This window comes from Neolamprologus brichardi, chromosome 12, assembly GCF_056152115.1.
Source record: "Neolamprologus brichardi isolate AB-2024 chromosome 12, ASM5615211v1, whole genome shotgun sequence".
Lineage (NCBI taxonomy): Eukaryota > Metazoa > Chordata > Actinopteri > Cichliformes > Cichlidae > Neolamprologus > Neolamprologus brichardi.
The window spans coordinates 36,375,733-36,488,101 of NC_142115.1; the positions used below are offsets into that span (position 1 = coordinate 36,375,733).

Consider the following 112,369-nt stretch of genomic DNA (forward strand, 5'->3'; position numbering starts at 1 on the left):
TGTTACAGCCAAGTAAGAAGGTCGACTCAGCCAAGCTTGCAATATTTCTTCCAACAGATGGCGCTCTATAGCTGCACAACTAAGCAGTTTCAGCAGGTGTCCTCTTTAGAAGCTGCAGCTATGCTGGACATTACCGGCATCTAATGAAAGCCAGGGCCGTGCAGAGATGTTTGAAGGGGCGGGGGGCTCAGAGGTAAAAAGATTTCATTATCCACAGTTAACAACCTTGCACTTAATCCATAATAAAGTAATGATAGAAAAATGTTATAAAACATTGCAGTTGTGTTTATAATTGTTTTTATACCTGAGTAATAACTTTAAAAAATCTATACACATAAAACACGCACAGACACATGCACACACTGTGACATTTTATAGTATATACTGTACGTACTATGGACAAAGGTTTGCATGATGTTGCTGATCCAGAATCCTTCCCATATTATTATAGTGCTATAATAATAAAGTAATAAGGACAATAAATATATAAAAGAATGCATTTATGAGGATCCAGTTTGTTTGACTATCCACTCTGTGCAAACCCTAAAAAAAAAAAAAAACTTGGGGCACCCATCAGGAAAGGGGCAGGTGCTCTGCTACCCCCCTCTGCAAGTGCCTGATGAAAGCATCCACAGATTGTTATGTGAGCCAAAAGTATGTCCAATAGTAATAAGTTAACCGTGATTTCAGGAAGTACAGATTACAGTACAGATGAGTATCTAATTGAATGATTTAAATCCAATGTCGCTCTTTTTGTGCGTGACTTTAGTTCCTACAGACTTTACTGCGAATATCCGCGTGCGTTCCAACATCGTGTCCGCGCGCTTAAACCGCGCAATGGTCCAGCTGGAGCAAAAACAAAGCTGGGAGAAAAACAGGACGGTGCAGCGGAGGGGCAGTTTGACCTCCCACCGGAGGAGTGGCGTTGAAGGAAGGATGGTCCAGGAGATAGAGGCTGCACGCTGAGCGCAGCTGCTGTCACAATGCCACATTCAAACTTACTCTAAGAAGTGGGAGCAGTACCTCTTATCTGCATGCCAGCGAAGGAGGGACAATAAGAACCAAAGACACAAAGCCAAAGATCAATAACGCAGAGGTAAGTCCGCAGCTCCAGTTTCACTTTGCACAGCGCGACGTGTTCCGGCCTCGTGTACATGCGTAAAAAGACGCCTTGGTACGAAATCACCTTTGTTTTCTTGTCATTTTTCTGCAGGTGTCTTCAGGAGCTTGTAGACTTTTTCTTGCTTTTTGTGACTTTATATGCTCAACTTGGTAAATTATCACAATACTCAAGAGTGGGTTGCGCGTAAAATGCGCAGCTGTTGTTTTGGTCAGGCCGTTTGCTCGTTCAACTTGATTTGATGGTGTTTTCTGGGAGCCAAAGTTGATGAAGTCCGCTTGTTTGATCTTTCGGTGTGAATGTCAGCACCGTATGTTGCATTTTTCCTGCGTTGTGATTTTAAGTCTAACCTTTGCTAAACTTTTACAGCGGCAGCAGCACATGTAGCACATTGCTGTGATTCCTGTGTGTAAGACTCGCCCGTGAAAGCAGAGAAATCACTTCTCTCTGTGTTACTTTGTCAGGTCAAACATCAGCTGCCGCTCGCTCCTCTGATCCGCTCTGCTCAGCATATTCAGCAGGGAGGTTTATCGCACGCTGAAGAGATGAGTGGCACCAAGAAGTAAGTGATCCCGTCTGACGCTTTTTCATAGCAGAGTTAAGACATTTTATATATTAAGATTGATTCGAAAACACCTGTGTGAAAAAAAAGCTGCTGATACTTGTGAACAAATTACGATGTTTTGATTAAAAAAGTAAAAGCGTAAAAACAGGCGTTTAATTTGTTCTTGTAGTCTCTGCCTTTCAGATTCATTTAAAATAGGAAATCTGTCAATTTGAGCGTAGCTCCCATAATAAATATCACATGTGGAGGCAGGACAGTCGTCCATTAACAAAGCCTCAGCCCTTTAAGGTCAGTGTAGGTTTACAGATGTGAAAGTGTAAGCTCTGACACTGAGTCATGTAATTGTTTTACATGGATTCTGTCACCTAACGTGCAATTGTTTGGATGGTGAAGCTACTTTAAACACACCGCCTATATTACTCTGATAAATATTAATCACAGAATATATTGGATGTATTGATCTATTTTTAAAAACACTTGGAAGGTTTTTGAAATAACCGTAGAAACCCAGATCTCGCTGCGGCTTTATGACGGGGTTTTTCAAGGTTGCAATTAGAAACCCAATAAAGAACACAAAGAAGAAAGAAGAACACAGAGACGATAAAAGCAAAGCTTATTACAGTTAATCAATCTGATCAAAAATGAATCAGAAAAAGTGTCTGAATATCTTTTGTTCTGTCACAAAGACTGGAGCCATAATTTCAACATCCATCAGCACCTGCGTTTATTTAGACACCACACTTGAATCTTCAGGTGTGTAGCTACCAAAAAACTATCCTTTTACTGTGCGCACAACCACCCTTTTGGCTTTCAGAGTGATGACTTTTACTTTGCCCTAGTTGTTGTTAGTTGTTGTTAGTTGTTGTCGGGAGATTTTCCTTTACAAATCTGACCCGAGGTCATTGATACTCGAAACATGACCTGCATGCATTTTTTCATATCTCACGTGAGCAGATGCCGTCAGCCACAACACAATGTGGATGCCTTTAGGCTGTTTGATGTTTCCATGGTTTGGAGACACAGACAGAGAGTGCACGCTACATGCAGGTTGTAGTGAAGACAGAGAGACTGATAAGTTATCTGTGAAGGGACAGATTGCACTCATGTAAGTGCAAAGTTACAGCCCTCGAGGTTCTGATTGCTTGTACAGTTTTAATAGGGTTGTTTCAAGGTTTAGTTACTAATCTTTAACATATGCAAAGTGTCAATTATTGATTAATGAAACTTTAGGTGCATTTATTCTCCATTTGTTCTAACTGGAGAGCTAGCATAGCATTATTAGCAGAACTTCCATTAAAAGCAAAGGTAGTGGAAAGCTTTCTATGTTACAAGCAGATCAGGTTCAAGGTCAAGTCCTGAACTTTTGTTCTATGAAAGAAGGAACTTCTTAAAAGTTATGTAAAGGTGGACGAAGTGTGTCGTCTTCTGCACTTTTTGGTAATATTGTTTCCCCCCTTTTGGTCTCATAAGCCGCCACACATTCTTTTTACAAAGATGATTTCTTACTATAACTTTGACTGGAGTCAGACTCTGCCTGTCACTTTTGGTTTAAACGAGTTCATTATGAACTATAAGTCACTCACTTGTAACTTGTTAAACACAATAAGACTCGTGTTTCTAAATAGCAAAGCATATGACAGAAGATGCAAAGAATGTACCTTTATGAACTCGTGAGATCACATGACAGGAGACTGATCTTTAAGTCAACTTAGAGAAGTCTGATAAGTTAAGACTGTGCAGAAAAAAAACTCCACATCCTTTCAGCAGAGGAATCAGTGAATGTTTGGATTGCTTAGTTTTCATTATGCACTTTAAATCTGTCAGATTATGTTTAACCCAGTACTAAAAGGTGAGGCTCAAAGGTTTTGGTTTCATATCACACACACAAAATATGAAGGCAGATATCTATTAAACCTTTACCTCTTAAAACTCTAGAGTTAGTGTAGAAGCAGATACAAGACAGAGTTTTTAGTGTTTTATAACACGAGGTTGTTTCTTCTTCTCTTATGTTAAATTTAGTGCAGGCATGTGTGGGCGGTCAGCCGAGGCCTGTCATGTCCTTGGTTGTTCCATAGGTGGCAATGAAGGAAGTGGGAACGGCAGCATTAGCAGGAAAACCAGTGAAGTGCAGAGATACAAAACCACAGCTGTGACTGAAACTTAGTGTTATTTTAAAGCTCTTAAGAAGTCGACTCACATCAAAACTCGAGTTTGTTCTTTAATCGGTGAAACCACAAACAGGCTGCATGGCAAAGTGCACCAATTAAGAAACAGTTTATGCTAAATTAAAGAAATATAGGAAGTTAAATCAACCAGTGTGTGTGTGTAGTTAGTGCAGTCAGGAGCAAGCAAACGCTGAAGCAGCGTCTCAGGGAAGAGAGCCGCACAGGAACTGAAGTCTGAGGGCTGCTGTGAGGCAGGTGCGCTGGGCACAGGTGTGCTGGCGTCTTGATTGAGAACAAATAACAACTTTTCTGCAATACCTGTGGCAACACACACAGACAGGCAGAACAGGATGGAGAAGGAGCCCATCACACAGCCTTTATCTGAATATTAGGTAATATCACCAAATCCTGGGTGAGAGACTCTGTAACTCAGATCATTTGGTGGATTGTTGCAAACACACACTTCTTCCTGCACTGGCTTTATAACTTACAAGAGAAAAAGTAAACATGTTATTTTATATGTATGATAATTACACAGCACAACACATTAATGAGTCCCCTGACAGTTCTGTAGCTGACCTTTAACCTCTGAGCCCTCTCATCCCCAAACTGTCAAACCATCTGTGACCTAAACGCCTCAAAATGTTGAAGACGTCCTTATAGGTGCTGTTGTTATTCATCTGACATTGCCTAAATACACAGAATAACCAAATGTAGATCATTAATTTATTTCCTGTCTTGGGGGCTTGAACTTCTGTTACCTGAGGCTCTGCTGATCATTTTTTAAGATTACCGTTACAGAAAAAAGTGCTTTCATTTCCAGTAGATCAAAATGACGTCTACAGAGCGCCTGTTTTATGTACAACATTTTACAACACCTCAAACGTTCGATCTGAAAGACAGCCCCGCTGAAACAATGCTGCTAACTTAAAGAAAATGAGCTTGTTAGTGTTTTCTCATCTTTTAGCGTGTTTGTTCTTTTGGTTAGAAACTGAGTGGAAATAGATTTCTCAAAGAACGCCTCGTAATCTTTTCAAATGTCACTCTGACCTTTCGACAACGGAAGACAACGTTTCGTTGATGTGCAGAAAATGCAAGAAATCCTATTTGAAAAGATGCAAGAAGAGATTTCAGACATTTTCTTTTTTCTTTATAATCAATTAATTAGTGGAAGAAACGGATGTTAAACGAATTCAATATTTTATTGCTTTGCAGGAAACAGTTGGAGGCTTTTAAATTCTGCAGACAGATTTTTTCTTTTTTCTGTTTTCTTTGCAAAACACATCAAACAGTCTGTGACTGCATTAAAACCTCTACAATGACTGGTGTTGTTTTCACAGCAGCAGCAGATGTTTTATTTGAACTTGAAGCTTTTTAAGGGCTTAAAAAGATTCAGAATCTGACTGAACTGGTGAGCAAAAATTTGTGTTTACGGAAAGCATTATCATGGTTTTATCATCTGTTTATCATGCAAACTAAATGCATGGAACAAAGGCACCAATTCCCAACAATCACAACAAGATGTGTCACATAGTCCGATGTCAGACAGAGACTTTCCCTTTTGAGCAGCACAAACAACGGCAAAGAAAAAGCTGTTATAACAGGAAGTGGCCTCCACCTGAAGCAGGTTAAGGGCGGGGCATCCAAAAACTTTTTATTAATTGACAGAATATTTAATTTTTACACGATTTTACTGACAGTTCTACAGTAGGCAGTGCACTTTCTGGTATTTAATTGTTATCCAACTTTTTTGCTTTGGTATTGGACGGGGAGTTCTTCACCAGCAAGAAAAACTAAAACTTGAAAATACAGGTTTAACATTCATGTCCTCCTTCATGTTTTCCTAAACTGCTCAGTGACCCAGGCTGGAAGCTTTGGTGGGCCAATTCTGGCCCCTGCACCTGATGTTTGGCACAGGCTTTTTGTCACTTTTCAACTGAAAAAATCATTAAGTGAACCTTGAAGATCTTGGTCTTGGCAGCCGGGGATCAGTCCGCCAGGACCTCCGCTCCTGGCCGCCACCCGGCACACAATGCACCCGACCCCTCTCGGCTGGCCTGGGAACGCCTTGGTGTTCCCCCGGATAAGCTGGAGGAGGTGGCTGGGGAGAGGGAGGTCTGGGCCTCTCTGCTTAGGCTGCTGCCCCCGCGACCCGGCCTCGGATAAAGCGGATGAAGATGGATGGATGGATGGATGAAGATCTTGGTGGTGAAAAGCGGAAAGCATTTTAATAGACTGTTAAAACGACCGAATTCTGAACCCCTACTTAATTTTATCAGTTCAAAAGTCTTCGATCGGTGACATGCACACAAAAGAATTGTTCTGGAAAAAAATACTCATAAATCTTTTGATTAAAACAAACGATATCAACGTTTTTACCAGGAAGAATCGCACACTGTAGGACAAAAGAGGGTGTGAGGACGCTTGACGATCTGGAACTTATAACTGTGAATGTTTTTGTGTGTGTGTAAATAAAACAAAACAAACAAAAGACAGAGATTTGAGGTTAAAGACAGCAAAGTTTTTATTCCTGCTGTTGCTCGTCTTGCATAACTGGCAGTACACACTGTAAAGTATAAAATCTAGAAGGCAAAACCTGTTGTTACCTTCAAGGCAAGTCAGCCTGTAGAGACATTTGAATCCTTTTTTAATGTCAATGTTTGTTGGGAAACAGTTCGGCCCATTTGAGTCAACGTTACGTTTGTGCGGTTCTTGGAGAGCGGCGGAGGCGCCGGCACGCCAGCCTCTTACGGGCTTGTGTGAGTGTGATGTCACTTAAGTAAAGCTGGTGTAATCCTGTAAGGGAGGATGAGTATACAGACATGTGATGGCCCACTTGTTTCTTGGGTGGAGGGTGACGGAGGGGGGGCTGGGAGGCATTACCAAACAGATGGAGAGGCTTTGTGATGCGTGTGGGGGCGTGTAACTGATTAGATACAACATTTATTGACGCTCCCTTTGATGGTTTTTACCTTGATTCTGTTTCTAATCAAAGTGAAGTGAAGCCAAAGTCACATCCAGATTTTACTGGGTTTACGTCTCGGTCAGTCGGACATTTTTTTGCGCATGTCCAGCGCGGACACTCTGGTCATCATACTCAATTAGAGGACTTCCTGTCCTCCCCTCACCCCCCTCTTCTAGATTAAATCCATTACACCACACTTACCGGCTGCACACTTTGTCCTCCGGAAGGACGACGCGTGTTCTCTAAGTTAGGATAGTTTGCGTGCTGAAAATTACATCTCAAGGCGCTGTGACTCTGGAGTCTTTGATGGGTGGAGATGAGCGCCACCAGCAGCACCAGACTGAACCCCAGTCCGAACTTACTGCAAGTGAACGAGCCCAAGCGCTATGGCTCCACGCTGTCGCTGGAGGAAAAGTGTGAACAGTCTTTCTTCCTTTTTTACTACTACAGGATGGAGGATGAGGCGGTGCTGGACCGTGGGGCGTCCTTACTCAAACACCTTTGTGATGAAGAGGAAGTAGAAGGTAAGTTTTACCTGTTGCTCTTTAGTTCTTCTATGTAGCTGCCTAAAAAAATAAAGAAATAAAATAGATTTTTCCCAGTTTTTAAAACTTCTGAGAGGTTCCTCAGGTTCTGAAGTCTCTCTTTTATTAAAAAAATCCAGATTTGCCTAGAAACAATAGTTAACCATGAAAACAGAATTATATATATATATGTATATAATTTTTTTAAGAAGTCCCAAAAGCACAGGGAGGTTGTTTAACCTTTTCAAAACTGCCAGTTTCTACTTCCTGCATGTACAACCTGATGCTCAGCTATTCAGCGAGCTGGCAGGAGAAGGATGTGGACCACAGAGCGCGTGACGCTGTGTTTACCTCACTAATCCTGACCTACAGGACAGCGGACAGGAACAGGAAAACCTTTCAGCATTGCCGTCTTTAACATGCGCCAGTTAACAGCTTTAAAACGTTAGAATGATGCATTCTGCTCTCTGCGCTCATTTAGGATTACAGGCAGCCAAGGCCTTTAGTTTTTTTACATTTTAGATTGTGTCTGTAACAGACGAACTGTAAAATATTTATACATGAAAGATGATTTTAAATACTTTAAATCCAGGAACTTCAAAGTATGACATGCGACCCACCGCAGACTCTTGCTATTGCTTTGTGTTGCCCGGGGCCACTGATGAGACATTGGGGTATATTTAAGTAATTTAAGTTCATGCCATGCTGTGAACTAGCTGCACAAAGTAAGACCAATCTTCCCAACACGGACAAATACACCTGGAGTCAAGGAATGTAAAAGCCACCTAACCCGTGGTTAAAAAACTATAAACCAATAATGAAAACTGTCAAAAGAATAATAATAATAATAATAATAATAATAATAATAATAATAATAATAATAATGCAGGGCTCTAGAGTGCGACCAAATTGAAATATTTGGTTGCACTGTTCGGGTAACAAAAAAAATTGTGGACTAAACCAATCAGAGATAGTCAGGGGCGGGACCTCTCTGATTGGCCGTGGTCCAGTTGAAAGTGCAGGTGGAAGTGGGAGGTGAGTAGCTTGAATAAAGCGATATCGATTCATTAAATCCTGAATCGACTTTTAAATATAACTGTGTTTTCCAGAAACGCCAGATTCTCAGATTAAAGCTCACAAAACTATTTCAACAATCACCAAACAGTAAATGAGAGCAGGTACACGGATTCCACACGAAGACGTAAACACAGACCCGACGCTCCAGAATCAACTTTGTCTTTCTCGGCTTTCTCACCCGACGGCCCGTAGACGGACACGCTGTCGGAGCTTAGCGATTCTGATGCGTCGGGTCTGTGTTTACGTCTTTTTGCGCTGATTCTGAGCTGCAGGTTTTGTCTCCAACCAAAATTCAGCGAGCCAGCAGCAAAAGAAGCAACAAACTGCGCTTCACATTTGATCAATGTCGTCATGAATTCCCTCTGACTTTTGCTGTTTTGCTTCCACCACAATAAAAATCACACTTCATGCACAGCTCTCTCTCTCTCTGTACTTCAAGAACAGTTTCTCATCTCAAATCTGTTTTCTGCATTATTCATTCTCTTATTACCCACCAGTCTACCGTTGTTTACAGCGCTGTCGGCCGCTTTTTATTTTTTTTAATTTTTTTTCACTTAAATGACCTCGACTTTGAGAAACCGGAATCGATTGGATTATAGAAATCAGTGATGATACTCAGCCCTAGTGAGCAGCCTAGCCCCGACAGAAGTGGATGTAGCTGTGGGCAGTGTTGGTCAAGTTACTTGAAAAAAGTAATCAGTAATTAATTACTGATTACTTCTCCAAAAAAGTAATCCCGTTACTTTACTGATTACTTATTTTCAAAAGTAATTAATTACTTAGTTACTTAGTTACTTAGTTACTTTTTAAAAACATGATTTACAACCTGAATAGGTGATAAAGCGATAGATCTTTCAGCCCAATTCTACTTTTTCTACATAATCCATCATACAAAATGTAATCAAATGGAAAAGTCTTTTTTTAAAACTTGTTTTGTTAGTTTTAATCTTTTAACTTTATGCATGAAGCAAAATTTTAATTATATGCACCATTCTTAAACACAGCAGAAAATAAATAAAGTCAAAGACTAGCGGTCCTTTTGCTCTATTTTCACCTGTAAAGCAGGAGTAGAGTAGGCGGAGGTTTATCCTGGTGCAGGTGTGCCGCAGCGGTCAGTGGAAGGATACCGCAGTTTCTCTGTGAGTTTCTCATTACGACATAGCTACTCGGTGCTTGTTTGGAAGTTTAGGGGGTTTTTTTTCCACTGTAAAAAGAAGTTTTCTTCCCACGCACAGCGGACACTAATGTTTTTGTCACTTTTTACGGAATCAAACTCAAAATAAGGTCAGTACTTCCACGCTTTAAACGCTGCACGCTCATACTCTCTCCCGCACTCGATATATGATCCATTGTTGATCTGCACACAGCTGTTGTCACGAACATCACACTCGCTTACGTCACTGTCATGAGACATTCTCGCAAGAAAATCACGGTTTTAGTAACGCAGTAACGCAGCGTTCCTACGGAAAGTAACGGTAATCTAATTACCGTTTTTGCAATAGTAATCCCTTACTTTACTCGTTACTTGAAAAAAGTAATCGGATTACAGTAACGCGTTACAAGTAACGCGTTACTGCCCATCTCTGGCTGTGGGTGATAAGAAAAGATGAAAAGAACGATTGATTAAGGCCTGATCCGTCTGAAATTCATAGCCAGCTCTGACACGGTGCCATCAACCTCTGAATGCTGGAAAAGCAGCAGTGTATCCAGAAAACACATTATATGCTGCAATAAATGCCCAAGTGTCCCCACTGCCTGTCAGCAACAGGCAACAGCAAACAGGTCGTCAGAGGAGCTGAGATGATGATTAAGTTTAACACTTTCTACAATATTGACAAAGCACTTTAAGCACAAGATTGTTAGTTAATAATTTAGAAATGAATATTGTCTGTATGGACTGCAACTTCCTCTTAAAAAATGTGCACATGTAAAACTGCGGTGTTAAGCGATGCTAACAAGTTAGGCGCACCGGGGCGCCCATGGCAAAAGGTTAGTCTAGAGCCCTGTAATGATAATAATAATCTCATGAGTTTCATGTATATTATCAATACACACAGAAGACTTTTCACATGAAGCTGGAATTGGGAGCAATGTTATTAAAGTGAAGTGAAATTAGGAGTGAAACAAAATAGTGAAGGAAAAATGAAAAACAGCTTCAGCAGCGATTAAATGAAGGAGTGACCAAAATACATCGAGTGATTATCCAAACATTTATGGACCTGACTGCATGAACGAGTCATTTTTGAGATCCAAAAGCTCAGTTTCTACATATCCCACTTATTGTACTCTTTGGGGACAGAAGCTCCGCCCACCTTCTGTTCAAACCTTCTGTCTGTGAGTGGCATCCAATGAGAAGAAGGTGAGGAGCTCAAACAACCAAGACCCAGAATAAACAGCAGAATAATCGACTTTAAAGATGCGTATTTGTTACTGTGAAATCACAGTCTCGGATCTGATGGCTGAGTTTTGTTTCCCCTCTGTGCTGCTCTCTGAGGAGCCAAAGTAGACGACATACAGCCGGACACGTCTCTCACTGTAAAGCAGCTTTGGTCCAGGTTTCACATTCTTTTTATTTGGCAGCAGTTAGTCTGTTTAGTCTCTCCTGCTGCTGAGTCACGAGTCAGCAAAAACAAATCTGTATTCTTTCTGATAAAGAAGCCCAACAATCAACAACATGTTTACAGGCTGGAGTATTAGTATGCTGTCAGTGCCGTGTGGTGTGCTGCCACTCCCCCCACCACTGGTCTAGCAATGTCCCAGCAGTGCTGTTACTGGGGAAACTGGCTGTAGCCTTGCCTCTCCTCAGAAATCTGGCGAGCTAAACAAACCTCCTGGCAAACACAAGATTTCATTCACTTTGTGCTCATGGGCGACCCCGAAAGAAGTTCTTCTTCCACCCCCCAAAAAAGAACAGGAAGTTGTTTCACAAAGCCGCTCTGGCTCCCTGCAAATCTTCCCTTCCAGCTCCTCGACTATTTTTTATTCCTTCGCCTTCATCGCTGTCCTCTCATTCAGCCGCCTGCTTTCTTGTTCTGCTTCGGCCTATGCAAGCGCCTCGTTTTTATCGCTCGTCTCTCAGCTGTAATGGCTCTGTGTTCTTTATTAGCGCCGTCTGTCTCTTTTAGCTGCTGTTCAGCCATCTGTGTCACAGCAACAGGAAAATCTCCACATTAGTCTCCAAATCCACCATTGATCCAATTCTTTAATTACATAATGGTCATTTATTGACACAGTTGCTCATCAAACACAGCTGTTTGAAATCTGTTGTAGTTTCTCTTGTAACTATTGCACCTGATTTATAGGTAGGCTGTGTTTCCACAACATTTTAATTTGACACTGAAGATGGAAGCTCACCTGAATTTAAAGCTTGTTTACGGCTGCGTCGGGGTTCAAGCTGTCTTCTCGCCACCTGTGTTATGTTAACCTGAGCTACCTTGCTCTGCTATACAACTACCAGCATGCCGGCACAGAAATTCATCTAGAAGCAAGTCTTGCCACCCAGCATCATCCCTGCACCCCTGGCCAGTTATTTCATTTTAACAATTTTCAGTGGTCACCAGCCCAAAATACATCCATCCATCCATCCATCCATCCATCCATCCGCATTATCCGGGGCCGGGTTGCGGGGGCAGCAGCCTAATCAAAGAGGCCCAGACCTCCCTCTCCCCAGCCATCTCCTCCAGCTCGTCCAGGGGAACACCAAGGCGTTCCCAGGCCAGCCGAGAGATATAATCTCTCCAGCGTGTCCTGGGTCTGCCCCGGGGCCTCCTCCCGGTGGGACATGCCTGGAACACCTCACCCAGGGGGCATCCTTGTCAGATGCCCAAACCACCTCAGCTGGCTCCTTTCGATGTGGAGCAGCAGCGGCTCTACTCTGAGCCCCTCCCGGATGGCTGAACTTCTCACCCTATCTCTAAGGGAGAGGCCAGCCACCCTTCGGAGGAAGCTCATTTCTGCCGCTTGTATCTGCGATCTCGTCCTTTCGGTCACTACCCACAGCTCGTGGCCATAGGTGAGGGTAGGGACGTAGGTCGACCGGTAAATTGAGAGCTTCACTTTTACACTCAGCTCCCTCTTCACCACGACGGACCGGCGCAGCGTCCGCATTACTGCAGCTGCAGCGGGTGCATTGTGTGCTGGGTGGCGGCCAGGAGCGAAGGCCCTGGCGGACTGACCCCCGGCTGCCAAGACTGGCAATAGGGCCCAAAATACATGCGCTGATTAAAAAGTGATTTAAAAAGTTTGGTGACTTTGACTCCATCGCAGGGTTTCCCCCACAGCAGGTCTTATCCTGCTACGTTAGACTCGGGCAGCTAAGCGAGTTCCTGTTCAGATGCTGGCATCTCCTCTCCTTTCTTTTGTACATGTTCCACATAAATAAATAACAGATCAATAATTAAAAATAGATTTGAACCATTGTTAGCTCTGCCTCGGATTTGCACCCTGTCTAGAGTGTACCCCACCTCTCACCCTGTGCCTCTGGGAGGCTCCAGCCCCTGATACTGATAAAGAAGAGAATTGATGGATGGACATGAACCGTAAGGAGGCAGGGGAAGAGCTGATTTTGTGCACGAAGGATGCAAAAGCTGGAAAAGAAGACTGGAAAGAAGTAACAGCTGTTTTTGCCCGTCTGATCTGCTGCTACAGTAACTTAAACGTGTTAGCGTAACCAAGGCTGCTGGAAGATTTCCCATGATGCACTGAATTCTTCTCTACTTCCTCTTTTCACTCCTGATGCATTTATGTGCCACTACTGCAGCCATGCCATTAACCTTTGTCTTCACTCTCCTGTAGTTTGTGTTGGTCCCTGTCTCTCTGCGTCCCTCTTGTCTCAGTTCTCTTTCCTCCGACCAGTCGTAGTCGATGGCTGTCCCTCCTTGAACATGGTTCTCATAAAAGTCTACTAATTTTAAAACGATGGTCTTCCTCCCCACTGTTGCTGTTCAAACAAGATAAACAAGATACAAAGAGGTATCAACAAAACCACCAGTTTAATAGTTTCTTTAGGTTAGCAGTAATTAAATCTAACAACTAAATGCATAACACAAGAAACTATATTTAAAGTAAATGACACCAGTCGTCCCTCCATCATATAGCAGGACTTCTCATTTCCCAATCTGGACTTCCTGTATTTAATAGTTCTGCTTTAAAAGCACCACGCACAAAACCTCAAACATGTTGTGTATTGTTGGCGCGTGGGCTTACTGCCTTTGGGCGGCTGCAAGTGCAGCTAATCACAAATAATTTCCCCCAGGGATCAATAAAGTATTCTGATTCTGATTGTGGTGATTCGGTGTCCCACTGATGTTTGTGATGCTTTAATGTTGCAGAACATTCTGTAAGTAGTTTAGTAAAACCTGGCACAAAACTCTGACCAGGATCAGTCGTTTTAAGGCGAAACATCAGGGCGTCACGAGAGTTTAGCTGAAGGCTCGTTTCTTAGAGTACATGAATTCTGTTTGGATTTTCCCTCCTTGGCACAGGAGCCCAGAGTTGTAGATTAATCTTGTGTTTGCATGTTATCATGTAAACATGGGAGTTGTGCCATCTTTGCTGAACCAAAAGCCCAGAGGGCAGGAGGTCAGGTGAGTGTGATGGTGGCTCGGTCTGCAGTTTGTCTTCCTCTGTCTCCGTTTTTATTTCTGTCGTGCTTTTTATTCACCACCTCCCACACTGACTTCAGATATGTGCATTGACGTTTTTAAATATTAATATAACAACACTGTGTGTGGAATTTTAACCAACCATCCATTCTCTTCCACTGATGCTCGTCAGGGTCACGAGGCTGCTGGAGCCTATCCCAGCTGCATTAGGGCGAGAGCCAGGTTCACCCTTGACAGGTTGCCAGTTTGCCGCAGGGCTCACATAGAGACAGACAACCATTCACATTCACACCTGTGGGTAATTTAGTTACCAATTAACCTGTCCCCACTTACTGCATGTTTTGGACTGTGGGAGGAAGCCAGAGTTTAGTTCTGAGAACAAAGCAGAAGACCAGAGATGTGTTAAAGCATATTTCTAATAAAAAAAAAGAGTTTTAAACAAACCACATCCAGCCGACCCGACGGGCCAAGGAAAGAGCTCAAGCTCTCCTAAAAGTGACGGAGGTAAAAGTTGGGGGGCAGCTGTAGATCAGCCCCTGGCTCAGTGTAATATTTGCTCTTCACTCTGTTTGGACGTCATCTGAAAAATGTAATAAATGATCACAGACAGAGGAGCACAACGCCCGACCACCTAAAATATTCCCCTTGGTTTACAGAAGCTTCACAGTCGTTGACTTTCTCTGTCCCTGCATCAGCTCGGTGTTGTAAACTGTTGGTGTCGCTGAATTTAGATGAATCCCCCAAAATAAAACACAAGGCGTTGTGGTACGAGTGAATAATGAACACTGTTGTGCTTCTAAGAGGTCATTGTTTGTTGTGCTGAGGGGTTCGGCCACTTCCTGGTTGGGTCATGTGCAGTGCTTGGCTCAGCTTCGCCCGACCTGCTCCGAAGGAGACATTTGACACCGATCGCACAGAGCTTTTTGTTCCTGGAGCCCGTTTGATGTTTGCTCTGTGATGTTGCTGTTATTGGGTTTTTTCTTACCCAAGTCTGGTGAAAATAATAGATTATATAAAACAGATTATATTAGCTTAAGTTAAAGGTTTGCAGGTATGAGAGAAGATGATGAGAATTATTCTTATTATTCACATTTTTACTAAGTTACTGTAAATAAAAACTACAAAGAATAAACATCTGAAATGAAAAACAAAAAAATATTTTTTGTAAAGTTTTGGTAAACTGGTGTTCATGATTATTTGTGTATTAGTGATGTTAAACACCAACTAATCTGTTGAAACTACAAGAAATGAAGCTGCAGAACTAAATTATTATTCTGTTATCACTAAAGTAGCTTCAGGGGCACCTCCGATATTTGATGCTATGAAAGAAAGTATGTCAGGATCAGATTCAAAATCAATAAACTAATTTTATGATCATATCACTGACAATGTAACACTCAGGTACATGTGGCTTCAATTCTCACATACCTGGAATTCCATGTCCGCATTAGTTCAGTAACTTATGTAAAAGTTTCTCACCTTACATTCTGCACATGTGTGGATGTACAGTGAAGCCTGCTGGCATGAACTTCACATCAGGGGTGGGCGATATAAAGGATATAAATTTGGCCAACGATAGAGATTTTGACTATATCGCTCTATCACGATAGCGCATGTTGATGATGTCATCAAGCTACGCCTGTTTTGGTCGAAAGCATCGCAGCGGCTACAACCATTATCATCTGCAAATTATGGCGGGCGACAGTCATAGCAAAGAGATGAAGCACTTTTGAAATATGGGGAAAGCCAAAAACTGCGCTTCCTCCACTTCTGTAACATTGATTCATTAATGTTGAATTCTCTCGCAGCTGCTCTATTCCCATGTTGTTGCAGTATATTAATGACTAACCTCGTATTGTGGATGAATAATCTCAGTTGTTCTCCTGACTGAAGTTTGGCCCGTGTATAGCATCCTGCTATGCGACTGCATTTGTCCCTGACCACCAGAATCCGTCACGTTAACTTTTATCGAGTGGAAAAAAAGTTGGCGTTCATCCTCCTGCTTCACTGTGCTAATGTTATGCTAACATAGCTGTGTCGCTAGCAATCACGTAGCACAACATTATATACCAGCTAGGCCAACTCCAGTAACCCTGCAAACGTCACTGCTGTTTAGTTTTCTGTCTTCATTTATGTTGGAAGTGGTAGCAGAGCTGTACGTTTGAATTAGTTTCAAAAATCTCTCAGTCAGAACATGGTATGTCATGTTTAGGTGGAAACTAGCGAGCTAACTTCCTGTTAACTTTAACTCCGTTAAATTTAATAAATTCTGTTTTCATGGATGTAAAACTTAATTGTTACACCCGATAAAGCAGCAACGCTGATGATTTAATTAAAGATGAAAGAATTTAGACAGTTTTTAACTCTTAGTGTTCGTTTGACTTTGGGACCTGAATCTGACGGAGTTTTGGACCCAGATTACGCAGTGAAGCTCCTCACTACGGCAGCCGTAATGCTCTGACAATCCATCAAGCAGTGCGGCTTACCAAAGTTGTACTAAAACATTTTTTAACAGATTTCTGCAGCCAAAATCGGTTCGAGGTCAGTAAGCACAACCAGAATTTATACATAAGGCACACTCTCGATTTTTGAGAAAATTAAAGGATTTTAAGTGTGGAAAATACGTTATACAGAAGAAATGAATATATCACGATATATATCGTTACTGCACATGCTTCAAATTATACTGCGATATGAATTTTAGACCATATCGCCCAGCCCTACTTCACATCCATGCAAATAATATGTTTTTAGCATACAGTATGGTCTGCTTGTCAGCCTGTATACGAGGGATGTAGCCATGCAGTCGGTGGTGGCTTCACTGCAGAGTGTGACTTTTGTATCCAAGTACTTGTTTTGATGGCATACTGCTGCCACTATTACGCTGCTCTGGTGCCATCGCGCTGCTCTGATCCATGTGAGAAAGTTCAAACTGAGGTGAGAAGTGGTCAAGATCAGTTCGAGTCCACAGGTTAATGTCTCCAGCAGCTCAACGAATATTAATTCTGAAGCAAAAATAAACAATCGAGATATGCTATAACCCAACTGTAATCATACATAAGTGGACGTGGATACATGGATGGACGGATGGATGGCAAAATAAACAAAGTGAGCTTTGCTGCTAACGTGCACGGTCAACTTCAGTCCTTCTTCCTCGTCGTTCTTATTGTAGCGATTTAAAACCAAGCTTGGGGAAAATGCTAGAATGCTAAAAATGCTATGGTGTGTTTAGGAAACACAGGAAATATATAAGAAGTTCAATCAATCAAAATCAAAATTTATTTATATAGCACATTTAAAAACAACAGTTTTGATCAAAGTGCTTCACAAATTAAAAAATAAAATAAGACAAATACAACGCAAGACGAGACAAACATAGAAACCAACCAAATGATAATCAAACTATCTTACATCAAAGCCAGAGTAAAAAGATGGGTCTTTAAACGAGATTTAAAAGACTGAACAGTCTCAGAAGAGCGAATGGCAATAGGGAGGTTGTTCCACAGTCTAGGAGCTACAATAGCAAAGGTCGCCTCTGGTTTTCAACCTAGACTTAGGTTGCATTAAGAGCATCTGGTTAGAAGATCTTAGGGCTTTTATAGGATTATACAAATGAAGAAGGTCTGTTAAATAGCTAGGGGCAGTGTTATTTAAGACTTTATAAGTGAATAAAAGAATTTTAAAATCAATGCGAGCCAGTGTAACTTGGCTAAAACTGGAGTCATATGATCATGCATTCTGGCACCCGAAGTTGAGCAGAGATGAAGTTTTCTGTCTGTGATGTTTGATACAGTTTAAAATTGTATTATCTAAAGGTCAGAGGCACATCTGCTCCACTGTTAGGCTATGTGTCCTGAACTTCAGCACTTTTGGGTGCCAATATTTGCTTTATTTATCTCAACATTGCATAAAAATTGTATGAACTTCAAAGTCCTACCTTTAAATCTTGTTTGTATTCTAAGATCTACTCTGCACTTCTGAGAAATATGCCTCTGACATGTCATAATATAAATGAAAAAGATGACTATAAATGTCAATATATAAAACTAAAACTGAGCATTGTTAAATAACAGCTGACATGAAGCGAACAAATCCACTCAGGAAAGCCACCGAACCAAACCTGAATTACAAAAATAAAAGCCTAAAATTTAATAACTGGTTTTCACTAACCAATAAAAATGTTGGGATGCTTTAACTTTTATCAGCCCTTAAATGAGGTGTTTGAAAAGCATCTTTAACATCTGTATGTTGTGCAGACAGTGTATCTGGTTACTTTAATGCTTTATAACAATGTAACTATTTTCCTCATTTACATGATTTTAACGTGTTAAGCTGAGGGCTTTATTCACACGGTGACTATGAGCGCACACGCCTTCATAGATATTCTGGCCTTGTTGTCATTTCTGGAAAGCTCGGACGTTTGTCTTTGCGGTATCATGGCGCTGTGAATTTGTCAGGATGTTGCGTGTCAGAGTTCATCTTCCTTTCTGCTTTATTTACAGGCCACCACACCATTTACATCGGCGTGCACGTGCCCAAGAGCTATCGACGTCGGCGGCGTCACCGCCGGAAAACCGGCCACAAGGACAGAAAGGAGAAGTTGATGGAGAATGTCTTTGACAAGTCGGAGACAGAAAACAACGATGAGGCCAGCAACAGCATCCTCAAACCTCTCAGTAAGTTCTGATGGACTCGGTGTCAGGCCCGATTAGAGTTCACGTCTGTCTTTGCTGAAGGCTGCTCTCTTTTCCAGAGAAAAACGCTTCTGTGACTCTGCGCGACCTGAGCAAAGTTGCTGAGTCCATTTAGTGGCCAGAAATAGCTTTGTATGTCCTGCTAAGTGACAAGTCTGCCTCGACAGAGGACAGTGAATTTCTTAGGAAGTCGTTGCTGTGAAGATGCGAATGCAGTAGTGCTGAATCGTTCCGTGGCTTTGTCATGATTTTAGACACAAATATGTCTGTTTTGGGTATACGGTAGCATGTATGTTGTATGTGCTGGTGTCCTAACCTTCTTAGGAGTGTAAAGTGCAAAATGCCCTCAGGCTGCTGAGATCAGTGGAAACCAATAGAAGAGGCGGGTTATACTGGGTGACATAAAATGTTGAACATTAAAGTATAAGCAAAGCTCTTGATGGTATCAGCATTTTTCTCGGTCACTGCTGTGTTCAAGTTAAAGTTTCAGGTCAAGTAAGACTAAAATCCTTCTGGCACCAGAAACTTTTAGTGTATTCAGTCACAAAGAGAAAAGCTCACGAGCTCAGTGTTTCCGTCGAACTGCATGAACATTTTGGTGAAGATGGGACTCTCCTGGCAGTTTTTGGAGAAACAGAGCATCACAACGCTGATGAGTCCTCGTGAAAACAGCTTAAAATGTTCTTGTGTTCTGCCAAGTCGTATAATGAGGCAGACCGCTGTCATTTCCAGAGAATGATGCAATTTTACACATGCCTGCATGCGCGTGATGTGACAAGAGGACTAAAGTGTGCCAAAACTGGATTTCACAGTGTGCACACATCACTCCATGAGAGGGATTTTCATAAATCCAATCACAGAATAGATTACAGCCGGCCCATCTGGTTCGTGCTGGTCACTGTCGACATGCAAACTGTGTTTTTTTTTGGTTTCTGGGATATTTTTTAAACTACAGTTAGAGTATTGAACAGCATGTGGCTGAAGTCAACTGTAACTGGCTTTTATAGTGCATGAATTCATTTTTTTGGTATGTTTGTTTAGTGAGAGCTTTGTGTTTTTATTGGTTTATTGCAAGTAGAGAATGTGTCATGTATTAAAGTCTATGATTATTCATCATCAGTGATAGCTCACCAATCAGTAATACATGTTTCATATAACAGGGCCCTCGTATAAGTTCTAATTCGTGAAAGGGAAGGCCATGTTTTTGTTCCTAAAACTCTCTGGTGCTGTCAGCGCCTCGACGGGGGAACAGATGAAACCTCACGCTCTCTGATTTGTTGATTTGACCACTAATAAAATGTCAGTTTTATTAGCGGTCAACACTGTTTGCTGTGTGGAACACCACAAACGCAGTTGTTGTTGTTGTACAATCGGCTGTTCTTATGTTTTATTGCATGTAAACAGACTTTTGCACATTGTGTTGATGTGCTCCATTTACTACACTGTAAATGTCCGTTTACTACTACACGTGAAAAGTCTCACTTTTTAAAGTTATGAGCTGATTACTTCTTAGATGAGTGCCAATTGTAATGTCAAGCTTAGCTGCATATATGAGTAACTTTCAGATGTTCATTGTTGTTCTCTGATCGATAGACTGTAGGTAGGGGTGGGCGGTATCAATGGTATACAGTCGAAGCTATATGAATCTGGCCAACTGTAGAGATTTTGACTATACCGCTCTACCGCGATAGCGCATGTTGATGATGTCATCAAGCTGCACCTATTTTGGTTGAAAGCATTGCCACTGTCACTACCCGATCTGTACCGGAAACCCGATCGGTACCACGCATGTGCAAATCTTACCTCACTTCCTCTCTTTGCCAACACTGCAACATTTAATGTATTGGAATGACACGGTCAGCGCCCAGTTAGCTCCTAGCATCAGTAACTAATTACTGATTACTTCCCCAAAAAAGTAATCCCGTTACTTTACTGATTACTTATTTTTTAAGTAATTAATTACTTAGTTACTTTTTAAAAACACGATTTACAACCTGAACAGGTGATAAAGCGATAGATCTTTCAGCTCAATTCTACTTTTTCTACATAATCCATCATACAAAATGTAATCAAATGGAAAAGTCTCTCATTATTAATTATCTGCAACATTCTCTGACTTAAAGAAATTTCTTTAATATATAAACTTATTTTCTGCACATTCCAGCACATACAAGGTCTTAAATAATCAGGCCCCATCTTATCTTAATGACCTTGTAGTACCATATCACCCTATTAGAGCACTTCGCTCCCGCTCTGCAGGCCTACTTGTTGTTCCTAGAGTATTTAAAAGTAGAATGGGAGGGAGAGCCTTCAGTTTTCAGGCCCCTCTTCTGTGGAACCAGCTTCCAGTTTGGATTCAGGAGACAGACACTATCTCTACTTTTAAGATTAGGCTTAAAACTTTCCTTTTTGCTAAAGCATATAGTTAGGGCTGGACCAGGTGACCCTGAATCCTCCCTTAGTTATGCTGCAATAGACGTAGGCTGCCGGGGGATTCCCATGATGCATTGAGTTTTTCCTTTCCAGTCACCTTTCTCACTCACTATGTGTTAATAGACCTCTCTGCATTGAATCATATCTGTTATTAATCTCTGTCTCTCTTCCACAGCATGTCTTTATCCTGTCTTCCTTCTCTCACCCCAACCGGTCCCAGCAGATGGCCGCCCCTCCCTGAGCCTGGTTCTGCCGGAGGTTTCTTCCTGTTAAAAGGGAGTTTTTCCTTCCCACTGTCGCCAAAGTGCTTGCTCATAGGGGGTCATATGATTGTTGGGCTTTTCTCTGTATCTATGAAGCGCCTTGAGGCGACATTTGTTGTGATTTGGCGCTATATAAATAAAATTGAATTGAATTGAATTGAATTGAAAATTGAATTGAATTGAATAAAATAAAATATTTTGTGTGTTTATACTCAGTCTTTCAAATAGATGCAAGTAAAACACAGCAGAAAATAAATAAAGTCAAAGACTAGCGGTCCTGTTGCTCTATTTTCACCTGTAAAGCAGGAGTGGGGTAGGCGGAGGTTTACCCTGGTGCAGGTGTGCAGCGGTCAGTGGAAGAATCCGCGAGTTTCTCTGTGAGTTTCCCATTACGTCGTAGCTACTCGGTGCTTGTTTGGAAGTTTAGGGGTTTTTTCGCTGTAAAAAGAAGTTTTCTTCCCACGCACAACGGACACTAATGTTTTTGTCACTTTTTATGGAATCAAACTCAAAGTAAGGTCAGTACTTCCACGCTTTAAACGCTGCACGCTCATACTCTCTCTGCACTCGATATATGATCCATTGTTGATCTGCACACAGCTGTTGTCACGAACGTCGCACTCGCTTACGTCACTGTCATGAGACATTCTCACAAAAAAATCACGGTTTTAGTAACGCAGTAACGCAGCGTTCCTACGGGAAAGTAACGGTAATCTAATTACCGTTTTTGCAATAGTAATCCCTTACTTTACTCGTTACTTGAAAAAAGTAATCAGATTACTGACTATCACTAAATCAAATTTAACACACACACACAAACATGATTTGTAATGACACAAATTGATACGATTGGTGCATCTACTTAAAATCTTGTATGAGTTCCAATCTTAGTGTTTGCAAGGTTAGAGGTCAAAGGTCAAGTTTTCTGAAAATCTTGTGAATGTGATAACTTGAGAGGTTGGAGATGTAGGAATTTGAAATTCATACTGTATTTTTTAATTTATAAAATAACACAAATTACAGGTAATTTTAAACAAAAAAGGGGCAGAGACGGGACAAAAAAAAATTAATTACCTTGAGGGTTGATTTCATTCGACATATAGATAAACTACATTCAGCGTCAAGCTTATGATCATTTCTCCTGCAGTCATTTCAGTTTTTCTATATACTGTCAAATCACAGCAACAGTTGTATCAAGGTGCTTTATGAAGTAAAGACTCTGCAATAATACAGAGAAAACCCCCAAATCAAACAACATCTTGGAGCAACCACTTGGTGACAACGGGAAGGAAAAACTCCTTTTTAACAGGAAGAAACCTCCAACAGAACCAGGCTCAGGGAGAGAAAACCGTGAGGAGGGGGAGACAAAGACACTATGCTAAAGAGACCCTAATTTTAAAAAAAAAGACTTTATTAAATTCTTTCCATGAATGAATCCCCATCACCTCATGACATCCACAACATAAGTCCTCCCAAGTGTCATCCTCTACAATTGTAAAACTCAAATCTGCAGGCATTCAAAAACTGACAGGCATGCAGTAATGTCATACTGTTTGTCTCTGTGGAAAACATGGCCGCCCCCAGGGGAGGGCCGTGTTCTTTCTGAACTCAAATCCTCTTGTTTGGTCAGATGGACACTGCAGGGACTGCAAGTGCGTCCTCCTGGCTACGTGCATGTCCACTGCACAGCTTTCTGACCCTGCTCATTTTGATGAGTTTTGGTTTTTCCCTTTAAATCCTGACCTTTTACTCATCTTTTTCTGCTCTGGGGTCAAATGCTCTTTCAAAGTGGATTACAGGGATTACTTAGAAACTTAGCTTGCACACAGATAATAGCTTTAGTTTCTCAAAGTCACCGAGAGCAAGCTGTGATTGCTATAATTGTTTTTTGTATACGGATTCCTAAATGGAAAGAATGGAAACCTTTATGAGCTTTTCCTGTTTGATAAATGCAAAGATTTAGAGAGACGCCGCAAAGTTTTCGTCTTATTCCTGAAAAGCATAAAAGCATGTATGCTATCCCAAAAACATTTCTAGGTAACAAGTTAACAAAAAAACTATGTTTACACCACAGGATGGTCTGTGGTGCTTTAAAAGCATGTTGAAAACTATAGATAGAAATACTATCGATATATAACTATCACACTATTATTTTATTTACTTTAGTTATTCTTCTACACAAACTACTGAGACATTCATGAGGACATGCAGAGGTTTGGTGTGACAGAGGAGGATGCTGGGGATCAGGTGAGAGGGAGGCAAAGGTGCCATTAAACTATTGTGACATAGTAATTTTTCAGGGATCAATGCCATAAACAGCCACTGGCGAGCTGAATATTTGAGGGCTTATTTGGATGCTTTTGGTATAATTTTGTTAGAGAACTTGTCTAATGAAGTGAGACAGAGCAGCGAGCACCAACTCATTTATTTTACTTGCAAGGAAGCAAAAGCAAACAGGTTGAACGTCTGTAAATGCTCACCCGCGCAATCCCGCGAGTTTCATTTATACACTTCTTTGAACATTATCCTGGGAACAGATATGTGTGACACTCTTACAGAGAAACAGTTCAGTTACACAGTGAACTCGGATATCTGGATAACAGATAGCAGAGGAGCCACAACAAGGCCTGAGACGAGGACAGAGAAAGATTCCTTCAGCTACAGTAAAGAGAGTTGCATAGCTTTAATAATTTTTCCATCAGATATCTAATATTAATAACAATAACCTCATTATCTCATTTTAGCTGTCTTAGTGATTATCTCAGCACTTTTTGCCTAGTTCACTTATAGTGATTAGCTTAGCTATAAGTTAGCAAGCTACTGAAGCTAGCTAAAACATGCACACATTGAGTTACTGGACTTTTTTTAATGATCCACATTTAACACAAGCTGCAGTGTTTCAAAATGTTTGTTTGAAGTATCGTAAGCTAACAGTGTTACTGATGGGCCTGCAGGTTTTTAACTGTTTTTGCTGATGCTTGCTTCTCATTGCTGGAATCTGGTTTAATAACTTGTAAAATTATTTAAACACATTTTGTAGTAGTGTGCAGCCTACTTAAAATCTTCCTTTAAATGCACAGGCTCTACTTCATTGCATAGCAGATTGACATCAGCTGCTTCTCTGCCACTCATTTCAGTTTCCTCCACTGTGGCAGCTGCAGCTGCAGGCATCATACTCCTCTTACAGCACACCTTTCACTCTTACAGACCTATTCTGTTTTTCAACCACAAATGTAAAAGTGATGTGAATCCAGAACACGAATGCCATCCTCTCTCCCATAATCGACACGTTCATGGACACAGAGAAACAGAAGGTGACACATCCAAAGTAAACAGTAGACAGGAAAATGGGGAAGAGAGCAGCAGCAAAGGATCGCAGGTCAGAGTAAAACCCAGGCCGCTGCATTTCAGCCATAACGCTGAGTCAACCAGTGAGCTAAACTGACAGCCGTATGGTTAAACAGGTCTCTGTTTGAAAAAGTAACAAACAATCTGTTTAGTAATGCGTTACCCTCAGCACCGCCTTCTTATATCAGTTAAACATGACAACAAAGTGGAGCGTGCTCCCAGCTGAGCTGTCGTACGCAGGAGTGAAGGTCCTGCACGAAATCAAGCTTTCTAACGAAGTAACAGCACATTTATTTCATGTGAATTAAACATTACTTGGGATGAATGTGGCTTGGAATCAAACTTACATTTGAGCTCAGTGGAGGCCCAGAGAAAATGTGTTTTACATCCAGCACACCTGCAGACAGCACAGTGGTTTCATTTCAGGTTATTTCCTGCAGCTGGAATTTGTTATATTGGCCACCTCAGCTATCACAGCAAAATACCAGAGCTAGATGTTCCCAATATAAATACTGTGCTCTCAATGAATCACCCTCAGGGTGTCACTCTGTATTCAAGCCGGTCGCTGCTCGCTGCCTGTGTGCTAGCTCCCCTGCATACTGAATGTCAGACTTGAAAACATGTCCTGCACTTTTTGCTTCGAATGAGGTGAAATGGAGACACAGCTATCATTGCATGTGTGGCCAAAGACAATGAGCATGTTACTACATGCCATGTAGCGTTTATACGGCACTGAGATTTTCAGAAAGGTCAGAGTAGATGGAAGGTATTTGTGTAGGATGCATGTCAAGAATGGGACTAAACAGGCCTTTAGTGGCGGTCACACTAAGCTTTCTGCCGGGCAGCATTCTTCCTCCGTACCCTATCCCATGAGCCTTTGCTGCTGGGACAAAGTCCTCTTTGTGTGCCCATGGCTCTTGGCTAGAGCACACAGAGCTTTGAAATTGTGTTTGAACGATGGGATTTTCATTTCTAGCCCTCCTTTCCGTGCTTGCTCTCACCCCTCTTTGCTTTCACTCTGCACGGAGACTCAACCCGCACCCTCCCCACCAAACCCACCCACCTTTCTCTTAGCAACTGGCCGAGTAGGACGGTATTGCTCTGACACTAACACTATTTGTGTTACCTCTTCATTTTTATATTGGATCACAGCATCTGTTTCTCGTGAGAAATTTCAAACATTCTCGGACACATTTTTGCATAACAGCAGTTTAGGTTTGTGCTGAATATTTAGCTGTAAAACGTTGGGGAATTCATTTTTAAAGACGCTTTTAATTTACAGCTACATATTTGCATTCTTTGACTCTATTATAGTAACTTTGGGTGAATCACAATTAAAAATAATCCATATTTGAGAACTGGTGCAGCTCGTCAGTCTAGCCTCATCATTTAAGCCAGTTTTCTTCTGATTGTCTGCCTCTGATAATCAGGAGGGTTGAACTAAGATGACCATATTAAGTGTATCCCCTCCTGTTGACATCATGCAGAGCCAAGAATAGAAAGAATTGTGTAAAACAGCATTTTATACCAGTCTGAATTCTGAGCTTCCAGCTCACAGCATGTCCTCCTCCCCAAAGGGAGTTTTTCCTCCCCACTGTCACCAAATGTGAACATCTACTCAGGTCTACCGTTTGATTCTTGATTCTTCCAAACTGCATGTCAAAGGATCCTTGGGCAAGACGCTGAACACTGAGATGCCCCTGGTGCATTCATTAGAGGGCGAGTGTGTGCATGAATGTTAGACAAGGCGTTTGGAGAATAAAAGCGTTGTATGAATGTGTGTGATTGGGTGAATGAGGCTGGTAGTATAAAGCATTTTGAGTGCTCAATTAGAGTAGAAAGGCCCTATGTAAGTAAGTCCACTTACCATTGTACGAGGAAACGTGTGACAGGAAATAGGGACATTCATAAAAGGCCCTTTAAATGTGTTCCTGGCCTTATTATGAGGATTTTAGATGCCCTCAAACACCCAAACGTGCTTCTTTCGTTTCCCTTGTGTTAATTTCTTTGCTTGTGCAACATAGTTGATGATAAACGTATATGTAGCTCTTATTAGTAAAGCCAAAATGTAAAGGCTGTAACTTGAAAATGTGGATAGGCATAGTAGTGGATTACAGCCGTATACAACTGCTTGCATGTTGGAAAAAATTCCTCTGGAAGCAAGTCTCACCACTAGGCGGCCATCTTTAAACTGCTCCGGGAGCTTATTTGTATTAAGGTGAGTTTGGCCGTTATGTACGGAGCCCCGCAGGGGAGATGGGAGAAAAATTAATTAAGACGGACTTTTGCAAGATCTCGCAAAACTAACTCGGGATCTCGCAAAACAAACTCGCAAAAGTTTTAGCCACATTCTTCCCGTTAGCTCGTTAGCTTCGAACTAACGGGAGGTCGAGACCTACTACAGCCGGGAGGAACACCGCTTTCCCGGCACATCGTGCCTCGACCTCCCGGTCGGCTTCGAGCCAGCGTCCGAAGAATGCGGCTAAAACGTTTGCGAGATCTCGCAAAAGTTTTGCGAGATCTCGCAAAACAAACTCGGGATCTCGCAAAAGTTTTGCGAGATCCCGAGTTTGTTTTGGATTATTTGAGAGCCATGCCTCTCTCTCAACATCTCTTTGCTGTCAGCTTTTCCTAACCCATGCTAAAGCTGATTTCTCCTAACATAATGCTTGGCTTCATCTGGAGTGTCTTTACTTTGAATTCACAGGAAATAAAATAAATACTTACTGTCCACAGTTCGGTCTGTTACACTCAGTGTTGGGAAGGTTACTTTTAAAATGTATTCCATTACAGAATACAGAATACATGCCCCAAAATGTATTCTGTAACGTATTCCGTTACGTTACTCAATGAGAGTAACGTATTCTGAATACTTTGGATTACTTAATATATTATCATGCTGTTTACAACTACATGAATGTACTATTGCTGTGATTTATTACTGTTACTGAAGGTCCGCGGCTCCGAACCGTAGTAAAGGGACCTCTGGCTAATACGGTGGGTTCGTGTTTGACCTCGTAGCCGAAAACTAGCTTTACTTTGTTGTCTGGGTCAACTTTGCTAGCAGAGACAGAGAGAGGCGTTGAAAGGCTGCTCCAACAGAACTTATTGTTTTTGGAGGAAAACACGAACACGGTGTACAGTCGAGTCTTAATAGCTTACTTACAACTGGGCTCGTCAGGCTCTCTTCTTGGCTGCAGTGGTTATTATTATATTTACATGCTTCCAGCTCCCGTTTTTGCTCGATGACAGCTCGTACTTTTCCTTTTTCTCCCTCCCTCGCTCACAGACACATAACGTGTATGGCAGTCCATTCTCCCTGCAGCACGGACTACACTGCCCATGATGCTACATTCTTTAGAGCTATACTGGTAGCATTCTGCTTATTAGCTTAGCACAACAACAACAGGCGCTCTCTCACCCAGGAAACACGCAGAGAGAGAGCGTCACCCTGTAACCATGGCAACCGTAACGCTGCCGCCTGGAACAACAGAACGTAGCTGTCAAACAAAACCCAAACAGTCCTGACCCGCCACAACATGAAACAGGGAAGTACCGCCGTGTAATCCATTTATTTCAACAAAGTAACTGTATTCTAAATACCACCTTTTTAAACAGTAACTGTAACGGAATACAGTTACTCATATTTTGTATTTTAAATACGTAACGGCGGTACATGTATTCCGTTACTCCCCAACACTGGTTACACTTAATGCCACTTTAAAATATTTCACGATGATTTTTGATTAAATATTTTGCACATTTGCTCCTCTGTTAATTTTTTTTGCCGTTTCTTTTTTTAACCTGAAGTACCTGAAATTCCAGCAGTAGATCCTCAGTGTGTGGCCGCATCACTTGGCTCTTTGCACCCACCTGCCCTCATTGTTTGCATGTAATTTTGTCCATACAGGTATTTAAAGCTTGTTTTAAATGTTTACTATAATCAGCCTAAATCGCTCTGGACGTGAGTGTCAGCTGAATGTGTGAAACACACGTGTGCTTTACTCCCTCTAAGATGTTATTAAACAGGTTGTGGTGTCTTAAGCTAGTTGCAGCTTGTAGAAATGAGTGAGTGTGTGTATGTGTGTGTGTGTGCCAGCAGACAGTTTATCCCCTAACTAGTAATCTTACAGCTGCCTGTCTGGCTCATACCTGCTGCTGTTCCTGTGCACAGAAAACACAATCGGGAAACTGCCTTTACTGTTGGGCCATGAATGAATGAGTCAGTGTGGTGGATGATATGATCTTAATTGTGTTTGCCAACATCTAAATTTGTCCTGCAAAGTAAAATCCAGACTCAGCTCTTATAGTTAACTTGTAATTGGTCCATGGTGGTGGCTTCAGAAGCTCCTACAGACTCAGAAGATTAAGAAACAAAAGCAAATTTTTTACTAATTACCTGTTGAGAAATAAAAATGCTCAATGGTAAATATATCCATCACTGTAGTAGCTCTCTGCTGCTACTGTACTAGCAAGCTGTTGTGTAATCTGATCAGCTGGCTTTGCTATCACACAGACACACACACATGTGTGAGCAGAGTTATAATTCTGTGCTCTTAAGGCGATTCATTCCTGGATCTTCACCGTAAATCCAAGTCTTAACCCTCAAAAAGGCCACTGAAGGAATGGTCACTGAAAAGACCTGGGACTCAAAGCGATGCTAGTAACAACAGGGATGGAAGAACACCTCATTAGTAATGTCACATAGAGTAAACTCGCTGTCCATATTTAACTTTAATCACTGCCTCCTAATATTTACTAGTTTTCTAAGTTTTGCATATAGTTGTACATACACAACTTCATTTTCAAAACCTTAATTCAGTCACACTGTGATCATTGTTTCTGTTATGTTGTGTTTTTGTTCCAAGTGTTTGTGTGATGGTTTAGCTAGCAACAGCCTCCTGCAGAGATGAATGTTGAGGGTTAATGTTGCTGAATGGTAAATGGACTGGTTCTTATATAGCGCTTTTCTACTCTGTCCGAGCACTCAAAGCGCTTTATACAGCTAATTCATTCACCCAATCACACCCATTCACACAAGCACTTCTAAACTTGCTAAACTTCTAAACTTAAGTGCTAAGTATCTAACATTCGTACACATTCACACTCCAATGGATGCATCGGAGAGCAACATGGGGTTAGTAACTTGCCCAAGGATATTTGGCATGCAGACAGGAGCAGCCTGGGATCGAACCTCCGATCAGCAGATCAGCCACTAACCTTCTGGTTAGTGGCTGATCTGCTCTGCCACCTGAGCTACAGCCACCCCTAAAAAAAACCCCTGAATGTTGCTAAATGTTGCTAAATGTTCATAGTTTCTTAACAGGTAATAATTGTGTAGAAACACTTAGCTTTCTATGAAAAACAGGAAATTACTGCAACATTTTCCTGAGTTTACACTTGCCAAACTAGGGTAGTATAAATGCATTTACCTTTAAACTTTGAAGCCATTTACTTTGGTAAACCATTAAGTTCATGCAACTTCTTAAGTGCTTCACATTCAAATGCAAAAGTTAGCATAGATATATTAAATTGAGAGTATTTACTGATTTACACAGCTTATGCATCCGTGGCACCCAGACTCTGGAATAACCTCCCTGTTCATATTCGTACTGCCGAGTCTATCAAGTCTTTTAAATCACGTCTTAAAACTTATTTTTTTACTTTGGCTTTTGATTCTGTCTAGTTGGCTGGTCCAGCTTGTTGCGTTGTTACCTATTGTTTGTTGTCCTCTTTTATTGTTTGTTTTAACTGTCTCATGCTTTTACTGACTGTGAAGCACTATGGTCAACACTGTTGTTTTAATATGTGCTATATAAATAAATTTTGATTAGATTTTTTTTTATTTTATGTTTTGCAGTGTACAGTACTATCTACTAGTTTTGTGAGCAAGTTTGCTTTTTGGTTTTTTTGGGGGGATCCGGGCTAAAATCTGAAGTCTCACATGTCAGGTCGCAGGAAAGCCTGGAGAGCCATCAGAACAGATTAATAGAAAATGGAAAAAAATGGCCCCCAACACCACAATAATCGGTTATTGAATAACCACGTTATCTGTCTAACTGCGATGCATGCTGCCAGCTAATTAAAAGCCAGGGCTATTCATTCTGAATTTAAACATTTAAAAGCTGGAGCCCAAGACAAGCACAAAAAATATCAGCAAAGTAGAATTACAGCCCCGCACTATTCACACCACAACAATACTAAACGTTAAATTTTAAGATCAGCAAAATGTTAAATGAAGACATGATCTTAAATGTAACACGAGCTTCTGCATTGTCCAGTTCAGAGTCTGAATTTCAGTGACATTTGCTTTAAAAAACGTCAAGGTGTAATTTTGACATGTGATAGTTACGAAATAATAGTGATTATTAATGGTAGTCGTGCTCTTTTTATGTCTCACTGTTCAGTTTTAGGCACTCGTGGATACTGTGCAGGTTTCTGGTGTCTGTAGTGTCTATAGTGATGTTGTGTGGGTAGGGTAGGGTTCAGAAGCAATGTTCAGATATCGTCTGTTTCACTCGGTGAAAGACGCTGTTGTCACGTCGACTGTTTGCTAATGTTTAATACTGAGGAGTATTACACCGCTATTGTTCCTGCTGGAACTGTGCTGGGTTCACTTATGTGTCACTCTCTAAATATTCAAATGAGAAGACAAGAGGAAGGAAAGCCAAGCCTGAGCTGAAGAATGGACCAGTTTGTGAACCATTTCCTAATTGTTAATGAGGGGCTTCAGGACAGCTTGCCAAGGCTGGAGGGCCAATGGCGAAGAACTGTTTGAAAAGTGAAGGGGGGGTGGACTGGGGCTAGCTGTTGGGCCACTGTCACTGAGGGGGACCCTAAACCCAATCAGCCCCCTCCTACCTGCTTCACAAAGTGCTGGAGCAGGCAACCGAGAGCCGCTGTCACTTCCACCGAAGATTTTAATGAGGGTCTAGCTGGTGCTTTGGGACTGTGGCGAGCCTGTGACACTTGCAGACTACAGTCTGTTAAGCAAACGCTGTGTCAGCTGACTTGGAGAGCAAAGGGGGGTCAGATTTTAAAGATGTCCAACAACAACAATAATCAAGAAGAGAAGGAGGAAAAAGAAGAGGACGCTGAAGATAAAAGAGAGGAGGTCACAGTGAACACTGCGCTGCTTCCACCTCCTACTGAGGTCAATGTGAAGAGTCCAGCTGAGGACGAAAAGCCAGTGCCCAAGCCCTTGCCCAACGGGCACCACTGCCAGCCTATGAACTTCAGTATCTTTCCTCTCTCCACAGTCTCACCAGCAGCAGAGAGGATTCGCTTCATTCTAGGTGAGGACGACGATGGCCCGGCGCCCCCACAGCTCTTCACCGAGTTGGATGAGCTCCTGTCAGTGGACGGACAGGAGATGGAGTGGAAGGAGACGGCCAGGTAAGATCCTATTTGTGTGTATCTGCTTAGTTAAAATCATATCCTTTCAAGGAGTCACTAAAAATGTGAATAAAAATGATGAAAAACCAGCCTCACGTTAAAGTTTTTATCTCAAAAAGAATGAATATATGTTTGTTATGGAAAAACAGTGAACAGACATTTGAAAACAGCTCCAAGTTTAAAACTGAGCTCAGAGTTTTACTGGTTTCTTCTGAGTGGCTCTCTAGTGGGACGCACTGGGACAGAGATGGGATGATTGTTTATACATAATTAGCAGTGGATGAGTGAAGTTCTTTCAGGAGGAAACAGTCTCTGGACCGCTGCTCGAGGCACCCAATCAGCGATTCATTATCCTAAACTCAGACATACTGTAGAAGTTTTGATTCACTGTTGTTTAAACAGTTTGCAGAAGTACTGCTGACACTTTAAAATTGCTTTTAATTAAACTCAGTGAAGCTTTTAATTGCTAAGTTCTGCTTTAAATCTAGTTGACTGTCGTTTTAAATTTGGCCTTTTTGCCAGCAATTCTAATGACTGACGATAAAATTGTCCGGCCTCCGCCCCCGTGCCTACTGCACACAGGAAGTTATTATATATGCTGAAGGATCAGATGAGGGGCTGATCCTTCAGTCAGCTCTGCAGAAACTTCAGCATAATTTAACCTGCACTGGACCACATGTTTGAAACGCACTATGATAGGTAAGTGTGGCCTCGGGAGTGATGATTCCCATCATTTCATGTCAGCCGTCTGAAAAAATCTAATAAAAAGCAATAAAAAAGCTGATCTACTTGATAGAAGAGGATGCAGCATATTTTTTCAGTCTCTAAAAATAAAAATCTTTAGCATACAGAAACTGTAAGGAAAAAAAAACCAGGCTGCACAGCAGTGCAAGAGTTGTAGTTCAAAATGTAAGAACTTGTGCAGCATCTCGCCGAGTACACTCAGAGGACTCAAACTGAATAAAAGCTCTGCGATGTGCCGGGCAGCGCTGACTGCCTGCCAAGTGCGGTTTTGGCAGCCAAATTAAAACCGCAGTATAGAAACAGCCGCTCAGCAACACCTCTGATTCTCAGGTTTCTCACTCTGAGCTGTCGAAATGAAGAATGGCAGAAAGAAATAACAATGCAGACTCAGAATCCAGTTTTTCCCCCAATAATGAAAAATGAAAAATTGATTGATTTAAAAAATAATGGCTGACCCTCATCAAACAGTTGCTCGTCAACAGGTCCACCAAGCGTACATTTGATGGCTCATAATTTGGACTAAGCAAAAAGCAAAAAGCATGAAATAATCCTTTAAGTTTGTCATTATATTTGACAATATTTATTTTTCCTTTTTTTCCCAAGACAAAGTTTAATTAAATTTTATTTATACAGCGCCAAATCAACACAACAGTTGCTTCAAGGCGCTTTATATTGTATGTTAATGACCCCACAATAACAGATACAGAGAAAAACCCAACAGTCATGTCGCACTTTGGCGACAGTAGGAAGGAAAAACTCCCTTTTAACAGGAAGAAACCTCCGGCAGACCGGTTGGGGTGAGAGAAGGGCGAGAGTACAAAGACATATTACAAGTATGAGTCAGTGCAGAGAGGTCTATTAAAACATAGTGAGTGAGAAAGGTGACTGAAGAAGAAACACCCAGTGCATCATGGGAATCCCCCGGCAGCCTACACCTATTGCAGCATAACTAAGGGAGGATTCAGGGTCACCTGGTCCAGCTCTAACTATATGCTTTAGCAAAAAGGAAAGTTTGAAGCCTAATCTTCAAAGTACTAGAAGTGCAATACATACTTGCACAGATATTTTTAGTGGTGGCATTTTTCACCGGGCTCTTGTTCATTGTGACACTCTATATTCTGAAATTATGAGAATAGCTTGGGCTAAAATTAGACTTGTGATGCCTCGAAGCCACCCATACTTACTCTCTAACACTGATATCTCTCCTCTTACATCCTGACTGTACAGCCTGTTTTTGGTATGCCTGCTTCCACCCCAAGTTAGCAGGTTACCGCTTAGTAAATTTCTATAAAATAAAATAATGTAAATGTTTATCCAAGACTATGATAAAAAGATTTTCATGTTAAATCGTGTGCCTGTCTGAGTCTTTTTTCTTTTTTGTTTGAATCCAGGTGGATCAAGTTTGAGGAGAAGGTGGAGAAAGGTGGAGAACGCTGGAGTAAACCTCATGTGGCGACGCTGTCCTTACACAGCCTCTTTGAACTGAGGACATGTATAGAAAAAGGCACCATCATGCTGGACCTGGAAGCTTCCACGCTACCTCAGGTTGTTGGTAAGCTACAAATTAATTTAACCCATCGAGTGATTATTGCCATGATGTGTAATCACAGCTGGAACAAATTCATATAAAGCCACAGTTCATCTTGTGAGGTCAAAAGTGCAGTAGAACACCTTTTACTTCAATATTAGATGTGTTGTATCTTTAAAAGGTTATGTTCACATAGTTCAACCACAATGGTTGGGAGAAGGTTAAAGTGGAAGCAGCAGCAGGACCAAAGTGTCTTCATCCCACTTCATATGTAAATTCAAGTGGTCTCACTGCAGAGATACATAAGTGGACAATGTTTCAGCTTCATCTCATGGTTGGGGCTATGATGGGAACCTCAGACTGCACATAAATGATGGCTATAGCCACGGTGATCTCATCCAGCAAGTGAAGCCCTCTTTTAAGTTATTTAATTTAAAGTTATTAGCTGATGGTACTTTACCAAGTCATGATAATTTCATGCATTCAGTTGACTCTGCTTTTAAAAACTGAGACTAGTGATGCGAACTTTTAACTTTAAACAAATGTGTTATTTTAAAAAAACAGACCCTGAAGAGTTGTTGTGAAGGGCAAAATGGGTGGTGGCCCAAAAAGCACACAAAACAGAACAACGCTCAATAAAACCCCCCAAACAACCCCAAAAACAAACACACAAAACACGGTGTAAGTGTTTTTGGGGAGACGATAATGTGACGGACACTTCCACAGCTGGTCCGCCATGTTATTGTGTCCCCAGAAACACTTCTATTATGTTTTGTGTCATTTTGCAGTGTAATTGACCTCTCAGGGCCACCGTACTATAGATACTGGCTGTATCCCAATTCAGGGTCTGCAGCCTCAACGATCCTCAAGGGCCGCGTACTTAAAGACCGCTAAGGCCGGAAGTGCGAGGCTTGTGAAATGAGACGGTCTAGCCTCTGTTGCGCTGCCCAGGTTGCCTAGCAACCACGATACTAACAGGTCGAAACGTTTCATACAGCTTTGTTTGACAGAAATGAAGGAGAAAATCTTTTGTTCATTTGTTTGTTTCTACATGAGCTTTGATCATTCTCTGATTAAGCTCAGCTATTGAACGGCGTATATTTTAAAGTAAAGGCTTTAAAACCAAGTTAGTACAAACGTCACTAATGTCACATGACTTTGCTGACATGTGGCCAACAGTAATGTTTTAATGTTCTTCGTTATTAAACATTTGCACATAAATAAGTGACATAATATTCAGTACTTACTTAAAGTTTACTCTTCGGGCGCCCCTCATCCATCGTTTTTTTTGGCAAAATTATCCACACCCACCGCCGCGCTATGCATTCTGGGATATGTTGGGCCACGAAGTCTACACCGCCATGTCCTTAAAATTCAGGGAAATGAAGGACGCATTTGAGGGCCGCATTTCGAGCAGCCTTTGAATTGGGACAGCCTTCGTCGCGTCGCTGTGACGTAATCGGCCTTAAAATGCGGCCTGTAAGGCTGCAGACCCTGAAGTGGGATACAGCGACTATGAAGGTTTTTTGTTGCAAGGTGTGTCACTACCCGATCCGTACCGGAAACCCGATCGGTACCGTGCAATTGCGAAAGGGCACTACTCCAGGTAGCGACAGGGTGTAAAGTTTTAACATGGGAGTAAATGGGGGTTGACTCACCTTTGCAGCAAGCCTCAAGTGGCCATTCATGGAACTGTAATGGAGCAACCTCTATGGAAATATTTAACATTTTTTTTTGAGTAAATAAGTTTTATTTTTTACCATTCCATGAACTCTAAACTTTGAATTATTTGAATTTGAATGATTAGAAGTAAAATTATTTTTGCTGAGTGTGAATATGAACATGAAGAAATTGAATTTTTGGGAGATACAATATAAAATGTAAATAAGTCTGGATCTCTATCCCTAAAAAATTGTATTACTTAACGAAGTCCAGCACAAAAGTGCTTTAGAGTGTGAAAGAACTGAACTGACAGATTTCTTTGATGTAAGAATATTTTTTTCTGCGGTTTGATCGTTTCGTTTTTATCCCCCTTACACATCACTATTTTTTACTGCTACGTAACGATACTAAAGGTCAGCATCTTCCTGCTCTGAAACAACAGCCCGTCTGCCAGCTTGATTAAATCAGCTGTGTGATGTGCAGCGTGTGCAGAGCAGGTCGGCAGCTTCACGGATTGATGCGCATCAAAACACTCTGAGGTTTCTTTTCCTTCCCGTCTTTTAAGAGCGAGAAAAGAGCTGAGTTGCAGGCCACGCTGTACTTTACATTAAAGCACTAGTTGACTGTAGTTTGGACTAAATGGCCACACAAAAACTTCCTAATCTGAGGGCAGCTAACCTTCTCCAGTTGCTCTAAGATGATTATATCTCTGTGTCCTCCTATTTCATGCCACCACCCCAACATTCTTGTCTGCATGAGGGAGCAGGAAGAAGAGTTACCACTTGGAGTGATTAATGTGAAGTAATTGTCTGTGCTGCGTGAGCTGCACTGGGCGGAGTGGAGCTGGGCCTCTTGCTCTGAGGCCTGCTGACTTGACTGATAGGCCATTAACAGCACTACCCTTACACAAGAAGAGGAAATGCCCCGGGCTGCTTTCATTCAGCATTCAGGCTTCTGACCTTCTTTTCAAAAATAGACTAGACCTTTTGATTGAGCCATTTCATGATGCCATAAAGAGGAGCATTAGAGTCTGGGAGGCACTAATTGAGTCCTTAAAGTATGAAGAGACTTTTATGGTGACCTGTTTTGGGTGATAGTGTTGCTAAGTCTACCTTTTTGAGTAAAATGCTGCAGGGTGGGGAACGAAAGAGACCCTAAATTAAAGTGTCATTTGACAGAACAGCACAATATAATTTTACCCTTTGTGCTCATCTTTTAATTTATAAAACTTGAAACAGGTGGCACCTTTGCAATAAACTTAAAACAATATTTTATTGTTGTTGTTCATGTTGCAAAAAAAGTGTTTATTCATTCTAACATGTTAAATTTGATGTTTTGTTTATATATTTATATATTTTTTCCTTTGGATTCTTCTAAAATCCTAATTAATCCTAAAGCTCAAGAAACTAAGCAGTAATTTAAAAAATGCATCCACAGTGCCTTTGCTTTAATGCAGAGTATTTACAGCCTGCATTTAAACTTTAACTCAGCTTTTCACCTTCTCTTCCTCGCCTCGTCTCTTTCTGCATTTTCAGAGATGATCACTGACAACCAGATAGAGATCGGCCAGCTGAAGGCCGAACTTAAGGACAAGGTGATGTACACGTTGCTGCGGAAACATCGCCACCAGACCAAGAAGTCCAACCTGCGCTCTCTGGCTGACATCGGGAAGACGGTGTCCAGTGCAAGTAGGCTGTTTTCCACCCCGGAAAATGGTAATACTGATGCCAGTTTGGTGCAGTCTTAGCTTAAATAATTACAGCTCGATTGCTATTTTATAAGAATAAACTAATTGCAGAATGGGGTCGACATTGAATTTTGTTAGGTGAAGAAAAAGATGTAGAGTGGGTTCTGAGGAATACCACAGTGTGTCATAAGGGGCACACTGCTGCCCTCCTCTGCATGAACCCACTAATGTGGCTTTAAGCACAGTTCCAGCTGGAACCAGCAGATGAGGGAAAACACTAAAGAACCAACCTGAATAACTCGGCCTGTATTAACACCAAAGCTAAAGAATAACTGAGTAAAATTAGTAAAGTTCAGAAATGTCTTTTGCACTTTAAACGCTTTAAGTGGACTCACTGCAGGGTACTGTACTAACTACATAAACAGAGGTAGAGGTTTAAAGGGGACCTATTTATTAGTCATCTACAGTCAAGTACAAAGGAAGTGCACCCTCTGTCAATTCTAGGTTTTTTGTATCAGGACATAATAAAAAAAATAATCGGATCCTTAACAGGTTTAAACTCATTCAATACAACATCAGATGGACAACCTTAATTAACCTTAATTCTGATAATCAGATGCACCTGATTAATTGATCATCAGCAAGTGTCAGTAGCTCTATAGCAGGGGTGGGGAACTCCAGGATTTAAGGGTGTCCTGCAGGTTTTAGACCCTGGAGGTAATTTAGCCATTTAAATCAGCTGTGTTGGATCAAGGACACATCTAAAACCGGCCCTCGAGGCCTGGAGTTCCCCAACCCTGCTCTATCCGGTTAAGTCTGACGTCACTAGCCGTGTCTGGGCCTAAACTCCGCTGCAGGTCCATATATCAAACAATCACTATGGCATTACTGAGAGTTGAAAAACTGTCTAAAGTCTTTCATCATTAATAAAATGATCAGTGTTCTACTCTACCAGGTGTAACAATTGAGTTTAACATCCAGGCATCCATGAAAACGGAATTTATGACATTTAACAGAGTTAGAAGTTAGCAGGAAGTTAGCTCGCTAACTTCTATCTAAATACAATATAGCATGTCCTGACTGCGGGGTTTTGGAAACAAATTAAAACGTACAGCTCTGTTATCACTTCCAACATAAATTAAGACAGAAAGCTAAACAGCAGTGACATTTGTAGGGTTACTGAAGTTTGGCTAGCTGGTATATAACGATGTGCTACGTGACCGCTAGCGACACAGCTATGTTAGCATAATATAAACAAGCTAACTTTTTTTCCTCTCGATAAAAGTTAACGTGAGTGTTCTCGGTGGTCAGGAACAAATGTAATCGCATGGCAGGATGCTGTAAAAGGACCAAACTTCAGGCAGGAGAACAACTGAGATAATCCATCCACAATACGAGATTAGTCATTCATACACTGCTGCATGGGCTGGGCTGGAGTTACATCCTAAGGGTTTAAAAACTGAGCTTAAATAAATGATTAGCGGTAATAAAAGCCGAGGGAGGTCAACAGTGATCACTGACTGTTTTAGGAGCTTTTTGAGATTAAATAGAAGAAAATACAAAACATTAAACATGTTAACAACACAAAAGCCATATTAAACGCAGACTACTTTAGGCCCGGAAGTAGGATTCGTCACGTCATCACTTAACGACCGGATAGAGATATACATATGATCAAGGCTACTGTAAAAAAACACAAGACCAGACTCTGTAGGCCTCTGTTAGCATTTTACTGTCAAAGTTCATGATGGTACAAAAAAGTAAAGAAGTAGTGCTTGGAAGGGCAGCCAGGAGAAAGGCTCCGCTCTCTAAAAGGAACATGGCAGGACAGATCAGGTCTAAGTTCAGTCTGACCAAGCAAACTTGTGGAACAATGTCCTTTGGACTGAAGTGTATGCATTTGGCCATAATGCACAGTGCCATGTTTGGAGAACAACCAAACAGCTGATACCAGCTGTCAGCACTGGTGGAGGGGTGATGATCTGGGTTATTTTTCTGAGTCACAGGACCCGGGCACCTTGCACTCGACCAGTCGATCAGTCAAAGTATCCTACAGTCCGACATGAAGTCATCTGTCCTATGACCAAAACATGATCTAAATTTGGTCATGCAAACTGGTCATCTAAAACAGAAAAATCAAAATCCAGACCTGAACATGACTGAAGAACTGCAGCGGGACCTAAAGAGAGCTGTGCATGAAGGAATGCTCACTAATCTCTGTGCACTGAAGCAATGCTGTAAAGATGACTGGCCAACATTCCTCCACGATGATGTGAGACTGATAAAGGCATAAAGAAAGATTATTACTTCGAGTTCTTCCACAAGCTGTTGTTAATTTTAGAGTCTGCTCAGATGATTGTTTATGTCCTCATACATAAAACCTTAGAACTGAAAGAGGGTTTTTTTTTCCCAACCATAGCCGTTGCAGTTGTTCTTACATCTGATAAATAAAGTCACATGAACAATTCATTTCTGTAAACCTTAACTTTAATATGAGAGAGAACAATGGGTCCTCTTTAACTCTGAAGAAGTGAGCTGGGGTAAGACTTTACGACCCACAGCAGTAATTATAAACCTGAAATCATAGGATTCTGGAATTCAGCTACTTTGGTCACAATCTTCTAGATTCATGATTCATGTTAACAGTAACGTTTCAATCAATTAACTCTTAGTTTTGATTAAATTCATGGAAATGCATGTTTTATTTACAGAGCTGTCACTTTGTTTTGCTGAAAGTTGTCAGAAAATTAACTTTTTTTAAATTCTTCTTCAAAAAATAATCATTAGTTCACTCCCGGGATAAATTTCATTTGTTCCAGGATAAATGAAATTTCACTCTGGCACAAAATCTTTAGAAATATCTTGATGAAGAACTTAACTATCACTAAAGTGACAGCCCCACCACACAGCTCTTACTGATGTTAACAACATGTGGATTAGTAGTCTGTAAAATATTGATTTACTAAATGTTTATTGTGTTGACAGTGGAATGAATCTGTTACTAGTCATGGGTCTTTGGAAAGTGAAGTTATTTATTAGCCACTATCAGATTTCAGGAACTTTGATGATCAAAGAAAAGGCTTTCTCTGTTCATGACCCAGCGTTTGCTGTGCTCGTCCTCTTATCACGGCAAAGATAAGGAGCCACTCTGATAAATATTGCTTGATTACCATCTTCAAGGATAAAGTTTATTTTCTGACTTATTAAAGTGCAGGTCAAACTTCTGTCCAAAGACCCATGACGTCCTCATTTAATGATGCCCCTCCTCTTTCCTCACTGTATCTCTGCATGGCTTGTCAATTGCAGCAATATCACGTCTTCACATATTTTAACAGCCACTTGATCTTTTGTGCATTTAACAAATCTTCTGCTTTGACTCAGCGGGCTTGTCTGTCAACTCTGCTTTCCATCTCTCTTTCGTCCTCTTTGCTTCCCCGGATTGGCTTTGATAACCTGCTGCTGCCACTAAAAGCCCGTAGTCCTCTCGAGAACTCTGTGACTTGCCTGTCAGGTCGCATCTCAATGGAGGACTTGCAGACCCAAAGGAGTACCAGTATGGACTGGCTCAGTAAGTTCACTGACATTCACACTGCAGACCCATGGTGAGCTTCCATTTGGCGACAAAGAAATGAAGACCAGAGAGTTCAAATTTAGTCCCAAACTGAGGCTTTTTTAAAAATACAGACAGCGGATCGTAAAGTTGTGTCCGAGTGCATCTTTGTGACCTGCAGCTTGAATGTAGTCACGACTAGCTTGAAATTTCACTAGATGCTAGTACTTGATGGTGAATAATCCCTGTCAGCTCAGGTTGTTTTTAAAGAATATTTTCTCGCACCTATACTCTACTATGTGAATGAACAATTTCCATCACGCGACTATTAAAAAAGATTATCTGGCTGCATCATACTGACATGCACGTTATTACCCACAGTGCCAAAGGTGCAGATGCATGAAAGGCTGCAGTGGCACCAGATTGTTGCATTCTTTGATCTTTGGACTGAAGCCTGTTCTGCTGTCACATTTCAGGATCATCTTCTACTTATTTTGTGTCTGCACCCATTAAGTCCATCCACAGAGTAAGGCTTTAAATGTGACAGTAAGAATGATGACACTAGATCTCATTATTATCAAAGCACAACAAGCTGATTGAACCTCAAGAAAGATGCATTAATAATGGTAATTTTATTCTTCGTTTCTGACCTCCTGTCTTTTTTTATTTGAAATTCAAAGTAAAAAGTTGATATTTGATCTGATCACACATTTTATACCCGACGGGTTAGACCTAAATATCGGCCAGTTACTTTATCACAGACAATAGCTTTTGTCCTACAGCTTGCACGAGTATTTCTGTTGGATTTTTTCTTCTTTTGGCAAAGCATGTAAGGAGCTAATTGTCTGGGCCACTTTGGGTTTCTGCCTCTTTTCCTCTTGAGTCTTAGACCACAGTGGGGGTGAAGCTGGTCTAACTAGTCCATGTTGCCCTGTCTGAACAGATAGTCCCACCACAACTCCCAGGAACCTGACATCCACCAGCCTGAATGACGTCTCTGACAAACCGGAGAAAGACCAGGTAAGTCGCCCTCATGCATCTGCTGTACTGTTTGTGGACACCAACCCTCACCAATCCGTCAGACTCAGTGGTGAGAGGTTTATATTTCCTGGAAAATGAAGGGGATGGATCTCTGTATTCCCAAGTTCCCAGTTTAAGGTGGTGTAGATGTAACGATACGCTTGATTATTTTTATTTTTATTAATCTGTTTTATTCTGAAACAGATATAATGAACCAGCTTGTCTGCTTTCTCAAGCTTGAGGCTAAAAACAAGCTAGTGCATTGGCAGAAGAGATGAGAAAAGCCTGACTAGACTCCATGGCAGAGCTGCATGGTGTAGGCTGGATGTAACAGAGCTGAGGAGGCCAGTCGAAGTATTTCATGGTTGTTGCTTCACAGCAGAGATAACATTGTCTAAAGTGCATTGTTCCAGCTCCTGGTATCATCATCCAGCCTGCTGTAGCTGCTCTGAACCTGCCTGAACCTCCCCCGCCTTTTCCTTTGATGGTTAAAGTGGAAATTTTTGTAGCAACTTCAGACTGCAGTGAGGCTCAGGCTGTGGCTGATAAAGGATGATGTCATTAACAGCAAAGAGAGACTGAATTTCCTCTGCAGCCTTACAGTCGACAGCAGCGGTCCCCAACCCCCGGGCCTCGGACCAGTACTGGCCCGTGAGTCGTTTGGCACCGGGCCGCGAGAGTTGAGGCTCGGGTGTGAAATTGATGGTTTTCAGGGTTTTTATTGGTTTTTAGTGTTATTGTTTTTATCGTTGACTCAGTTTCCCTGGGTCTTTTCCCACGTGTTATGAATAAATCTTCCTTTTTTTTGGTACTGGTTTTATTTTGTTGTGTTTATCTGCGACACCTTAAAGGGCGGTCAATGAAAATACTGTCGGCCATAAACCGGTCTGTGGTGCAAAAAAGGTTGGGGACTGCTAGTCTACTGCGCCATTAACCCGTGTTTGATTTCTCATTTTTTTGCGTATTTGCCACACCTACTGTTTTAGTTCAAACTAATTTTAATATTAGACAAAGATTACCCGAGTAAATACAAAATGCAGTTTTCAAATTATGGTTTAATTTGTTAAGGGGACAAAAAAAAAGTTCCTACCAGCCCTCGGTGAAGAAGTAACTGCGCCACCCTTGGCAGCAAGAAGTGCAGTTGGGTGTTTGTGATAATTGTCCGTGAGGCTTTCATGTGATTGTGGAGAAACTTTGGCAGAATCTTTTTTGCAGAATAGTTTTCATTCAGCTACAGCAGCGATTTGTAAAAATAGACATCCTGTTAAAAGCACACCAGAGCATCTCAGGCTTTGAGGAGTCTTCACCAAACCCTTTATTTGTCTTTTGAGCCATTCTGAGGTGGAGTTGCTGGTGTGCTTCAGATTATTGTCCTGCTGCAAAACCCAAGTGCACTTGAGCAAAACTCATGGCTTAACATCCTCCTTCAGGATTTTCTGGTAGAAAACAGAATTCATGGTTGCATCAATTACAGCAAGTCTTCCAGGTCCCGAAGCAGCAAAGCGAACACACTATCACCACCATGTCTGACTGTTGGTGTGAGTAGTTTCACACCAGATATAACAGGTCTGAAACCTTTTGTTTCATCGATCCACAGAATACTTTCTTAAAAGTCTTGGGGATCATCAAGATGTTGTTTGGCAAATCTGAGCTATGTCTTTGTATTGTGTTTGGTCTGTGGTGATTCTCTCTTTGGATTCTCCCATTTTTACTCCGAGTCAGATGAGTCATTGTTGGGCTCTTGGAGTAATTTTTGTAGGCTCGCCACTCCTGGAAAGGTTCACAACTGTTTCATTTTTTCCATTTATTTTTTCCATAATGGCTTTTACTGTGTTTCACTGGAGTTCCTTATAAATGGCTTTGCAACCCTTTCTAGACTGATAGAGACAGCTGTAGATCGTGGCATGATGTGTTTCATTTTGAGATTGTTGAGCCTACTTTACTTTGTCTTGTTTAGCAGGAATCAGTGACATTTGTTACTGAGTCTAGAGGAATGATTCGGATGAGCCCCCAGTTCATGTTACAACCCGTCTTGGGACCAGGTCATAGCATGGATGAGCCACTCGCTCCCCCACTTCCTCAACTGTTACGGAGCACTGCACCCGGCGGCTGTCACAGGCGTGGCTGCTCAGGCGTTAGGGGAAGCACGAGAACCTCTCTTGCCGGCGGTGCTCCAGGCTATATTTATAAGACGGGTCCTCCAGCTGGAACCAGTCATTTCGGAGCCATACTTCCACGTACCAATCGCAGCAGGGATTTACCATAACACAGTGAGCTGTTCAGACAGAAACAAACACACACGACAGGTGTCGTAACCCAGGTTTTAAAAAATAGGGTTCATCATGAATTACGTGGAGGGGGCAATGACTTTTTCACAAGGGCAGGTGGATAGTTTGGATTTTTTTCTTCCCTTAGTGAATGAAATCATCATTTAAAAACTGCAGTTTGTATTCACTCGGGTTATCTTTGTCTGATATTAAAATTTCTTTGATGTGAAACATTTAAGTGCGAAAAACAACGGGAATGGGACAAATACTTGGCACTGTTGCTATATTTAGATCATCTAACACACCCACAGGACATAACACAGTCAATTTTTTCCTCTGGGTTTTTGTCAGAGGCTTCCACACACTTGAGACACACTTCTCCTTTGCCCTCACGCCATCTTATCCTTACTACTTGTATGCCAACATGTGAAGTGGCATCTGCAAAGGTTGTTTATTACCAAAGTGTAGCTCCTGGAATATTTCTCATGTAGTCTACCTGTGTGAGCCAGAAATGTGACATGTAAACACTTCTGACTGGATAAATGCAAAAGAATTGTAGCTGTGCTGATTACTAAAACAAACAAATATTTTATTTTCCAGACTGAGTAGATTTAACAAAGTCAGATTAATCTAAACTAATCAGTGAGTTACTTTCTCATGAAAATATCCAACCTAGTATCACGGCAAGATGGAGAATAGACACGCCAGTCGACCATTTCCAAAACATGAAATAGCATGCAGAAATTGCTTTACCACCAGGGGGCGCTAATATATTTAAAGCCATGAGGAGCAGATCTACAGAAGCTCCAAAAAAGTACATTCCAAAGGCCTTAAGCGGCTAATGTGTGCATACACATATAAATGTGATAATAATGTCTGTTAAACACTTTCTCGTGATTATTTTAATGTTGGCTCGAATAAAATATCTCCCCCTGCTGTTACTGCAGAGTACTGCAACTCACTGCATGCGTGTCATACGATTCATAGAAGCAAAGTGCCGAATGGACACAGTGGACCGGCGTTTCTAGGCAAGGCAGGTTTATTTGTATAGCACAATTCAACAAGAAGGTGATTCAAAGTGCTTTACAGAGACATTAGAAACAAAAAAATAAATAAAAAGCATGATTTAAAATTCATTAAAACAAGCAAACCAACCAACCAACCAACCAATCAACCAACCAACTAACTAACTGACTGACAAAACAGTATATAAAATCAAAAATCAAAACAGATAAAATCAATAGTTAAAATGTACGTTTTGAAATTTAAGCTTAAGTGCGGATTTGGTGTTTTATTTAAATGCAGCTGAGAACAGGTGAGTCTTCAACCTGGATTTAAATAAACTGAGTGTTTCAGCTGATCTGAGGCTTTCTGGGAGTTTGTTCCAGATATAAGGAGCATAAAAGCTGAATGCGGCTTCTCCGTGTCTGGTTCTGACTCTGGGAACTGATAAAAGACTGGATCCAGATGACCTGAGGGATCTAGGTTCATACTGGGTCAGGAGGTCACTGATGTATTTTGGTCCTAAACCATTCAGAGCTTTATAGACGAGCATCAGAACTTTAAAGTCTATCCTCTGACGGACAGGCAGCCAGTGTAAAGACCTCAGAGCTGGACTGGTGTGGTCCACTTTTTTGGTCTTAGTGAGGACTCGAGCAGCAGAGCTCTGAATGAGCTGTAGTTGTCTGACTGATTTTTTAGGTAGACCTGTAAAGATGCTGTTACAGTAATCAAGCCTACTAAAGATGAATGCATGGACTAGTTTTTCCAGGTCCTGTTGAGACATCAGATCTTTTATCCTTGATATATTCTTGAGGTGATAGTAAGCTGATTTTGTTATTGTCTTAATGTGTTTTTCTAAGTTTAGGTTTGCATCCATCACTACACCCACATTTCTCGCCTGGTTTGTGGTTTTTAGGTGTATAGATTGAAGTTCTCTGGTGACCTGTAATCATTTTTCTTTGGCACCAAAGACGATTACCTCTATTACACGTTTTGCCGTAATGTTGGGTTGAAATGGCAGCTCTTCTCTGGACTGTACTCTGTGCATTCTCATTGTATGTATTGTTATATTCCATGTGTCATGTTACCCAGTTCACAGCAGACAATGGTTTATATGCCCTCATCCCAGACGAGCCCTGTGGGAGAGAGGAATTAGGTCAGAGCGATCCGGTCAGAGGGACCCAGTGAGTCTCCTGTGGGACAGATTAGAGACTCCCAGGCAGGAAACGAATCTCCTAAACCGAAGCTCCTCCACACCCACTCAGCCCATAAATACCATAATGACGTTTCCACATGGAGTGATCGTGACTGATAACTTGTCGCTAATTGTAGAGATAAGATAAAGACGGGAGCTGTTCAGATTAACATACAGAGACTGCAGCCACTCGAGGTGCACAGATGAATTACAAACGTATAATTAATTGTCTTCTCTCCACAGTGTATTACTTTTACAAGGACTTACAAGTATTAGTTTAAATTTGAACCTGAGTAACAACATCTAAATATTATATTGTATCATTTTCAACAAACGCAGTTCTGAAAATGTTGGGATGCTTTTAGGTTTTTGGTGCCTCTAATTTCTTAACACAAAACACATTAAAGAAAACGTCACATCTCAGAGCTCACTTTGATCTTTGCACTGGCTCATTTTAAACCTGCTAATAAAAATTTCAGGTCCATGCACATTGCGTTTGTGCCTTAGGGCAGTAAACAACAGATTCAGGTGTAGGTGGTTTACGAGCGCGGTGTGGATTAGCTGGGATTGGACACAGGCCGTGGTGTGCAGTTACACAGGTTTAACCTCTTGACTTGAATCATTTACAGACAAACTCTTTGCCAAGACGGCCCAACAGCCTGTGATTGGATCTGTTTGGCTGTTAACAGTGGAAGGTCACAAGTTTATGGGATTTCAGACCTTAGACGCTGAGAAAGCCCAGTATGTCATCTGCATTTGTTTGTCATTCAAATATGTATTTTAGTCTGTGTGTACAGCAGGCTATTTAACATCTTTTAGCAGCATCAGTCTGACTGCGCCAAGCTGGCACGGCTGCTTTCAAATCACTTTTAAAAGTATTTGTTACTCAGTTTGGTGCCTCAAAACTTGTCTGGACGGATAATTATTGGTTGCCAACAAGAACTCTAGGACAGCGGTCCCCAACCTTTTTTGCGCCACGGACCGGTTTATGCCCGACAATATTTTCACGGACCGGCCTTTAAGGTGTCGCGGATAAATACAACAAAATAAAACTAGTACCGGTACCGAAAAAAAAAGAAGATTTATTCATAACACACGTGAAAAGACCCAGGAAAACCAAGTAAACGATAAAAACGATAACAAAATAATGCTGAAAACCGATAAAAACCCTGAAAACTATACATTTATTTTAGGCTGTCCACATTGCAATCACTTAAGGAATGATGGGGAAGTGATCTTGGCCAACGGATTGCAGATGAGACTTGGCATAAGATAATCAATAGAATTTCTTCGTCATCTATTTGCCTTAAACATGTGGTGATTCAGTTCAAAGTGCTTCACCGTCTCCATTGGTCTAAAACTAGACTGAGCAAAATCAAGGATGGGTTTGACCCCACATGTGACCGGTGCAAACGAGAGCCTGCTTCCCTATTTCACATGTTCTGGGCATGTCCAAAACTGGGTAGCTTTTGGAAAAGCATATTTGAAACCATGTCCAACATATTTGGTGTTCCAATTGCACCCTGCCCGTTTATAGCTATTTTTGGGGTGACGCCTTGTGATGCCAGTCTTTCCAAATCACACTCTGATCTTCTGGCCTTTTGCACTCTTTTGGCCCGTAGAATGATATTATTGAAATGGAAAGAGCCACTTCCACCTGTATATGGGCAATGGGTTAAGGATGTCATGTACTATACTCAGCTGGAAAAGATCCGCTACACTGTAAAAGGTTCAGTTCGGAGGTTTTATGACACATGGCAACCTTTTCTTACTTACTTTGAAAGATTAAGTCCGGATACTATCGCTTAATGTGCGTGTGAGTGGGGTTCTTTTTGTTGTTGTTGTTGTTGTTTTTGTTTTGTTTTTTCCCCTTGCGGTTGTTCATTTATTTTATTATTTACTTTGTATCTGTAATTTTATTTTATTTTAGCTCTGTTTGTTAAACAGCACGACTGTTTGTTAATATTGCCGTAATTGTTGTTGGAAGCAATTCTTTGTTCAATAAAAAGACCTTGATCAAAAAAAACCAAAACATACATTTCACATCTGAGCCTCAACTCTCGCGGCCCGGTACCAAACGACTCACAGACCGGTACCGGTCCAAGGCCTGGGGGTTAAATCCACAACTGCAACAAAAGCATGAAAAAAACAAACCTCTGAAAAATGACCGAATCCAAACTGAAGCTGTCTTTAACACCTGACTGCCGCCCCTCTCTGTCTACGCAAACACATTAAGGACATAAGATGAGCCGTCGTATAGATAAAAGTCCCATGAAAGACACACATGTAGCTGACCTCCTGGCATGTCTGTGTCATTACGTCGAGAAGAAAAGCTCGTTTTACTGCTTGTTTCTTATTTAGGCACGATGGGGGACGCCTGGTTTGGTATTTAACCTGAATGGGATTGGCTCGTTTGATTTAGGTTTTTTAATTTCGAGTGCGTGCTTCTAGACGGCTTGCTGGTGTGAACGGAGCACTTACCCAACTCCTGTTGCTTTTCTCTTTTGTGCTTTTCAGCTGAAGAACAAATTCATGAAGAAGTTGCCAAGAGACGCAGAAGCCTCCAACGTGCTGGTGGGGGAGGTGGACTTCCTGGACGCGCCCTTTGTGGCGTTTGTTCGTCTGCAGCAGGCCGTGATGCTGGGAGCCCTGACGGAGGTTCCTGTTCCCACAAGGTGCCTGAAATTTTGTCCAATCCAGACTCCTGGTTGTCCGTTTGCAACCTGGATATGTTGTTTATACATTTTGACAGGAACCTAATACGTTTTTCCTTATTTTCCTTATAGTCAGTGAATGAATCAGAGTGGATATCTCAGGCACACAGCTCTGGCAATGAGCACAGGAGGCCGATGTTCAAATCTTTCTTTTGAGAGCGGCAGCCAATCAGAATAAACCTAGCTTAAAGTGAGATGATGATAATGTTGAACTGTGAATCACGCAAAGCTGCTGTAGCATCACAGTCCATCAGTAACATAGTAACTGTGGAGCTTGAAATAAGCTGCAAAATCCAATAAAAAGTGGATTTTATGATAATTCCGGATATTTTATTACAACAAACAGTAAAATATGAAAGAGTATTACATCACAGCTGTAAAACACACATGTATGAAGGTGTTTCACCTGATGTTTGTTCACTGAAACAAGCATCATAAAGTTTGATCACTGACACCTGATGTCTGTTCTCATATTTAAGCAAAGGAGCCATAAAACAATTTAACTTTCAGTACTTTTCAGTGAAAGTATTTAAAGCTAGTTCATGGTATTTATACGACAAGGCCTCAGTTATGGTGTCATATCCATTATATCATCAGTTTGTTTATTCTTATAGTGAGCAACATCCTTTACCTTATCTGTATTGGAGAGTAGCTGAATAGATGATTGTCATGCAAAGTAGAGATGGCACGATACCACTTTTTTATGTCCGATACCGATACCGATATCATAAATTTGGATATCTGCCGATACCGATATGAATCCGATATAGTGTGTTTTTTAATCAATAAAACGTTTTTTTTTAATATCTTGCTGCATTTTGTATAAGTTTATACTCAAGTTTAAATAAATAACAACACTAAAGCTATTCTGTTATACCTGTATGTAAAAAATACACTGCGCCCAAAATATTTCATAGTTCAGCAACACTGATCAATCTAATAAACTTAAACCTGCTCCATCCTCCCTATTCTGGTATTTTAAAGAGTACTAAGCAGAAATATTAAGCAACCTAACTAATAGGGTTGCAAACTCCCAGCAAAAAAAAAAAAAAATAGGGAACCACCCTCTTCCTCATGATGCTTAATCGATGTAATCAACTTTAATTTGATGCAGGGGGAAAATGCACAAAAATAAATTATTTTTCAAGAATAATTAAATAGATTCAACATCTTTCTTCAACAGAACTGCAGACTGCACAGATGGTACTTTCCCAAAGGAAAAAGTACTAGCTTACTAGGGTATATTAGACTTAACAGTTATTATATACAGTAATGGACTTCTATATATTTTACATCAGATTAAAACTTTGGGTGTAAGATTCAGATAATTATTTATTAAAAGCTAGACATTTTAAATGAGAATAAGAAAGAAAAGTATGTCTTTGTGCCCCCTTTTCCCTGTTCATGCCCTATCGGCCCCCCTGGCTAAACTTTGCTAGATCCGCCCCTGCACAGTTACCAGCCGTCAGCTGCGTAGAAAAAGATCCTGGTGTAGAAAGTAATATTAAATAAATTCTAACAACAGCTTATCAAGCTTAATAGTGCTGCTGTTGTTCAGCCGCTGGTTTCCTCTTTCTGGTGAGAAGTGAGCCAAAAACAAAGAAGAGAGACGGACTTGTGACAGAAAAGCCGATCAGCTGATCATTAAGCAGTTTCATGATTGAAGTAGCAGCAGGAGAGAGAGAGAGAGAGAGAGAGAGGCAGTCCCTCCATATATCTGTTGTTAAGCTTAACGTGGGAATGCTTTACAAACATTCAGAGATGAACTTACACACTTGCTTTACTTCTCTCTGAGAAAACTTCCTCGGAGATGAAATGCTGGTTTGCTAGCGAGGCTACCAATACACACAGCCGCTCTATCACGTGATGCACACTGCTGCGGCGTGCTACGGTTATGAGCCGAGTTACGCCGTGTAGCAAGTTTTGTGAGGTGCTTTTTTAATATTTAATAGATCGGATTACATTTTTTATTTTTTGCCGATATCCGATCCAGTAATTTGGGTCAGTATCGGACCGATACCGATACGTAATATCGGATCGGTCCATCTCTAATGCAAAGCAGCATTTTTGCAGCCAGAACAAAACAAAAATGTCTCTGAGCTTCGAGTTAATATGTTTTATAAACTGCACAGGGACCCCAAGTGTGCGCATGACATCTGAATAAATGCAAACTGCCCCAAAAAGGCTCTAATTAAAATAAGAAATTATATTTTAACCTGTAATCCTTTTGTTAAATTTGTACTCTGCTTTTTTTTAATGTGGCTTCAGATTTTTATTCATCTTGCTTGGACCCAAAGGCAAAGCCAAGTCATACCACGAGATCGGCAGAGCGATCGCTACACTGATGTCGGATGAGGTAAGATCTTAGATATTAAAATGTGATCCTAACGTAAACCTGTTTAGGATAAAGTGCTGGTGCCAAGTGAACTCTTGGACATCGTGTCTGGGGAACGAGCTGAATGAGTAATCTTTATAGTCGTGCAGCGACATGTCCTAGCTGCGGTTAGCATTATTTTAGGCTCTCCAATGAGGAAAATCTACCTCTTTAACATTTGTATTTGCCAGTATTGAGATAGATATAATCGATAGATACTTTATTGTCCCCACTGATAAACATGGCACACAACCTCAGCTGATACAGAAACGATCTCTAACCTGAATGAGTGAGAAAAACAACAGGCATCACACAGAAGTGACCCTGCAGTGAAACCTATGTAGGGTTCATTTATTTCACACTGGTCTGTAAAGTCCTCAGTAGGCTCTTAAACCTACCCGACAGTAGGGGTGGGGAAAAAAATCGATACTTTGTAGTATCGTGATATTTTGTTTGCTAATAATGTATCGATACAGGGACAGCAGAAATCGATACTTTGTTACAAAAAAGGTTTTTGTGCTCTGACTTCAGAGCATGTTGATCCTTTTTCTGAGCAAGAATCCTGACATTCCTTCACTGTCCAAATGTGTTTAACTTTTTTTTGGCAGCAATAAACATGACAGTTTACTTATTTTAATTTAAGACATGTTTTATTTTAATTAAGTTTAAAACTTTTTTATTTAATGTAAAATTATATTTTGTTTTAATTTACTTTCAAATTCTTCAGTTGCTGAAGGGGCTGCATAGTTTTCATAAACTGCATAGTTCAGAATAGCTATAATTGTACCAGATGGTTGATTCAGTTCAGTTGGACTAGACTGTAATACAAACCGTTCAGTTTGTCAACAATAAAACTGAAATGAGAGAAAGACTGAGTGTGAGACTTTGATATTAGAGAAAATGAATATTGATAAAGTTTACCTTTATGTACAGAATCTGAATATCGCAAAATATTTTTAAAAAATTGCAATAATATCGTATCGTGCGTTAAGTATCGTGATAATATCGTATCGTGGGATGTATGGTGATTCCCACCTCTACCCGACAGTAGCAGCTCATGCTGAGAACATATATTGTGCTGGATGAATCATGAAGTTTTATTACAAAATGTTTAAAAACCAGTTTATAATAAAAACTGAAACCAGTTTGGAGGCTATAGCGGTCTTTTTAACAATGGCTGCAGTCTGAACTAAACAAGCTAACTTTGATTTCAGTGACACAGGAGGGTTCCCGCCCCATGCAGTTATCCCACACCTGATTACACTCAATAAAACAAGCCTGATTAAACATAAACATCATTTTTGCTCCCCTACAAACACATGCCAGTGTCTGGAGGAGAACTTAACCAGTGAACCACATTATCCTCCCATGAATATGAAAGGTTAATGTACTGTATCACTGTGGAGATATTTACAGGACTGTATAATTGAGTGGTTATGAATAACACCTATCGATTTGTGGGCCCAGGTCTTAAATGCAAACTAAATAAAACTAGATGGGACAGGCACCTCTTTAATGTTATATTCATGCTGGGGTACATTATGAGAGTTTTTGTTTTGATGAAAACAAACTGCATCTCTGTCCCCCTCCAGAGTTTTGGGATTTTCCAGATGGGATTAGTTCACAATCCTTAGATCTGATATTGCAGTTTGCTGCCCCGTGACCCTGGATTCTTTGACAGGTGTCGTTTACACTTGAATGCCCCATCTCTCCCCCTCTGTGTGTTCAGGTCTTTCATGACATTGCATATAAGGCCAAGGACAGACAAGATTTGCTGGCCGGTATTGACGAGTTTCTGGATGAGGTGATTGTGCTTCCTCCTGGAGAATGGGACCCAGCCATCAGGATAGAGCCTCCAAAATCCCTCCCCTCCTCTGACAAAAGGTCAGTGAGCTCAAACTTGTCTGTTTTACATGATTCAGATTTGATGATTGAAGAAAAAGCTGCCTGTCACTAAAGAAGATACGCAGAATGGGTCATATCAGAGTTTGTGGGAAAACAATCTATTTAAAAATAAGCATTAGTGGTTCAGAGGGAAGTTGTCACTGTGATCTTATCTGAAACCAAAAGAGTTGACTGGTTTAAACCTGTGTCAGCACAAACACTTCATCTAACATGCACACTTCATGTGACCCAAAGTCACAAAATATGTCTGTCTAGATGTTAACACAAATCCACAGAGGACCAGTGCAAGATTAGAAGACGTTTGTAGATAAAAGACTGAAAAATGAGGAAAAATGAGGAAAAATGAGACGTTCCAGGAGAGTAAAATCACTGAGGTGCATCCAGGTGGACAACAGTGTTCAATTATGAAAGAGCTGGTTATATAAAGCTGGCATGTAGTAACTCTAGAATAACTCGACCTTCTATGTGAGCGCTGATCGATCTCCCAGCACGTACCAGGATCTGTATGACCTGGATCAGGCACTCTGACTTCCTGCTGCTGAACAAATCCGTGCCTTCATATATATTTCAGGAAAAACATGTATGCAGGAGGCGACTCTCAGATGAACGGAGACATGCCTCATGATGGAGGTCATGGAGGAGGACATGCTGTAGGCGAAGAGCTCAGGAAGACGGGAAAGTATGACACTTTGAACAAAGCAATGACATCTGCAACTGTACTGTTTTTACCTAACATATTGAATATTGAGTGAAATATTCACTGTCCAGTGTCGCGGTGTGTGAATTCAATACCACTGACAGCGACTCGCCTTTTGGTTTGTCCTATTTCAGGTTTTGTGGGGGTCTCAAACTTGACATTAAGAGAAAAGCGCCTTTCTTCGTCAGTGACTTCACCGACGCGTTTCACATTCAGGCCCTGTCGGCTATTATGTTTATTTACCTGGGAACTGTAACGAACGCCATCACCTTCGGTGGTCTGCTGGGAGACGCTACGGAGAACATGCAGGTCAGGCTTTTGAACCATGCGACGGTTTGAAGAGCGTTCACCATTTATGCTCTGAGCGTTTCCCTGACTGCTTTCCAACATGTGTGCAGGGTGTGCTGGAGAGTTTTCTGGGCACGGCCATCGCTGGTGGCGTTTTCTGTCTGCTGGGTGGTCAGCCTCTCATCATCCTCAGCAGCACTGGCCCCGTTTTGGTGTTTGAACGGCTGCTTTTCAACTTTAGCAAGTAGGTCTCCATTCTCTGTTTTTTAGATGCCTGATTACTGCCCTGTGTTTTAGAAAATCTCAGCTGTCCCTGTGTCTTTTTGATTCTGTTAAAGGCGATGCATTTTATTCTTGGACACAGTTTAAAATGATCCTTATTTATACTTATCACCGTGCTTCAGTGCAATTCTTAGCTGATTCAGAAATAAGGCTGTTAGCTCTGTTTAATCCAGCTCAATTCTCATTTGCTGCCTCTTGAAGTGGTTTGAGTAGAGGGCAGGTGGTGCAGAGCTTTCTGCACGGCCACATTAGCTACATCTGCTCTGACCTCATGACAACAGCACTCAACACAAAATAAGGAAAAGCACAATAAGTTGTGCTTGTGTTGAGTTTTACATCTTTTTAAGAAACAATATTCACAGTTTTTTGTGCTGTTTTTGTGCAAATTGTGTTCAGTGTCTATAATTCCAATAATACTACTGTTGTTTTACTCTGAAAGTCACATCCCCGTCCCATCGTATGACTCATTGCCCCCCCCCCTTTTTTTTAGAGATAATGAGTTTGACTACTTGGAGTTCCGCCTGTGGATCGGCCTGTGGTCGGCTTTCTTCTGCCTGCTGCTCGTGGCGACTGATGCCAGCTACTTGGTCCAGTACTTCACCCGCTTCACTGAGGAGGGCTTCTCCTGTCTCATCAGCTTCATCTTTATCTACGATGCCTTCAAGAAGATGATCAAATTAGCTCATCATTATCCAATCAACCCTGACTTCACAATGGACTATGTCACGCAGTACGACTGCCTCTGCATGGCTCCTACTGTCTTGGGTGAGTAGTTAGTAAATTAAAGGCATATCTACACACTGTACAGTCTGTTTTGTCCATGCATGCCAATGAGCAGGTCTGCTATTCAATGTTACAGGTTTTGCCAGAATCTTTAAGAAGAATGCATGAAATTTATCTTCTTGTGAGAATAAGAGAATTTTTAAACCAATATGATGCGTTTAATGTCTAATTATCAGTTAGAACAGAGGTTTAATTTAACACAGCTGGTGCTGTTCAGCTTACAGTAATGCTGCATTGTGTAATATAGAAAAGAGAAAACGACAGTTGTGTGGATAGTCCAGTCCACTGGCATAAAGTTAGGTAAACCAGCAGTTAGAGGTGGGAATCACCATATATCCCACGATACGATATTATCACAATACTTAACGCACGATACGATATTATTGCAATTTTTTAAAATATTTTGCGATATTCAGATTCTGTACATAAAGGTAAACTTTATCAATCATCATTTTCTCTAATATCAAAGTCTCACACTCAGTCTTTCTCTCATTTCAGTTTTATTGTTGACAAACTGAACGGTTTGTATTACAGTCTAGTCCAACTTAACTGAATCAACCATCTGGTACAATTATAGCTATTCTGAACTATGCAGTTTATGAAAACTATGCAGCCCCTTCAGCAACTGAAGAATTTGAAAGTAAATTAAAACAAGACATAATTTTACATTAAATAAAAAAGTTTCAAACTTAATTAAAATAAAACATGTCTTAAATTAAAATAAGTAAACTGTCATGTTTATTGCTGCAAAAAAAAAGTTAAACACATTTGGACAGTGAAGGAATGTCAGGATTCTTGCTCAGAAAAAGGATCAACATGCTCTGAAGTCAGAGCACAAAAACCTTTTTGTAACAAAATATCGATTTCTGCTGTCCCTGTATCCATACATTATTAGCAAACAAAATATCACCATACTACAAAGTATCCATTTTTTCTCCCACCCCTAGTAACAGTGCATTCATAACTAAAGGTCTATGGTGCAAAGGCAGCAGTACACATGTGGATTTTCTTTAATCAGATTTGCTACAGCTGTACTTTTTATTTGTGTAACACTTTAAAAAACACAGATTAATAAAGTGTTTCAGTTTGAATATTACATTAAAGCTAAATGCACATGTTCACACAGACATCAACCAAATTATGGCCCAAAACAAAGGTAAAGATGAAGGAAAAGCTAACCTATAAAAAACAAGTTTATCCTACACCTGATCATAGCTGTCAGGTTGTATTGATGCGTCCCTGTTATTGTCGCTGCTTCTTCTGCGGCTTGGTCTACAGTTTCCTAGCAGACATAAATGCATAAAACGTTTGTATCCTTTGTGTCAGATCACAAGAAGTTACAAGTATCGATGTCTCAATGTCAGATTGTCTGAACACTTATTACGTTTGCTTCAAGCTGTTCTGTGTAGATGGGACATTACTGAAATGAAGTAGCTGTTGAGGTCATTGTTAGCAGATTGCTGCTAATTGTCTTTGACATTCGGATGCACCCAGGTAACACCGGCTGTTTAACATGATAGCTAATACTTATATTGAGATAGTATCACAATGAATGCAAAATAATCACTGTAACAAGTTAAGTCATAGCTGAGCTTTGTACTGTACTGTAAGTATCTTAACCTTGACCAGAGTTTACCAGGCTGATTGTCAGATGTCATAAATCTGTAAAGAGGTCAAATCTTTTAAAATTAATTTTCCATATAAGATTTCAGTCGCGTCACCTTGGAAACCTTTTCCATGGTAAAACTTATTAAACGTATTACAGATCTCATGCTGAGAGGAAACATGTTTTGTTGTTTTCTTGCAGAAAACAGCACAGACATCATTGGCGATCCTTTAGAAGGTACTTCAGTCTGGTTCTGGAACAACACAGATCTGGTGCGTCTTTCTCCTTTTATTTGATGCTCTTTAACCTCTTAAGCCCCAAGGGGGTTTCTGAGCTTCCTGCTCGAAAATGTAATGCCCAAATTTAATTGATTATTTCTCTGCAATTACAAACTCTGTCCTTACAATCTTGGTATCAAAATAAAGCTAACACTTGGGAAATTTCATCAGAGGTGTAAATATTGAAGCAGATATTACTGTGTCAAAGTTACTGAGACTGGAACACAGAAAAAGTAAGTAGATTTTATCCTCGCCTAATTATTTTTTTTAATTTTTAGCATATAACCCTTTGAAAAATATGCCTCAGATCACATTTGGTTCCAGAAATCCAGTAACCAACATATAAACATCTTCTGTGCAAAGATTTATGTTTCTAAAGTGAAACAGTGAAAAATTACAGCCCTGTCAATACATGAATATCCAGACGTTGTACAAAAATGTCCAATTTTGGCGCACAATTGGACACCATGCCAGTTGATTCTTTTTAGGTATTAAAGAGCAGAAATTAATACATTTTATTAACAGGCCTAAACATGCTTTTTTTAAATATATATTTTTGAAGAATTAACCACACATTTACATGGTAACGGCCCTTTTCTGCCGCGCGCATAGAGCGTTTGATTGGCCTCTGGCCCTTCAAACAAACTGTTTGTTTAGCGGTCTTCTGCGCATTTACGTAACTGCTCGTTTAATCACGGCTTGTTTTCGGTTTGGTGGTTGTAGAAATGGTTTATATGACATTTTAGCTGAGATTCTGAGGTTTCTGTGGATACCACACATGTCTGGACTTATATTTCTCAACCCGCGTTATAACCGATTAAACGTGATCTCCTCCTTTTTGCCCCCGGTACCGGGGGCGTGGGGCTTAAGTGGTTAAGAAATAAACTAAAATGTATCATTTTCAGGTTAATAGTTTCTTTTGATGAGTCACCTGAGCAACCAAACCTTCTCGCCTAAACCCCTCGCTGTGCTCTGCTGTATTAACCTCTGCAGGAGAGTCACCAGCGTGTCTAACATCTCGGTTTTCTCTCCTGTGTTTCTGGGCACTGTTTTATCTCTTACACTGTAAAAGACGGAAATTCTCAAGCAGCTATTTTGGTTTAATTTAATCTGGAAGTTTAATCTCAAACTTTATTTAACCTGTTTGTTTCTCTCACGCAGCCATCGAATGCCACGTGGTCGTCCCTCTCCAGGACCGAGTGTTTGAAGTATAATGGAGAGCTGGTGGGCAAAGCCTGCGACTTTGTCCCAGACATCACCCTCATGTCCTTCATATTGTTCTTTGGCACCTACACCTGCTCCATGTGTCTAAAAAAGTTCAAGACAAGCCCCTTTTTCCCCACCACTGTGAGTCAGCGTGCCGAGCTAATTTAACTGAACGAGCCACGTGTGAAGGGACTAAATGAAATTTCCACCTGTTTGTGGATCAGCAGGTTCCAGAGTCTCTTTGTGTTTTCTTTTCATTCAGGTGCGAAAACTCATCAGTGACTTTGCCATCATCTTGGCCATTCTTATCTTCTGTGGAGTTGATATGCTCGTAGGAGTTGATACGCCTAAACTTCTTGTGCCAAGTGAATTCAAAGTGAGTTCCCTCCTCCACGCAGAGAAATTAAAGTCCATATTAGATTTGTATGGCTTTATGAAACCTGCAAGTCATCATCATAGACTGTAGTAAAAGATGGCCAGTATAAGCGGCTACAGACAGTGGTGTAGCACTTTGTACCGGGTTCATCTTTCACTAAAAGCAGCCACTCTAATTATGCACAAAATGAACCTTAACACAGTTTCAGGGACAGGTTAACAAAAACATGTTTTCTGGTGTTTAAATGAACATGTTTGATGGACAGGAAGTAGCAGTAGTGGTGTAGCTCCTTAAACATGGTACTAAACCCGAAGCTTTGCCTCTGCAAGGATATGTACAATTTAAATCTCATGGACTGACTCGTGTATTTTCAGCACATGCTGACGTGTCTGTCTTCTCTGCTTATAGCCAACAAGTCCAGACCGAGGCTGGTTTGTGGCCCCATTTGGAGGAAACCCCTGGTGGGTTTATCTGGCGTCTGCTCTTCCTGCCCTTCTGGTCACCATCCTGATCTTTATGGACCAACAAATTACTGCTGTGATTGTCAACAGGAAGGAGCACAAGCTAAAGGTAAGTCAGAAATCCTTCTGACAGAATTTTTGTGAAGCGTCTTTACAAAGCTGAACGTTGTTGCTGTGTAAATACTGATAAATCCAACAAAAACGGTGCAAACATAAGAGTTTTTTTTCATTCGGTTTCTCTTATATGATGTATGGAACTTTTAGTGTGTTTCACATAACAAACTACAGTCCCTCTATTATAACAGGGGTGTCAAACATAAGGCTTGGGGGCCAGAATCGGCCTGCCAAAAATTCCAATCTGTTGCACCGGACGGCTTTGGAAAATGTGAAGAAGGGAACAAATTTTCACATTTTCCCTGTATTTTCAAAGGTTTTACAGCTTTTCCTACTGATAAAGACCTCCCCCATGGCCCGTCATACTAGAGATGGCACGATACCACTTTTTTATGTCCGATACCGATATCATAAATTTGGATAGTTTTAATCAATAAAACTGTTTTTTAAATATCTTGCTGCATTTTGTATAAGTTCATAGTCAAATTAAAAGAACACTAAAGCTATTCTGTTAAACCTGTATGCAAAAAATACACTGCACGCAAAATATTTCATAGTTCAGCAAAACTGATCAATCTAATAAACTTAAACCTGCTCCATCCTCCCTGTTCTGGTATTTTAAAGAGTACTTAAATTAAACTAACTAACTAACAGGGTTGTCAACTCCCAGCAAAAAAAAAATAGGGAACCACCCTCCACCTCATGATGCTTAATCGACATAATCAACTTTAATTTAATGCAGTGTGAAAAAAAATGCACAGAAATCAATTATTTTTCTACAATATTTAAATAGATTCAACATCTGTCTTCAACAGAACTGCAGACTGCACAGATGGTACCTTCCCAAAGGAAAAAGTACTATAGCTTACCAGAGTATATTAGACTTAACAGTTACTATATACAGTAATGGACTTCTATACATTTTACATCATATTAAAACTTTGGTTATAAGATTCAGATAATTATTTATTAAAAGATCGACATTTTAAATGAGAATAAGAAAGAAAAGTATGTCTTTGTGCCCCCTTTTCCCTGTTCATGCCCTATCGGCCCCCCTGGCTAAACTTTGCTAGATCCGCCCCTGCACAGTTACAGCCGTCAGCTACGTAGAAAACAATCCTGGTGTAGAAAGTAATATTAAATAAATTCTAACAACAGCTTATCAAGGTTAAATATGCTGCTGTTGTTTATCTGCTGGTTTCCTCTTTCTGGTGCAAAGTGGATCAAAAAGAAACAAGAGAAACCGGAGTTGCGACACCAAAACCGATCAGCTGATCATTGATCAGTTTCATGATTGAAGTAGCAGCAGGAGAGGGAGGGAGGCAGTCGCTCCATATATCTGTTGTTATGCTTAACATGAAAATGCTTTACAAACATTCAGAGATGAACTTACACACTTGCTTTATTTCTCTCTGGGAAAACTTTCTCGGAGATGAAATGCCGGTTTGGTAGCGAAGCTCCAAATGCTCAACCAGACCGCCGACAGGTCTCACACGCCACAGCCGGTCTATCACGTGACGCATACTGCTCCAACGTGCTGAGGTTATGAGCTGAGTTACGCCATGTCGCAAGTTTTTTGAGGTGCTTTCATGATATTTAATGGATCGGATTACATTTTTTATTTCTCTCCGATATCTGATCCAGTAATTTAGGTCAGTATCGGACCGATACCGATACGTAATATCAGATCGGTCCATCTCTACTTCATATAACAACAAAGTAAAAAAGCATTAGACAAACAATCAAGAAAGTTCCTGTGTTTTCACTATCTGCTATAATTCAATTCAATTCAATTCAATTCAATTCAATTTTATTTATATAGCGCCAAATCACAACAAATGTCGCCTCAAGGCGCTTCATAGATACAGAGAAAAGCCCAACAATCATATGACCCCCTATGAGCAAGCACTTTGGCGACAGTGGGAAGGAAAAACTCCCTTTTAACAGGAAGAAACCTCCGGCAGAACCAGGCTCAGGGAGGGGCGGCCATCTGCTGCGACCGGTTGGGGTGAGAGAAGGAAGACAGGATAAAGACATGCTGTGGAAGAGAGACAGAGATTAATAACAGATACGATTCAATACAGAGAGGTCTATTAACACATAGTGAGTGAGAAAGGTGACTGGAAAGGAAAAACTCAATGCATCATGGGAATCCCCCGGCAGCCTACATCTATTGCAGCATAACTAAGGGAGGATTCAGGGTCACCTGGTCCAGCCCTAACTATATGCTTTAGCAAAAAGGAAAGTTTTAAGCCTAATCTTAAAAGTAGAGATAGTGTCTGTCTCCCGAATCCAAACTGGAAGCTGGTTCCACAGAAGAGGGGCCTGAAAACTGAAGGCTCTCCCTCCCATTCTACTTTTAAATACTCTAGGAACAACAAGTAGGCCTGCAGAGCGAGAGCGAAGTGCTCTAATAGGGTGATATGGTACTACAAGGTCATTAAGATAAGATGGGGCCTGATTATTTAAGACCTTGTATGTGAGGAGCAGGATTTTGAATTCAATTCTGGATTTAACAGGAAGCCAATGAAGGGAAGCCAAAACAGGAGAAATATGCTCTCTCTTTCTAGTCCCTGTCAGTACTCTTGCTGCAGCATTTTGGATTAACTGAAGGCTTTTCAGTGAGTTTTTTGGACATCCTGATAATAATGAATTGCAGTAGTCCAGCCTGGAAGTAATAAATGCATGAACTAGTTTTTCAGCGTCACTCTGAGACAGGATATTTCTAATTTTAGAGATGTTGCGCAAATGGAAGAACGCAGTCTTACATATTTGTTTAATATGTGCGTTGAAGGACATATCCTGGTCAAAAATGACTCCAAGGTTCCTCACAGTGTTACTGGAGGCCAAGGTAATGCCATCCAGAGTAAGAATCTGGTTGGATACCAAATTTCTAAGCTTTTCAGCGCCGAGTACAATGACCTCAGTTTTATCTGAGTTGAGAAGCAGAAAGTTAGTGGCCATCCAAGTCTTTATGTCTTTAAGACACTCCTGCAGTTTAACTAATTGGTGTGTGTTATCTGGCTTCATGGACAGATAGAGCTGGGTGTCATCTGCATAGCAGTGAAAATGTATGCTATGTCTTCTAATGATGCTGCCTAGGGGAAGCATGTATAATGTAAACAGAATTGGTCCTAGCACTGAACCCTGTGGAACTCCATAATTAACCTCAGTGTGTGAAGAGGACTCTCCATTTACATGCACAAATTGGAGTCTGATAGATATGATACAAACCACTGCAGTGCAATACCTGTAATACCTACAGCATGTTCTAATCGCTCTAATAGAATATTATGGTCAACAGTATCGAATGCTGCACTAAGGTCAAGAAGGACAAGCACAGAGATGAGTCCACTGTCAGAGGCCATAAGAAGATCATTTGTAACCTTCACTAAAGCTGTTTCTGTGCTGTGATGAGCTCTGAAACCTGACTGAAACTCTTCAAATAAACCATTCCTCTGCAGATGATCTGTTAGCTGTTTGACAACTACTCTTTCAAGGATTTTTGATATGAAAGGAAGGTTGGAGATTGGCCTATAATTAGCTAAGACTGCTGGGTCTAGAGATGGCTTTTTGAGTAAAGGTTTAACTGCAGCCACCTTGAAGGCCTGTGGTACATAGCCGATTATTAGAGATAGGTTGATCATATATAAGATCGAAGAATTAATCAATGGCAGAACTTCTTTGAGCAGTTTTGTAGGAATGGGGTCTAAAAGACACGTTGATGGTTTGGAGGAAGTGATTATTGAAGTTAACTCAGAAAGATCGATTGGAGAAAAAGAGTCTAACTTAACATCAATGGAACTACAAGTAGCTGTAGATAATATTACATCTGTGGGATGATTTTTGGTATTTTTTTCTCTAATGATAAAAATTTTATTTGTGAAGAAGTTCATGAAGTCATCACTAGTTAACGTTAAAGGGATGGTTGGCTCAAAAGAGCTCTGGCTTTTTGTCAGCCTGGCTACAGTGCTGAAGAGAAACCTGGGGTTGTTCTTATTTTCTTCAATCAGTGACGAATAGTAAGCTGTTCTGGCTTTGCGGAGGGCTTTCTTATAAAGCAACAAACTATTTCTCCAGGCTAAATGATGATCCTCTAAATTTGTGACACGCCATTTCCTCTCCAGATTACGAGTCGTCTGCTTGAGGGTACGTGTTTGAGAATTATACCACGGGGTCATGTACTTCTGATTAGAGACCTTAGTTTTCACTGGAGCTACAGTATCCAGAGTCGTACGTAGTGAGGAGGTGAAATTATTAACAAGATAATCGACCTCTGTTGGGGTAGCGTTCAGAAAGCTGCTCTGCTCTGTGTTGGTACAGGGCATTGACGATGATAACAGTGGCTGGATTATATTCTTAAACTTAGTTACAGCGCTTTCAGAAAGACATCTACTTTGATAAAGTCCACTCTCCACTGCTGCATAATCAATTATTGTAAATGTAAATGTTATCAAGAAATGATCAGACAGGAGAGGGTTTTCAGGAAACACTGTTAAATGTTCAGTTTCTATGCCATATGTTAAAACCAGATCTAGAGTGTGATTAAAGTGGTGGGTGGGTTCTTTTACATTTTGAGAGAAACCAATTGAGTCTAACAACAGATTAAATGCCATGTTGAGGCTGTCATTTTTAGCATCTACATGGATGTTAAAATCACCCACAATAATTATTTTATCTGAGCTCAGAACTAAATCAGATATAAAGTCTGAGAAATCAGACAGAAACTCTGTGTAAGGCCCAGGTGGACGATAGATGATAACAAGTAAGACTGGTTTCTGAGTTTCACAGCTGGGGTGGATAATGTTAAGCATCAGGCTTTCAAATGAATTAAAAGTCTGTCTTGGTCTTTCATTAATTAATAGACTGGTGTGAAAAATTGCTGCCACACCGCCCCCTCGACCTGTGCTTCGAGATTTCTGGTAGTTAGAATGACTCGGGGGTGTTGATTCATTTAAGCTAACATAATCATCCTGCTGCAACCAGGTTTCTGTAAGGCAGAGTAAATCAATTTGTTGATCAATTATTAAGTCATGTACTAACAGAGACTTGGAAGAGAGAGACCTAATATTTAATAATCCACATTTCACTGTTTTACTCTTTGGTTCAGATGTGGATACTGTATTGTTCTTTCTTTGTAAATGTTTAAGTTGTTTGTTGCTGGTTTTTAGTTTGTTTTTTGTCTTTTTGGAAGCTGACACAGTCTCTATGGAGATGGGTTTTTGGGGGGGTAGCAGGAGGAGAGAAGCTGCAGAGAGGCGTGTAAGACTGCAACTCTGCTTCCTGGTCCCAACTCTGGATAGTCATGTTTTGAGGGGTTTAATAAATTTGTCCATATTTCTAGAAATGAGAGCTGCTCCATCCAAAGTGGGATGGATGCCATCTCTCCTAACAAGACCAGGTTTCCTCCAGAAGGTTTGCCAATTATCTATGAAGCCCACATCGTTTCTGGGACACCACTCAGACAGCCAGCAATTTAAGGAGAACATGCGGCTAAACATGTCACTCCTGGTCTGATTGGGGAGGGGACCAGAGAAAACTACAGAGTCCGACATTGTTTTGGCAAAGTTGCACACCGATTCAATATTGATTTTAGTGACCTCCGATTGGCGTAACCGGGTGTCATTACTGCCGACGTGAATTATGATTTTATTGAATTTACGTTTACCCTTAGCCAGCAGTTTTAAATTTCCTTCAATGTCGCCTGCTCTGGCCCCTGGAAGACAATTGACTATGGTTGCCGGTGTCTCTAGCTTCACATGTCTGAGAACAGAATCACCAATTACCAGAGTTTGACCCCCAGCGGGTGTGTCACCGAGTGGGGAAAAACGGTTAGACACATGAACGGGTTGGTGGTGTACCTGGGGCTTCTGTTTAGGACTACGCTTCCTCCTCACCGTTACCCAGCCTTTCCCCAGCTGCTTGGGGTCTGCCGGGGAACAGCTAGCGGGGCCTACGCTATCTTCGGCTGCACCAGCTACAGGGGCCTGGCTAGCTAAGGGTGAGTGCAAGGTGCGAAGCCGAGTCTCCAGATCAGTAATCCTGGCCTCCAGAGCTGCAAATATGCTACATTTGTTACAGATATCATTACCGCTAAAGGAGGCCGAGGAGTAACTAAACATCTGACACAATGAGCAAGAAAGTGCAGAAGGGACAGGTGAAGTAGCCATGGTGCTAACGGGTCGGCTACGAGCTAAGCTAGCGAAACAGTACAGAGACAGTGAGTGACAGTGAGTGAATACTTTGGCTATAAATTAGGTAGTGAGTACACAGAAAGTGTGCTTCGGATGAAGCACGTGAAGATTATACTGTGAAAAAAAGAATGTATTTAGAAGTTGTTAATTAAACTGCTAAGCAAATAAGCTACTCAGAAACACCACTGTGTTTGAGCAGGAACAGGAAGTGATACTATACCACAGAGCGAGCGAACACCAAGTGACAGCGCCACCGACAGGAACAGCTATAGAAATGATGATTTTTACAGTGAGTTCACTGTAAAGAAAATGAAAAAATTAACAACACAGTTTTATAATTACAGGATGTATTTAATTACATTTTTTTATATTAATTATATATATATTTATATATATTATTTATATATTTATCTCTAAACATCTTCATGTTGACATGAAGACGAGTTTCACTAGTCTGGCCCACCTGAGATCAAAGTGGGCCACGATGTAAAATGAGTTTGGCCCCCCTGCTCTACAACACTGGATCCTTTCACACTGGAGCTAAACATCCTTCTTCTCATAGGGGTGAGAGAGATGTCACGACAGTACTACCTGTTATTTTTAGGCAGTAGCTGCTGAAGTAGACCAATAGTATTCTTTCAGCGGGCTAATTTGCCCCTTTAAACAATAAATGATGGAGCATCGCTTTGGTTCTTCTGTCTTATTCTGCAAACAAACCATAAATGAGCAGTTTGCAGGGTTTTAGGTCTGCCTGTATCTGCAGCTGTGCTCTGCTTACTGCCTGAACACACACACACATTACCTCTGACCTTGTTTGTTGTCTGTACCAGAAAGGGGCAGGTTACCATCTGGATCTGTTTTGGGTGGCTGTTCTGCTAGCGATTTGCTCCTTCATGGGTCTGCCGTGGTACGTGGCCGCCACCGTCATCTCCATCGCTCACATTGACAGTTTGAAGATGGAGACTGAAACGTCGGCTCCCGGAGAGCAGCCAAAGTTCCTGGGTGTGAGGTAAGAGCAATGCTTGTTAGGAAGACGCCCCCTTTCTGGACTGTGGTCACATACAGCCCGATGACAGTTTTAGTTTGACTGTAAGAAACGAACGGCTTTTACATCTGATCTGCAGGTGAGATTCCAGGAAGAAGAAGGAAGAATCACTTGGTTAGATTTGGCCAACATGCATCAAAGAGCAGTAAATGGATAATCTTTCAGATATTTCATTCACTAAATTGAAAATGGAATTAAGTGCTTTCAGATGAAGGATTGTGGTTAAAACAGGAAGGTCCATGAAGAAGGACTCATGCTGTGATCTGCTCAAACACCGAGTGCTCTGCAAATGGCCCGAGTGTTGCAGCAGCAATGAATCATTTTGAGATGTGATGAACACAGAAGCAAAAACCTTCCTCAAAAATAGTGTCGTTGAAAGATGTTGAATTGGTTAAAATATGAGAATTTCTTTTATTTTCTTAGCACATATGTCATGTGCACTGGAAAGAAGGCTGTTCATGCCAGAAATGCTCAAATTAGCCACACTTGTTTCGATTTCTTACTGTTAGATTAGCTGATTAGTCTTAGTTTAAAATTTTTAACTGATTAGCAAATAAGCAGCTAAAGACATCCCTGCCTGCTTCAGGTAGATTCATGTTGAAGGACTCAATGACAGATGTTGCAGCTGTGGCAGTTTGAAGCCTCAGATTTCTTTAGCCAATCACTCTGAATATTAAAACCATATACTCATTGTTAATGACCTTTAACTGACAAGTATTCCTCCATTGTGAAACATGGTATTACCAGGATTTATGAAGCAGACTGACCCCAAACGAGTGACTGAGCCCATAAACTCGTCACATGTTCACAGAGGTCATGACAGGAAGGTGTTTTTCCATAAACTGCTATAGGACCAAAGTCTTCTTTTGCAACTGCATCTATCGCCATCTGGTGGCCTTCAGATAGAACGCAGGCTTAAGGCTTCATGTTTCTGACCTGGAAGTTACGTCTGTGTTTTTTAACGTGCACACGATCTCTGAACAAAGTGTCTCGATCACTATTATCATTCAAATTATAATCAATAAACACATATTGCTGTTGGCTTGTTGTCAATATTGTTCATTCAGTGTTTGGTCTCAATAAATATTTCAGAAAAAGCAGCGTGAGACAACTTTAACAAATGTTCTTTTTTTTCTCATCATCTCAGGTTTTTAATGATTATCTGTATTTAAATTAAGCTGTTTTATTGGCAGTATTAACATATTTTATTTTCAGCATCTTGCCTGGTTCTTCCTTTGTGTTCATTTTAGTTTGTTTTCATGTCTGACGTCCTCCCCAGCCTCCTGATGTGTCAGCTGTAAGCTGAGCTAACAAACCGTAACACCAAAACATCCACACTAACTCTGAACCCTCTGCAAACACTGGTGCTGTTTTCTCTTTCTTGGCTAAACTAATTTACGAATTGGCAACTGACTGCCAGGCTGCTTCAGATCATGACTTTATAACAAGCAGACAGCTCAGACGCTGCAGTTTCGTTCTTGTGTAAAATGTATTTTTCTGTCTTTTTGCAGAGAGCAGAGGGTCACGGGTGTGTGCGTGTTCATCCTCACAGGGCTGTCTGTGTTTATGGCTCCAGTTTTAAAGGTAATCAATCGGATATTAATTTTATTTCTTGTCTTGTGATTGATTTGTTAACTTGGCATGCCAGTTATAAACGGTTTATGAGTTTAATCAATGTCCTTCTAGAAGCAGGTCTTACCACATAGCGGCTTTGAATTTATTTTTAAGCCTCTGACTATAAATCAACAAACAACAATACATTTTTAATAGATCTAGAGACATACAATGCAAGTACTGCTTAAATGTAATTTACAAAAATGCTAAAAAGCTCTCTTTAGTTATACTGCACAACGTTAAACAATATAAAGGCAGTGTAACTTGGCTTCATCGCCATCTCTGAACAGAAGCCATGCTAATTCACACTATGCTCCTGCAAAAAATGCAAAAAAACACAGCTAATGTCGAAGGAGCTTGGAAAGAAAAGCATCTGGACTTCTTTAGGTTTCTTAAAGATCATCCGAGAAGCTTCTTCAGTTCTAATAGCAGCTGGTGGAGAGTCGCAGATTTTAAGCCCTATGGGAGGGTCCCCAACAGGGTGATGGACCCCTGATTGATCCTCTACCTAATCACATGAGCCAAGGTGTCATCTCTTTCCAACCTCCTTAGGCTACGATGACCTGGACCGCTGAGAGCCCTCACAGACACAGCTGATATGTCCCATTTCAGTTTAATGGGTTTGAATTCCAGTTGCTTTTACGTGACTTTTCAAATCTGCATCAAAATGCAACGACTTAAACTTGAAATTAAGTTAGAACACAATAAAGTGGTAATAGTTTGTCTAATATGGCCGGTGGGTAATATTATTCTGAAGACTGTTTAACCTGTTCTTCAGGTATCAGGACATAAATGAAATCGGACTTCTCTGCTTTTTAACGTAGTTTTCATTGATCAAATTAAATTTAAAAGAATAAACGGATTTCTTTATCAGGCTGCCCGTAAACCTGCATAATATTTTAAATATTTTAAATTCAACCTGTGAAAGCTGGGTTCAAAAAGCTGTCAGTGGTTCCCTTTGCAGCACAGTAAGTAATTTCATACTTTTAAACGATATTCAGCTGCTCTTCTTTCCTGCGACTGTCGACAGCTTCTCTTTTTGGAGCTGTGATACACAACAGTCCACACACTGTTGTGGGAATCTTTGAGAGCACTACACAACTCATAGACGACTCCTCGAATTCAGAACAAATCAGACAAGTTTCAGTGGTTTCATTTTGCTCTCTAACCTTCACATATTGTGTGTTTCCTAACAAACCAGGATCTAAGTATCCTCTGTGATGTGCATTCTTCTTTTTCCCTTTACCTAGTTCATCCCCATGCCTGTGCTGTATGGAGTCTTCTTGTACATGGGGGTCGCTTCTCTCAATGGAGTGCAGGTATCATTTTAACTTTTAAAAAACACAAGCCACGGAAAAATTTGACTAAAGAGAAACTGATGTCAAAAAACAAAACAGCAGCAACAAAAAAACAACTACAATCACCATATTTCCACAAATTAGACTATTTGCACTTTGAACCCAGGGAAAATGTGGTGGTGGTGGTGGGGGGGGGAATATAACCAGTTGTTTAACCGTCATTTCCTCTTAAAAAATGGACGGTTAAATGGTAAAAACAGACACAGGAAGCGCCGAGTTGGCAAGGGGAGCGTGGAGGATGGTCCAGCTTTGAAGTAGCACATGTAATGTTATGCTTGTTGCGTCAGAGCTGCTGCATGTTTGTTCTGGTTTCCTTCATGTTAGAGAAGCAAGCCTGTGACACCATAGGTGCAGAGGCTCTTTGGATAGAAGACCATCTGTGCATCAGCACAGACAGATGTGCTCAGAGTCAGAGAAACTCAAGCTGCCTTGCTGCTTTTCCCCCCTTTGAGGTAGTCACTCAGCACTTGTGTAGGATAAACTGCATTATGCTGTAAATTTAAGGATACCAGCTGGAATTGATTGGCTGAGTCTTCACGCTTAAACATAAAAAATCAAAACATGCTGCGAATGATGCCTGGGTACCTTCAGCAGCTGATATCAGTAAAAGTCTCAGAATAAGGACTTTCATAGTTTCCTTTACTTTAGTTGCAGTGAAAAGCAGTGATGGTTACTGAAGCTCTGTCATATTAATTGGTACCACGGTCTCTCTGTAGTTCATGGATCGTCTTAAGCTGCTTCTAATGCCGGCGAAGCACCAGCCGGACCTGGTTTACCTGCGACACGTTCCTCTCCGGAAGGTCCACCTCTTCACTTTTATGCAAATCCTTTGCTTGGCTCTGCTCTGGATCCTCAAGTCCACTGTGGCTGCCATCGTCTTCCCTGTCATGGTGAGACATCTTTTTATTGAGATGTTGCTAGTTAAGTTTCCAGCATCCTAGAATGTATAGTTTTAATTAATATTAGTGAGTAATGTCTTGATGCACGCTCAATCATCCAGGTAAGTGGATCCCAAAAGGTTGATTCTGTTCATCTGGACGTTTTCAGTGTGAGAAACATTTTGTCACAGAAGAGCCACCTCGTCAGGTCAGGACTCTGCAGACTATTCACACCTACAGGCCAGTGGACACTCTTTCAATGATGAGGATGTAACATCCTGGACAGGGAGGAACGCTGGTTTGAGGGCGGAGTCAAGGAAACCATTAACGTGAAAAGGGAAAGACCATCTCTGAATCGAGGAGGGGGCCCAAGGGTCCATCTGTCACTAGGGCTGCCACAAACGATTATTTTGATAGTCGACTAGTCACCGATTATTTTTGCGATTAGTCGACTAATCAGATCATCATCCATTGGACGTAAAACGTACAGCTTATTGCACCAGCAGCATCTGCTCTTATATAACTATCATTAGCTTACAGCTTGAAGTGTGTAAGGTATGTGCTAACTAAAAATAAAGACAAGATGATAGTTTATTAAATTTTAATGAAATTTGCAAATTGTCTCGGTGAAGTTTAATAAACTCCTTGCTATCTAAAATATAACAGGACACCGGAGTAAATTCTGGAGCATCTCACACTTCTGATAATCAGCTGTCTGCTTGACGTTTATTCAGCTGTGTAAAAACTATAACTTTAATCTCAGCCAAACCGATTTACTCAGGAACAAATAAAATACTGAAAAAAGCCAAACAATAACATTTTTAAGTTATCTAAGTGACTTATATATATTTAACCTGAGTAGCGAAAGACGGCAGTGGGTTTGAAAACGATTTGCCTGGAGTCCGGTGCTCTCACGGCTCTAGTTAGCCTAGCCCCCGGCTAGCTATCGAGCTAGTGGGTAACAGACGTCTCCGAAAACGTCGGAGCGCTTTTGAAAATATGTGGTGTCTTGATAAACTGAGCAGATATTTGAGGTTTACACAGCTACATTCTCGACTAAAAATATGTTAAACGTTTATTTTGTGACCCAGAAAGAATAATAAGAGTAATATTAAAACTAACCAGCTGCCGCCATTGTTGTAAACTGAGCATGGCTGCGCTATGAATTCTGGGACACAGCTTCTTCTTCTTCGGGGTTTAACGGCAGCTGGCATCCTTGTACATGCAGTGCTGCCATCTTCTGTTTCAGTCCGTTATTACACTCTTAAATCCTACTACTTATTCCTGCGTCTTTTGTGATCTTACAAAGCTTCAAACGACGCGTCGACTATTAAATCAGTCGTCTACGATTTTGATAGTCGACGTAATCGTGACTAGTCGACTAATCGTGGCAGCCCTATCTGTCACCATCTTACAATGCTGTGATTGCAGCCATTCCCCGACTCTTTGATCAATGCTCCGTGGGCTTTGATCAGTGGTCATGACAGTTAACATATTAACGATCAAAGAACTGACCTCACAGCACCTTGTTCATTCAGTGGTGCTGGTTTCAGTCATTGTGCAAATGTGCTGTTTATAAGAAATATTTCTCCCATTGAAAACGGAAAACCAGATGAACAGAATCAACCTTTTGGGATTAGTGAGTAATACTAACACCTTTTAGTATTATTGTAAGAGTCATATCACAGGCATCATCAGCAGAAGGACTCTGATCTAGGTACATAGGTATTGGGCAGATTCATAATGGCGTGACGAAAGTTTCATATCAGAACACATTTTTACAGCTTAAATGGAAAGTTCATTATCAGAGAGTTTGTGCTGTTTTAAAGCTAAGCAGGCACTATGTTCAGCATTACACTCACCAAAGCAGAATTAAAGAGGCTGTGACCAGAAATGCATTTTAGGTTCAAGTTCAAATCGTTTCTCGAAAGTTTGTTTTGTGTACGTAGACTTGAGTTTATCTGGGTGATAAATCAGCAGATTATCCCAGGACTTCATGTAACAGTTATATTGCAGGATGTTGTTATAAACTTCATTGAACGATAAAGTTTGTTGTACTTTTCAGAATCAAAGTGAAATGATCAGGTTTGATGTGTTAATGTGGGCTTCATTCATCATTCATGTCATATCATTTTATTTTACAAATTACGTAGATTTCAGCTCATGTTTAAAAAAGAAATATCGATAGAATTAACGCTGATGTCAACGAATGATCTCAAAATCAGATCCTTGCTCTGGTCGCTGTCAGAAAGGGGATGGATTACATGTTCTCTCAGCATGACCTCAGTTTCCTGGATGATGTCATCCCGGAGAAGGACAAGAAGAAGAAAGAGGATGATAAGAAGAAAAAGAAGAAACGTGGCAGCATAGACAGCGACGCTGACGACGTAAGTTTGGGATATGTTCATCTTTTCTAACTCACTCTTAGGTTTATTTGAGATTCTTCATTCTTAACTCCTTTTGTTTGTTTTCTGTTACAGCAGCTCATCCTAACTCGGGGTTTATGCACATTTCTTTCATTTTTAGGTTGTAGTTCTTCCAGTTAATGAACACGAGAATGTTTAAGAGACGACATATGCTAAAATCATACCTTCACTGTGTAGACATGCACCGGAGAACGCCGTGGGTTTTATTCAAGCACTTTGCATTTTTAGATATTTGCAGCATAGAGTAGTAGGGCTGCCACAAACGATTATTTTGATAGTCGACTAGTCACCGATTATTTTTGCGATTAGTCGACTAATCAGATCATCATCCATTGGATGTAAAACGTACAGCTTATTGCACAAGCAGCATCTGCTCTTATATAACTATCATTAGCTTACAGCTTTAAGTGTTTAAGGTATGTGCTAACTAAAAATAAAGACAAGATGATAGTTTATTAAATTTTAATGAAATTTACAGATTGTTTCGGTGAAGTTTAATAAACTCCTTGCTATCTAAAATATAACAGGACACCGGAGTATATTCTCCAGCATCTCACATAACCAGTTAACCAGATAACCAGCTGTCTGCTTGACCTTTATTCAGCTGTGTAAAAACTATATATACTAAAAAAAGCCAAACAATAACATTTTTAAGTTATCTAAGTGACTTATATATCATGTTTAACCTGAGTAGCGAAAGACGGGGGTGGGTTTAAAAACGATTTGCCGGGAGTCCGGTGCTCTCACGGCTCTAGTTAGCCTAGCCCCCGGCTAGCTATCGAGCTAGTGGGTAGCAGACGTCTCCGAAAACGTCGGAGCGCTTTTGAAAATATGTGGTGTCTTGATAAACTGAGCAGATATTTGAGGTTTACACAGCTACATTCTCGCCTGAAAACATGTTAAACGTTTATTTTGTGACCCAGAAAGAATAATAAGAGTAATATTAAAACTAACTAGCTGCTGCCATTGTTGGAAACTGAGCTGGGCTGCGCTATGAATTCTGGGACACAGCTTCTTCTTCTTCGGGGTTTAACGGCAGCTGGCATCCTTGTACATGCAGTGCTGCCATCTTCTGTTTCAGTCTGTTATTACACTTTTAAATCCTACTACTTATTCCTGCGTCTTTTGGGATCTTACAAAGCTTCAAACGACGCGTCGACTATTAAATCAGTCGTTGACGATTGTCGATGTAATCGTGACTAGTCGACTAATCGTGGCAGCCCTGGCATAGAGTAGAGATTTTATCGCAAGAGTTTTGACTAAAGGCTAAACAGTGCACATCAAGACAGTTATCGTTAACTGTTAGTTAACGAGTCTCCTGCAGCCCAGTCTGTATGATTGCATAGTAAATTAGGTGAAAAACAGCCACACCCCTTTCTTTTGAATACATTTAATGAACTGTTGCTTTAAAAACAGATGAGCAGTCTGTGACGTATCCGTGTGTTTCCACCCTCAGTGAGTTTGCTTACATTTACATTATGATTTACAATCACAGTGGGTATTAAAAAGTACAAAACCTTCATATGCACTGGTTTTAAAAACTAAACAATATTATTTTATGCCTACATGACTTTAAAATTTCCACATATTTTTACTCCTGTGTGTTAATGCCATCGTCGTGCTGCATTCAAAATATAATGAATGACTTTGCTCCAGTTTCTACACTTTGCAGCGATGTGGGCCCAGTTGGACCCTCTGGCGGCTGCTTCTGCCGCCCTGCTCTGAATTATTCACTCATGACTGATTTTCTTGTAGCTCTGAACTGGATATGGCTGCAAACAAGCCGGTGAAGAGAAAAAAGAACATCTCCAATGATGATGTTTCCTCTCTCCAACAGTCTGACTATCCTTACAGTGAGAATATTCCCAGCATTAAAATCCCCATGGACATGATGGAACAGGAGCCCTTCTTAAGTGATAAGGCTTCTGACAGTGAGTAACTACCTGCAGCACCGGAGAAAACTACTTCTTGCGCCTGCCTAACTTGCTGTACTTAGTAAAGATGTGGAGCCTTTTTGTCTGTAACTGCATGATATTTAACTTTCTTTTACTTCTTTGCTTTTCTTTGTGCTTACTTCCTTTCAAACATGCATGAAAGCTGCTCGCTTTCTACCTCGTCCTGCTCGATTAACTTCTTTCCCCCCATCAGTTTCCATTTTCAGTTACGTGCTGTTAAGTCTGACTGTGTGGATCCTGCCTGTTTAAACATATTTAACAGTAACTTTAGTTTTATGTACAAAAGTCTTTTTGAATTCTAACTTTTGACTTTAATATATAACTAATGTGTGTTTGCTGAAGGACTAGTGTGTAGACTCAATTACATTTATTGGAGGTTGGAACTAACCGATTAGCCCTGCTTTTCAGGGGTTGTTGATTATTATATGTTATAGGAAAACTGAATATATCTATATCACTAAAAGCACTTCTGGATGGATGCAAACTGCATTTCGTTGCCCTGTACCTGTGCATGTGCAATGACAATAAAGTTGAATTCTATTCTATTCTATTCTATGATCACTTTACCTAATAAAATAAAATAGAATACAACACAGCAGACCCTCTCCTGAGCTTTGTCTGGGCTGGTGTAGAAATATACTAGAACAACCTTTAAAGACTCCTTTAAAGCAGATAAAAGTATGATACACGCTGGATGGGGAAAATAAATCACCCCAGTATCACACACTGGTCCTTTAATATTAGAACAAATGCCCATTTACAACATTAAATGAACTGACTGGTTTCTATACTTACTGCTGTATTCATCACACTGTTCCTGGTTTTACCTGCTGCTTTGCTCTTACAGATGCTGTGACACACACAGGATGTCAAACATTAAAGTGTGTGTCAGAGGCTATCTAACAAGTTACATGGATATCTGTGAGCTAACGGCTGTTTTCTTTGGGTTTTTTTCGTAGGAGACAAGTCCTCATCATTCCTTGAACGACACACATCGTGCTGAGCAGCTTCGCTTCTACCAGGCCAACTACTTGTCCAGGTGAGACGTGTGTGTGGATATCAGAGTGTGTACAGACAGGAAGCTGACAGCCTCAGACTGTCACAGTGCAGCTCAGCTGCCAGACTAAACAAAATGGCAACAAAACAAAACAGAAGCTCCACCGATTTCCTTTTGCATTTAATAAAGACAGCGGCATCAGAGATGGCAAAAGGTCAGAAGGCACGCTAACTATCCCCACGCTAATGCTAGTCTGAACTTTAAAGGTCAGTTAGGCTAATTAGCTTACCTATGGCTAAACTGTATTTTCCTCAAGGGGAAGCAAAGCGCTGGGTGCCATATGCCAGCTCGTCTGTCTGCCCCGTCATGCTGCTGCATGCTGTATGCTAAAAAGTGAAAGGCTTCTGAATACTAGTTTTTTGCTCCGCTTTCTTTCTGTTATGTTCACAAAAGAGTTTTTACTCTATTTTATTTCCTTCAGTAAAACAAAGGAGCTGCTTCAATGGGCTAATATTTTATTTTCGGTTTACTTTTCCACAGTTTTAGAGATAAATAAAGTTTGTCCTAAACAAAGTTTGTGACTTAGTCTGTGTTTTACTCAAATTAACTGACATCTGTAACCTAAGCTGTAACTGTTAAGCCTTTTGAAAGACAGCAAACTGAAATCTTCCATGCTCGGCTGCAACTTGCACCCAAAGTGCTTTCTAATGGCCAATGATGCCTCCAGACTCTGCTTTATCACAGATAATACTTTATTATTTTCAGCAAATATGCATAGGATTAAAGCTACATAATAATTATGGTCCCAAACTATAGCATTCAGACCCAACGGGTGTACTTGGAAGCAAAATTAGCCCATATTTTCAGTCTCATGGAGGTGGATCTGTTTGTATGAGTTTTAGTTAAAGTCATGTGTAAGTTTTTCACACTTTCCCGTTTGTGTGATTTAGTTTCTGTGGGGTAGCAATGCAAAAAGTATATAAAACAACAAAGTGTGTTTCACTAATCTTCCTATCTTTATGGGAAAGCGTCAGACATGAACACACTGAATAACATCACATGTTTAAACAAGTTAAGGATTGAGAGCTGTAATGTGCAGCAGCACCACGAGTGGTAAATATATGAGCCTGAGTTACTTTTTCACTCGTGCTTGTTACGATCAAATCGAAACATTTACAAAATTTCTGCAACGTCTGTGTCGCGGTTCTGGGTCCTTTGAACCCAGCATTTTGAGTTTCTTGTGTTTTGGTAATATTTTGTAGTATCGTTTATGTTCTGGTTCATTAGTAGTCCTGGTTATGCTGTTTTGAGTTTCTTATATTCCCTGTTTAGCTCCCTGTGTCTTTGCCCTCTGTGTTTATATCTGTTTGTGAGTCCTTGTGTCTTGTTTCGCTCCTTATGTTTCGTTGCATGTTCCCCTGTCTATCATGTTTATCCATGTTTCCCTCGCTCCCTCTCATCTGCCTTTTCTCCACTCCATTGTCAGTCTTGCGTTCGTTTCCTGTTTTATTGTGAAAGTCTTGCGTTCCATGTGTGTTTAGTTTTGCTTCCTCGTGTCTAATTTGTCTCTGCTGTGTTCCCCATGTGTTTCCTGTTCCCTCATCATCCTATTGTGTATTTAAGGTCATGGTTGTGTGTTATTCTGTTTGCTTCCACATGTGTTTAGTTCTTATCATTTCTCACTGTTGTTTTGTATTGTTTTCCATTTAGTTAATACTGCTGTGTTATATGTTTTCTGCATTTGGGTCCTTTCACAGCCAGTTCACGACAGTTTCTCTCATGCAGACAAAGTTGATAACCACCTTTGTGACGTCCATCATCTCTGACTAGGGTTTTAGGTTTTATCAAGCCAGCTAATGCTAACAAAGTCTGACTATGTTGAACTTCATTGAACGTCTGCAGGAACCTGCAGGATTATCAAAAGCAACCAGCTGAATAACAGCTGTGTGCACGTAGTGTAGTCCTATAAAACCTCTAACTGCGTGTGGCTCCACTGGTGCTCGGATTTGTGAGGTTAGTGGGATTTAAAAAAAAGAAAGAGCTAAACCCGTTCGTCTTAAATTTGCCTGTGACTTGTAAGAGATTAGTATCTTAAGCTGCATCTTAAGCCATTTTGTAGTGTTTCGTGTATTTAGGAACACAGATCAATCTGCTGTGTAGATGTTGTAAGTCTATACTGCATGATGAATGCACACTGTGTTCCACTGATATGAGCTTTAAGGAGACAATTGGTCTTAAAAAGGCATGACAAGAATAGTTTGTGTGCAAATATTTATAGCAAAGATTATGCTGCTTAAGAGAGATTATGTTATTCCATCATGTCCGCAACTTCTCACAATGACCAGGATCTGAGCACACGCAGGGTCAAGCTGTCTTCCCATCACCCCATCTGCCCCACAGTCGTCCCGCACACTAATCCTCGTCCATCAGCACTGTTACCACAATGTGTGAAAAGCAGCTGCGATTACAGGACATCTGCCATGTCAACAAACCACAACCAGAGACATAATTGGTCCACAGCCGCAGTGCTCTTCGGTCACATGACAGATTAAAAAAAAAAAAATCTATCTATCTATATATCTCTATCTATCTATCTATATATCTCTATCTATATATCTATCTATATCTATATATCTATATCTATATATCTCTATCTATATATCTCTATCTATCTATCTATCTATCTCTATCTATATATCTCTATCTATCTATCTATCTATATCTATATATCTCTATCTATCTATCTATCTATATCTCTATCTATCTATCTATCTATATCTCTATCTACCTCTATCTATATATCTCTATCTATCTATCTATCTATATCTATATATCTCTATCTATCTATCTATCTATATCTATATATCTCTATCTATCTATCTATCTATATCTATATATCTATATATCTATATTTTTTAAATGTTGTTTTCTTTTAGGGTTAATTAGCTGGTTGCTTTTTGATGTCATTTTACTTTAAAACATTTTAGGCATTTTAATAGTTACATGCTCATTATTATCACTGGCATCGGCCCTGGGTATCTATTGTAGTAATGACGTTACACTGACCCTGCTGTTAAAGTAATCCTGTCCCACTAAGACTGAAGGCAAATTGTTCTGAGCTCAGATGACCTCAGGAAACATCAGATCTATACTGAGGTATTAGTGAAATACCACAATAAAGTGACCTAGAGGTGAAATGTTAAGTCAGCTAAACATAAACTAGTAACCAAGATAAGTAGTTTTTAAGCAACAATGCCAAATAATCACTGGGTACAACCTTTGAGATGTGAGCATGATTTTTTTGGCATCTATCAGATCTTCGTCATATTTACACTGCTCCCAAAAAATTACAGGAAAACTTTGAAATCCTCCTGAATACTGATAAGTAGGGCTGCCACAAACGATTATTTTGATAGTCGACTAGTCACCGATTATTTTTGCGATTAGTCGACTAATCAGATCATCATCCATTGGACGTAAAACCTACAGCTTATTGCACCAGCATGCATCTATATCTATCTATAACTATCATAACTATCATAACTAACTAACTGAAAACTAACTAAAAATAAAGGGAAGATGATAGTTTATTAAATTTTAATGAAATTTGCAGATTGTTTCGGTGAAGTTTAATAAACTCCTTGCTATCTAAAATATAACAGGACACCGGAGTAAATTCTCGAGCATCTCACACTTCTGATAATCAGCTGTCTGCTTGACGTTTATTCAACTGTGTAAAAACTATAACTTTAATCTCAGCCAAACCGATTTACTCAGGAACAAATAAAATACCAAAAAAAAGCCAAACAATAACATTTTAAGTTATCTAAGTGACTTATATATGTTTAACCTGAGTAGCGAAAGACGGTGGTGGGTTTGAAAACGATTAGCCGGGAGTCCGGTGTTCTCACGGCTCTAGTTAGCCTAGCCCCCGGCTAGCTATCGAGCTAGTGGGTAACAGACGTCTCCGAAAACGTCGGAGCGCTTTTGAAAATATGTGGTGTCTTGATAAACTGAGCAGATATTTGAGGTTTACACAGCTACATTCTCACCTGAAAATATGTTAAACGTTTATTTTGTGACCCAAAAAGAATAATAAGAGTAATATTAAAACTAACTAGCTGCCGCCATTGTTGTAAACTGAGCAGGGCTGCGCTATGAATTCTGGGACACAGCTTCTTCTTCTTCGGGGTTTAACGGCAGCTGGCATCCTTGTACATGCAGTGCTGCCATCTTCTGTTTCAGTCCGTTATTACACTCTTAAATCCTACTACTTATTCCTGCGTCTTTTGTGATCTTACAAAGCTTCATATGACGCGTCGACTATTAAATCAGTCGTCGACGATTTTGATATTCGACGTAATCGTGACTAGTCGACTAATCGTGGCAGCACTACTGATAAGGACAGGATAACGTGTTAGGAACAGAAGGATGCTGCTTTGTTTCAAAGTAAAGAAAGAGCTGAATTTAAAGACTCCCTAAAAACTGAAGTGAAAAGTGATGCAGCAGGCGAGTCTGCTGAAGCTTCATCTAATCGACCCGAACACCTCGATGATATAGTTGATGCACCACGTCTGCACACATGTACTTAACATATTTTATTTCTGTGTTTCAGTCCTGAGATGAGTCCGCTGAAGTCTGTGCCTCAGATTAGAATAGACATGGACCCAGACGATGATAACACTTTCTACTGGAAGAGCAGAGGATCCGAAACATCTCTGTAGATCTCCACCAACCTGCAGCACAACTTTTCTTTTTACTGACCTTCGGTGATTCTTTTAACTCCGATCTCCTTCATGACTTCAAGACTTTGTTGTGAAGAGCGGCACGCTTTAGAAAAAGCATTACGCTGCACGCTCTATGGTCTTTCCTCGCCACGTTTCTCTCACAGCTCCACAGTTAGTCTTTGCTTACAAAGGTAACCGCTGAATATTCTTCTATGCAACTCCAACGCATCACCGACCAAGGCTGCAGCTCACTCACCGCGCATGGACCTGCTCTTTTTATATAAACATATACAAATATCACCTGTCTGAGTTTTTATATAAACCGAATTATTCTAATAACATTTTCCTGTAGCAGGAAAATCATGTTTTTATAGCTCTACCTCTTGTTTTAGATTCAGTGCTCATCATGAATGATTGCAATGTGATTTTTGATGGTTTTGATATTTTCTCTCTGTCCTCTTGTAGAAATGATTCACACAGATTCACTCTATGATCATAGCTTGTGAAGGAAACACAGTAGATATTTAAATTAATAGCAGATTAACAATGCACATCTGTATGTGCAGAGGAGGAAAATATTTTTATTCTCACTTTGATGCAGTTTTACTTCAGTTTCTAGTTTTCTGAATCTTTTACTCTTTTGCTTTTGTTACTCATTTAATTTAAATCATTTTCTTCTTTTGTTTTGCTTTAAAAAAAAAGATTTTATTGTGTGTTTGTAACATTTCTTATTTTTTTCTGTTCCAGTAGAAAATAATCCAGCGACATAATCATCTGATTTTCCTCCGCCAAACTTAAACTCTAACTAGAAATGCATATCATAATAATTACTGTTGCTGCACAAAGTACTTTACCTAAGTGGCTTATAAGAGATTGATTCTTAAAGTAACAATGTGAAAAAGAGGAGACGGGAATCAAATCCATGCGAGCTCAGTTTGGTTCACGGCAGGTTTGTTTTGTTTTTCTCAGCTGTTTCTGGAATCATCTGATGATGTGAAGACGTGTGAACTCATGAGTTTTTAATAAGGATGTGTTTGGGCTGTAATACAACGGTCACATGACATCTGTGCTTAAATTCAGAGACTTAGGCTACGTTCACACTGCAGGTCTTAATGCTCAATTCCGATTTTTTGATCAAATCCGATTTTTTTTGTCTGCTTGTTCACACTACAAATAAAATGTGACAGCAAACGCGCTCTAGTGTGAACGCTCAAAGCGGCCCGCATGCGCAAAAGAAGACGTCACACACAACGCGCTCTGTTTAGACCCAGAACAAACTATTGTTTGACTGATGGCCGTTAATATAAAGACTTCAGACTTTACGTTTCCCAATTTTTGCTTTAAGTTATTTTGTTATTTACATAATAATGTAAATAACAAAATAATGATCCTTATTGCTGTTTTAGAGGAGCGGTGCTTCAAAGGATAGTTGCAGATTTCTGTCAGAATCTGCAGATTATACAGAACAAATAAAATGTTCACGTTTCTCCAACGTTGTCTTCCCAACAGTTTCACTGGATGGACAGGAAGCGTTCACGATGTCTTCTCCGGCGCTGATAATTGGCGTCTGTCTTGTGTCAGTGACGTAAAAGACGGATTTAATGCGACATGACCATCAAACAGCAGTCGCTTTCTGAAACATCGGATATGTATCGGATTCAGGACCACATACGAAAGTGACCCAGATCGGATTTGAAAATATCGGATTTGTGCCGTTCACACTGTCACACCATGATCGGATATGGGTCGCATAGGGTCAAAGAAATCGGATTTGATGCGCTTTCGCCTGCAGTGTGAACGTAACCTTATTGGTTGTTGTTATGCAATCCTATCTTCTTCAAATCCACACAAAGACCCGTGCACACGTCAGCTGTCAAATATGTCTTTGAATCTCTGATTGCTGGTCAGTGTTTGACTCAGTTTTCTTCACTCTAACTCAAATTTCTCATTACCAGGCAAAGCATTTTAATTTTGCCCCCATAATAAAAATTGTCCTGTTATAAAGGGGAACTAACACTATAGAGGGGAAGAACTTGCTGAGCTTGTGGGGTGTGCACAGGGCATGTGAGTGTTATATTTAACCCACACACATCCTTTAAACAGTTGTTAAAGCATCACGTCAGTGAGGCAGAAGATGCACAAACTCCATATTTGCTCCAATGTTTTAACTTCAGACTGTTTCCCACAGAATGACCACGTGCATCTCTCTGACTGCTCGTCTGTTTTTGGCCAGTTATAAAGGATAATTCAGGTTTATGTGAACTTATATTACATGTATGTGGCTGCTGTGTGGGTCGCGCTAACTTTGAACTCTTCACTTCTGTTGCAGTAGTCAGGCAGGAAACAGAAGTTGTATTTAGAAAAATACAGGCTCCAAAGGTTGTTTGGAAAAACAAAAAATTGTTTATGGATCAGCTGTAGGTTTCTTGGTGTATACAAAGAAAAATGTTCTTTTCTTCATTTCCCCCAAACTGCAGTAAGAATCTCACCAAAACAACTGAAAGCAAAGTGCTCTGCTCCTAAAAAGAGCTGCTGTACACCCACTTTCACCTGACATGCATTTTACTTTAGCAGCTTTGTTATATAATTTCCCATCAAAATTAATATTTTCTTATGTTGATAACTCCATCAGATAGCAGGACACACAGGTGGATGTAGACCCTGTGCATCTTTAACATACTTATTCCTGGGGATTACAGATTACCTTTGCACGGTGAGATAAATAATGCATATTTATCTTACAGTAGTCATTACTGTAGCCCCTCAGTTCATCCACTGTTTGAAACAAGTAGTTTTAGCCTCAGTTCTCCACATCTGAAGAAAGTGGATGACTCTCATAAGCAAAGAAAAAAAAGGCTGAACAACAACAGAACAAAAGAGCCACTTTAAATGTTAAATCTTGCAGTTTGATCCAAACAATAGACACAAAAATCTTTTCCATGCTGTTTTTGTTTTTGTTTTGTTTCTGTGGTGAAGATGGAGCTCGAAGTTGGCATGACCCACATTAAAAGGTTAAAAGAGTCACGACATAATTAATATTCCACCTCAGCTGTCAGCAGCGGCGAGTGGAAACGAATGTGAGTCGGCGCCCGGGACATTTGTGGGGAGTGGTTAGTTTAAAGTGTGATTCTGTGTAAGTGTGTTGGACAGAAACCTACAACGACGTGAAAATCTTCTGTTAATCCTAGTGTTCGGAATACTGATGCAATTTTTTTTATTATTATTAACATTTTGTGACTTTTTAGAATAGGTGAAATTGTTTATTTTAGAATTTATATTTTTCAAATGAAATGTATATTGGAAATAAAGAGAATTATCAAACAGCAGTCGAGTGCTCGTCAGTCTGATGTCGGGGATAATTAAAGTGTTCCATGTTAAAAAGCCAGCATAATTAAATTTAATGTCACATTTATGAACTGAAACTATTTGAGGATTATTTATGTTAAAGTAAATTTAAATCACTATTTTGTGATTTAACAAACACGTGAAACCTGAATAACTGAGTCACTGCACTTTAAACCTTCAGAACAAGCATCAGAAACCACTTTTACTCTGGATAAAACAGTCTGAGGTGAGGTTACTGATTGATGGACAGCTAATGATTTTGCCTTTTGAACATCATAAAAAACTATTTTAATCTCTTTAAGACACATAAAAAGTTCAAGGACATTCATCAGTTAGACATGTAAATTTACTTGAATTACAAGTGCTCATGGACTATATCCCCCATAATGCAATGCACCAAGAAGCTGGCAGACCTGAAGCACTCACTAGAAAACACCTTAAAATAATAGTCTGTAAAAGTATATATGATATGTGCTGGAAGGGTCCTCTTTGCACAGGTTTTTGATTTTACTCACCATTACTGATTATGTAACTCCCTCTACTGTCAGCTGAACGCTATTAAAGACTATAATACAGATGTTTCAATAAAAGAGCAGCGTGTGTGTGTGTGTGTGTGTGTGTGTGTGTGTGTGTGTGTGTGTGTGTACTTTTGAAGGCTTAGCAGTAGTTGTTGGCTATCTAATTTAAAAGTTTCATAATACTGTAAATACTGCACTTGGTGGTAGTTTTTCTTAGTTATCAAAGTTCAAAACAGGCTGACAAGAGAACAATACTGAAAAGTGTAAAAAGACCCAATCAGCACAGAAAGATGCAGAAGAAGAGATGCTTCTTCACTCACCTTTTTGCTCACCATGTGTTTACACACCACTCTGCATCCAACCATCATTTGTTATCAATCTCTGGCTCTCTTCCACAGCCTGTCTTTGCTCTGTCTTCTTCCAAAACTGTCTTCTGACCATAAACAACAACATAATGTCATTGTTCATGTACGATGACAATAGAGGGCTTTTCTATTCTGTCAGCTACAGTTTCAAATATCTCCAGGTCATTTTCAGAGCAGCTTCGAAGCTCCCGCTGGCTCTGTAACAAAAGGCCAACAGTGCTCTCAGATGTCAGCTAATTATTCTACACAGTGTAAGAGGCGCTGCAGCTTATCCACCACATCAGCATCAAAACAAAGCACCAATCAGCCATGTGTGATTCCTGCTCTCCCATGTAATCAGAGTATTCCAGTTCATTAGCAGACATGCAGAGATAATTACAGAATTACATGAAAAGCATGATTTCACTTTGATACAGTGTCAGAGGTTATAAAAAGGTAACTGCACACTGTTTCCACCAGGGGGCTATAAAGAGCTGTGGTAGCGATAAAAAGCATCGGTGAGGATGAAGCTGCATTCAGCTGGAAGTAGGTTGAAGAGAAAATAGGTAAAAAAATACAGCTAGACTTATTCTGACAAGACTTGTAGCTGAAGACTATAATTTATGTTGAATTGCTGTGTGATAGTGGTAGTTTGCTGCCAAGTGAAAGAGACAGAAAAAGTCCATTAAATGAGCTGAATAGACTTAAATCATAGCTTGACATGAACCTTCTTTCAGATGAAAGAGGAAGTGCTCACATCAGCCCAGCAAACATGGATGTAACAGTAACTTTACCACAAACCTGGTCATGGTGTGAAAAACTGTGCAGATCAGACAGAAACCAACAGGTCACAGTTTGAAATCTCAGTATCTACTGGGACTGGCACTATATCAGAGTTAGTATTTATTAGTGAATTTCCTTCACACTTCACACACTACAGGTATTTCCATACTGGAAATACCTGGAAAGAGCAGCAGCATACCATCAACTCAGAGTTTTCTTCACATATCTTTGAATTTTGTTTCTGATTTGTTGAGGAGCCAGCACGCCTCATGTATTCACTGTCACGTGAATTCCCTAGAGGATGAGTAGATTGTCCATAGGATCACTGTTGGGCAAGTTACTTTGAAAAAGTAATTAATTATAGTTACTTCTTCAAAAAAGTAACTGAGTTACAAGATTCTAAAAGTAATTAATTACTTGAAAAGTAACTATTACGTTACTTTAAAAAAATGTTTAACCCTCTGGGGTCCAGGGCAGGGGTGTTTTTAGCCCATTTTGGGGTACTTCAGCACCCCCAAAGATTTCTTACTCAGTTTACTTTTTACTCACTGTGAGCATCATTCATTATTCTCCCGCAGTAATTAAGGAGATTAAATTCTTCTTTTGCAGCATTTAAATAACTTTGATCAGATTTTAAGTTTTGTTACAGACTTTAAAAAAGTGTTTTTCTTTCACAAATGTGGGATTAAATTGTGTTAAAATGTACAAAACAGTGATGTCATGTTTCGAGACGAGGACCCAGGCACAGAGAGACTTGATGAATTTAAGAATCTTATGATTTAATAAAGAAATCTGCAGACTTGCACAGAGATGGTAAAATTCTGATGACTGATAACGGAGACGAAGACAACAGAGGACGAGGACAGGGAGGAACAGGGGTTTAAATGCACCAAGGAGACAGAGAGAAAGGAAACTGAGACATTTAAGGATGCAGGGACTGACAGAGACGGGGAAGAAGTCTCATCGTGACGAGTGAAGTTTACCTTGGCTGGATGGGCAGCTCTCTGGGTGCTCAGCACCCCAAAGCTCTGATCCTAGAATCGCCCCTGGTCCAGGGTATAATTGGCCACTTTGGACTACTTTTGATGTTTCCTCTACATTTCACCTTTAAAAGCTATTTCCTTTGCCTTGTTTGGTCTCATCCTTTTCAGCACAACCTCACGTGTCTGAATTTACAGCTATGTTTTCATTTTGACAAACTGCACTAACACAACTGATCTAAAATCAGACAAAAACATAAAATCCGAATAGAAAAAGTGATATTTTTTACTGTAACAACCACAAACATGTTTAATGAATCATATTTCATAACTTTAAATGCAAACATAAACTGACAATTTTAAAATTATATGCACAAGTTTTGCAAACAACATCACAGCCTGATACCTGCAGGTCTGACAGCAGCAGGTGTGTCACTCCTGTTTCTACAGGAGACAGCAGTCGCCTCATTGTTCTGACACACAACACAAAACTATCCACAACACTACACACTAACTACACAAGACAACATGTCACTCCTAAAACTTCCACCTCTTCCTAAACAACAAATGTCATGTTGCCATTTTTTGATTGGTCGACATGGTTTCCATCAACACGAAAGGGCTGGTTTTTGCTCATAAGCAGAGCGTGCTCGCTGCGCTGTCCTTAGACAGTAAACATGATGAAACTATTGAGGAAAAAACTCCGCGTATATGTTGTTTATCATGACTCTGGTTTTACTGGCCTATCAACACAGTTTATAAACTGGTATATATCACCTTGTTCCTTTGTCTTTAAGTGGTCATGTGATCGGCTTACCACGACTGCTTTATTCTTCCTCAGTCAAACAGCAGCACTCATGCGACTGTTTTGCCTCTTAGCAAGCTGTAGCTGTAGCGCCCAGATTACTTACATAGACAGCAACTGCAGCAGCTGATATAAGATGCGGTAAACTGAAGACAACTTCAACCGTCTGTTTGTTGAAATATAGTAACGCAACCGCACCTCATTTTCTTGTTAGTAACGGTAACGGCGTTGTAACGATAGAAATAGCAATTAGTTAGATTACTCGTTACTGAAAAAAGTAACGCCGTTATTCCCATCACTGCATAGGATGTATACAACAAAAAAGGAGGAGGCAGCTGCCATGTCCTGACAGTGAATTCTTCTTTATGGCCAGCAGGGGGCGACTCCTCTGGCTGCAAAAAGAAGTCCAGTTATGCAGACGTTTGTGCAAATGATGGCTCTCAGCTCTATGACCTCACTAAACATCTTCTTCATGGCATATGGTGTCAGTCACTACTACTAGTCATGTTGAATACAACATGGATCTCATTCAGTAAGTTATGGCGCCCGTCAGAGTCACCTCGTGATTTAGATGTTGCTAAATGATCCTGTAGTGTTCCTCAGTTAAACAAAAACTAAATAACTAACCTACTAACTAACTAACTAACTAAAAAACTAAATTGTAAAAGGCTCATTTTAATCCTGGAGTGGCATGTGGACCTTTAGCAGTGTTACTGGTGTGATGGGTGTCTTTTAGCACAGAGTGCAGGTTGTAACCGAGCAGACTTCAGTGGCTGAACATGAGCACAGGCGCCACAGGAGACGAGAGGTGACACTTGAGTTGGGGAGCGAGAGCAGGATCCACCCACACGAATAACACAGTCCTTCTAGCTGTGTGTCTGGGGTAAAATAATATTCTTTACTGTACATGCAGTACTGCTGTGCATTTTGAGCTACAAGCACATTTGTGGACAAATGCAGCAGTCTGATTGGTCAGATTTGCTTATTTGCATTCGACAAAACAAAACAAAAAAACATCAACCTTGGTCAGAAAAAATAAATGCTGCAAATTCATCCGAACTTCTGCGGTTCAACTGAATTTTTAACACTCAGCATTTTCACACAGATCCTGTGTGTGAGGCCTTAAAGCTAGTGATCAGAGACCATAAACACATGAAAAACGTGATGATCGAGGGCACACTTTAAAGGAGCCACAGATTTTTTTCCTATAAACTTCTAAACAATCGGACTTATTCCTGCACCCAGAGTCGCTGCCTCCTGCTGGCCATGAGAAAGAATGCAGGTTTAAAGCATTTTTGCACTGATTGAACTTTCCAGACGCTGAAGCTTTGTTGTCCACGACGCTCATCATTTTGTCTTTCATGATGAGAACTGACACAGCCTCATAAAAAACAAAAACAAAAACAAACAAAGAAAAAACCAGCTCAATCTGTTTAATGTGTTAAAAGTGGAAGCTCATTGTGTGGCAGGTTGGGAGTAACAAAAACAAGGTATCCCCGCAGAGAGGAGGAGTATAAGCTCTGAAAATAAACTGTATTATTAAGACATTGTGTCCCTTCACCGGAGGTGATTAATCGCAGTGCACGAGTGATCGGTCACATCTTAATCAGTATGTGTTTGCCTGCTGACGTCAGGTTATTTCACTGTTGTATGAACACAACACTGACAGGGAAGCGTTCAAGAAGAGGAACATTTTGTGACCGATTTAACAATAAATTCATGGTTGTTCTTACAACACAGATATTTCAAGGTTCAATGTTCTGTAACTACAAAGGACAAACCACAACAGAGTGCGAGCTTTAGGACCTGAATGATTTGCAGGACGACCTTCAGTTTGCACGTTTCTTTTATAAATGTGCATTTGAGCCTTTGTTTGATTCTCCATTTACAGTAGTGACATAATTAAGTGTGCAGTTTTTATACAGTGGCTTGAAGCACAAAGGAACAGCCTTCTGACAATAGTGCAGGTTCGCCCTTTGTCTGCATGTGGTTATATTGATGTCTTTGACCCTGAAACAACCGAGCTGCTTCAATAAAAGGACTGAACTGAACTTTAGTATTTTGTACTAAAGCACTGAAAACTGCTGCAGCAGGACGTCTTTCTACTATATTTATATTAATTAATTCAGGAAATTACAATGTAGTGATTACAAGTGCAAAATTACAATAAAATCAAAGCCAACCGTGATAGAAAGAACAAAAATTAATGGGCTGTAAATGACGTCACTCAACTTTACATTATTCTCACCACACAGTGGGCCACTTCCTCCAAACACAAAAACAACGAAAGGTTGTAGGACTAGTTATAGGGTGACAAATCCATAGGAGACACTTTAAAGACTGAAAATCCTTTTTAAAAGTTTTTTTATTACACTGATCTTCAAATTTTTGGGTTTTTTTTTTCAGTCCTTTATGCTGTTTTTGCCACACACACCTACTGGAGAGTCTTTTATCCTGTCTTCCTTCTCTCACCCCAACCGGTCGCAGCAGATGGCCCCGCCCCTCCCTGAGCCTGGTTCTGCTGGAGGTTTCTTCCTGTTAAAAGGGAGTTTTTCCTTCCCACTGTCGCCAAAGTGCTTGCTCATAGGGGGTCATATGATTGTTGGGTTTTTCTCTGTATCTATGAAGCGCCTTGAGGTGACTTTTGTTGTGATTTGGCGCTATATAAATAAAATTGAATTGAATTGAATTGAGAGGAAACGTCTACAGGAAGTTTCCTTCATTATGATTCAGCTGTTGTTTTGCTGTCTGCTTAGCTTCCTTAATCTTCCTCCTCAGCTCTTCATTTGCTCTGCTCTGTCACTCACAATATGAAGGCTCATTTATAACCTAACTGCAGGCAACAGTCAACAATTAGTTTATTGACAGGTTAAATTCAGATGAAATTAGTTTGGACACTTTGGGCTTCACAGCATCCTCAGTCTCTCCTGTCTGTCTTCCTGTTACCAATAAGGGCTCATGAACCCTCCCAGTATGGCTTCCATACACACTGCAGTGCTCAGACTGCTGACTCTGGTCACATCAGCATCCCCATCCTCCTGGACCTTTGGAGCCTTTATCAACCTTTCTCTCACCATCCTTCTGTCACATCTGTCCAACTGTCTTGGCTTCACTGGTACTGTATTCTCCTAGTTTCAGTCCCATCTCTCTTGTCACCAGTGGGAGGCTCCTGATCCACTCCTGCCCCAGTAAACCATGGTGTGCCACAAGGTTCTGTGTTTGGACCCCTTCTCTTCACATCTATTCTTCTTCTACTCCCCGTTGGTCAGATGGGAGAACATGTAGATGTGTAAAACTCTCCCCTCTTAGTCATCACAACAAAAGCAGAGGCGGCACCATCCTGTGACGCTATGTAGCAACTGTGTTTTAGGAGTTGCCAACACCAATAAAACAACAGGCCCGGGACTCCAGATCCATGAAACCCCCACTTTGTCACCACAACAAATCTTGAGCCTGACACAAGCCTTTGTCCTGTTTATACGGCTTATATCTGTGACAGTGGGGGGAACGTCATCACTAAATTTAAGCCTGCTTCGCTGCGCAGATATTCACCTCGTCCAGTGAACCCAGATGGGGCCCCGAGGACGAGGCAGAGACGACCGACAAAAACACAACGTCTACAACCCTGATGCTCTGATAAACTCCGAGGCTGCACTGTGATGTTATTTTAGGTCAGTGTCAACATGGAAAAGTATTGAGCATCATCCAAACATCCTCCTCAGTCCACAGTTTACTTCTTATTTGGATGCATTTCATCATTTTGCAGCATTAAGTCTGCAAAACACGCCAACGAGCTGAAGAATCACATTTTATAGCTCTGTAATTAAATAGGACAAAAAGCAAATGAGATAAACAGAATAAACCAACCGCTCATTATGAAACATGTTTACAGTTTCAGGATATATATTTCTCCACTGATTTACATAACTATTGATCAAAGGAAACCACGCCATTGGATCTGAAATTCACCCTGATGTGCCAACCTCACAGCAGGACTGGAGGAAACATACAGGAGGCAACAGTTAGTAGGATTCATCCTTTGGGAATCCTGAGTGTTTCTCAACATTAAACGTAGCTGTCAGTCTGAGGGCTGAACCACAGATCCGCTGCTCCCAATAATATCATGTATTTCCAGAAGTTTTCAAAACCAGAACAAACGAATCACAACTTTCATTCATTTTATTTTATTTACAACACTACGTCCAAAAAAGTTTTGACACTATGTATATCCAGTGTTGGGAAGGTTACTTTTAAAATGTATTCCATTACAGAATACAGATTACATGCCCCAAAATGTTTTCTGTAACGTATTCCGTTACGTTACTCAATGAGAGTAACGTATTCTGAATACTTTGGATTACTTAATATATTATCATGCTGTTTACAACTACATGAATGTACTATTGCTGTGATTTATTACTGTTACTGAAGGTCCGCGGCTCCGAACCGTAGTAAAGGGACCTCTGGCTAACACGGTGGGTTCTGTGTCGGCTCGTAGCTGAAAACTAGCTTTACTTTGTTGTCTGGGTCAACTTTGCTAGCAGAGACAGAGAGAGGCGTTGAAAGGCTGCTCCAACGGAACTTATTGTTTCAGAGGAAAACACGAACACGGTGTACAGTCGAGTCTTAATAGCTTACTTACAGCTGGGCTCGTCAGGCTCTCTTCTTGGCTGCAGTGGTTATTATTATATTTACATGCTTCCAGCTCCCGTTTCTGCTCGATGACAGCTCGTACTTTCCCTTTTTCTCCCTCCCTCGCTCACAGACACATAACGTGTATGGCAGTCCATTCTCCCTGCAGCACGGACTACACTGCCCATGATGCTACATTCTTTAGAGCTATACCTGTAGCATTCTGCCTGTTAGCTTAGCACAACAACAACAACAGGCGCTCTCTCACCCAGGAAACACGCAGAGAGAGAGCGTCACCCTGTAACCATGGCAACCGTAACGCTGCCGCCTGGAACAACAGAACGTAGCTGTCAAACAAAACCCAAACAGTCCTGACCCGCCACAATATGAAACAGGGAAGTACCGCCGTGTAATCCATTTATTTCAACAAAGTAACTGTATTCTAAATACCACCTTTTTAAACGGTAACTGTAACGGAATACAGTTACTCATAATTTGTATTTTAAATACGTAACGGCGGTACATGTATTCCGTTACTCCCCAACACTGAGTATAACTATAAAATAAATTAATCCAATGAACTGCAAATTTCACAAATCAGTGTTTTGAAAATTTGACAACAGAAACGGCTTAAAAACAGATGCAAACATCTGGGGAGGAGAGCAGCTGCTGGACCTTTGGAGGAGGAATGTGTCCTGTTCTTGTCTGATAGACGATTGTAGCTGCTCAGCAGTGCTTTTTGGTTTTATGCCGAATGTTGTTGGTTGGTGAAAGGTTTGTTCAGGCCAGTTCAGCACCTGGACCCTTCTGCTATGAAGAGTCCAGGTCATTTATGAATTTGAAACGAGCTTTGCCCCAGAGAAGACAGCGGTGTTTCTGGATCATGTTCACACATGGCTGCTTCACTCAGCTTTAACCTGCATTTGCAAACATTTCCTGAGCCCATGATGAGCTGATGTCCATGATTCACGGGCATCCAGGACTGACTTTCTGATCAACTCTCACACTGCTGATGATGAGATATTCAGTCTTTGCAGTTTTAGCATTATTTAACATCATTTTGAAATTGTTCACAGTTCAAATTTTGTAAATATAATAATAATCGCGAATTCAGTTTAATTGTGTAACTTAAGCGTAAGCAGCGTCCTCCTCCCCTTAATGCTCTCTGGTCGCTATGGTAACAGGTAAATATTTCTTTCAAAATAAGACACACAACTACAACACGGTAAAGGCCCGGGAAAACCGAGTTAATGATAAAAACCCCGAAAACCATAAATTTCACACCCGAGCTTCAACTCTCGCGGCCCGGTACCAAAGACTCACAGACCGGTCCATGGCCCAGGGGCACCGCGGGACGATCTTTTCTCCCGTACGTGCATCCCAAAATGAAAACAAATCACACAATGAAATTAAGACCAGGCAGTGATCCAAAAGCTTTTCAAAAAAAAAATATATATATATATATATATATATATATATATATATATATTAGGGGTGCAACAACACTCGTATCGATATTGAACCGTTCGATATGGTGCTTTCGGTTTGGTACGCATATGTATTGAAAAATACAAAACTTTTAATTTATTTTATCAACTTTCCTTCTGACGATGCTGTCTGTGTTGAGCGCTCAGTGGATCTGCGCTCGACAGTGCAGCCTAGCCGGAGTAGTCGAACGCAGATTCACTGAGCGCAGGGCAAGCTAGCGAGACAGGAGTTAAGCTCTCCTTGCAACATGGCAAATTGAACCTCCCCCACCCTCATTCAGATCTGGCATTTGGAACTATTTTGGTTTTCATGTGACGTATGACCCTGAAGGTAAGCGCGTCATGGACAAAAGTAAAATATTATGTCGGATGTGCCACGCAATGCTCAATTACATTGGTGGGAACTAGTGTGTTAGCGCAGTTAGCTCGTTAACGTGTTGGCCGTCCAGCCCCACGCACGGGGCGATCCGAGGTAGCTCGTTAACGGAGATTTGCCGTGTTGTGGCGTTAACGTCATTTCAGATTAACGCTGACAGCACTAGTGGGAACACAACGAATATGACTGCACATTTACTCCGACATCATCCTAGTGCAAAGACAAGTGGAAGCAGACAAAAACAACAAGCACGCATGCTACAAACTTTACCCGAGTCATTTAGACAGCCGTTAGCACATGATTCTCCTTATGGGGACCTGATATGTTTAATATGCTGCTGAGAATATAGCCCAGAAGAAGCGTATAGTATAGCTTTTATTTTGGAAAGAGACATTTCTCTGTAATAAACTCTCTTTTCCAAAGATGAGGGATTTCTCCATCAGATAGATTTTTTTTATTACTTTGTTGTTTCAGCATCATTAAATTTAAAAACTGTACTTTTTGTATCGAAAAAATATCGAACCGTGACACCAAAGTATCGAACCGAACCGTGAATTTTGTGTATCGTTGCACCCCTAATATATATATATATATATATATATATATTTAACAATCTTGGCCCAGGAGAACATTTCAAAAATGTATTTTTTTATTTTTGGTAAACACAGTGAAAACTTTGGAGTGGTGTTTTCATGCAGCTCTTTCACTGCTCTGGCTCGTTTTACATCGATATGTGCGGCATGTGGCGTATTAACTAAAATGAGTCTGACACCTCCGCTCTGAATGCAAAAAGTTGTCTTCTGATAAAAGCCAATATTCCTCCTCAAAAAAGGCTTTCAACGATGCTTCAAGTGTTGAATGTGCCATTTGGAGGACGCTCGCCAGACAATAACATATTGGCTTTGGAAAAATCTGTCTTCACTCAAATGTGAGATGAAATACGCTCCGAACTCCGGCTCCTCCAATTCTGCTAGAATTAAACTTTTATTTCTGGGTGTTATTTACCAGCAAAAACCCTCCTGACATGCATTACTACCATTTTCATCAATTGTGTCAAATTTAGGTTAAAGTCTTTTGTTTAAGGCGAGCATCAGTCCATTCCATGGTTTCATCATGTTTTCCAGGGAGAGATATTGAAACCGTTGCTGCTTTGACACGTCGTCCTGTTCTAAAAAAAGAAAAAGAAACACGACTGCTTGGCTTCAAAGCAAAGCCCCAGAGTGGGCACAGGGGTAGATTTGTTTCTGGAATACTTTTGCAAATAAAATTTGAGTTAACTTGCAAACTTTTGTGCTACATCTACAATGTGCAGCAGCAGTTAATGTGCAGTTCCAGTCCAGATTTAATGACGTGTCACACTCAGAGAAAGCCTTCCAGGAAGAGAGCAGAGATAACACCACACTTGAGCTCTGTGATATGGAGCAAAAATCGTGCACTCATCTTAAGAGACTGATTGACATAAAGTGTGATGAAGTATAGGTTTCATTTTCATTCAGGAAACTGTTTCCACTTAGACAGTTCATTTTCTTCAGAATAAGCTGCTATTTTCCCCTCAGACACAGGACACGATGACAGACATGAAGCCAGAGTGAAAGAAAGAATATGCACAGAACAGATGAATAAATTAGAGAAGCTGGATGGAGAGAGAGCCTGACAGCACACGTTTCTATTAATATGACAAACTCAAGACAAGTGCAAATTAAAAAGACCAGTGACCTCAACAAGCTTGCAGCTGCAGAAGTGCTCGCGCTTTTTGTCACATCCTTGCTTCACCATGAGAGCTCACCACGGCTACATCACAGGTATGATGGAAAAGAACTCACACAGTGACGCACAATGACATTAGGTGGAGGATTTGATTTGATATACCTTTATTAGTCCCACAAAAACAATCAATCAACAGATCCATGCAGGAGCTTCTAAGGAAAGGACGCCCAACTGTGCAACCAAACATCAGTCTAGAGGCCTCAGCACAGCAACCCTGATGTTTCACTGACACAACCTCAGACTTCAGGCACTTGACTGAATATCTTGAACATGAACTCATCCTCTGATCTGTCACATGAAACATTGAACCCCCAACACAACAAAAAAGGAAGAGAACACAACCCTTTGGCTTTACTCATAACCAAACCTTATGAGTTGTGACTCAATTGTTCACAGAGAAAAATCAGATGTAGACGTGCTCCTGTTCATTTAACCATAATGTGTTATGTGACAATAACAGGCTGAGCATGCTTCTCTTGTTGGAAAGTAAAATACATTCAGCTTGATTTGCCTGTGTCAGCTTGTTTATGTGTCACTTACTGTTCTCCTGTTTTCAGGACGTCCTCATTCAATAATGAATAAAATGAGATCAAGAAATTTATTTCATTAAATGAAAGAAAGAAGTTTAATGGGTTTTCTATGTTTTTAAAGCCTGTTTACATTGTAGATTCTCACTGAAGGCATCAAAACTATAAATGAACACATATGAATTATGTAAACAAAACAAAAAAAGTGTGAAATGTCTCAAAACATGTTTGTTTTTTTTTTAGATTTTTTCAAACAGCCACGCTTTGCTTTGATTACTGCGTTCACACTCTTGCGTTCCCTCAATGAGCTTCTTGAGGTCGTCACCTGAAAGGGTTTTGCAGCAGTCTTGGAGGAGTTCACAGAGGTGCTGAGCACTTGTTGCAAAGAAAGAACAAGTGCTCAAGAAAGAAAGAAAGGAAGAAAGAAAGGAAGGAAGGAAGGAAGAAAGAAAGGAAGGAAGAAAGGAAGAAAGAAAGAAAGGAAGGAAGGAAGAAAGGAAGGAAGGAAGGAAGAAAGAAAGGAAGGAAGGAAGGAAGGAAGAAAGAAAGAAAGGAAGAAAGAAAGGAAGAAAGAAAGAAAGAAAGGAAGGAAGAAAGAAAGGAAGGAAGAAAGAAAGAAAGAAAGGAAGAAAGAAAGGAAGAAAGGAAGGAAGGAAGAAAGAAAGAAAGAAAGGAAGAAAGAAAGGAAGAAAGGAAGAAAGAAAGGAAGGAAGGAAGAAAGAAAGGAAGAAAGGAAGGAAGGAAGAAAGAAAGGAAGGAAGAAAGAAAGAAAGGAAGAAAGAAAGGAAGAAAGGAAGGAAGAAAGAAAGAAAGGAAAAAAGAAAGGAAGAAAGGAAGAAAGAAAGGAAGAAAGAAAGGAAGAAAGAAAGGAAGGAAGGAAGAAAGAAAGGAAGAAAGGAAGGAAGGAAGAAAGAAAGGAAGAAAGGAAGGAAGGAAGAAAGAAAGGAAGGAAGGAAGGAAGAAAGGAAGAAAGGAAGGAAGGAAGAAAGAAAGGAAGAAAGGAAGGAAGGAAGAAAGAAAGAAAGGAAGAAAGAAAGGAAGGAAGAAAGAAAGAAAGGAAGAAAGGAAGGAAGAAAGAAAGAAAGAAAGAAAGAAAGGAAGAAAGAAAGAAACGAAGGAAGGAAAGAAAGAAAGAAAGGAAGGAAGGAAGGAAGAAAGAAAGAAAGAAAGGAAGAAAGGAAGGAAGAAAGAAAGGAAGAAAGGAAGGAAGAAAGGAAGAAAGGAAGGAAGGAAGAAAGAAAGGAAGAAAGAAAGGAAGGAAGAAAGAAAGAAAGAAAGAAATGAAGAAAGGAAGGAAGAAAGAAAGAAAGAAAGAAAGGAAGAAAGAAAGAAACGAAGGAAGGAAAGAAAGAAAGAAAGAAAGAAAGGAAGAAAGAAAGAAACGAAGGAAGGAAAGAAAGAAAGCATAAACAGAAGCAGGATTGTTCATCAAATTCAACTCCTCCACTTTCCCAAACTGTGAAATAGGTGAAAACAATGTTAGTGCAGTAACACTGAAAACTGATAACAGGATGAAAACTTCACTTTCAGTGCAGTCCTTTAATCAGTGTTTGGTCTTACAAAAGGTTTCACACAACCAGCAGCTCTGCAGACACGGTGACTTCTTCGACTGAGATCAAAGATTGATGCTGTTATTGAGGTCGTTCATTGACATCGTCTGGAGGCAGATTTAACAGCTGTGTTTTAATTAAACTATAATAACTCATTAAGAGTCAGCACTTCTCACTCTGCAGCTGGAATATTACTCAGGGTGAGACGGAGGGGAGAGAGTCAAGGAGCAGGAAGGACGGCTCGGTCTTTATCGTCTATCAATAGCGAGCAGCTTTCCGTGGCGTGAAAGCGACGTGGGTAATTTTTACTGTAGATTGCTGGAGCCGCTGAGCGACAAGGAGACAAAGCTCACGCCGAAAGGAAGCAAGAGGAAGTAAATTAACAGTTTATGACCTTTGTGATGCTTGTAGCCGTTTTACATGAGCGTTCATGGTGCTGCTTCTAGTGGAGGCTAATGTGGAAAAAGGACTGTCTGCCACTAGTGCTACGAATCAGTGATCTGACCTTCAGGCCAAAGTCACCGGGATTTGAACTCATCTGAGATTTTCAGTAGACACAACTATAGTACAGCTACCATAGAAGCAGGATGCACCCTGGACGGGTTTCTGACACAGAGAGACACACAGCTACACCTCTGGGAAATTTATAATCGCCAGTCAACTCCACTAACCGAGTGTCTTTGAACTGTGGCAGGAAGCTGGAGTATCCATTTTATTATACTTGACATAACTGACAGGTGTGAAATATAAAAGGCAGATCAGGGGTCAGAGGTCAAATGTGGAATGATATTTGGATACAAAGTATAATTTATATATATATATATGATATTTAGAATCCTCTTGTAACAGTATCATTTCCTAACTGTCAGCGATACAACCAAAGGAAGTTTAAGTTTTAAAGATCAAACACATTTTAAGAATTTGATCTTATTTGACCTTGAAAAAGAGGTCAGAGGTCAGAGGTCATGTGATATTTTGAATCTCCATATATCATTCCCTGTATGCCTCTGTGATGCCAATGCAGACAATGACAGTAAGAAATATAGTTTTAAATAGCTTCATAGGATTATTATCATTTTGACCAGATCAGATTCAGATCAATCTACTGAGAGGTCAGAGGTCAGATGGGACATATTTTAATTAGAATCATAGTTTTTGTCTGTTTTCAACCAACAAATTGTGAAGTTGACCTTTACAAACTTGGTATTTTTAAACCAAATTTTACTGGCCCGTTAACACGTCCTCCTGCTACACCACAAAGTTTCATCAGAATTTGCTGAAAACTTTTCGAGCTGTTGTGTTTACAGAGCGAACGACATGCACACAAAGAAACGTAACTTCCTTGGAAGAAGTAATCAATTCGATTCCTTGCAGGTCTAATCAGTTGTTTGTTTTCATCATCCTCAGATGTTCATTATGTGTTTTTCTCATTGTCACAGCTGTTAAAGTTTATTAACTCAAATCAGTATTTTTGGAAGAAATGTTGCCATCACACACAACAAGGCCCAGGAGAACAACAAAGGCAGGAACACAGACAGCATACTAATTTTACTTCTTCTTCTACTCCTTTTCCAAACAAATTTTCTGCCAGCTTTATCTGAAAGGCTAAGATTAATGCGTCTGTAGGGGGAAAAAAAGCCCTGAGCTAATTTGTTGTAGTAAGGTGATCCAATTAAAAAGCTGGGATGAAATTTAATTTGATCTGTAAAGGTTGAAACGATGACTCTAGAAGAGCTTAAAGTGTTTTCCATGTTACAGCTTTTATCCTTTTGTTCTTTTGGTAGTTTTGTCGACACTGAACCGCTGCGCTCCGCATCACTGACTTCCTTTTTGCAACTTCTTGCCCCTGGATTCGTCTCATCTAAACGCAAACATCCTGAGGTAACTGCTTACTGCCCCAGAACATGCATAACAAACAAACAGAGACTCTTAAATCCTCAGGTAAGGACGGCTGTCCCAAAAGTCTAGACCGGAGACAAAACACAACTGTGCTCTTCATCCTACTTGAAATGTGTGTTTTAAGTGGCAACACCTTAAGTCACTAAATGTATTTCTGACTTTTGTTTTCAAAATGGACACGGTGCTGCATCATCCTGTTTTTGCCTGTTATTATGTAAGCAGCTTTATTCTGACTGACAGCGTTCTTATTTTAGAAACAGGGTTTGTATGAGCAAAAATACGCCTGTCTTCTTATGTTCTGCACATGTCTAATCCCGGGGGAGGCAATCGGCTTCCTGGGAGACTGAGGTGCCTCTTGTGAAATTATTAATTAGTCTCTTGGATGTTTATTGATATTTCCATTTCAAAAGATACCCTGCAGTGGATTCCTGCTGTAATATCACCTGGGCAGGAAGCTGGGCAGCTGTGAGATCCAAATATCACCATCATGACTGAGCCGGATGTTTCTTATTATGTTCAAAGATGCCTGACAGCTCACTATTTCCCTTATTTTGTCCAGTATATTCACTATCTGCCCTCTGCACATCTAAACATCTAAACCTCACCTCTCTACCTTTGTCTTCCTGCTCTCTTCTTCACCTCTCCTGTGCCCTGGTATTTAAACTCATCCACCTTCGCTACCTCAACTCCTTGCATGTTTATCTTCCCACCTGTTTCTCTCTTATTCAAACTCATATATTGGAGGTGTGCTTTCTTTTCATACCTCCACCTCTAATGCGTCTCTACCAGCTGCTCTCTACTCTCACTACAGGTCACAATGTCATCGTCTGCAGACACTCCTGCCAGTCAGCCGGTCCATCACTGCTGCAAACAAAGAGTGAGCTCAGAGCTGATCTCTGATGTGACTCCTTCTGTACACCTCACCACTGTCTTCCTGTCCTCATCCATGTCCACCACACCCACATACTTCTCTGCCACTCGTGACTACCTCAGTTCTTCTCTTGGCTCCCTGTTATGTCCTTTTTTCACAAAGACAGAGTGAAGTGCCGTCTGACCTTCTCAGTACTTGTTTTCTTCTGTGACTCTTTTCTGGATCTTCGCGGCTCATCAGCTTTGTGCAGTTACCACAGCTCTCTTATTCTTGAAACTCAGTATCAACACACTTCTTCTCCATTCCTCAGAAATCCTGTCATTCTTCAATGTTGTGTTAAACAACCACTCTCCTAGACGTCCTCACACCTGTGGAAGTACAGAGATTCAGCTACCTTTCTTCATCCTCTTCAAAGCTTCCCTCACTTCCTTTTTACTAATCCACTTTCCTCCATCTGTCCTCTTCTCTCATTTTCCTCATTCATGAAGTCCTAAAAGTACTCCTTCCATCTTTTCACCTCGCTCATCGCTCTCATTTCCAGCTCAGTCTGTCAGTGTCTCTGTCGAGCCAAAAATCCTTCTTGTTTCTTTGTTCCTAACAATCTGCAAACATCACAGTGCTTCAGCTTTCAGATTTCTGCTACAAATATATCAACAAAAACATCAAGAAAAATGTTCAATCTGTAGACGGCACTGCTTTGATCTTTCTGCACTTTGTTAAAAATATAGACATATAAAGCACTTTCTACTATGTGCTATTTATATAGATATACTCCAACCCTGAGATATGTATGTATGAGTTAATACATACAGTATGCAGAAAGTGTAATTGTCTCTTGGTGTGTGGGTGTGTGTTTAAAAAAGAACAAGCTCTGCCTCGCAGGAAAACCCCTTCTGGCAGATGGCAGCGTGTCTGAGGACAGACTCTCCAGTGATTGTGTCTCTCAAAGCTTCACAACGTTTTTTGTTCCGATCTTTGTTAAAGTTATCAAAAACCGCCTCAAGAAAACTGAAATTTCTCATCTGGATCCATCACTCCCTGTCATTGACTGTCAGCCCAGTTCTGTGTAATGTGGTATACCTCAGTCTTTTCTTTTCCTGTCTTCCTGACAGCCACTCAGTTGAAGGATGACCTGAAGGCTCTGATGCATCTCTCAGGCTCCGTATCAGGTCTTTGCTGGATTTTCTTTTCGTATTTGTTAAGCACATGACTTTCACATGCTGTAGATAGTTTTTATGCCTGCCGTTTCTTTGTTTGCCCTCCACTTGCTCAGATTTGTAAGGGAACGCTGCAGAGCATGCAGAGATGTGCCACATTTTCAGCTAACAGCTCTTTGGAATCGCCTTGTTGATGCTAAAATCTTATTTCATGTCTTTAAACTGTTACCTTTAACATTTTTATTAGATTCAACTAAAGAAAACAATGGGAACAAATTATGTTTTGTCACAAGCTGCTAGTAACAAAGTGCTTTGTTAACTTGTCTGTTATGTGTAGACACAACACTGCTTCATCTGAGAAAGCTTTCAGATAGAGAGAAATATTACGAGATGACTTTACAAAAACTGGGAGCAAAATATAAAAACTGGGTGGCTGAAGACTGCTGCACAGTATATTAATATTCAGTAAGTATTGTATATTTATACTCTGTTTTAGGTGTAATTAAATAACCCTAATTAATGTTCTTATGACATGATGAATACAGCCAAACGTGTGGTGATAAGCAGATAGAAATGATGTGACTGCGCTCTTTCTACCAAGCAGAGTAAAGTTTTGTAGCTTCGCGAGTGATGGATGTTTGTGGAGGGACGTCAAAGTGCTGAAAATTGGCACATTGTTCGTTGTGATCTGTCAGGTGGACTTTAGTGACAAAAGAAACAAAAGAAGATGTGCTGGTGACAAATTCAATGAAAAACCCTGAACCGGCAGAACAGCCGACAAGTTTCCAGACCGGAGTCGTACCATCTCCTCAAAGTGTTGGTTTGTTGTTTTTTTTATCATATAGTTTTATTCCAATAAAGAAAAAAAGGGAAATCGATCACCAACTTCCTTATTTAGTGAAAACTGAAGGGGCACTGAGCTACATTCAAGATGTATATTACAGGCTGTGGTTGGAGCTAGTCTGCATGTTTCAAATTCATGAGCCGATAGGAAGAAACTTTGTGATGCTGATGAACCTGTTGCCCTGAGGCCTGTCAGGTGTGCAGAGGTAGATGTTCCAGCTGTATCAACCCTCCTGTCTGTAACAATCAGGATCTAAGGCTCGTTCCTGGGGTGCACTTTTATAACCCTGCAGTGCATCTCACCCCCAGCTGCTCTACACTTTTCTGTCCTCTTTTCCCCCAGAGTCACCTGACACCACAGTTTAGTCAAACCAACTGTGAGTGGATGCAGGGAATTTGAAAGAGGACGGACCGTAACACACATGCGCAAGACATATAAGTGCAGGACAAGACGTAATTTGATTAACATCCTCAAAGACTTAGCAGCTACTCGTGTCTTTAACAACCAAGCGCGTTTTAAGAAACTATATATTAAAGTCGTAACCAGGACTCGTATCTAATCTTGACTCTGATAGATTTTCAGTTCTTTAAAGAGCTATTACCATGGTGACTGATCATATTAATGATGAAAGAGAGCATGACCAATCCTCAATTAACTAATTAAATAAGTCATTTATAATGTTAATGTTTTTAAATATGCCAGAATTACTTTGTATTTTCTGTATACATGTCAGAAAATATCATTGGAACAGAAAGAGTATGGAGAAATCTCCCCGGTTTATCTGCTTTTAGCCTTTATGAATAGTGGTGGCATTTTACACAGAAGTGCTGAACAATGTTTGAACACAGTGCAGCTGTTGGTTGATCGTAGACGGGCTGATAGGTTTGCTTAAGGATGCAAAATAAGCAAAAAGGAAAAAAGTGAATGAACAAGAAAAGCTGCAAAAAGGGTACAAAGGAAAGTCAGACTGATACAACATCAAAGCTGACAAATTAAGCGGTTCAGGAACGTGGTGATAACTAGGGATGGGTATCGTTTAGGTTTTATCTGATACCGGTGCCAAACCGGTACTTTTGAAACGGTGCCGGTGCTTAAACGGTGCTCAAACCGTTAAAGAATGGGGAACACAAAATTGGTCCAAAAACCTCTCATGTTCAGCTGTTTTTTTGTAAAAAGATAACAATGTTAGCCTTTTCTGCAGCTATGGGGCATATATGGTATCACTCTTGGCTGGAAGCAGTGCTTAAACAATGGAAAAAACACAAACTTTGTCCAAAAACCTCTCATGTTTAACTGTTTTCCACTTTTTCTTTGGTCATTTTAGCCTTTTTAGCCAGGGTGAAGGGAGTATCTGCCATCAAACAAGAAGACAGCCGCATGTAGCTATGATGATGTTTGCTAGTTCACCTTACATGCATTAATGTAATAACGTGGTTAGCCTACTCAACGTAAATTACACACGAACAACATTAAGCTACTCACGGAGAGAAGAACGGCTGCTGCTGCATCATCATCCTCATCATTTCTGCTACACTGGCAGGGCTAGGGGCCAGGACTCTCCTCTTCGGGTTTTTGGGGGATGTTGCTAACTCCGGGTCGATAACATTCACCACACCCGCAGTAGATGTGCTCGGTGTGAGGTCTCGCAGCAAGCTATCAAATACGGCGCATTTCTCGGCTTTAAAAAAACCGCTATGCGTCACCAGGTGTTTCCTCAGATTTGAGGTGTTACCTCCTTTGACAGTATCACAGTATCAGCTTAAAGCACTTGTTGCAGCTGCTGAGTTTGCATCTTTTGCTGTGAAGTACAGCCAGACTTTTGACCGCTTCGCCTTGGGCGTTTTTAATCTGTAGCTCTGCTCTAAAAGAACGTACGTACCTGGACCCGCCTACTATCCTCGGAAACGTAAAATGATTGGCTAGAATCTAAAGTGTATCACAGCTCAGGAAAAAAAAGCACCGAAATGTGCGCTGCTTTTCGGTGTGGTTACTACCGTTTATGTCAGAACCGGTGCCATCATGGCACCAGATACCGGTACCCATCCCTAGTGATAACTGGGCACCAGGAAAGACTTGACTGTTGGGATCTGTGTCTTTAAACATATTCGTAACTGTTTATAACGGTAACCTGATCATTTAAGCTAAAATGCAAAAAACAAAAAATAAAACACCACACACAGTTAAATCCATGTTGGACCTGGAGTTCTTCCTCTTTCCTCTGTGTGTACTTTTGTTCCTCGGTGTTTAGGGAATCCATTAGCTCTGACAGTAACACATTTTTCATTCACTCCCCAACCAGTGCCAAAAAAACCTGTAAAAATGTCTGAAGTGGGCCCAGAGGTAAAGCAGTCGCTCTGATTAGCATCCTGCCTTCACCGTCACTGGAGACGAACAGCCTGCTGCATGTACAATACTTCAGAAGAAAAAACGGCTGACAGATGCTTCCCACGACCACTCCAGAGGGAAAAGAGATGTTTCCCTGAATTCCCTCATTGTTGCTGTGAGATAAGACAGAATTTAAACAAAGAATAACACATGTTCTGCATTTTAAACATATCAGACTTCAGAGAGTTAACACATGACTTCACCTCCTTTTCACTTGTTGGGTAAAAACTGCAGCAATAAAGCGAATGTGAAATCACTCCTGCGTGTCCAAATATGAACTGTGAACGTCCACATAGATTTATATAAAAAGGAAAATGCATCGCGTTTTCTCATTCCTCTGGACACTTCAGTCTGCTCAGCTCTAAACGTGCAAAGAGAAGGTTTCATTTTTCTCTTCTGCAGGGATCCACAGATGCATGCTTCATTTTATTCACGGCTTTAGCCTCAGTCTACTTAGTCTACTGTGGACTTGTTGTCTGCAGGTATACACACATTAAGTCTGTAACTTTGTGACCTTTTTAATGGCAAATTAAATTATATTTGGGACCAAACGTCAATGGAAAAAAACCTCATTAACATCCAGTCCTCCCAAGTTTGAAACACCTTCAACACAGCCGTGTTTGCTTTGTGCATTTTCAGGCCTTTAATATTTGTCATTAAAGGTTTGTGGTAGGGATGCACCGATACCGATACTGGTATCGGGTATCGGGGCCGATACTGTAAAATGTGTGTGTACTCATACTCGTAAAAGTTAACCGATACCATGAACCGATACTAACTTATTTCATTAATCAGAGGGTGGCTTGTCATTTCTGTTGTAGTTTTTTAGATTGGCCACTAGGGGGCCAATTATTATTTTATTTATTATTTATTTTATAATTTTTTTACATTTTATTATTTATTTAATAATAATTATTTTGTTTGTTTGTTTACAATATGGACACTCTGCAACAATTTAAAAGTTTATTTTATTCTCAAACCTAATTTGTATTTATTTGATTCCAAACAGAAGTGTTTATTTATTATTCTGAAAGCTCGAGACAGTGCCAATAGTTCAGTGATATTTTGTTAAACTACAATGTGGAGACTCTGCAATAATTTAACAGAAGTGCTTAATTTTCACTTGAAATTTTTTTGTGGTCATTTTTATTAAGATTTTATTTTTTATCGGCAGAGAATAAAATAAAACCTGTCTTCCAATTCATTGCATTTTTGTGTGTGTGTGTGTGTGTGTGTGTGTGTGTGTGTGTGTGTGGTAGAAGTATCGGTTTTTGTACTCTGTATCGGCAAGTACTCAGATCCAAGTATCGGTATCGTATCGGTTTGAAAAAATTGGTATCGTTGCATCCCTAGTTTGTGGGTTTGACAGAAGACTGGATGGAGCTCATGCTGTCTGATGTTTTTAAAGCTTTACGATGTTCTCTGGAACACGTTGCTCTACATTCATTTTGTAAACTACGAGAAGGCATTTGACAGTTTGGACTGACTGAAGCTGCTCAGGCGTCCCCAGAAGCCCGTCTGCCTCATCCACAACAAAGGGATGCCGTGCAGAGAGATTCACAGTGCACGTGAGACAATCCAGTTTTGCTTGTCCTGGTTAATGACCGGCTCATGAAGTCTACTGCCAGCAGTAAGAGGGATCCAGTGGACACTTTGTGGTTGACCTTGAGCTCCTGTAATTATACCTGCTCAACACCAGTAACAAAGAACCTGTTAGGCTTGATGCTGCGCAGCTTTCATGTGCCTTAGCAGCACGATGGATAAGAAGGTGGGACAAATAGTGATGTGAAGACCAGAAAAGTCCAGCACCTTTGTTCGGATAAGCTCCGGAGCTCCAAGGAGATCAGCCAACACACCAAGCTGCATTTCTTTAAGCACCAAGTCATGGCTACTGATGCAGTGGAGACAGGAAGCACCACAGGACAGCCAGGGCCAGTGGGCAAATATCAAAGGCTTATGTGTCGCGAGGAAAAATAGGGCTAAGATATTCTTTTGGACATAAGTTACAAAAAATAAGTTAGTTCACACTTTTAATTAGCCCACTGTTAAGGTTTAAACACAAAATCTGCCAGCTTTAAATCATTTCAGATGTTCTATTAGCCTCACTCACAGCATCTGAGCAAACAGAACCTCATTTAAAAGATATTCTTGTGTAGTAAAATATGGAAAGTTTGAAGCAAAGTCCTGCATATTAAACATGTTTTAAAATCAGAATGTAGGAAAAGTCTCCAGGCAACAACATTTCTGAGTCATTAAAGTCAGATAAAATCAGCTCCTTGTTCAGTCTGAAAGCACCTGCCTGATACTAGATGTCGTTTATTGATGATGCAGGTGAGTACAAGGTGAGACGAGACACTTCCTGCCAGAGGCACATTTAAATCAACAGCATTATAGTCACGGAAGACACAGACATTACATGTCATGACTCACTGAAAAGTTGGATTTTTATCTTCAAATGCACTGCTTAGAAACTTGAGATAGATAATTTGACATTTTTCCCCTTTTTTATCATTTATTTATTTATTTATTTCCTTTTTTTTCTTTTTGTGTCCTGTTTGGATCTTTAGCATCAGAATTGTTGTCTTAAGGCCAAGAAAGATGCCAAGCGGATTTATTTTACCAAGTGGATCATCATGGCCTTGCCATATTGGTCCATTTGATTGACCTTTATTATAATTATGAATTTATTTTATTTTCGGATGCTACAAACGGGACAGACATGACTGGGGGATAGGACAGGGAGAAAGAATGAAAGAGAGGGAGAGAAAGAAAACCAGAGGGGAGAAGAGACGGTTCCTTTTTTATCATTTAAAAGAAAAACAGCACGAGAAGATTATTTTCTGAAGCTGATACTTTGATACAAACTTTCAGTCTGACCAAGAAGAAATCATCGTCCGTAGAAAGGCCAGTTACATAAAGTTGTTCCCGATGTTCTTCTTTATTCACACCTGTCCTAGCCAAATTATGCATAGATCATAAGCCGAATAAAACTAACTGAATAAAGATCTGGCCTTGCACTAAAGCCAAATGTCCAGTGACTCTTAGATCCAGCAACATTCATTCCTGCGGGGTTTGGTTATGTCTTGGAGCTTCTTATCCTTTTTTATTTGTCGTCTGTGTAGATCAGGGTGAACAAATGTATAAATCTCATATTTATTTATCAACTTGGGAAATAATAATCTTTTATTTTATTTTCAGTAGTAAAATGGGCGAACATACAAGACAGAAAACAAAGCAGAGCCCTACAGTTTGGCTAAGCAGCTGGAGAATGATGTATGCACTTACTGATCAAACAGCTTTGCTGTATATTACGCATATGTGTGTAATATACAATGACAGAGCTGCAGTAACATTTCTTATCAAAGCCTTTATGAAAATGTTTCAAATTACCGTGGAAACAATATAAATCATTTCAAAGACCAGGCACTAAGCATCTATGCAGCCTTTCTTCCAGGGGCAGAGTTTATTTCTGTAGATATCCAAGTACAAGTTTTCATAAAGCACAATGAACTGATGATTTTATTTTTATATGTTTACCAATATACAATATATACATACTGACAATAAAAATGTTAAATGTTATACAATCTTTAGCATTAAGTGACCCAGTCTAGGCCGACTGGAGGCTGTGATCAGCTCCAAACGTCGTGCTGTGTTCCTGGAGTTAACCTTGCTAAAGGCAGGCTTTCCATGTTTCCCATGTAGACTTCCTGTTCTGTTTGCCCGTTTTTATTATCAGTGGTTCTGAGACTGAACTTCACCAAATGCACTGTCCAACCACATGAAGCCAAAGCTAGTTTAACCTCCTAGGACCTGGTGTCCACATTTGTGGACATCACATTTTGGGTTGTTTAGACCAAAATACTAATATTTTGGTCTACAAGGGCCTGATATCCACTCACGAGGATGTTATACTGCCACTGTGCTATCAAAATTTTAGACCAATATCCTCATATGTGGCTCTCATTTTTCTCAGAAACAAAAATTTGTTTTGTTTTTGCTTTGTTTTTACATTCATCAGGTCCCAATCAGCCCAAATATCAAAGAGAAATTAAAAATGAATGCCACGGAGGAGTTCGGGTCTTAGGAGGTTAAACCAGAAAAAAACCCAGAAAGCATTTTGCTACCAGATGTCTAAAGATAACGCACAAATGTAAATGGAGTAACATAACATTTAAATACTCTGCCAGATGTGTAGCTATATAGCTCTAACAAAGCTGAAAACATTGTGGTTTAGACAGAGACAAGCGTAAAACTGTAAATTCGCCTCAGTTTTAATATACGGCACAATCTTACTTTCTGTTTTTGATTTTGTTAAATTTAAATTATTGTGTTGAGCTCGGCTTTAGTAAAGAGCCAAACACATTTGGACAGACATTTGACAAACATTGGATTGATGATTTGGATTTTAGGTCTCTATGTAAAGTTGTGATAATGATGAGGAAACAAAAGACGTAATCACACAACTCAACCAGCCCGTAAAATAAACAGTCCACTGCAGGTAAGTTCAGTAAACAAAGCACAGGGTCAGGGAGCTGCAGTGTTTGTAAAGTTTGACGGTTTCTGGAAAAAATAATGCAATTCTATCCTTCGACATGACACCAGCTCTCTGCACTCTCTGCAGCTGCTGTGCATATAAAACAATGTTATTCTCAAGGCTCTACCTGCATATACTGCAGGATGTCTGTCGTCCACAAACTGCCTTCTTGTTACCATGGTGACTTTCATCAGCACACACACACACACACATCCTCGTGCCTATGGTACTTTTCTCCGTGCCCCTGGTACACTGCACAGAAACACCTTGCCCTCACCACACACACACATAAATAAATTTAAATAAAATAAATCATTAAAACCTCCAAATTACCATAAAATTCATGCCATACCTTTCTGGAAGTCCTAAAGGATTCCCACAGAGTGATCCAATAGTTTGAGGTGTCCTGAGGGATGACCCAAGAGTTGCAGCAAGTTGGTATCATTTTTGGTTTTTATTAGTGTAAAAAGTGTTTGGCATCACTTTATTTCAAATGAACCCCCCCCCCCCCCCCCCCCCCCTTGCTAAAACAGCTGTGTTGCCATACTGCAACTCCCACAGGGGGGTGCAGTTACTACTGCACCATTTCTTACCACAAAAAACTGAAGTACAATGCACAACACTGCTTCTTTAATAGAAGGGCAGCCTATTTGAAGCACCCATTAATCTGATATGTTCGACCCGGTGCCACTCGCTCCACCGGTCCCCCGCAATTTAAGTTTAATTATAGATTCACATGGTTCAGTGACACATTCATTACTTGGTATAAAGTTGGACCATCAAATCAAAGCTTGGTCCTAAAAGTCTGTAAAAAAAAGAAAGAAAAAGATTTAAAATGAAGAGCAAATGTGGCAAAATTTAAGAATGAAAATAAAACATCGCAGTGAATAAATGAATTAAGAAGAAGCCAAGTGTGAAACTGGGAACGCCAGTCATACCTAAATCAGCTCTTTGTGGGAATGACCCATCTTAATACTGGGAGACAAATACATGCACATGCATGCCCTTCAATAGGTGGAGAAGGTTTAAAAGGCTACTTTAAACATGTCTGCCAGCAAGATCTGCATCGCTTCATCTCTAGTTGTAAAAAACCTAAATGTGGATCATGTTACTACAATTAAATCAACCAAATTAATATGTAAGTGCTTTTCTCCAAAAATAGTTTTTATTGCATATCTGTGCAAACAAAAAGAAAAAGTGAGATGTAGTACGGTGGCACGGTGGTTAGCACTGTTGCCGCACAGCAAGAAGGTCCTGAGTTCAATTCCAACATCAGGCTGGGGTCTTTCTGTGTGGAGTTTGCATGTTCTCCCCGTGTTTGCGTGGGTTCCCTCCGGGTACTCCAGCTTCCTCCCACCGTCCAAAGACATGCAGCTTGTGGGGATAGGTTAATTGGATAATCCAAATTGTCACTAGGTGTGAATGTGCGAATGAATGTGAGTGTGAATGGTTGTCTGTTCCTGTGTGTTAGCCCTGCGACAGACTGGCGACCTGTCAAGGGTGTACCCTGCCTCTCGCCCTATGACAGCTGGGATAGGCTCCAGCGCCCCCCGCGACCCTGAAAAAGGATAAGCGGAAGCGAATGGATGGATGGATGGATGGTTTTCAAAATAACACAAACTGAAGGCAGCAATGAGCAAATATATATAACAAAATATATAATGGGAGGAATTCAGTTAATAACTGAAGGGGATGAGAGAGCAAAAAATCCATATAAACATCTGCATAATGCTTCGAGCCTTCTGCAACACTAACATACACTTCACTGCGGGTAGCTCCTGCAGCACAAGTGTAAAGCATAACCACGTCTCTCAGCCCACACAGGTTTTCCAGCCTTGCAGTCCTCTAAAGCACTCACATGTAGCAGCTCACAGCACCCCAGCAGTCAGCCTTTCCTCCACTGAGAACCACTGCACTTCTTTCCAAGTCTTTCTTCTGAGTCCCGTCTGCAACGAGACAATTTGCTCCTGGCGTGCTGATGTTCCTGTGATTGTGTATGTAAGTGCACTTGGCTGCACTGTTCACCACCAGTTGTTCACATTTGAGAATGAGAAAAAACATTCTTCATGTGCAGCTGAGGTGAATCTAAAGTCTCACAACTTTTGTGCAACGTGTCAGCTCAGAGGCAAGGTCAGAATATCAGGCACTCGTCTGCACAGGAATAAAAAGATAAAGAGTTTTATTTACACTACAGGTTAAGATTTTTAAACATATATCTTCTGCTTTTCTGTTTTTTTCTACAGTTTTAAACTCGCCAAGGTCTCACGTTTATTCTGAGAAATAGAGACGATGTTTATCAGGTTATCCCGTTAATACACACCAGCCTGAGAACCTGAAGCCAAATAATCCAGCTGGTAAACTAAGACCTCAGGCTGTAATCACTACAAGCAGAGAATCTGTCACAAGAGAGATGTCGGCACACTTTTAGATTCAGGGTTGCTAACTAAATTTTATTTAAAGACAAAAAAAGAAAAGAC

At 40.5% G+C, this 112,369-nt stretch overlaps 1 protein-coding gene across 2 annotated transcripts; it reads left to right on the forward strand.

Moving 5' to 3' along the window:
* Window positions 1-966: 966 nt before the first annotated feature.
* slc4a4a (solute carrier family 4 member 4a) lies at window positions 967-84,411 on the forward strand. Of its 2 annotated transcripts, XM_087849507.1 has the most exons (27): window positions 967-1,096; window positions 1,585-1,682; window positions 7,266-7,339; window positions 18,522-18,695; window positions 32,017-32,152; window positions 34,288-34,448; window positions 37,622-37,774; window positions 42,267-42,343; window positions 49,325-49,482; window positions 51,790-51,877; window positions 53,625-53,779; window positions 54,372-54,479; window positions 54,632-54,806; window positions 54,896-55,029; window positions 55,558-55,832; window positions 57,658-57,728; window positions 58,896-59,081; window positions 59,203-59,316; window positions 59,725-59,886; window positions 66,916-67,094; window positions 68,642-68,714; window positions 69,995-70,063; window positions 70,819-70,992; window positions 73,206-73,367; window positions 75,244-75,337; window positions 76,321-76,400; window positions 80,974-84,411. In XM_087849507.1, the coding sequence occupies exons 2-26, from the start codon at window positions 1,666-1,668 to the stop codon at window positions 76,362-76,364; spliced, it is 3,213 nt and encodes a 1,070-aa protein (XP_087705633.1). In that variant the 5' UTR covers window positions 967-1,096; window positions 1,585-1,665; the 3' UTR covers window positions 76,365-76,400; window positions 80,974-84,411. The 2 variants fall into 2 exon arrangements, with proteins under 2 accessions (XP_087705633.1, XP_087705634.1); XM_087849508.1 differs by lacking the exons at window positions 967-1,096; window positions 1,585-1,682; window positions 75,244-75,337 and adding an exon at window positions 41,246-41,341 and having other exon boundaries at window positions 7,132-7,339; window positions 37,622-37,801.
* Window positions 84,412-112,369: the final 27,958 nt, after the last annotated feature.

Excerpts from the sequence above, each read along its gene's own strand:
- slc4a4a (XM_087849508.1), top strand. The coding sequence starts at position 7,132 with ATGAGCGCCACCAGCAGCACCAGACTGAACCCCAGTCCGAACTTACTG. Across the intron at positions 59,317-59,724 it reads TTGTGCCAAGTGAATTCAAA|CCAACAAGTCCAGACCGAGG; the intron begins GTGAGTTCCCTC and ends CTCTGCTTATAG. Across the intron at positions 67,095-68,641 it reads CCAAAGTTCCTGGGTGTGAG|AGAGCAGAGGGTCACGGGTG; the intron begins GTAAGAGCAATG and ends GTCTTTTTGCAG.